This window comes from Phoenix dactylifera, chromosome 14, assembly GCF_009389715.1.
Source record: "Phoenix dactylifera cultivar Barhee BC4 chromosome 14, palm_55x_up_171113_PBpolish2nd_filt_p, whole genome shotgun sequence".
Lineage (NCBI taxonomy): Eukaryota > Viridiplantae > Streptophyta > Magnoliopsida > Arecales > Arecaceae > Phoenix > Phoenix dactylifera.
Window position 1 is genome coordinate 6,330,391 of NC_052405.1, and position 108,700 is coordinate 6,439,090.

Here is a 108,700-nt window from a genome sequence, read left to right on the forward strand (position 1 = left end):
TTTTTTGTAAGATATAAGAGCTTATATCACCTAACTAGGTTATGCTTGTAAAACTAAAACATGGATAGGTATTGATGATGGGAAGAATGAAGATTAAATTAGATAGGCTATGAAAGGTGAACATACTGTTGCAGTTTCTAAAAGAGAGTGGGATAATATGAAAAAAATGAGGCTTTCTCCTAAGACATGGATTTAAAGTCTCTAACAAAGGTTCTGATAGAGCATTAAGGATCTTTATCATACTTCAACTGGGCAATTGATGTTGTTAAGAGTTTATATACATGCCTGACTTCATTAAACATATGATAACCTTGCACGGCGAAAAAGAGCCAAGAATTGTAGAGGTTGACAAAGGATGTATCTGGCTTTTAGAAATATTTTCAGGGTAATGCAAATCAGTTTTTGAATGGCTTTTGGTGACCCTGAAATTTTTGGGATAAGCAACCTCATCCCACTCCTATTGGATTCTCTCTCAGCCCTTGTAACTTTTGCAGGGGTATCACATGGATAGAATTTAGAATGTAATTCTAAACTTCCTTTCCGGTACAATGGTAATTGGGTATATTTGTGATGATAAAAGATTAAAGAAGTATGAAACTATATTTCTGGCATTGGAAAACTTTGAAGTTAAAAAAACTCTCTTCACCTTATTGCAGATAATTCTCTTTCAGCAATCAAAAAAACATGGACTTTTAAAGATTTAAAAAGAAAAGGAATAAGAATAGCAGAGGAGACGATTTTGGAGCAAAAGCCTTGAGAAGCTGCTTAACAAATATTTTCACAATATCATCATTATATTTTGGTGGGATGGACTTCTGCACTAGTTTGGTATACTTAATGTGCGTTGATTCAATACTTCTACCTTGCCCACAGTTTACAATAACAGCTTGTGGGGTGAAACTCATATAAGCTGGAGTTAATTGACCGCAAGGCATGATGGCAACACAGTTACTGTAGAATCTTCTTCATATTTCATTACTTCTATATGCATGAGCCAACATCTTAAGAGCATAAACTAAAGCTTTTGATACAAGAAAACTCTTTTATTTGCTACATTTCATCTAGAATTGGAGACCAACTACAGGGAATAAGTAAACTAGATGGACTGTTCGATGGGAATCAGTGGCAGCTTCCCACCATATATCTCTGGAAGCTGGCTCTCGTGGATCTCTTCCAGCAGTTTGTCCTTCGTATTCTTCTCATCAACAAAAACATACTATGACAAACCAAATAAAAAATTTCATGAGAGTTCGAAATAGGGCATGTAAAATTACAAGAAACCTATATTATCATGTGAGTATGTTATTTGGAATCTTTATTTCTTAAGTCAATGGAAAACCACAAAATTATGAATGTAATGACTTTTAATTACAATAAAAATCTGCGCTTTTATTGAATAATTGTTTTCTTGTTCATTTGATCAATTGCTATAAATAATTGTCTCTTTGGAGACATTTGATGAAATTTGTAAAAAGAATGCATAGGCCAACTTTCACACTACAACAAGGAAAAGCAATTTTTGTGATGATACCTTATTTTTGGTATTGCTGTCAATAAATGGGTATATTATCTTCCATGCCTTCATGAATATATATGGCACATGGATCATAAGCGCCTTGCCAAGCCTTTCTGGGTAGTTGTTCTGTCATTGTAGGGATTGGGACAGGAGTAATTAGATTTCATGCTATTAACTAACTGTGGTGCAGCTAAATACAGATTTATCTCAGTAAAACATATTATAAAAACATGTTTATGATAAGGTAATGAATGCAAAGCAACATGGTTAATAAAATTATGAGTTACCTACTGGGAATTTGACTGATTACAACATGAAGTAACATTACTTTGATTGGTTATGCTTATGCAATTGTTGAATGATATGACCCGACAAATGGCAAACTTTCAGTCTTTGTTACTTCAAAACTCTAATGTAAAATCACAACATAGTTGAAGACTGGCTGTAATCTCTAGTCCACTCAAATTTTTTATCTTCCAGCTATTAAACTTTTATCATTAACTGCTTTTGAGTGGATTTGAGCAGTTAGCTATTTCTTTTTTCCCCCTTTCAAACTATATGTTTTGAAGTGAGGGTGTATAAATATTGATCTATTCTAGTTTGTCCTTTCTTTCCCTCTAGTTTTGGATAAATAGAAGGGCTCAGTCATAGCACCAGTATGAAACAAATACTGCTTATCTCCGAATTTCTGCGGCTGCTAATTATTTAGTCAATCATATAATTTCATTCTCTTCTCTCGGACTGCCATCCATCCATTCCACCCTCTGTCGACAAACACTAAGAACTTATCTCACTCGGTAACATACTCCTTTTGTCATCTACTTTTGTTTGCATGGGGAATTTATGAACTCTATATTTCCATTAAGTCCTGTATAGATGATGTTCCCAATTTCTTCTGTGGTTTAACCATATGTTTTCACATCACAGACATCCCTTCTTTCCATCCTTCCAGAATAATTCCAATGTCTTGTTCGATCGCCACTTAAGTCTCGCAGAGCATCTAGTTAAATGTATTTAAGCAAAGTTCTTGTTATCTAGGTTCACAGTTCTAGTAGTTTTCTTTTCCAAAATCATCATATGTGCAACAAACTGGCAAAGGATTAGTTCTTAGTAGCTGTAGATAACCACATTAGTTACCAGAGCTTTTGTAGAGACAGACCTGAAAGATTTCTAGAGCTGCAAAGAACCCCTGAATGTCGCAATTCGAGAATCCAAAGCCCTGAAAATCTCCAATGATGCAGAACTTCTCCTGACCTCCTGCCATCCTGCAAGGCAAATGTAGTTGAATGAATTGGTGGGTTTCGTCATCAATGAACCCACCCCATAACACCTAGGCCTATCATATACATGCCCCCAGTTTCCTCTGCCCCTTTTCTCTTATGTTTGAACCTCATTGGCAGAATTGTCTAATTTCTTAATTTTCTAATCTGTATATATCTTTAAACATCCTATGTAAGTTCAACCATTGGAATTCAAGTCATCTTTTCTCCTGGTGGGTGTTTTGTGATTTGCTCATAACTTTCAGTCATGCGAAGATGCCTGCATTTCTTCAAGCATATAGATCATCAAATCTGAAATTAGTAAGAGTTGTCCTTCGCATTATAGAATTGCCCTTTTTCTCCTTTACTCTAAATTAATAGCTAAATATCGATATTTACCTTGCACATAGCTTGTCCATAACATACACAACAAAACCTGCAATAAGTTGAGATGAAATGTATTCATAAGGACTTAGACTTGCTGCTTCTGTGAATGCTTTCTATACTTTGATCCAGTTTGAAGAACTCACGCTTAAACTCATGCATATTTCTTTTAGAGGCATTATGTCTAGCATTAATGATAACTGCTATAGGGCGCCCCATCTTGTCGAATCCCTGAGCAAATGCCTTCTTCTGGGAAAGCTCATATTGGATCTCTGCTTCTAAGATGAAACCATTTGGAACCATCGATTGCCTCCATTTCAGGTGTTTCAGGAGGAAGGTGGAAGCCTTCCTGACATCAAGATCGCGTGCTAGTAAAAACCTTCTGAGAGTTAAATTGTCCAACTCCTGCATGCGCCCCACCCGCCCACCACCACCAAAAAAAAGTTCACAAATACAAAGTTAATTCTGTTGGAAAGAGTATTAGGCATTAGCCACTGTGCAAAGAGATATAGGAAGCTGAAACATTTAAATCATACAGAAGAATGCTTCAACAATTGCTGATTATGAGAGCCTGAACTTTATGCTGGAAGATCTCTCTCTCTCTCTCTCTCTCTCTCTCTCTCTCTCTCTCTCTCTCTTGTGTGTGTGTTTCTCTCTCTCTCTATTATTTTTTTTTTTTGTGTGTGTGTGTAAACTCAAATGTATCTATCTACATATTAGCATGGAGCAAGAAGGTAGATTAAACCAATGCTCAACTTGATTTAGGCAAACAACTGAAAAGCAAATTAGTAAAACCTTGTGTATAAGAGCAGATAGATATCAGCATCGGGACTTGACAAACCAATAAAACACAACAAATAAATGATTGAAATATGAAGCAGAGCGAGAGAGAGAGAGAGAGAGAGGGAGAGAGAGAGAGAGAGAGAGCAAAGTTGCAGCCTGAAAAGAGAACGTAATAAGAGAATGTCAGATCCAATGGAAAGCATGAGAAAGAAAACTTAAAAAGAAAGTCAATGCAAACACACAAAGAAAAGCGAACAAATTCCAAAAAATTAAAGTTAAAATAAACTTGAAATAAAACTAAAACATCAAACACAAACCCATAAATGAAAAGCTAACCAGTCAATCAAAACAAGAGAAGGGGAGCAAGGGATGACGGGAAGCAACACCTTGGCAGCAGGGTCTTGTTCCTCCACTATGGCCCTCAGCTGGGCCACCTTCCTCTCTGTGTCATTGCTTCCAAAGCAGTCACCTCGTGAAGGCTGGCCTTCTGATTCCATTTCCTCCCTTGGCTGGAGCCTTAAAGAAGAAATCCCTTGTGGACTCGAGCTTAAACCCCAGAGGTTTAAACTGAGTTACAGGCATACGTATATATTAAAAAAAAAAATTTGCAACGGTTGGCTACTTAATGGTTTCCCTTCAGAGAGGAAGGTGGTGGGGTTGGGGGATGTGTGTTGGGTTATAATCCTCATAATGGTAGCAGTTGGGGTTGTTGAAAACATGATAATCCATAGCTGACAAAAGATCTAGCCATCCTTGTCCTGACTCTGGCTAGGGTTGTAATCCTCATTCCCCAATTTGATTTTTTGAACTATCCTCATTCCAAATCATCTTCAATTAATTCAATTGACCAAGAATTATTCCATTATTCATGAACTTTAATATTTATACACAAGTAGTTCACAACTTACTCAAGTTTTTTTGAGAGAATATTGAAGAAATGCTTATCTTGTTTTAGAAACTTGCAATAAAATGCCATGCATCATTGTTGCTATGCATTTTTAACTATGATTTATTGTTCTTGCGGCCTTGCCTCATGCATATTTTTACAAGAGCAGTTAAATAAATAAATATTGATTATTTATTTTTATTTAGTTATTTTTCTTTCTGATGGTTCATATTTTTGTTTGTAAGGATCTAGGACCTCATTCGAAAAGGCTACATAAAAAGCTAGAGGATGGGTCTGCTTTGATACCATCTTCAAAGATTCAGGATCTCACCCAAAAAAGGCTATATTTTGGATTTTTTGATTTTGTATAAATATCCAAAACCTACCCAATGCGCAACTAATATAGGACTAAATACATACTTACGAATCCTCATAATATATGGAAGGTAGGTAGGCATCTCGCAAAGATCTAAATAATTGGCAAGGTTTTTGCAATGTAGGACAGTGATGAGGAATTGGATCTATGGAGCTAGACATCCTAGTTGCAGAGGCACCTTCGTAACTGAAGTAGCAACAATCATCCCCATATAGGTTGTATTGAGCTCTGACTTATCAGCAAGGTCGGAAACGGAGAGTAGCAGCCAGTAGAGGTCGATCTTCTCTATCTTGAATTGTGTTTCTACCACTCACTGATGTAAGATGCACCGATCCATTGAAACCAAGTTTAAGATAACCTGGTTGTGGGGGTTGCCAATGAACAAGTTTTTGATAGGAATTAGCTTCTACTATTGGAGAGCTAGAAGAGTAGCTCCAGTTTCCACATAGAATATCAGCTTCCTTCATCATGGTGCTCCAGAATTCAGCAGCAAGAAGAGTATATCTAGCTAGCTGATGTGGTGGAGATTGCATACCTTGAAACATTTCATTGTTCCCTTGAATTTCCGAATCTTCCATACTAAGTAAATGAGCTTTGTTTGTGCAGTAGAGGCATCAACTATCATCAGAAATGATTGGAGAAAGGTTTTTGCATGGCTCCAATCTATGGTGCTTGTTAGAATTAGGTAGCTCACTACACCAACAGCATGGGCATGATCAGAAACTCAAAACCATATTAGTGCAGTACTTGGCCAATAGGTAGCCTTACCAAGGCAAGCTTTCATAGGGAAAAGTACACCATTTTGCATGTAGCCACACCCAAGCAACATCATCATTGTATCCTTCTTACATATTGGTATACAGCTGAACCATGGCTCAGTGACAGTAATCCATCGCATTTCTATCCTCAAGCTTAGGAATTCCAAGCGCAGCCTGCTATTGTGGCTTCTATATGACTTCCCAAGAAATTGTGTTCAGCTTATGCGTGGATTCACCAAGGACCTTGTATGAGACTGATTGGTACAATAGCATGTGCCGGGTGATGGACTGGTGAGGTGTCGCGCTCCCGACCCGAGTTCACAAACCGGGGGTCGTGTCAACTACTATATACCCATAGAAAACTTTTTCACAAGCATGCAGGTAGGGGTGCAAATGGGTCGGATCGGGTCGGATTTTGAGTGACTTGGCCTGATTTAGTTTTTTGTTCGGATCCTAATTTTGAACCCAGATTCGATTCATTCAAAAATCGGGTTGGATCGGATCGGATCAACGATAACAATTTTTGACTCAATGGGTCATTCAAGTCGGGTCGGGTCTATGTATAACCCAGATCCGACCTAAAAAAATTTGGATCTGGGTCGGATTCGGATCCGAGTTATAAAAAAAAAAAAAAGCTGAAAAAAAAGTACTAGCATGCACCCAAAAAAACTGCAAACGCATGGTTTTCAAGTTGTAGAGCTAAATGCCCAGTATTTTTATGTGCAGATCAAGACCAAACTACTAGCCTGCGATCATTCCTCCCATAGAAAAAAAATTTATTCATCTTGGGCACCAGAAGGGACCACGTGGACGGAGGACGGGGACCTCACTAATAAAAGTCCCATCCCACCATCTCCACCTCAAAGGGAGTACCCAGGCAGCAACTGCAACATCACAGCACACCACCCATTAAAACCTCCTTCCCTTCTTTTTCTAAAAAAGAAAAAGAAATCCCTACCCACGAGACGGGGCAGACTTCATGGTCAGAAGCCCCGATTTTAGAATGATTGCGGCTGGAAGCTGCCACTTGTCTGATATATTAGTGTCAGGGGTGGAGCTGAGAGTGGTATGGTCTGATCTGTATTATGTTCGGCGTGGCTTGTAGGAAAGAAACGTCCTCCTAGAAAGTGATCCGGCGAGGGTGAAAATTAAAAGAATCTCCACCGTCCGAGGTGTCCCATCTCCATCGTCTCTCTTTCTCTCCACCCAAAACAAAACTAATGTCATCGCGAGTGGCTTCACATGCTCATTTCCTCTGTAGCATGTAGGGAGTCCCTTCTTTCCAGCCGGAACAATGCTCATCCCTCCTCTCTCATTTCCTCTGAATCGCTGCAGATTGCTCCACGGCAAGGAAGGCTTCAAGGGGGAGAATGGAGATGGACCCGAGAAGAAAGCCTCGAAGGGGGAGAATGGAGATGGACCTGGGAAGGAAGGGTTCCTCCGTGGCTCCTCGCCTCCGCCTCAGCGCTCAAGGAAGGGAGGGTTCTACTTTTTTTTTTTTTTTTTTTTTTTGCTTTGACGGGTTGTTCAGACAACACGTGTCCGAATACATCCAAGAAAGTCAAAATACATAATCTCACGAAGTGCCAAAGGCAGCTCCCTCTCTCCTGCCCACAGGGCGTATCCTGAGTGGTGGGCTGCGTATGCAGCCACCCAGTCAGCCGCCCCATTGGCCTCTCTGAATACATGCGTGGTCTGAAAGGCCACGCCATCCCTCACCATCATCCCGATGTCCCGGATCAGAGGGTGGTCTGTGCTCTCACCACTCGTGCCCTTCTGGATCCACCGGATAACTGTGGCCGAATCGCCCTCCAGAATGATCGAGCTAGCCCGCAGCACCTGCCTCGCGTGGCGAAGACCCGCCCAGGCAGCTCGCAACTTCGCCCCTGGGACTGATATGTCGAATAACTGGCAACCGCCTGCTGCCACTACCCTAGAATGAGGATCCCGTATGACGAAACCTGCCCCACCTCGCGTACCTCCATCCAACACCGACCCGTTAAAATTGACCTTGAGGAAACTCGGGGGTGGGGGCTCCCAGGTGAAAAACACCGTCCGAGGAGCTGCCTGAGCAGAGAAGGAACCCCAGGTGTCCCGAGCTATCAAAGGTATATCTAAAGGGATGGTGAGTCTGGACTCCATCGCCAGTGCACGAGCAGACTCCGCAACCAACCTCGGCGACATCCTGCGCTCGCTAAAGATACGAGCGTTCCTTGCCAGCCAGATCTGATGGGCTGTGCAGGTCGCTCTGATGGCCTCCTGATGTGTCCCGGGACTGGCCAGCCACTGTCGTATCATCTGAAGGAATAATCTCCTCTCCCGCCACGCCACCTCCGGGATACCTGTCCACTGCCATGTCGCCCTCGCCCAAGTGCACCGAAATAGTACATGATCCACAATCTCGTCTACGCCGCAAGCCCCGCACTCCGCAGGGATCCCCAATCCACGCCTCCTCAGCACTGCACTGCACTCGTCGGAGGGTTCTACTTCTCTAGGGTTCTCTAAGCCTCCGTTTGGAAGTTTTGGAGGGAAAAGAAAAAAAAAGGAAAACTTTAATAAGGAAGGAAAAGACAAGAATAAAATAGAATAGACTTTTCTCTCTTCTATTTGGAAGTTTTAGGAGGGAAGAGAAAGTACTTTCCTTCCTCTTATTTGGAAGTTTGGAGAAAAAAGAAAAAAAAACATACCTTCTTAACACTTTTACTAAAATATCCTTATTATAAAAGGGGCATGCTTATGAGTAGAGGGTAAGATAAGTATTATCAAAAATTTATTAAGCTCCAATTCCTTTCTCTCCAAATCCTCTCACTTATGGGAGGAAAGAAATGAGAGAATTGGAGACCAAAATTTTTCCTCCTATTTCCTTCTTTTCTTTCCCTTTTCCTCTACTAAAATACTTCCAAACATCAAAATTTTTAACTTTCCCTTCCATTCCATTTCTTTCTCCTCAATTCCAAGTTTTCAAACGGACCCTAAGGGACTGGGGACTCTCCTTCGATTCAATAAGGCTGAAAATGGGCTTCTGAGTAGTGGGCTTATGGCTGAATCACTGATGGCTCATGGCTCTGGCCTCTTGCTGATGCTTAATCAAATAACCAATGGAATGGTTTATGAGTTATGGGCCTGAGGACTCAAAAAAATGGGTTAATCAATCAGTGAATGGGTTATGGGCTGCGGCTTGCGGGCCTAAATGGATAATCTGGATTCGGGTCGGATTAGGTCATTGGATGAACGATCCAAATTGACCCAAAAAAGAAATGGGTCGGGTCCGGGTTGGGTCAAGATTGGGTTGATGACCCGACCCGAAAAATAGAATAGGTCCACGGGTCCTATTTTAAAATCTGACCCAGACCCACAGATCCTCTAAAACGGGTTAGGCCGGGTCTAACCAGGTTGGGTCGACCCGACCCATTTGCAGCCTTACATGCAAGGCATCTCAATATGATATCATAAATATACATCGAAATAATTTAAATAATAATATGCAAACTTTATTTCAATAACTAGCTCAACATTTAAATGTCTCACAATTCTAACAATATTTTAGGGTAGTACATCAATTTAAATAAACTCTATTCTAAGATAATCTGTGCCAAAGTTTTGCTAGTCGCTCTTCCATATTGCAAACCCCGATCAGGCTAGTTATCTGAATCTGTAAAAAAATAAAGAATCATATAATAAGCTAGACAATGATCACCTTTAACTAAACAAAATCAGACAGTCAAATAGATAATAATTTATAGAAAATAATCATAAATGCTGTACTAATATGCGAATCAAATCTTTCTTACAATATTAAATTCTATTCATTAATTTAGATTCTTTCAAATATTCAATTCATCTAATCGATCCTGAGCTATGACCATATCATCATGTAGCAGGGTCATAACACCGACTAATCTTCTTGTAGTGAGCTGTGCATATCTTGCAGCAAAGTCCTTTATGACTGCTGGTCTGCTGGTGGTATGTCACTAATCATCTTGGACACAACCTTCAGAACAAATCGTATGCCAATGTATTAGCTCTCATTGGCGGAGTCTTCAACATAGTCATGTCGAAATTTAAATGGTTCTAGATTTTATATTTCAATTTCAAAATTATTTGGTGTCAAAATCAATCAATCATATCCATAATAAGATCATATATTGTCATAATATTCCAAAATAATATTTTTTGTAATAATATACTATCCATCAAATTTATGCATAATGAATTATACCACTCAAAAGTCATGAATATAATAATTTAATGAAGGCTCATAAATTTAGAAAAAGTGATACATTACTTATCTTGTGAACATAATCCAACTAACAGATCTAATTCATCTTGAAAATCCTTCTTAAAGCCTAATATCCAAAAATTATATTTTTCATTAAAATTTTATCATAATTATTTTTTTAAAAATAAAAATCTTAAATTCTAACCCCCTCAAAGGGCTTACCAAGCGAGAGTGCCCCACACCCCGGTCGGTTCGATGAAGTAAAATTCATTGAATCATGCTCGGACTAGAGCACAAATGGTTCGACAGAGATGGGGGGGGTGATCAAATCTAACGATGTTCGGAAAGAGCCAAAGTGGAGGATAGTGTGCCACCCGCCAGGGTCTTTTACCAAGGTCAATCCAAAATCACTGTGAAGAGTCCCTACTGGATCCAATTACCCTAAAGAGAGTAGAGTGGAAGTCCAAGTAGAAAGAAGCTTTGTAGTGAGAGAAACAAGAGAAAGAAAGGGTGGGGAAGAGAAAGAAAGGAAGCTTCTCTCTCTAACCAAGAAAGAGGAGTGGCTGCTAGTGGAAGATGGGAGGCCCAGGGAACCACAACCGACTGATGGTCAGTAGCCGGTGGTAGCAAGTGCTAACGGTGGAAACCTATTCGAAAACAAAGATCTCTACACCTTATATCGTGGAACTAAGGCTTCCCAACGGTCGGAGCCCCGACCACGACTGCAAAGCATCATGAGGAACCGGGTGGAGGCCTTGGTGATAAGATCTGGCGGCATCACCGATCGAAAAGAAGGAATGAAATTAGAAAAATCTAAAGAAAAATAGAAAAAAACAGAGTACCCATTATTGACAGAAAATGCGGCGATCATCGGCCGGAATTAGGACTTCCAAAGACCACAGAAGAAGCAGAAGAAGGTTAATCTAAAGTTGCCGATTTCTTATTTGGCTTCCGGCGATGGTGGGCCACAGCAGCGGCGCTAACACGGTCGACGATCGCAAAAGAATCGAAGAGGAAGCCGATGACTAAACTTTAATTGAGGCTGGCTTTTCGGTAGGGGAGGATAGAGAGGTGCTTATATAGAGCAGAGATTGAGTTTCTTAGTATCTAGCAGAGTCTGAGGAGGAGGACGCCGATTGGGGCTAGCTTTCTAGTAGGGGAGGATGGAGAGGATGGGGAGGAGCTTATATAGAGCGGAGACTAAAGTTTCTTAGTCTCGGACAAAGTCCAAGGAGGAGGAGGAGGACTCGTCCTCTGCCGTGCTCAATCATGGCTCTATCCTCATTCTGGTTCGAACGGGCCTTCGGGCTGCATTCAGATATTGGGCTGAGCCAACAGGCCGACCTAATGAGGTTGGGCCTCACATGAGGTGCAGAGGATCGATTTGATTGGAGTAGGCCGACGGGCAAAGAATAGCTTGCACCACTACCACAAAGCCAGCCTTTCGGTTAATTCTGACCTTGGCTTGGTTCAATCTGATTCCTTACAAAGAAAGCCCCAAATAATGGCCAAGTTCAAATCTGTAGAATAGATGGGGTCGATAGGCTAAAAATAACCACAGATTTATCCAAATAAACCATCTATCCTGATTTCTCATATTATAGCAGTCTCTTCGCTCGGCTCCTAATAGCGATAGGAAATCATCCTCAAATAGAAGATGACCAATTACTGAGCGGTTGCAGTTAGGTTTATAACCATAAGTATGTCCCGTTTCCGTCTCTAGATTTAGAGCCCTAGCGGGCATCTCTGCACATAATATGAATGGACATGAGATAATTAAATTCAGCATCCCCTCCCAATGGATTTGAAGAATTCTGTCGAAGATCCATCAAGAAGAACTGCAAAGGGAGCCTCATTGACACAAGCATCGACCTTGATTAACCATTGTTAAGAGAATCCAAGGTTGGTTAAAATAGCTTCGAGGTGGCACTAATCCACTCTGTCATATACTTTCTCCATGTCCAGCTTAACTATTATCCTTACCAAGGACCATGGGCTCTATGTAACGAAGTGTATTGCTTCCGGTGCTAATTCATGCATCACATTCATCCACTACAAAGCCATTATTTTGATAATTAACAAGCTCGTATCTTGTATTACACAGGCTGATTGGTCGAAAAATACTGGTAGATGAGAAGCCAGCTTTCACCGAATACTCCGCCGCCATCTCAAACAAGTCATGTTAATCACAAGTGCCAAATGCTAGTCTTCGTCCAAACCAAAAAATCCAAGGAAGCGTTCCTTCTACGCATGGCGTCTAGACCACGAATTGGAACGAGTTGTGCCAACGAGAACCATAATTTCCAATAAGATGGCGGGCGGATGCACAGGAAAAAGAGGTTGGAGGTCAATTTCCACGGCCAAACTCTGCTTGCTCGGTGGTTGACACCCAACAACCCGGCTATAAATTAAAATTAGGACATTGGAACCTAACCTTTTGGTCTACTTCCCAATGGAAAGATAGCGTAAGCAAGTGGTTTGCCCGAAAGCCACCCGCCACCTTGCAAGAACGCGGTGTCGCCCTTTAAAATTAGGAAGCTCATGGATCTCTCTCTATATATTGTAATTAAGTTGGGTGTGGTCAGTTGCAACCCTGGCATTATAGGTATACGTCCAAGTTATCATTGGACAACTCATGAATTTAGGCACACGTGCCGAATATCATGTCAACTTGCTAGCAAGAACAAAAGAAGATTTTACGAGACTCGTTTGGTTTGCGGGCAGAAGAAAAGGGAATAAGGACAACGAAAAAAAGAAGAAATTTTTCGTGTTTTAGTTAGAGTTTTGAAAGAAGAGAGATAGAAAAGTGGTTTTTCTATAGAAACAAAATTTTCATATTTCATGGAAACGAAAAATTCATATAGAACATGAAAAGGTCCAATTTCCATATGCTGAAAATTAGAATTATTATTATTATTTTTTTTTGCAAAAGTCTCAAGCTTTTAGATTGAATGTGACATAATAGCTATTTTATACAACTTTCTACTCTACCAAATATAAACTAATCTGGAATATGCCACTTTTTTTATGAACAACCAAATATGCAAAAACTACTTTTTCAGACATCATGTACCTAGGCATTAGCTTTCTAGAAAAAATATTTCAGTTTATTTATTTATTTTTATACACCGGCTACTCACCCTACTTTAGTGTAGGCGTAGTCAACCGAATCAAAGGCTAGAACCTGGCACAACCCCCTGATGAGTCCAAAAGACCTCTCCAGAATGCTGCGCTGCATAGGTAGCCATCCAATTGGCAGCTCAGTTTGCCTCCTAGTAAACATGCATAATCTGAAAGGTGCTGCATCCTCTCACTATCTACCAAATGTCATGAAGTAGAGGGCTCGTATCCCTCCTCTACCCCTCCTCTCATATCCAGTCTATCACTGTGGCTGAGTCCCAAAATTCTTTCTGTGGACCAAAATAGTCCTATAAGTTTTATGGTTCTCATCATATAGGTCTGGTCCCTGAAGGTTGAAACTGTTTCATTAACACCCCAACCTCCAAGTTCAAAATCCCATTCATAGCGCGGATTGTGGTTGATGAATTTAGAACTTCTATTCCATGTATCTACATATTAAAACATAGGATCACCCAAACAATAACTTCGTATCATGGCAATAACTAGTTTCTCTAACATATATTCTATCTAGTGATTTTGTATCAAAATGTCAGGAAATTTAGGTAAAAGGGGTTGCCTAACTTTAGGTTTGTTACTGAATTTATTGTGGAAAGCCATGAAAGTATTACACAGGGACCTTGCCTCCCTGACTTATGTCAGATGAGTTAAAATGTCTTCATGTTTGCATGGATATGCATGAGAGAATTACGAATGCTATTCATACATAAAGTAAGGCATGATGTGCATACTTTTTATAAAAGATCCATGCAAATATCTGATCCTTCTGTGAAAGTCCATACAGAAATAAACTCAAAATCAGTAAAATACTATGGAGAATATTATAATGACAACCTTTGCATGGAACAATTACAACCCTTTGCTTTTGGTAGAAAAAAAACCTGGTACAAGTGGTCCCTACCTCCAGAATGTGATGATCCTTTGAGAATTAGAGAGTTTTTAGATTTCCATATTTGATATAGTTGTTGTCATCAGCATTGCTCAAGCAATATTTGCCAATAGTCTTGAGCATAAAATCTATTATGCCTGCTTTCATCCACCTTATTATTCTTGATTAAGGATGCACTGGATTAAAGTTAAACGTCATTTCGTAATTAAACAGGGATCTAATACATCATTTATGAATGCAACGAGGGCTGAACTCCACCTTCATTTCATAAAAAGTTAGATGAGGTATGCAGGCCAGAGCTTGATCCAGCCTAATTTAGTTCCATTGTTCCTCCAGTCTCTAATTTTCACTTAACCCGAAACTAGATTCATGATTAGATCTTGATCTACTTGATTGCCTGTCAAGCAGACACTTAAAATTCTAGGTGATCTGCATGGTAATTTTTTTCCTATGGGTGCTGATTTGACTAGTGGATCTGTTGCTAGTTTACTTGGTCTAATGCTAGCAAGTTCAATATCGACGATAGAACTCATAAACTATGGTTGTCAATTAGGATATAAACCGTCAAGATCGGCTCAAGACCATCGAGCTCGAACCTATAGTTAACATCCATATTTGATTTGATCGAGAAGATGATCCACATTAACTAATATCAAAGTAATTAAAATTATTAAAAAAAACTATTTATTATTTTATTATGTCCTTGCATTGGCCTTTTTTAATTATGAAAAGAAAGATGAGTGGTTGTAATGATATTGGTATGAGTATTAGAGAAAGAAGAATGTATTTTAATCCTTTGCGATAAAAAATAACAAGTGTGATTAATTGGTATCAGATAAGCACGATTTTAGACTCTAACTCTGAATCCTAAACCTAAAAGCCTTCGATTTCGATCCAAACTCGAACACTGATCGATCATTTGCAAGCCAATACAAGCTTTTTAGGTTTAGTCATGAAAGCATCCATGTGGATCTAGCATGCCCTAAATCCAACTCAAGTCATAAACTTAAAGAACGTTACAAATAAAAAAAATATCTCACCATTGGGAATAAAGCCAAAAAATATAGAGAAAAACCATGAAGACTAAGGTGGTGAGGTGGAGGGAAGAATGAAAGAAAGCCACAGCTTCGTGTGTCGGTGAGGTTGACCTCCCAGCAAACCCACCCCACGCCTCTCTCTCTCTCTAAGAAATCTACGGCTCTCTCCCTGTCTCTTTCTCTCTCTTCCAAAGCTGCTCTCTTTTTCTCCTTCTCATCAAGCAAGTCCTATTGAAACCAACGTGCTCTGTCTAAATTTCTTATATCAATCTCATCTTTTCTTCTCTTCTCTTCGCTACGAAGCCCAATTCCTAAGAAAAACCTTCCCCTCTCCCCAACCCCCCAACTACTCCCCCACTGACCCCCCAACCATTCTCAATCGACTTTATAGACAATTTTCCCCGGCTCTCCTCTCTCCGTTGTACCCAATTCCTAGTCCTCTTCTCTTCGATCTCTCTAGGCTTCTCCAGCTGGAAATTGGAGGTTTTGGAGAAGGGGAACGATGGAAGCTAAGATGTGGATCCTTGCTCTTCTTCTTCTTTCCCTTCTCTTTGACGGGATTGGCGTTCGGGCGGCGGAGCTGAGTCGCAAGACAGAGCGGATTTCAGGTGTGTTTCGGTGTTAATTTTCTTGTTTGGTCTTGAATAAGTTTTGGTTTCGATCTGGATTGGATGAAATCCGGGGGTGAATGCTTCAAAAATTGTGTTTTTGGAGCTTGGATTGGGTTTGTCCTTGGTTTCTGTATGAGATTTGGTTCGAACTGGCTTGTGGATTTCCTTTTTTGTATTGTAATTTGTTAGAGTTGCCGATAGGAAAAGAAAGTTGGAGACTGCCTTTTGCTTTATATGCTATGATGGCTTCATGATAAAGGTCTTTCTTTTATCACCCCTCTCTCTCTCTCTCTCTATATATATATATATTTATTTTCAGAATATTGGTTTTTATGCTTCTCAATATGCTAGAATTATGAGTGTGGAGGAACCGGAAGTTTATGGGTAGTTTTTAGGTGAACTATACTGGTTCCTGGTTCTGTAAGTTGCCATTCTGAGGTTAATATGAGTGTCTGCATGGTTGAGATGCAGTAGTTCTGTCTTATGGTCGTTTGTGGATTCTAATTATGCCGGGATGATGGATCCGAGACATGATTATCCCTAGATCACACATAATTGGATTTCAATATTCGTTTTTTCCCCTTGACTTCTCAAGCATCCATGTTGGAGACTGGGTGAGAATTCTGGCCAGATCTTTACTTCATGGTTTAAAGTGTTGTTAGTCCTGGCAAGTTCACAAATAACTCTGTGTGCCGAAAACATCGAAGTTTTTTTTATGCACCTCTTAGATATAGAGCTTGTATCATCCATTATTCGTTTGCTGAGTCGGTGGTATCATCTGAAAGCAGCAAACGGGGATATCTTTTTAGTCTATAATGGGAATGTGTTGATTAAGGGTGGTAACTTGCTCCCCTCCCCTCCCCCTTTCCTTCCTGGGAACAATTTTATTTTGCTCAAGTAAATTAGTTGGTGATTTTGAGTTTTTGATGCATATCTTATTCCATGATAAGAGTGATCATGCCTTAGTAAGTATGGATCTACTTATATGGGTGGTACTGAAAACAAAATATTTACTCACAAGTGATATTGAAATGAAGTGAAATCACAACTTTGATATATTCCTTCTACCTGCCCCTTTTTCTTATTTGCATGACTGACAAGTGCATAGCTGATTATTCATGCATAATGTGAAGTTCCGAGGCTCATTGGAAATTACCTCATGTTGATGGGTGTAGTTTTAGCGTTCACCGCAATCTTCTTAGTTGTTACTGCTATGTAGCATAACAAAGGGGTGATGGGGTGGTTGAAAGGAAAAAAATCACCAAATCTTTTAGGATACAACATTAGCGAGGGAGAAATATAGAGAAGATAAAGATTATTATCATCTTGTGGCTAATTTTAAGTAGTTAAATTCACACTTTGAGTTTTCGTTGAATGCATGAAAGAGCTTAATTTGATGCAAGCCTAAATCTTAATGACTTTCACATACAAGCCTGCCTATACTATGGATACTTCTGATAGACATGCTGTTAAAGCTAATTTATTGGTTGGAAAACTTCATATTATCCAACTTATGGTTGGAGATCATAACGGTTCAATTATAATTATAAGCATAAGCAAAGACTTGGCACTTCAGGACTAGTCAAGAAGTTACAAGACATTAACAAAAGTAACTTAAAGGACTCATGGCTTGGGGAGGTGATTAAGAACTTTAGCTCTCCTTTTTCATTTTGCTGATACATTGTCACATCATTGTTACTTTCTCTTGTCTTTGCAGGAGTCCTAGGGTCTCTTGATAGTGAGAGTATGGAGAGGATATGAGTGTCATTTGGATAATACACTAAGATTCTCTAAGAATGTTGGAAGTAAAGTTCATCATACTTGTTGAATTTTATTCTCCTGCAATGTAATTTTCTGAAGTACATTCTCAAGTTAAACAGGGTTATCTCCCATGAACTGTCATATAGGTGCAAGTAAAATATGGAATAACCAATACCCTTTAACTGCAGTGTATCTTGGCCAGCTTGATTCTGCTCACTGTGTATGATGTAGGTAATAATAAAAAAAAACTCAAAAACTAATAACCTTTACTTGTAATGTATATTAGCCAGGTCGATTTTGCTCATTCTGTTATATTTTTAACTAACCAATTGACCTCCAAAGCTTAAGTTGATAGGGCAAGGGTCAACAATGTATATCGGGCTTATATGAAAACACCCCCTCCCTCAAGTAAAATCCAGCCTGCATCCTGGACCATGCACTTGGAGGAATAGCTCAATCAGAAATAGATAAAAATCAAGATAACAAATAAATAAGATACTAAATAAAACTAAATTGGAGGGGTTTGAACTCATGACTTCCAGGAAACATGAGCTCTTGTACCATATTTAGTAATCAGTTGACCCAAAAAACTTAAGCTAATAAAGAAAGGGTCAACAATGTATATCAGACCTAACATTGATCTTGTGATCTATGATTTGAACTAAGGTTTGGCATGCCATGCTGAACTAGCTAGTTTGGAGTGTATTGAATTAGACTAGTCGGTTACCGGCATAGTATATCCCATTGATTCGATACATAAACCTTACTGTCCCTACAACCTCATCTCTCCCCTTCTAATGTGTTCGAAACCTCCTCCAACTGCTCCTCGCTTTAGGTGATGTGTTTGAAGCCTCCTCCTCTGACCGCTCCTCGCTCTATGTGAGTCTTCTCTTTCTCAATGTCCGCTCAAAGGCCAGATCCAAAGCTCGAAGCCTTCTCTCTCTCTCTCTCGCCACCTCTTCCAGCCCTTTTGCAGCTTTGCTCGATGCTTTGTCCCTGTTCAAAGTGCTCCGTTCTCATTCGAAACCCTAGGACCCCATCGCAGGGGTGGTGGAAGATCTAGGTGAATCTCTCTCTCCCCATCCCGGTCCCATCAGTGGATCTAGAGCTCTTGAAGCTTCTGGAGGACTCGGCTACTCTCTCCCTCTCTCCCTCTCTATTCTGCCCTCTCCCTCCCTCTCTCTCCCCCCCTCCCTCTTGTTCTCCCTCTCCCCTCCCTCTTCCTGTTTTGGTACATCCCACAACGGCATGGTACAGACTCATACCGTACCGAACCGGTTGCCGACTGTTATGAGCCTCGGTACCAGTTCAGTAAACCTTGGTTTGAACAGTATATAATGCACGTTTTTCAGTATAGGTCATCAAAGCATGGTCATAGTATTTGTTTTTTCAATTGAAATAGCCATACTATCATATTTCACCTTCTACATGTTTCATTAATTGGACTTGCAGTGCAAGTGGTTAGTTATATATTATTTCCTTCTATTCTCTGTTCCTGCTGGGCCCCCTTATTAAGTTGTAATACAAATTTGAGCCTGTAAAACCGTGCTCAACATTAGACCAGCTACTAGCAGATTATGCTCATTCTGAACTTTTGCCATCAAATACCAATGAAGTCTTTATTTTTTAATAAATGCATATTTAGCTACTTTTTATCTCCTTGCGAGCTTTGTTCATCTATTACAAATAATAGTTGTTCTCGCTAAATTTTAGGTGTTCCATTCCTGTGACTCATATAAAATATAAACTTGATGTTTTTGCTGCTTTGTCTTTTTGTTCACTTTTGAATCCTTTAATCCATGCTTTGCATGTTGAGTTTTATCTTAGGGTCTTATGTGGATGAGCCAATGCAATTATTTTAATGTCGTGAAACTTCCTAATGTAGGGAGTGCTGGTGATGTTCTGGAAGATGATCCTGTTGGAAGGTTGAAGGTGTTTGTGTATGAGCTGCCTAGCAAATACAACAAGAAGATCCTCCAAAAGGATCCCAGATGCCTCACCCACATGTTTGCTGCAGAGATCTTCATGCATCGTTTCTTGTTGTCAAGTCCTGTCCGAACTCTTAACGCTGAAGAAGCTGATTGGTTCTACACGCCTGTATACTCAACTTGTGACCTAACTCCTAATGGACTTCCCTTGCCCTTTAAATCGCCACGAATGATGAGAAGTGCTATACAGCTAATCTCCACAAATTGGCCTTACTGGAATAGAACAGAAGGGGCAGACCACTTTTTTGTTGTTCCACATGATTTTGGGGCATGCTTTCACTATCAGGTAAGAAAATAGCGCTCGTGTTCTTCAATCTATATTTGCACTGCTAAGATGTAAAACAGTGCTCCTTTTTGTTAAAACTCATGCTCATATAATCAGTGTTTTTTTTTTTTTTTTTTTCCTTTCTGTGGTATAGGAAGAGAAAGCAATTGATCGGGGAATTCTTCATTTGCTTCAACGAGCCACACTGGTTCAAACTTTCGGGCAACGAAATCATGTTTGCTTGAAGGATGGTTCCATCACCATTCCTCCGTATGCTCCTCCACAGAAGATGCAGGCTCACTTGATCCCTCCTGACATTCCTCGTTCTATCTTTGTTTACTTCCGAGGTTTGTTTTACGATGTGGGAAATGATCCAGAGGGTGGATACTATGCAAGGTAAACTTCCAGAATCTTATAGCGACCCACATTATGTCACTCGATAAGCTTATTCATCACTTGACTGCTTGCCTGCTAAATCGTAGTCATCCTCATTCATAGTATCTTTCCCTAATATTTGTTGCTCAGAGGTGCTCGGGCATCAGTTTGGGAGAACTTCAAGAACAATCCTCTTTTTGACATCTCTACCGAGCACCCAACTACCTACTATGAAGACATGCAGCGGGCTGTTTTCTGCTTGTGTCCCCTGGGTTGGGCCCCATGGAGTCCCAGATTAGTGGAAGCAGTGATCTTTGGTTGCATACCAGTAGTCATAGCCGACGACATCGTGCTGCCCTTTGCTGATGCTATTCCATGGGAGGAGATTGGTGTGTTTGTGGCTGAGAAGGATGTTCCAAAGCTGGATGCTATCCTCACATCGATACCAACAGAGGTCATATTAAGGAAGCAGAGATTACTTGCTAACCCTTCGATGAAGCAGGCTATGCTTTTCCCACAACCTGCCCAACCAGGAGATGCTTTCCATCAAATACTGAATGGTCTGGCTCGCAAGCTGCCGCACCATGAGAACTGTTTCTTGAAACCAGGTGAGAAGATTCTGAACTGGACCACAGGTCCAGTAGGCGATCTTAAGCCTTGGTAGCAACAGTTTGAGTCTGCTGCCCTTGCTGCTTCCTTCCTGCTGCTGAAACTGTACCATCGGCGCTGACAATTACTCGAACTGTACATTTTTGTTTTGCTGTTAAGCTGTTGTTTTACATAATTTTTTGTAGCATGAATCGGGGCACGATCATGTTGCCTTTTACATGGTCATAAATTGATATTATAAGTGAAGGTTTCAACATTAGCATTTATTTTCATGTGATCAGGAGGCCCATATATTGAAGTTTGTAATGAGAACATCTGATTACAGGTAATGCTTAGTTGGAATGTTAAAAATAAGATGTGTGTTAAGTAATAAGAAACAGAGTATAAGTTCTCATTAAAATAGCTCAAAAATGTAGTAAAATGAATGACAGATTAGTGTTCTTTTAATATAAAATGGCATGTCTGGAACACTAGTAAATCATTAGGCTGCATCTTTCTCCTCTTTTTTTGTTTCTTCTTTGTTGAAATTTTTACGCAAGTCTGTCTCTGTCCTCTACCTCTCTTTTTCTTCATCTATAGAGTATAAAATCTAATCAGCATGATTCTTGGCGAAAAGTTCAGATAGTCGGAATATGTAAACATAACTACTGCCATGGTGGATTACAATGATTAGCTGAACAAATCTCTTCTTTACTCACAAATGCACGAAATAATTAGGGCTGAAAATGGGTCACCAGTAGACATAATTTTACATTCATATGGATTGGACTAATTAAAAATTCTGAATTTTACTCAGCCAAACTTAGCCCATGTTCAATGTCCCTGTATATAACCCACATAAATCTCAAAAAGATACAAAATAGCTTGCCGCTGAAAGATGGCCCACGCTCATCAATGTGAACCACAAAATGGCCATCTCTTAAAGTGGGGCCTTCATTCAATACAAATAGCACACCCTTGGGTCCTATGCAATGCACATTCAGAATCCAGCCAAACCAACAGCAGGATTAGCACCCAAGCTTCAGAGGCCAAACCGAGTCTTGAATACTCTTGATGACCATTCCTACAATAATAATAGAAATTGACATAAATTCCATGACAGATGTTAGGGAGAACCAACTTAGATGACCATTTGTCACAAGAAGGCACATTCATATCATATAATACAATAAATGTTCAACCGGCATTCACATAGCCATGCTTTTATTATCATCATCATCATTTTTGTTATTATTGGAGGTGTTATTATTGGAGGCATGCAACGTGACCGTCGTTAGTGTTGTTGCCTGCTCTCCTCGCTCAGTCGTCGTCGTTCGCAAAGCCATATTTCTGGAGCAGCTTGCCGCACTCCGCCAACGGCTCAGCGATGAGGAAGCCGAGGGCATTGGCTCGGCGGACGTTGGAGAGCAGGCCGCCGTCCTGGGCGAGCACGACCCGGGCACGGTCCCGGCCGGGCTTGATCTCCGTGCAGTTGTCGACCGCGCTCTTCATGAGCACCACCGAGCACTGGTCCTCCGAGTGGTCGCCAGGCACTACTATCTGGTAGATACCCAAGAGGTCGGTCGTCGCCTCCGCCGCGTACGTGACCTCATCGGTGCCGTATCGCGTGCATTCTAGCCTCACTTTGGCACCTGCATCAGAGCAAGCCATGCATTCTCAGTATCTGCATGCATACCGATCACGATCGAGTAGCACGTCGTAATGCTTTGTTTATTTAATCTTTTGGATCAGAATCGCATGTCACGGTGTAATTGGAGTTCGAGGGAGGATTCAAGTAGATTGCATGAGATGCAATGGAATCGGGACTGCATCTAAGCTTCTCCAATGGAGCTAGCTAGCTTACCGGGTATGTACGCCGTGAGGTCGGTCTCGAAGCCCGCACGGCATGTGTCGCAGTAGACACGGCCTTCAAGGACGAGGCCATCTGGATTGAGGGCGTCGCCGACGGTCTTGGTGACAGGATCGTGAGCGAGGGAAACGCCGGCAAGGGCGAGGACGAGCGCGACAAGGACAGGAAGAAGCTGCAGCTTGGCCATTGGTTCTTTCCCCACCCCCTCTCTCTCTCTCTCTCTCTCTGTCTCTCCTCTCCTCTCAATGGGCTGGTTACTAGGATTTATAGAGCAATAAGTATGGAGAAGGACCAAGGTCGTGGAGTTAGGAGGTTGGCTTGCCAATAATAGCTTTGTGCGACCTGTTATTGGAGGGGGTTTTATGTGGTGGAGAGTGCAAGCGAAGATGCTGTTAAGAGGGGCTTGGAGGGTTTACCGTATCCATTCTTTCTTGCCTTCTTTTTCTTGCAAAGACCAGGTCGTGTGGACCCCTGCTGACCTTCTGTTTGGGAAATGGGAAGTCACCTCTTTGTTTTGCTGGGAGTTTGGGAATTTTCTTGTTTTTTTTTTTTTGGTACAAAGTTTGGGAATTTTTTTTCGAGTCTGAAATAACGAGATTAGTTAATCTAAATTAATGAGTCAAGTCTTGATCGGTTCATGTTATGTGGTTCTTAGGCCATGTTACATGGATCATAACAATATATAAATGTCATGGGTGCATGGCCTCACTTGTGATTTGTGTATCCTATATATGTGCTTGCCAGCTTAGAAGGGTGACATATGATTACATGAAGATGTGTTAATTGGAAGATCATCAACATATATATATATATATATATATATATATCAAGTCCTATGTTTCCACAACATGGTTGTGATAGGAAACAGACTGTATTTGACCTATGCAAGAAAGGAAAAAAGAAAGCAACTTTCTATCTATTATATTGATTAAGCATGACTTTTATACCTTAAGACTTGAATATCATGTAATAGGAGTTTTCTTGTGATAGTTCTATGCCTTTTTTCCCACCCTCTTTTGTTTTGTTAATGTGATAGTTCCATGCTAATGGTTTTATAAATTCATTGATTCTAGCTTATTCCAGCCTCCCAGTTATTGTTGTTTTGACAGTCATGCATTGGAAAATGCACTAAAATAAGGTGATACATATTATTTATTTTTCACCGGAGGCTGCAAATTATATCTCATAACATTAGGCATAATTTGATTTTTAGGAGTATAAAAATGCTAGTAAACTCTATCTCCCTGTCCACTCAACTGGAAAGGTAATGGTCTAATCTATAAACATCTCCAAATTTCATTCATATGCAAAACAGAAGAAATCCAAACGGTCTAAATCAATGCAAATAGCCAGAAGGTTAGAAATTAGCCTCAACAAAAAACTTGAAAATGATATCGCAATGGTCGTTGGAACAGTTTTAACCTAATCGTGTCCTATTGTAAAACTACTAGCAACTAGATAGATGCAATATATGTTAAAAATTAAATTAAGAAAAATAAAGATACCGAAAGATGTGAGATATAAAATACAAAGAGTATAAATATTTTTATTTTTGCTTTTACATTTTAAAAGGAATTCAATAGGTCAAGATATGGATAAGAGATGGATAGTCCTTTTTTTCTGAAAAAAAAAATCCAACTCATTCAAAATTTCTAGGAGAAACCATGCAGCAAACATGAATTATATATTTAACAGCACTGCTCCAATAAATTAACTTCATGATGTTAATTGATTTTTTTTTTTGGAAATGACATCTAGTGTTTTATGTGGAAACTTGAAAGGTTCAATATGTATTTTCTATATTTTTATCGGAATTTAGGAAGTATTAGTTTTGGTTCTAATCTTTATGATCATGATGTCTATATCATTATTTTTCTAAGTTGATTTGTCATTCAACTACTAATTATTGTTCCAAATAACTAACGAATGCTTATGTGAATGTGCGAGCTACGAGATGAGCTCATCGGCCAACTTGCTGCAATAACTTTTAGATATCATATTCTAAAGGTAGGTATCGTTATTCTGAAAATTCTGAAATGATGCATTTCTGGCATTAATTGTACATGACTAATTATATGAAAGTATATATAGTAACTAAACATGTGTCAAATTAATTTTTTACTTATTTTAGTAAAACTTGATAACTAATTATCTCAATTCCTCCACCTTCTCTAGTAATCTTTTCCTACTATTCCAACCATATAGTTAGACAATCTATGGTTAGAATTGATAGATGCTTACAAGCTCTATCCGCCTTGCCATCGTGTTGAGCTTGAAATATTGTTGGACCATCAATTATTAGTACTGGTCCGATTCAATAGAAATCAAATAAAAAAGAAAATTCTAAAGCAAATATCCAAACATCATACTTGATTAAAATATAAAATTAATAATGCATCGATATTGAAATCTAAATCTAGCCTTTCTTCTGCCGAGGACTGATAATAGACAATGAGCGATCGTGCTATTTATGCTGCTAGCTTATCCTGTTTTGGCATGGTGATTGGATTACATATCTATTTATCTGTCCTACTAAGAAGTTAGTGATTTAGGGATATTCAGTAAGCGCTAACCTACTCAGATTGCTATTTGATGGTCTCGTATTGTCCCGGGTTTATCCTATTCCACACAACCTCTCTCTCCGGATATCCCTGGACAACTGCCAATATTCCAAATGACCAAAAAGTCCTCTCGCTTTCTTTGCTTCCGTCCTGTTAACTTCCAGTGACCCATGAGCATAATAGTCTTTTCGTGTGCTTCCGGCCTTCTATCTCTCCCCCTCCGCCTTCCCTTTCCTCCTCCTCCTGAGAACGCAAATGGCGTCGATTTCGGCTCTAGGGTTCTTTCCGAACCTCACAAACTTCGCAAGAGGTTCTCCTCGCCTTCTTCCTCCGGAGGTTCGATTCGCTAACAATTCGATGCGTCTTCTAGGGTTTCCTTAAGCTGTGGGCTTGAAACTTCTTCGGTTTCTTGCGTGGTTTTTATCGACCATTAGGGTAGGGATTTTAAGAGGGGAGCGCCTCAGATTTCAAGGATATCTGCCCTGGAACGAGATGGGCTCTTCGAGTCAGAGGCCTTCAGCTTGGGCGGTGAGCTCTTGATCGATTCCTGTTCTATAAAAATGCTTTCTTGATGTTCCTGGATCATTTGATAGTCCTTTCCCTTTTCGTATTTTAAGTAATGGAGGTCATGATTAGCGTTTCTGATGCCTATCAATGAAGTTTTGTTGCGTTGAGGATGTTATTTTGGAACTGTGGTGGAGAGAGTTTACCTCGGCATATATCTAATTCTATTAGTTTCATGATTAGTTAGTGTATCGGTGTGGTTGTAAGTAATTAATGAGTTTCTTCTTGTTCTGTGCAATCTCAGTCAATGCTGTAATGGAAAAGGCAGCGGAAAAATGGACTGAAGGGACAATATGACTATGATAATCATGTCATGGTGGTGGGCCGACTGGACTTGGGTCCTGTAGTCACACCATTCTCCTCATCCATGCATCATGGAGGTGGCATTTTCACCGTATTTTCCAAAAAATATGTTCTGATTATAGAGGAGCTACACTGAATGTCACCAGAAACTATGGCCATCCAACATTGTCCTTGTACCAGTGAATGACATAAGTTTCTAAAATCTTAGCTAAACTGGATCGTGTCTAAAATGTTCACAATAATTACTTCTTATTTTACCTCAGTAGTATGATGAAAGTTAGCAATTTACTATGATAACACTGAATGAGGATCCACAGTGACTTTTATGTCTAGGACCTCTCTTTAGCAGAAGCATGTACTGGTATCTTATGTGGAATTCATCACTGAGCAAAAAAGGAACTTATATTTCTCTGAGTTTTGTCCTATGAAGACTATTCCATATGTCGATCATCATGTACATAAATAAAATTTGAGGTGAACCATGAAACATTGCTTACGAGAGCCATCTAAAAATTAAACTCAGATTAGTATTGGTGAAGTGCAAGCCTGGTCCCAGTGAACTGCTGACAGTGGATCCAGAATATTTCATGTCTGAACTTAAGAACACTTAACGATATGGTTAGGCTTAGAGTCATCAATATGCTGCATCAGACACTTTAATTATAGCAATATCTAAGCTTACAAAATTTAGGAAAGAATTCAATGGAGGGATGTCACAGAGCTATTGCAGGCTTGGAGTCATCATTATGCTGCATCAGACGCTTTAGTTATAATAATATCTAAGATCACAAAATTCAGGAAAGAATTACAGAGTTATTGTATGCAGGATAGCAACTGATGGTTTAGGCTTTGACAAGCCTAGGATAACTCTAGTCAGTTGGTGATTAGCACCAGGGTTTGCTTGATCGAAGCCTAGCTTGCTAACATCCCTAGGCTTCATGTCTATATATCTTTTTTCAAACTGTAATGATCATGGGCACACCCATATTTTGGCAAATTATAAATTTCTACTATATCATTCTCATCTTTACATCTGCACGCATATTTTTCACTAGCCTATGAGATTGTAATGCATATTAGGGGCATAAATTACAGTAAACTGGAATGAAGTTGTGATTGAGTTCTGACTGCTAAACTATTATATTGCATGACACCCCTTTCATGAGGTAGCTGTTTTGTGTTTTGCTTTTTACACAGGACTATCTTGTTTGCCCACATGCCAAAGTCTAAGTTTCCCTATTGACGTTAAGTTTTTTCACATGTGAACTCATGCAACAGCTCTAGTTATGGCTATCACTTCTTTTATGTAGTAGAAGACCTTAGCTGGTTATTGGAGTAGTAGGGAGCAAATGCAAGTAATATTTTGGCATCTAATATAATACAAAGGGATGAGAATTTTTGACATAGGTATAAATATTTTCAGTAGAATTAGCCTTGATGGATAAGAAAATTTTCTTTTGTAGTGCTTATTAATTGGGCGAAATACTTATAACTTTTGTATATTTATTTATTTATTTGGATGAACCAATCTTCGACTCTTTTGTTTGACCTCCCCTAACTCGAGAGCTTGACTCTTCGGGGCATCCCAATCATGATTGTTTGACGAAAAAAGCCTTTAGCTGCATTTATTTGATAAAAAGTTCAGGTTGCTCAGTATTAATCTCTTTCATGAAATATATAATTTATATTGTAGTGATTTTTTAACTACCGACCAAGGTTGGAGGAACCGGTACCGGGCACTGTACCAGTTTTCCGACGGGACAACTTGGTACGAGCCATGCTGGGCCTGTACCGAGAGAGGGCACGACACCTTGGGAGAGAGAAAAAGAGAAAGAGAGAGCGAGCGGGGGAGAGAGGGCCGGAGGAGGGTGACGGACACCGGTGGAGGGCCGACGAAGGCTGCGGCAGGTGACATCGCAGCCGTTCTCCTATTTCGAACGAAACAGGAGAACCAGCCGCGGCCTCCGCCCCCCCTCCGCGGCCTCCGCTGGCCCCCCACGGCCCACCGCCGGCGTCCACCACCTCTCCTTCTCCCTCCCTCCTTCGCTCACCCTCTCTTTCCTTCTCTTTCTCCGGCTCCGATGAGCGTCTCGTTTTTTATGGCCAGAACCGTACCCGTGAGCCACCGGTACGGCTCGGAATAGACGGAACCGTCCGGTTCGGGACGGTTCCGCCAACCTTGTTACCGACTAAAGAGGGTTATTCTAAAGAGTTTTATCTTCTTATGACATAGCTCCATTAAATTGATTGGAGTGACAATGATCATTTAGGTATTGCTCCAGCTTGAAAGGAAATGGTCAAGCGCCAGATGCAACACCTTGTTTTTTTATCAAGAAAACACAACTTGCTTATACTAATTGTTCTAATTGTCCTTTTGTTTCGAAATCATATGAAAGGGGAAAAAAATTGAAACTGTTCTTTCTCATCTTGAAATCAATATCTTCTAGAATATTGGATCTTTCTAGTTGTCTAGTATCACCTTGCACTCTAGAAGCCCTTGCATAGGAACATTCTTTGAAAACAATCGAATCTAGGCTTTTCAATGACTTGGCCATTCAATCCCAATAGATATGGCACTGTGTTTGTTGGACAACTTTTGTAAATATTATTATGAACACTTGCTTCTAACATAAATCATAGCCACAAAAATCATATGTAGTAAGAATATTATTGGGTTCATGAGTGTTGATAAGAGCCTGTTTGCATCCATGAAATCAAGTTATATTCATATGTTTTATGCAACGAAGGTGATGCATACTTTGAGTACTTGATGCATAGTGTATTTGATGGGTGTAGGAGAGACAAGAAGGAAATTACTGCTGCTTTCCACAATTGGGTTTGCTATTGGTACTCTGCAACATGCTCTGGATAATGGAAAGGCAGGAGCATCTGAATTTGCTGATAGTAAGTCTTTCATGGATCTGTTTCTTGTTCTTTTAGTAAGTTACTAGCCTTGTTATTTTCTTTAAGTACTCTATGGTTTTATTTCTCCCTTTTAATTCTTTTTGATTCCTTTTACTTTATAGTTTAGCTTTATGGATGTGGTGTTATCTTTGACATAAAGATGAACTTATATGTGGCTAAATTGATTAAACTGTACTTCTAAAAAAAAATTACTACTTATAGCCAGTGTGTATTTGATATACTGAAGTTGTATGCATAATTGCTGTTAGAGGACTGTGTTTCATATGGGCGCAACGGATAATGATTTATCTCTTGGAGATAATGCTGTTCCTTTTGCCAAATTTTGCATTTGTTCCCCGACTAGTCTCTTTCCCACATCCAAGGGACCTTGGAGGGTTTGCCCCTTGACTGCATGAGCGTAAATTATGTAACCAATAGATTAAGTTTTATACCTGCTGACTATCCAAGGTTTCACAGCAAGCTCCAGTTTTGCTCACAATGCCTTGAACAAGAACTCTGTAGCAATTCAAAGGATTAATGTTCAGGCGAGAGGCAGCATGAATGATTCTAAACTTAGATGGATACCTTGATTTGGAGAGCTGACTGCTTTTAGGTGTAATAGAGCTTATCAGTATTTGTTATTTCATGCTTTGATTTTCTGGTTTACCTTTATCATTCTATTGAGTGGTGCAGAGCCATATACTATCATCATTTTTTTCTAACAACCAATTTTAACGTATTGAATGTTGAGCTTACTTTAGTGATTGAAATGTGGATTTAGTGCCAGCACTTCGTGGAAAGGACTATGGAAAAACCAAAATGCGATATCCAGATTATACAGAGACACAATCAGGCCTTCAATACAAGGTTATCCATTATCAGATAGCTCTCATGCCTGTAACTGCTATTAAATACATTCATCAGGATTTTTATTATCTATGCAGGATTTGCGAGTAGGTGACGGTCCCACACCAAAGATGGGCGACATGGTAGTGGTGAGAAAGAAGTTCAGTTCTAATATGTATATTTACTTTATAACTTTGTTTCACACACACGAAAGACAAACTTTCTTACATGGAGGACAAACTTTCTGCAATCAAATTAGCTTTGAGATTGCCTAGGGGATTGAAGTCTAAAATTAAGCGAGAAATTTTGTCCATGTTAATGATTTCTTCAGGATTAGAAAAAGTCAATAAATGCAGTCCTAACCTCTAGGCCTATCTACTGGCAAAATAATCGACTTTAGGACATCTTTCATCCACTTAAGCTCCTTCTACCTAATTTTTGGGTTATCTGCTTCCTGTGTATAAGCTTTGATGATTTATTTTAGTTGAGTTGGAGAAACTCTGATGCAGATTTGAAATTGTGAATGCATTTAAGGTTGATTGGGATGGTTATACAATAGGATACTATGGTCGCATCTTTGAAGCTCGAAACAAGACGAAAGGTGGTTCCTTTGAGGTATTGCACACTATATTCTTCTATCTCAGTTATTGATTCTTATAATTTTCATGAGTTACCCTGTTGATTCTTCCAAACAAGAAGTGTAAAGCTATAAATTTTCCTTATCACTTTCCCAAAACTACAAACCTCTAACATCAAGTTAGTGTTTCCAAGAAGACGGTGAAAAAAAGAGCCCTGCCCAGCGACTCTTCATTGCTAAAGCTTGTATGTAAATTTGACATGATTAGGCAGTAAAGAGTCACTACTAGCTAGGCATGGATCAGGAATAATGATGCTTCTGTGAGGTAGATTAAGAAAATCATTGATCTGTACTTTTCATTCAATCTTCATGAATCAACTCTTGATCATACTTTTTTTCGATGTGAGGTTGTGAAAGACTTTCCGTTGAAAAGGGTGTTTGGGGGTAGTTCAAAAGAGAGGAAATTATTTGGTGACAACTGCAATGTAGATAAAGATATAAGTAGAAGCAATACTTTGTTTTATAATTGACAAGTGTAGAAGGAAGAAGTTCTTCAGCAGGGATAAAATTGGGCGATGAAGTTTGAGGTTTCTTAGGTGTTTGTCAGGGGGGTAGTAAATCATTATCACATCACTTCCAGAGATATGAAGGTTTTTAGACTTGACATTGTCAAGGATTTTTTCTGAATGGTTTCTGAAGGAATTTTAAGAAGGTTGTGCTTGCAGTAAATGATGATCTTCTGTTATAAGTGATGTGGAATTATTAAATAGGAACCAGTGTTCTATTAAAGTAGTTCAATCTTGATGACACCTTGGTTTTGGGCAGCCTGGAGGTTATGTAGTTCAAGAATAGGAAGTTTATTATGCGTTTAAAGGGTTATACATCTTTATTGATAAGGCTGGTTTTGATGATTTTTTGGTTTGGAGGGGTCTGGTATATGGGATGTACGGTGGGAGGATATATTTAGATATATGGGTCTTAGGTATCAACATGTCAAGGTAATATGGTGCATCCTTGTGTTGGATAGATTCATTGTGGACGGTAAAGTCGGAACAGAAAGCTGCTTTCTATCTCAGGCTAGGGGTGGTTATATTTCTCATTCTCTCTATATATAACCACATGCATCATATGCTCATATTCATGAGACTGGCAGGCTTGCCACTTGATACTGAGGGAGCACAAATGATTTCCTTATGGTAAAGGAAATGAGGGAAAAATGACCTTATTAACCATGTTCAGATTCAATTGTTTACTCGATGCAATAAGGGCTAATATGGGTGTGGAAAATGTATTTAATCTGGCTGCTGGTGTTATTGGGATCTAAACTTGGGAAAGAGCTTTGTAATGTAGGCATTTTAGGATTATCAGGTTATTTCGACTGCTGGAGTTGGTCAGGTTGAAAAGAAAGAAATATGGGTTATACTTGGTTATACTTTTTGTTTCTTTTCTTTGTTTTTCTGTCGGTCACAAAGAAATAGGGTCACCTCTCTATTTTTTTTTTTCTCTAATCTGTCAAGAACTATTTATATGAAACTCAAGATTAACATTTTTCAGTAGTGCATTACATGTTGAATTTTGCGTGTCTGCATATGACTCAAAGCTCTTACGTTTTGTTCTGCTAACTTGCAGGGAGACGATAAAGGTTTTTTCAAATTTAAGCTTGGATTGGGACAGGTGATTGATTAGTTGATCACTCAAAAAGTAATTTATGCATCTATGGAATTAGAGGTGATGAACAAAATAGTTGTCTTTATCTGGTTGGGCATCAAATTCCGTTGTTCAAATGCTTCCTCATCTGATTCGAGTTGAATCATCTCCATTTGTTGAAATTCTGTTGCTTGTTTGGGTGTCGAATTCTGTTTTGTGTCATGCCACTGCACTCGTAATTTTCTAATCAAGATTCATATTTAGTCATCTGCTATAGACAGAAACACCCCTACATGAAGTTGACTTTCCTGATGAAATGTTCTTATTGAGATCAGTGCTGGAAAAACCAACCAGTTTGGGTTGGTTATCATGGTCTATACGTGCTCATTTTAACTCTTCAGTTTTATATATGATTGATTGATAAATTTTAAAGGGAAGGGAGGAAAGCTTATGGCGCCATTGGACTATGGCATTTTGCCTATTTCATTAAGGATCCTCAATTAGTTGTTCGTTGTGATGTTGTGCTCATAACATAATTTGGAAGGCCTAGTGTGTGGAATAATAGTGTAGTGAGGATTCTAATGATTTTGATCCCATTTGTTGGGAAATTTTTTACTTATGACATAATATTTTAAGAAAGCACATATGTATATGTACTCTTTCTTTTCCTTTTGGTGATGTCATGAAACTAAACCATCATAATAATAGGGTAGTTGCAGTAAGTCTTACCAAAGTAGTAGCTGTAAGTGAAGTATTCCATCATACACAATCAGATGCTGGTTTTAGAGATGGATAAATTTAGTTCATTTAAAATTATTACATTCTGATTCATTAAAGTACTATATTGGTAATGTGATATTCTTTCTCAAGTGGAATATTTTCTGCTATTGAAAATGTAGGTTCACAACTTTTTTTTTGATGTGGCATCATTTTTCTCGCATTCAGGTCATACCAGCTTTTGAGGAAGCTGTTGTAGGCATGGCACCAGGAGGTATTAGGAGGTGAAGTAGCAGTCCTCCCAATATTAACTGCTTCATATTTACAACTCTATGAAATTCCCAGTATTCAAAAATTAGTTGTTCTCTTTCCTGTTCAAAGATTATTATGTACAGATGTGCATCTGCCTTTCAGTCATGCATAAGTGCATCAGCAATGTGTCTGTTCTATGCAAGTCCACGTTCCTTGCATATTGCTAACCCGAGTCCCCCCTTTTCCTTTAATTTAAAAAGTGAATTTATAGTAATTTTAGAAGACATGAGAATTGTTGAATCACACACTACTGTTTGGAAAAAAAAAATATGAGGATTACATGAATCATGTTATGCTCTGCAATGTGTATGGCTAGCTGCCTCCAGTCATCTATTGAACCTGCATATCATCGATATGATGTCATTAGCACATCATAGATGTAGAGAAACAAATGTGTTAGGTGCTACAATAAGATTTACAACTTCATTAGCATAGGACTTTCATGGCCAAGGTATGTGGTTCTCGTTACATAACTTCAAGTGGTAAAAGCAGTTCCGGTTGAAGGCTGACCTCTTTTTGGGCAACTGTAAGATTCAATTTTATGCGGTCTATGCATTATCTTGTAGAACTTTATATGCAATTAATCCTAGATAGATAGTGTCAGGTGGATATATGTTTGACCTGATATGATATTCATGCTTATTTTCCTCTCCTGGAGACTAACAGATTACTCCACAGAAATGCAGGATAATAGTACCTCCAGAGCTGGGATATCCAGATAATGACTTCAACAAGCTTGGCCCAAGACCAACAACTTTTTCGGTACTCTAGCTTTGAATGGTTGGTGCTATTTCTGAACAGATGGACCTGCTGATTACTTTGTTTCTTTCACAGGGCCAGAGAGCTCTTGATTTTGTTCTGAGGAATCAGGGCTTGATAGACAAAACTCTCTTGTTTGATATAGAGCTTCTTAAAATTATTCCAAACTAGTCTCCCTCCAGGTTTGTTGTGCATTAACTCTTTTAATGTTATTTCTTAGAACAGCCTCTTTCACGGGTCTAAGATGTGAAATCTATGCAATTACAGGGACGCATCTGATATACTTTGTGTATGGGACAATCGAGAGCTGCACAGATATTCCACATTACAAGAAAGGCACAATCTTCCCTAGGCGCTTGGGATTTTGCCATCAAGACACCAGAGGACTCAGAGCATAGTGCAATACCATTGATTTTGCATTTGATGTGACGTGCAGGCTGCATTACTTTCAAGAAGAATGTGACAACCGTTCTAAAGTAACACTGTTCCAGAATAGTTGCTTGTCATGCTTATCATTATTTTTGCATGAAAGAATGTTACTTTAGACAACTTTTATATCTAGTTTTATTCCCATGCTGCTAGTTTGCAAGTCACACTTTTTGCTGGATTTTTGCATATCTAATAGCTTCAGAATACAGTGGAGTAGGCATTGGAAAAAATAAATGAAAAAAGCATGTGTTTTAAGATGATGTAAAAAGATTTTATTGATGATTGCCACCAAAATTCACATCTGAATATCATAAAACTCCAGTTCTTCACTTAAATAGTCATGCTACAAAATTGGTATGGTAGTGTGATCTCTAATTGCCTTTCATTTCATGCAAGTCTCCATATTATCTTTCAAAAATTCCCTTTACATATATCATTCCTTTCTCACTTAGCTGAAGCTCCTTCCTCATTTGCTCTACTTGCTCGTCATCACCACGAACAACGATCTCCGAGATGTTTCCATCATCACCTACCATCATCTTGACCTTAATCTCTTCCTTCCTCGACGCCCGTTTCCAGTAATATGCTCCCCTAATCCATCACAAACAAAACAGCATTACTCCCATTTTCATTACTGAAGTTCGAATTATTATCTTTATGATCAATTTCTCCGTAAACTTACGCCAATGGGCTTAAAACCATCAGCCAAAACCAGTTGTTGCCTCCTTCAGGGACTGAAATGGAGAGGACGAGGGCGACGCTGGCAAGGCTTATGCATGTGCAGAAGGTGAGCAACGCTGCTTGGCCTCTGCTAGGGACCATCATTCCTTCAAACCTATTTAGAACACAAGCAAACATTCCCTCAATCAAGATACTGCTTCATCTGACAGCTGAATCTCAAACTGTTAATGCCTCAAACGATTTTTTTTTCTTAAAAAAAAGTATTCAACACCTGAATTTGGGCAGATGCAGCTATCATGCATGATTCAATCACATATAAGCAGCCATTGACAATCCCTTGAGTTCAAGATTTACTTTAATTTTTAAATTTTTTTGAGCTCAAATTGTGGGAGATTCAGGACAACTGCAAGGTTGACAAAAACTCAGGGTAAGGGTAGGATTAAACCTAACCAACTCTTTTTAACTTGATGTTTTTTCCATATCAATTAAATAAATAAAAATTGTTTCTTCACCAAACTTATCTCCAACTGTTAATTAATCTTGTTCTTCTTCTTCACTATCGATAGCAAAAGAAATACAAAAAAAAAAAAAACACAAATAATGTTAACCAGAGTCTCTGCCAAGGAATGAGTTTTGATCCGAGAAACCACATTAAAGAATAAGAAGAGCTCCAAAATAAAGATGAGACCGATACTTTAGGCCACTATTTTTGCTGCTTTGGGTGATCTCATTAATTTTGAGCTTTTGGTTATAATTCTTTATGAGTACTGAATGGCTCAAAATTTTATACACAGAGAGATATAGAGTTCTTACGTGATGGTCTCCCCACGGTCGGAGACGGAGAAGTTGTTGCGGGTGAAGAAGGAGAGAATCTCTCCCGCCACCTGACTTGGCGGCGCCGCCGCCGCCCTCACAAACGTCTTCTGTACTATCTGCCATCAATTCCAGCCGACCAAAATGGCAACTTTTGATCAGAAATCAAACAATCACCAAAGAAAAAGAAATAAAAACATCAACTTTAAATCCAAAACCGAACAATGAGAAAAGGATAGAAATCCCGACTTTAGATGAAAAAAAAAGAAGAAAGAAAGAAGAATTCCATAAGAAAAATAATGATCACTAACTCTACCATTATCAAAGAAAAAGGAATTAAAAATCTCAACTTTAGATTGAAAAGCCATCAATTCAGAGAAAAAGGAAGAATTTTTCAGTATATATAGAAGAGTAAGGGGACAGAGGAGAATGGGGACCTTGGACTTGACGGAGCGCTTGATGAGGGACCAGAGACCGGGAACCGAGATCACGAACAGCCCCAGCGAGGTGTAGTAGCTCGCCGGCGAGTACCCCACCTCCGCCGCCGCCGTCGTCGCGGTCGGCGCCACCTCGAGCAGGAACAGGGGGTCGTGGAGGAGAGAGAGGCGAACCGCCGGCGAGACCCTGGGTCTCCCCGTCGGCCGGAGCCGTGGACCGGCTCGACCCGGTTCGGGCCGGTAGGAGAAGGCGGTGAGAGGTGGCGAAGGGAGGAGAGGCTTCGCCGCTGCCATTACTAACTGGAACGTAGAAGATAAGAGAAGAAGATTTCTTTCCCCGGGTTTTTTGGGTAGTTCTAAATACACCCTCCCGATTGCTCAGGACACCCCCCAAAAATTAAAAAAAAATTAAATACTCTCTACACCCCCCCATTTGCTAAGGACACCCCTAAAAAATTAAAAAATCCTAAATTACCCTTCACCCTCCCCACCCCCTCACCTAAATTGCTCTCTACACCCCCCAAACCCCCCCCCCAACCCCGCTCTTCCCCTCCAAAACTCCACTCCAGCCGGCTTCTCCCTTCCCCCCAAAAAACTTCGCCTCAAGAACCTCAAGCACCTCGCCGGCGGCCAAACCCCCTCCGTCTCCCCCTTCTCCCTCGCCCAAAACCCCCCCGTTCCCCCTTCTCCCTCTCGTCGCCGGCATTCTCCCCTTCTCCCTCTCGTCGCCGGCATTCTCCCGGAACCACCTCCCCAGCCATCTCCCGAGCAACGAGCACCTCGCCGGCGCCTCCACGACCACGTCGAGGTAGCTCCCCGCCCCCCCGCCTCCAGTGCTCCGTTCGGCACTGGATCGCCGAACAGAAGGGTTCTGTTCGGCTGAACAGTGCCGAACAGAAGCCCTCTGTTCGGCAACACTCAACCGAACAGAAGCCTTCTGTTCGGCTGCACGGTGCCGAACAGAATGGTTCTGTCCGGCTCTGAGCAGCCGAACAGAAGCCTTCTGTTCGGCTCTGTGCAGCCGAACAGAACCCTTCTGTTCGGCGATCCAGTGCCGAACAGAAGCCTTCTGTTCGGCACTGTGCAGCCGAACAGAAGGGTTCTGGTGCGTGCCGTGCTGAATTTTGTGCCGAACATTTATGTATGCAATTGAATTATTTTCTTTGATATAGCCTAATATTGAATTTCTATATTTTCAGACATGGATCTCCGTCCCGCCAGAGTTAGACCTACGGCGTCAGCTAGGAGACGTCGTGCTAGGATTGCTTCTCCCGAGCCTGCTCATATGCCATCGGACTCTCCTGAGTCAGAGCATGATGATATGCCCGCTAGGGGCGAAGACGATGAGTCCGTTGGACCATGTCCAGGAGGTCCAGAGGATGAGTCCGTCCTGATCAGTTTCAGGACGCATATAGCAGCTTCCATCTGGAGGCAACAGGTATTGTTTATTTGTTATAGCATTATATTTTGTTTATTGATGTTTTATAAAGTAGTAGTAATTATACATTTATATTACAGGAACGAGCTCCACTAAAGTGCATGAACCATACTGCCAAGGTTGGTGAATGGAAGTGGTGGTCTTCAAACCAACCAAATACCAGGTTCAGAGCACTATTGAGGCAGTCGAGCCTCGTAGAGTTAGTACAGTGCTCTTATCGATTCATCGATAAGATTCTGATTTCGGGCTTCGTAGAGAGATGGCAGCCCGAGACGAATACCTTCCATATACCATTTGGCGAGATCACTATCACGTTGGATGATGTATCCGCCATTTTAGGGATTCCTGTCGCAGGTTCCTCAGTATCAGTTTCTCCTGAGAGGATGAGTGATCGGGATGCTGAGGAGCTACTTGTGGAGTTGTTGGGGGTGTCAGCTGGAGACGCGCGTCAGGAGGTACTGTCATCGCGCGGTCAGTCTGTGAGGATGGAGTGGCTGAGGACTCAGTTTCACTCTGTATCTGATAGAGACAGGCAGCAGAGGATAGAGTGTGCAGCACGAGCCTATTTGTTATTTTTGTTAGGCTGCACACTCTTTGCTGATAAGAGTGGGACCAGGGTGCCTATAGCGTATCTGTGTTTACTGCGGGATCTGGATAGGGTGAGCACATATGCCTGGGGTACAGCTGCCTTAGCATATTTGTATCGGCAGTTGGGGATTGCGTCGAGGTCATCAGTGAGACAGATCAGTGGTTATATGACGCTTCTGCAGGCATGGATTTATGAGCATTTTCCAGCACTCAGTCCTCACCCGTCGCTCGAGTATACTGATGCCAGTCCCCGCGTGCACCGCTGGATGCCCGGTACTCCATCCCGTACCACGATGGACCATTTAGTGGTTCTACGTGAGTCATTGGACCTTTTGAGCATCGATGAGGTACGTATCATATTACCATTTGCTTGTGTTTGTCAGTACATTTAATATGCGATATAGTATAAAACTGAAATGGACCTTTTGTTTTACAGGTTATTTAGGATCCCCATCATCGGCTTCGGGGAGATCGCCCATATATACCCGTCGCATTTTTTAGTGGCTCCATCAAGTGCCTTGATATCGTAGAACCCTATCATCCAGAAAGGGTTCTTAGACAGTTTGGTCGTATTCAGACCATCCCTCGAGCGCCACTAGCCCCTACGCGAGCCAACAGAGGTTCCACAGCAGGCTCGTACCGGATACATTACTCCTATATGGATCAGCTTTGGGAGCGGTGGGAGGACCACGTGCTGAGCCAGGCGAGCAGGAGCCACCCAGTTACCCGGCCATCAGACAGCGTACCGGGATACATGGAGTGGTATCTCCGTATCACGCACGTTGCAGTTCAGCCTCCTCATCTGCGCTCGAGTACTCATTCTGGAGCTAGGGGAGGTCATGATGATGCTGACATGCACCGGCGGCGTAATGCAGCTGCACTCGGTATCAGTACCGACATTGTACGGATGGGTCCCTCAGAGGCTACGTCACTAGGTGCCGGGCACCTATATGATGCTATTTCTTAGATGCATCAGGTACTTCTGGGTGATGAGCCTGGCCCGAGTACAGCACCCTCTCATTTGGATCCAGGACCCTCTCATTCGGACGTACAGCAGTACACGCGTCGACGATGGCGTCATAGGGATTGATGATGGAGCCTTTGTAATCTTTGTAAAGCCTTTGATATTAATGAAAAATATATATTTTTGGTACATTTACGTGTAATCTTTGTAAAGCCTGGCCCGTTCTATTTTACATAAATATAACAGTGCACATAACAATCAATCTAACAATGCGAAGACAGATATTTTTTGATTTATATTGATGATGGAGTTTCAAAAATTGTACATATATAAACAATCAATCTAACTCTACTGTCTTGCCTCCACCTCCCCCTGAGGAGATGGAGTCCCGTGGGGGGTTTGACCCTGAATCTGATACGACTGATGTTCTGCCTCCACCTCCCCCTGAGGTACCTCCAAATGTTGTTCCAATCAAAGCTGACCCTGGACAAAGTTCCCCTCCAAAAAAGGCAGCAAAGCCTAAGAGGGTGCCAGTGGCAAGACCTGGCCTTGCAAGGAGAGGGCAGCCGATTAACCTCTTAACCAAGAACATCACAGAGCCCTCTTTTCCAACAAATGTGTTAATCATCTGCTCAAGCTTGTCACCGTTAAGTTCTTGTACATCAGAAAGGTCTATTAGTTCCCCTGTTTGATTTGTTTGCTCCCACCAGCTCTTAAGTATGTTTCTGTTTACATCTGAAATCTCAACGGAAACAACAGTCGTCATATGTATTCCCAGCTGATGATGGAGTTTCACAGTACATGACTCTAAGAGCCCCAAAAAATTTACAACTTTCAAAATTGTACATATATAAATAATCAATCTAACTCTACTGTCTCGCTAATTATAACATTAGGTGAGATGCTCTCTTTGAACTGTTGAATCCGTGCTTCATATGAATTTTTCCATCCGGTAGCACAAGGAAGATGATATTTTCGCCAGTTGGTCGCTACTGGCGGAACGGGATGTCCCGGCAACAAGAACACCTTCAAAATTAGAAATAAGAAAATATTAATAGCTACAAAATTATAAATAAGCAAAATTAAATAAGCAAAATTAAATATTCGCAAGTGTTGTGAACGTAGTACCTCAACAAAATGATTTCCATTTACGAATCCGATAGCGATATCTTTGCGGGATAGAAGAGGTACTGGCACAGAACGGAGAGGTAGGAAGGTCAGACATTGTTGCAACGAGAGATGGTATAGGACAACATTATAGCAGGATGCTATAAGATGACCCATGTCCGGCATAGTCATCCATCTGTCATATGGTGGACAATCATCATAATATGATAATGCATGAGTGATCTCAGCAATCGTCCCTTCCACACCATATAATGTGCGATAGTGGTCCGAATGACATTGCAACTCTTGCAATAAATCCTTCCTAACACGCACCCAGTCATCTTCTCCAAATCCCAGTAAGTCAGCTATTGCCCTAAATCCGCAATTCCCATCAGCTTTTACATCCTTGATATGCTGGATGTATGGTCTCAAGGCAGAAGGAATAGCATCAATATAGATAATGGGCGTATATGACTGGGCTCTAGTACGAAAAATCTGCAAATAATATCAAATGATAGAAAATATGTAACAATGGCAGAACATGTCCCGTATCGGCACATCTCGGCACGACACATCCCGTATCGGCACATCTCGGCACGGCACATCCCGTATCGGCACATCTCGGCACGGCACGTCCCGACATGTCCCGTATCGGCACATCTCGGCACGGCACGTCCCGACATGTCCCGTATCGGCACATGACATACCGGCACGGCACGGACCGTCCCGTAGACGTTGTGATACCTATTGTAAGGAAATAAATATTTGGTACTTACCTTTTGCTTGGGCCGTCTCTTTTGAATCTGAGTAGATGGATTGCGGATGGTAACTTTCTCAACACCAGGTGAATAACTATCCTGTCCAGATAGAACCAACTCAAACGCAGACGGGTCACGTCGAGTAGACGTATCAACCTTCAGTGAAGCGCGCCCACGTGAACCGGTCTTCCGTTTTGCAGGCTCTAAAAGAGGTGTACTATCTGGACTTGCAATCTCTCGTAACTTCTTGATCATCTGCAATTGAGAAGCCCCATCTAACTTCTTGAATCGTAGCGCAATCAAATCTAACTCTGCATCACAACTCAACTGAATTGGCTGCACGGGGGGGGTAGGCAGAATATCAAGTTTCCTCCAATGAGGATCTATGCAGTCGAGAGGAATGGGCCGACCTTCCACCCTGTACCGCGCAATCTGGTGAGCACATGGTATACCATGTGTGCGTCGAATAGCGCACCCACAATTTGAATCATCAAACCCAACTGAATTGGCTCGTTTCGATTGGGCGAGGACATGATTTAACGCACTTATAGATATGAAACCTCGCAACTCTTTGAATTCAGCTGGCTTGAAGTTGTGCTGCACTACCAATAAACTCTTCTCCAATGAGGCTTTAACAGAGCTGTGCTGCAACTCAATCAATCCATGTATTCTAGTCCAAGATGACTCGAAACTTCCTTGGCTTGATCCAAGCTGCTTTTTGAGCTTTGCATGTGCACTCTCGACCTTAGTAAACAAATGAAAGTTAGATATAAGAATTGAGGCAAATTAAATTTAAATGAGTCTTTATTTGTGATACCTATTTGTCGTCACATTTCCGTAGTGCCTGCATGTATCAGTCCACGCCGCAACAAATCTTTCCTTGTATTTGCTCAGCCAAGTATCTGACACATACTGTAGTGCATCTGGATAGGTACCGAACTCTCTCTGTAGTGCACTCCAGCGATCATTATACTCGTCTTCCGTGGAGGACAGCACTAGTACATTCCAACTCATAATAAATTTATCCCATTTCTCCTTCAATTCGAAAATTTTTTTGCACTTGGCCAAAACATTCCTACTAATATGCCATCTACATAATAAATGTCTAGCAGTAGGAAATACTCTATGAATTGCATTCATCAAAGCCAAGTCTCTATCTGTAACAATCAACTCAGGCAAAACATCATCAGCTATGACACTGCGCAATCTCTCTAATGCCCAAGTATAGCTTTCTTCCCCCTCAGAATTTAAGTATACAAAAGCAACTGAAAATGTCATGTCAGTAGATGTCACCCCCACAATCTCTAAGAGCGGAAGACGATACCTATTCGTCTTGTACGTGCAATCCATTATCAACACACGGGGAAATGCACGGAACAAATCAATGCTGCCAGGGTGTGCCCAAAATAAGTCATGCACAACATCCGTATTAGTACAATTCCTATGCCACTCAATATATTTAGCCTCTGATAATTTACCTAATAGATGTTGCATTTCAGACCTCCCGGCTTTCTCTGCAACCTTAAACCGTTGACGTACATTGTAGATAGTCTTGATAGTCGTAACATTGAGGGCATCTCTTTCCTTCAATGTGGATAATATGTCCTTTGGACGAACCAAACTCTTCGACATATCCACTAACAATTCCGTCTCCTGCTCAGATAATCTCCCTGCATATGAGTGCCCCTCCAGATTCTCTGCAGCGGGATGATTGTGCACTCCACATACGACCAGTAATATCCAATCATCCGCAGTATCCAATTTCTTTCCTCTTAATGCAAAAGGGCATCCACACTTCTTTGTCCCACAGGCAGTCTTTATTCGCTTTTCTTTTGTGGTTCGGTACGTCCCACCCCTCTCACAACCTAACGTAATTCTGGGTTTCTTAGAAATGGTACCTGCATCGGATGATTTGATTACAACAACAAAACCATTTCGCCTCCCAGCTTCACGACACCAATTACACAAGTCCTCTCTACTCTTGAAGATCTATACATTAAACAATTTATGTAAGTACACAGTTGTAAAAATAGCTCGCTAAACTAATACAAAATTGCACAATATATTATAATACCTCGTAAGTTGTAAATTCGCTTGTGTAATCCAGTACAAATTCTGATCCAATTATACTCGATTCGGTTGTAGCATAGCCCTACATATAAAATAATTTATCACCAAGAATTAATGAATCAGAGGATCTGTTCGGCACAAAATTCAGCACGGCACGCGATTTGGCACGAGAAGGCTTCTGTTCGGCTGCAGAGTGCCGAACAGAAGCCTTCTGTTCGGCTGCAGTGTGCTGGACAGAAGCCTTATGTTCGGCACTGTGCAGCCGAACAGAAGCCTTCTGTTCGGTAGAGCGTTGCCGAACAGAAGGCTTCTGTTCGGCACTATGCAGCCGAACAGAAGCCTTTTGTTCGGCGATCCAGTGCCGAACGGAGCACGAACCGTGAAAAAAAAAAACTTTCGAAACAAGGTGGAACACGTACCTTTGCGGCCGATTCTTCGTCCCAAATCACTAGTTGCTTGTCCATGCTTCGAATGGGGCTTAAATCTCCTTCAAAGATCGCCTAAACGATGTAAATGGATCGAGGGGTTTAAGGGGGGTTTGAGGGGTGGTTTTTTTTTTCCTTTTCAAAACGAAACGGAGGAGGAGACGGAGGAGGAGGAAGGGGGGTGTACTGAGAAAATTTCAAGGGCAATATGGTAATTACACTAAAGGTTAGTTTGGGTATTTTTTTTTTGGTTTTTGGGGGGTGTCCTGAGCAATCGGGGGGGTGTATTTAGAACTACCCGGGTTTTTTTTGGAGAAGTTATCATAAGGCCCTCGGATAAAATGTTTATTTCGGAAAAGCCCTTGTTCTTGCCAAGATGGGGATGATAGAGCGACACGTGGAAGTAGTTTTGTCCTTAAAGTGGGGTGGTATTAATTCGGTATCCATAAAGTTTAGGAGGTAGGGGTAATAAGTCTCTAAAACAAGAACTTTACACCTTAATTATGATATTGGCTTGAGGGTTTACGGTATAAAAACAATTGTTCCTTTGACAAAAATAATGATCTTGCTCCAGCCCTTTTAGACTTTAAATTAACGAATTTTAAATTTATAAGCCTTAGAAAAGCTAAGTTTTTGCTTAAAGAAAATAAACAAAAAAACTTCAATGAGTTCTGGATTCACAATTTGATCCCCAAAGTTACAATGGAGAACAAATATAGTAGGAAGACATTAATAAAGCATCACAAAAGTTCAAATATTGAACTGCATACAAAAAGGAAAAATCTTTGGAAGCGATGATCCGATTTTGTAGTATCTTTGAAATAGAATAATATTATGCTAGGATTATCTTCCTTCTTTTCTTCTTATTTGCTAATTCATATGGAATGGATGCTTGTACGACAAACTAAGGTTTTCCTCCTAGTCATCAAGAAATTTTTTTAATCTAGATTGCTTATTATATTCTTAAACAAATTCAAATGGAGTCGTAATATATTATATAATTTTATTTAGTAGCAAAATTATTGAAAGCTAAGAAACATCTAAAAATGATATCAAATTCTAAAATATAGCCCTCAATTTCTTTTAGTTTCATTTTCCAAAAGGTTCCATCTGATACTATAATATTTGCTTAGATTCCCAACTCCCCCCAATCATAGCCCTTAGATAAAAGGCCTTATAAGTAAGGATTATGTTCAAACCTTAGTGGCCTCAGGTTTGCCGTTGCTGAGATGTAATGATATTGAAGAGGGGTCTAGACATAAACACAAAGATATTTAAGGGCCTAAGTACAAAAAAAAATAAACAAAGATAAAGAGTGAAAGGGAGCATGGAAGCCACGCTTCCACATCTCTCTCCTACTTATATGCAGTTCATACAAACAAAAAGTTCATTGGCAAATGACAACTATCCCCACTTCTTCTACTCTCATCTCTTATCCCTTCATGAGAGCCTGAGAGGGAGGAGGAAAACAGAAGAGAGCAATGGCCCTTCAAGCACCAGCAGGGCTCAGGTGCACCACCACAAGGATCATTCCATCCCTACTATCTCCACCACCAAGCCAAACTGGCCTGCGAGGACCCTCCGATCGCTGCGCCCTTCGATCAGCCTTCTTCTCTCCCTCAGTCCAGCTCCTGCTGTCACCCCTGCAACAAGCTCCTGCCGCTGCCCCGAGGTTCTCCATGCGCGTCGCCTCGAAGCAGGCCTACATCTGCCGCGACTGCGGGTCATAATCCCTTCTCCCCACCAACCTAATTCTCCATTCTCCTCAGCTTTCTTTTACTGATACTGCATTGAGTACTAATGCATTCAGATGTCTTTTAACTGTGATTTGTTTCTAAATTATGTGCAGTTACATATACAATGATAGAACACCCTTTGAGAAGCTTCCAGATAAGTATTTCTGCCCTGGTGAGTTGTATCCTTTTCTTCTCCATGTCCAGTTTCCTTCTTTTTTCTTTTTTTTCATTTTTGTTGTCTTGTATGTGATTAAATCATTCAACTCTGACTGTCCTCAATCATTTTATCTAGTCAAGCTAAGGATGCTAATATCTCCTAAAATAATACAATCTTTAATACATAATTACTTCATGCATTGTCCCTGATATATTTGGCTTCACCTTGATTGATCTTAACACTCCATTCCTTTCCCATGTAATCAGTCTTGTTGCATGGTTTCAGATCTCTTCTCTAAGCATCCTGCTGTCTTCTTCTTTTCAACCCATGGCATTTTAAAGTACCATCTCATTGCTTCATAAGGTGTTCTATACATCCAGCAAAGTAAACTGCAAGCAACATGATCTTTATACATTTCTACATAGTTTGACCAAACTTTTCCTCGAACACCAGTTTAAGATAAAAAAATCAGCACTAATCCACCAAAAGAAACTGATCTTTTATCCACAGCGGTTGAAATCTTACATATTTCTTTCCATGATTGAATTGGCTAGAATTGGAGAGAGAATGCATTTCCTGACTTCTAATTAATTTCTTATAGTCTGCGGGGCTCCCAAACGGAGATTCAGGCCATATGAACCTTCAGTTGCCAAGGATGCAAATGACACAGATGCCCGTAAAGCCAGGAAGGCTCAGATGAAGAGAGATGAAGCCATTGGGTAATTGCCTCACTATAAGTAATTTTGGGTGGATCCTGAGTGTTTGAAAGCATATCTCGCTTATATATATCATTCTTGATACTCTTGTGCTTTCAGGAAAGCGTTACCTGTTGCCATAGTGCTTGGAGTTGCAGGGCTAGCTGGCTTGTATTTCTACCTCAACAATGCCTACTAGTGTGAGCAAGGAGCATCATGAGGCTCCTCTTTTCTTCATTCTGAAACCGGTCGAGTCAATATTAGTATTCATAATGTACTGTCATCTGTAACAACAGAATAAGTTAATGTACTTATGTTTCCAATTTCAAGTTGTGAGGTTTCTGTTAAACAAGCAACAAATGCAAATTTCAGTGATCAAGAAGATAAAACCAAGAAATAAAATTCAACTATCATATGATCTGAATGACAAAATATATGCCTGTCAGCTGAGAACTATGAGAGGTTAATGAGTTCCTTTGCAAACATTTGCACATCAAATTTTCCGAATCAATGCCATTTGAGGCAAGTAAAGCTGTATAATGAACTTGAATGAACTAGAAATGCACATGTAGTGATCTAATAGTTCTATGCAACTCTTCTCAGGTTCTCAGGATGGAAATCACCTACTTCCCTCAAAAACCTTCTGAAGGTCATTCAATTTTCTGTGACAGATGGTGAATCCATCGTTCCTAGAACAAGAAATAGATCGAGGATTGGGGAATAAGTATTCTCGAGTACCTGAAGGAAGCATATGCTGCCAGTTTTGCATCTCAGGTTCGATCCAGTATCTGCAGTCTTAGGGATGCAATGTTAAAGGAAAGGGACTGCATTGTGCACAGATATAATGATTTTTCATTCATGAAACTACATATTATAGAATAATTACAAAGGGCATGCATATTCACCCACTACAAGTGAAACTTCTTTCCTCATTGGCATTGAAGAGCTTGTCATTAAAACTTGTGCAGATCAAGGTTACTGATATGAACTTCACTCCAAAAGCAACTAACCATAAGAAAAAACAGTCAATGTCGCTGATATTTGTCATCTTAAGCAATATCATGAACATTTGATAAACATTATTAATGCTCTTGAGAGCTCCAAATTCCTGTTCTAGCTTTGATAAAAGAAATCAACTGGCATTTGATCATTCCAGGTGTGCTTTAGTAGCGAATTATCTCACTAATGACAAAAATAAAACAAAACCTGTATGCAACAAAAGGCCAGGTACAATATCTGAATGGCTGAGAAATTCTGGCTTGTAAGCTCTTAAGAGTCGCGCTTGAAACATCTCCAAACTTTCCTAGGCTTCAGTGTGCAACAAGTATCTACTCCTGACTATGATCTTCTTCTCCTTCTTTTTCTTCTTTGATTGCTTGGATCCTAATGAAGTACTGGTGATCTGGCTTTCTGGACCAGAAGCATGAGAAGATCATTCTATGGACCTCATAGATGTATCAGAGTTCAGTGCACTGTCCTCACATCTCTTCTTCTTGGAATGCTGTGAGAATTCCACACTTCCTTGTCCAAGGCTATGTGCTGAAGTTAAAGGTATCATGAGACATGCTTCCAAACTCCCTGGAACAGGACCTACTCTTTCGCATGGAATCCGAGACATAATAATAACAACTATATTACAAAAATGTTGTGGCATGAACTTTTCGACCACAGACACCTTGAAACAAGAGTCAATCATGTTCAGCCAACTGAAGGCTGTATGATGCTAAGAAGTTGTGCACACACTGTAACAGAGGTTCCTTTTCCAACAACCATGTGCCATCATGCACGAGGAAAGGTGGCGTTTGAATGACTAGCAGTTTAGGACATTCAACAATATAAGTTTATCGGAGTTAAAATACGCAACAAAGAAAGAAACTAGCATGGAAGGCATTACCCTCAGATCTTCGACTGCTCAAGTTGAGATGACTGAAAACATGTTTCTCAAATTCACTGGGCTCTGGATATCGAACTAAACAAACTCTGCGTGAAATATTCCCCACTGAAGCACATTTAAAAGATTAAGGAATATGTTAATTTGATGACACTTGATTATATGCAATTAGCACACTGAAGCACATAATGCTCTTGAACATCAAAGCCAACGACATCATACGACTTCCCTGCCATGGTAAACAGAATCATCAACACAAGACCAGTTTCTTAGTGCACTTAATGCATGCATCATATGTTGGTGATCCTGTATCTACGCCACAAACACTAGCAAACAGAGTACACAAATTCCAAAATGTTAGAACTTGTAGAACCTGCAGATAAGTCCACACAGAAAATATACAAGATAATAAGAGCCAGAGCTCTCCGTTGAGTGGGTCAAAGAGATATTAATTCGTTCATGGGACACTGGATGAACAAGAGTTCTCCGTCGAGTCCGTCAAAGAGATATCATGAAATGGGTCCTTGGTATCCTCTTCAAAATAAATACCACATAGTCACAACGCATCCAATAGTAAAAATTCAAACTTTAATGATACTTCCCTCTAATTCGAATCAAAATTAATCAACAGGGCCTTGAAACAGAAGATTGCTAAGAAACATTCTAAGTAAGATTGCCAGGGTTCACAAAGCATCAAAAAGTAAGCTTTTTTCAATAAAAGACATCAGAAAGAACAATGAAATCCGTAACCGTCTTCAGTACCATCCATGGTAGAAGATTTGTATCAGTGGCGCAACTTTCTGCAAGATATTGGAACCAAACAGCTTGTCTAACATAAAAAAATTCGCGAAGAAAGAGGAAAAATTCCTAAACACGGTAGTTTATACTATTATACAGAGAAATTAAGAAGAAGAGGGAGGGAGGGAGAGGGGGAGAGAGATAGAGAGAGACCGCATTAAAGATACTATATCTCCGGTGGCCTTCGCCAACGCCGCCTCTCCGCGGCTGCCTCTTCCGGTCCGTTTTCAGTCGGTCAGGCTGCGAGAGGGGGGATGGTGGCCTTCTACAAATATCTGAAACCATCCAAAAATCTGACGAGATTCGATGTCAGATCATTTTTAGAACTACAAAAAGTTCTACCAGCTTAGAAAGCTGGTACTTTCGAGATGACATAAACAAAGATCAACGCCATCTAATTCATTGTTTGCCCTTGCTGAGACAGCATTTATTCATCAAAATAAATTTTAGAATTTTTTTTTAAAAGACAAGAGTTTCACGCCATTTTGATGTGAATATATTTCTAAAATTTTTTTGGCTTTTACTCTCAATAGTCCAAAATACTGAGTGATTGGCTATAAAGAAGGCCATCAAATCTGCGGACTATTTGCCTTCCGGAACACTCACCTCATCTCAAAGAAAATGCATCATCTTACCAAACTCGAAAGTGCAAGCCCACCTCCATTTTTAAAATTTTTCTATGATAAATATGTTGGAAGCCCCAGAAATATATTTCAAATCCGGATCTCTTCCAAGTGTACAAGAGTGCCATCCATCTGGTCTTTAAAGTCATAATTTTGGTAATTAGTTTTTCACAAGTGCTTTTACACTAGTTCAATTAACCCTTCGGTTGATGCGTCAACCAAAAAATATGGTTAGACATCGTAAGCACCCACCCGATCCAATCACAAACCGTTAGGTGATGCATGAATAATAAGACATTGAACTAGACTCTTAAGTTTTTTCTTTTCAATTTTTAAAATATTGCTACTAATCACCTACTAGATCAGTGTTTAGTTCAGTAAGCTAACATAGCAATCAAGACTTTTATTATCTCTAATAAATAAATTTTTTTTACTTTTTGCTATTTTAAAAAATAAAAAACTCATCTTTTACCATCATGGACACTATTGCTACCATCCTCACTATTGTTACCACCACTGTCACCATCTCGATTATCATTATGATATTAATATTTAAATATAATCGACTATAGCATTTATATTTTTAAAATTTAAAAATAAAATGAAAACAAAATTTCTATTTTGTTTTGTAAAAAAAATAAAAATGATACCAAAAGAGTAAAAGAGTCATTTCCATAATATATAAATATCTAATCAATTATATCTTAACTTATAAAAACTAGATGTAAAAATAATATTTGTCTCGTTAGCGATCGGGAGCTACATGATGAAACCAACTGCATCTAAAAGTTGGATTTGAATGAACCTTTATTTTAAATTCCTAATACACCCCCTTTTTCATATTATTATACCAATTTATATATGAATAGAATCAGTCTGAAACAACTGCAATCCCCTTCTGATTTAGCAAATCAGGTAACAGGCAAATTCCAGGTTCCAATAGGTGGTCCAAAGCAGTACTGATACAGAAAAATTACAGGCATACCAGAGAAGCTTTTTTTTTTTTTTTTTGCTCCGACAGAGAAGCCTTTTTTGAAAAGGAATAGCCTTCACCCACAGAATGTACATCTCCAAGAACAGGAAATAAAATACATGACCTCATGACGGAGTAACCCACTCAGTTCTAATTGGAAGGTATCCACCGTCTCATTTCCTCATGTGATAAAGAACATCCCTATAGCCATCCAGACCACCCCATCCTTTTGTAATTTATTATCACTGATATCTTAAATTGCCTCTACAAGAAAATAGAGGCCACAAAGTAATTAAAGCAAGTCAATTCACGAACAGTGCATACCACTATACACGTTTTTTTTTTTTTTGTCACAAGCAAACCAGTATCCACAAGATATATGCAGCAAATAGCATGGAAATTACCAGATTAATTTTAATATCAGCAAAATTTTTGGCAGATCCGCTCCATATGAGGTTGTTTATACAAATATAGATCCAACCATTCATTTCCAAACCAAATTATAAGACATAAGGACTCAGATGAAGAGTGAAATAACATACAGCTTATATTCACAGATCTGCCTTAAATCTTAAAACAAAAGGCCCTATTTGGCAGGATGGATCATTCAGGCAGCATGAGGTAGACCAGGATCTGTTGTACCTCGAATCTACTCAGGAGAACTGCTGCAACTTTGACTTGGTCAAAAGACCATTGTCGGAAAAATCACATCATAATTTACAATGCAAATGAAAGTGCTGTTGAATTTTTGCATGATACAGCTTTTCCGGTTCAACCCTTAAGACACTTGTAGATTGATCAAGCAGAGACTTGTCATGCTTTTGAAGTTCAAATTAATAACAACCTTGGGGCTTTTCAAGTTTGGAGAATAGCGATAAAAGAAGGTGGTAGGCACGAGTTGGCTAAATCCTCTGAAACATCCATATATTTGCAGAAACACATTAGCCAGAACGCTGACTTCAGCACCTGCAAACATACAGTCAACAGCAAATTAGTGAAACCATATGTACATCTGTGGGCATGAAATCGATGGGATAACAAAATGGCAAAAATCGCAATTAAACAGGAACATCACAGTTTTCTCAAGGTTGAGAAATGAGAATGTAACTAATGACCAAATTCTTAAAAATAAAGCAAAAGGAACATATACAGAAATTCAACACCGTAAATACAATTTAAAAGTAAACTTTTTCAAGTCTTAACATAAAATTTATATCACACAGAACAAAGTTGCATGAAAGAGGCCGTTATCATCAAATACCAGCATCAAGGGAACCCCAGGGAATGTAGCAAGCTTATCACGAGCATGGACAGATTCTGGTAGGCATGCCATGAATAAAACTCACATGGTAACTGAAAAAACTATCAGGTGTGAAGGTTATAACCTCTGCTGGATCAGGGGATCCTTTGTGAGGTCCAGAGACTGTCCCAAATGCTGTTTCTGCTATTGTGCGTATATACTGACCCATGTACTGCATGTGATAGATCAATATATAAACTTTTTGTTCCATAAAATTTATAGGGATAGCAGAACAACTTGGAAGTTTGATTACTACCTGAACATACTGGTTCATATGAGAAGGATGAAATTGCCTGAGGAAGGTTCCGATCCCAATGACCTGAAAAAACAGCATTAACTTCTACATGCCATGATAACTAGCAAAAATAATGATATTAGAATGCCAGATAACCTGCATAAAAAAAATTGGATGATAATTATTTCTAAGCTTGAGAGTGATGTTTTAGAAATAATGTGCAACTAAGTCAGTATTTCATGCTAGACCTGTATATGATGGATTTGTGAGAAATCTGGTGTAATTTACACATGCATTGTGATCAATTTTTGATGAGTAGAATAGAATTTAGCCATAGATTTCAAGATGATGTGCATGGATATTTGGAATATGCTTTCCATCAATATCAGGGAGAAAGCAGTGTAGATTGTCAGTAGAAACGAAAGAATTATATCTATTCCACGAAACGAACAACTTACCACAGGAGAAAAATCAATTATGGACTTCTTTAATCGACTGGTCAAAGTGCCCAAATGAGAATCAAGCACATAGCGTGACAACTGCACGTTAAAAACACTGAAATTAATCAATTGGGAGCACTGGTGTGTACTCCTACAGAAAGTGGAAGGGTTCTGTCATGCTAATGGTGTAACTTTAAAAATAAAGTTTGGTCAGTCTACTGAACAAGTACATCAAACAAAAGTTTGAACAACAACCAGAGCACACAAATCCATAGTGATTGGCTTGCTAGGCATGCGACAATGCGAATTGTTTCAGATTCACCTCAAAAGTCAGGATGAGACAGATATGTTTCATGTTACAAAACCATATTGATAAAATAAACTCAAATCTTAGTCCCAGAGAAACTGCCACAAAAACTTCCAAGCGGAATAAGGCCCATCAAATATAACTCATTTGGATACTATAACTCTGCAATTTACCATGATTAGGAACACATCAACTTGAGCGATAGGTCATCATCATGATTACAGTAAAATTTTCTTATGAGCATGAACCATCTTACGTGACAAGATCAGAGTGATCAATAATAGTAATAGTACAAGTAATCTTCTGTAGATGCAGCATGCATTAACACAAAACAATTTGGTGAATAAAAGCCTAATCACCATACATGTAATAAAAATTTAGATAAGTTTCTTATGCACATCAAAAGTGGTGATATGCATAATCATCTGAACAATTTTAGATGACCTTATATTTAAGTAGATTTTATGATCACCCTATTTTGTGATTGTAAATATAAGTTGTTTGGCATAGCAAGTTTTCATGGTTTTGTTACGTTACCAGCTCCTTGCACAGAACTGGAAGTTCTTGTCTTTGAAGTTTACATGGGAGGTGCCCACTCATGAATACTGGTTAAACAAGTAACTCATAAATAATAAATATTTTTAAAGAGAGGTGGGACGGTAGAGCCATCAATTCAAATAAGGTACAGGAGGTCCAACTAACCTTTACCACTTCTTATGATGGCAGGGGGTGAGAAAAGAAAATAAAAAATTAAAGATCAGGAGCTGAGTTGGGTATTGAGAATTCTAGGGATCACAAATTGGGTTATAGAAGTAACAAGGTCCTTACGACATACAAGCATGCATGCACATTGTATGTATGTATGAATGTATGTATGTATGTATGTATGCTTGCATGTACCCGACAAGATTAACTATCTACACATTTTTATATTTCATCCAAATAAATGTTCAAATAAAAAGACTTGCCTACCTAATAATAAGGGTACTAACTTCTCACATTCCCACTTGAACAAAAAGAGACTCGGTTCAAGAAAATAAGATTCAATTTAGGAAAAAGGCTATTGCCATTTTTCCCATAAAAAAATCAAGATCAACAAATGATAACTTCGATAGAATATAAAGGGGAAAGAACCTGTGATATTGAAAAAATGAATGCACATCTGCCCAAAAATATAGGAGGATCGCTTGAGATGTGGACAGCTTGAAGAGGAGACAATAAACCAACTATTTTTCGTTGCTCATCCAATGCTTGGAGAAAGAGTCCTAAATTTGCACCATCTTTATCTTTATCTTTCTCTTCCATGCACTGATTTCCCAGAAACCCATTTCATAACTTGTCATTATTCTTATATCTATAACTAATAATCAATAAAAATTATCATCTACTGACCTCAAGTATTCTTCGTCTCTGGCAATATATTGAGGAAAGCATACCTTCAGCAGCAGAAGTTATCAAAGCAGCTTTAACCTGCCACATATACCATGCCTTCAGTACAGCTCTGTTGAATATGATCTTATGTGATGATTTGTGAAGTAGTTCGATGTTGTTACAAGTTCAAGACAGAATAATAAGTGAGAAAGATTTTGTTTTATTTTATTTTGGGTCCTCGAAAGGTTCAAACAACAAAACTGAACAGACAGCCTAGAACGGACAAAACAAGCTACAGTTAGCACTGATCTTTCAACCACCATTCTTGGCCAAGCAGCTCGCCAGGTTATCAGCTTCCAAGTGAATACAACAAAAGTGAAGACTGACAGACATAAAAGACTGCCATAGATTTATTAATAGACAACAATGGGGATCGATTGACACTCTAAACTTATCAATCGACATGTAAAATACCTGCATATATTTCGGCAAAATTTCTTTGTTTATACATGTATTCACATGTTTTGATTAAAATATTTATTGAAGAATTTATAAAGTTCTGGTTGCACGTATGGTAGGAATACTGGTGCTTTTGCATGCCAAATTTGTATAGCAAGTATAAATATCCAAGAACACTAAATTGAGATCACATCCCTACCACTCGGAGCTCCATAAAAGCCTTGTCCTACCCATGGTAAGCCTTAATAGGATACAATTATTATTGTAAGCTACTATATAATCTCACGCTCTTGCCTACAGGACCACCAGTCATGCACCCATGATGCATAATATTGACAATATGCAACAGTATGCTAGTGCTTCTCACTTCATCCATTATGTTGCCCTTCTTTGCATCACCTGATAACTTTGAGACTAAACTCTTTTGACCACTTTCTTTATTACTTTGATGAGCCTTTCCTGCTGTTTCATCAAGCTGGTGATCTTATCGACCAATATCCCACCAATAGATTCTCATCCACTTTGAAGACTCTAATCTCCTAAAGGAATAAAGAGGGGGGGTTGGCACCATGGCCAAGTATATTCTATGACTCATAACAGCTAGGCTCATAAAGCTCTATAAAATTCTTTCATAATTGATAAGAACTACTGCTTCCCTATTTCTATTTTAGTAAGGAAAATTCTAGTCAGACTGCAAGCAATATGCCGTTCCAGTTTCCATTAATGGATGGAGCATATTGAGATCGACCATCAGTTTGCCATCATTCCAGTTAATACTCTTGCTTCTTCAGCTCTAGTCTTGTCACCAATTGCAGAGATATTTTCATCTGCCATGGATCCTGGGTTTGCAAAGCAAACTCTTATCCATTATCCAATTGAAATTTCTTCTGAAAGTCTATCTATCACAGTAGAAGGTAGAGATTTTCGTAAGCATCAATATTATATGAATTATGAAAATGTATTTTGCATCGTGATATGCTTCATTGCTTACTCCTGTAACTTTACATAATATTCAGAATGAATATATGGATAGAGCACAGTAGGATCTTTTTTTTTCGGGCGATGCCGGTGATGTTGATGCTAAGCTAGGATGAGAAAAGTATTGTGTTGTTTGTTAATTTGAAAACCTGTTGAATAACAAAAACGCCTAAACTAGGATAGACCAATGCAATACTCTATTGTTTCAGATGTCAACACGGACATTCTGACATCATTACCTTACAGGTACACTTCAATTGAAAGGAAATAAGACGGCGTAGTAGTTGAAGTTGTCCAATAGTTGCCAAGCACTCGACCAATGGTTCCCATGATGCGATGAAAACCTTGCCCTGTTGAAGAAATTTTAAATTATATTAGATAATAATAAATAGCGCTTGTATTCCTGATAAATTAAATCAATGAGTTTCACAAGAACAAATAATTAATACCATTAGTATCAAGGTCTACAATCTTGGTACCGGATTCCATATCTGTCACGACCCCCGCCCCGATCCGGCGGGCCGCCGCGACGGTCTTAGCGTGCGGATAGGCATAAGGCCGCTAGCCACCACGTAGAACCCTACTACCTATCAATCATCAATAAATTCTGAAAATTTTGGCATGATGCATGCACAAAATGATCACCTTTCCTATATTGGCCTATCAGGATTATCTCAATACAGACAACACTACCTGTAAGAGCAGCAATCACATAATCTGTCACATAATAAACCTCGATAATATATAGCAATACATTATCACAGGCACAAAACTGATCTGCACACACACATATATATATATACCTGCTTCCTAATCCATCCATGGTCAACCCATATCCACAACAGGATCTATGACTGTAACTATACACTATATACAACAGAAGATTTATAATACACCAAAAGGTATAAACCTCTATCTACATTATACTATGGAGCGACACAGCTAGCAGGCAATCTCTAACCCTGCTCCTCTATATACAACACCTGTCCTGCAATCAAAAACACCAAACTGGAGAGTGAGTATATGAATACTCAGTGAGTGGAGTAGAGAGTACTATGCACATGAGACCAGATATAATCATGGCTCGAGGTGAAATCTCAAGAGCATATGAGCAGTCATCAATAACAGGGTGCACACAACTCAACATAAGAAATATGGAGTAAATCATCACAGTATCACCACAATCATAATCAACTCATCGGGAGCATATATAGAATAATCAAATACACATCATCATGAATATGCTCAATAAATTATAACACTTAAATGTGTAAATCAGGGTGTTAATATGCGAAGTCATCACTAGACAGCCGTCGGAAGGTGGATCTTACGCCCCAGACGAACCACAACAACTTTCTATTGTCCCATACATATGCAAGATAAGATACCATACTGATAATGTAAATGCTGGCCAGTATCCAGAATAGAAATTCATAGAAACATCTCACATCTGTATACTAAACGGCACCTCGCGGGGTCTTACTTTGCCCGGCGGCAAGCCATATATAAGTCGCAGGACTGGCCGATCCTACGCCTAGGGTCGTGTCCCTCCTAGGAAGGGACTGGGTTCCGCCCACCCAGAAGGCTACTATGTGCACATAGGCCGATGTCTAACCCCATCGACTATAGGTGTCCTGTAGATACTGCCAAACCATGCATAATGCCATAATGCACCCTCCCAATACTCTATTATAAAGGAGCATAATCAAGACTACCACTCACTCGACCACGACCCAATCATAACTAACATCAGGGTTGGGAGTGAGGAATCATGGAAGTGCAATGTAACTCAATATACCACTGAAAATGGCTCTACAAGTCTTTGAAATAGAGGAAATGAAATCTATTTACAAAAGAAGTCATTTCACAATTCGGAACCAATTTGACTACTCTTCTACCCCTCGTAATTCCTCTCAATGTTTCCTCAAATGCGTGTGCAAAATAATCAAGCATGGAGAAACAAGATTATAGAAGAATCTACTACAATATCAATCAATATCCACAAGTGGAATCAATTTACAATTGGCGACATTCATGAAAATGAATTAAGAATGCTCATGGTGCAAAGTACATGACTCCCACTCACCTGCCAATCCGGCACGGTCCTGATACACCTTCAAAATCTACAGTAGGCAGTAGGGGACTTCTTCCTCTTGTTCCCTAGCTTCTTGCCCGACTGTGACATGCATTAATAACACATTTATTCTTGCATCAAGGCCCAATAACCTACGTATCAACTGTAAGCATAAAAGTTTCAGTTGACTCAACTCCCCCCCTTAATTAACATCTTTTCTTTTTCATTTATTCTTATTAATTAATCTTCAATTTATATAAATCATGATGCAAGAGTATCCCACACACAACTTGAACCAATGCTATAGGATCAAGGTGTGCGAAAGGATCGAATCCCTTCTAATCCAAAATTTTACTAAACCTTGGGTCGACCCCAACTTTGAGAGTCGACCTCCGCTTGGGTCGACCCCAGCTTACCCTGAGTCGACCACAAGCACAGAGCCGAAAATCCCCATTCTCTGGAATTTTCTGAGAGAGTCGACCCTACCAAACTTGGGTCGACCCCACTCAGCCCTGAGTCGACTCCGGCTTACTTTGAGTCGACCCAGCACCATTTTTTCATCTTTTTTCATCCAGATGAATAGTAACCCGGACTGACAGCGGGTTACTTGATCCCGGTTTTGATCCACTTTCCAAACTCCAAATTTTATGAAATTTTTACCTAACATTCTACAGTCATAGGGGTTTCCAAAATGGTAACATGCATCACCATCGGAGGTCGATTGACCTCCGAAATAATTCACCGAAGTTGGAACTTCGACACAGTTTTTCCGCAGCCTCGGAAAAACTTGTCGAAATCTGATTTCCTCTCCTTTAACCACTTCTAACACTTCTATCTAACCTCTCTAGACCAAATTCACCCTTTGTATAACCTAATTTAATTAGAAGACTATGTAGGGATGGGTATTTACCTTGTTGAAGTCCAACTTCCTAACTTTGGATCCCTTTTAAAACCCCTATCTATCCCTTTTTTCATCTTCAGACTTCTAAAACATTAGATAAAACCATTTACTCACCTCTTTTCTCTGAAAGATTGAAGCCTTTACACCAAGGATAAGAGATTACTCTTTTCTTTCTTCTTCTCGTTCTCTTCTTCTCTCTTTTCCTTCTCTTCTTCTCTCTCTTTTTTTCTTTTCTTGCACCGCCTGAGACCTTCCTCTCCTTCTCTGTTTCATTCCACCGACACAGTACCCAAACCCACCATTTAAATCACATCATAAAAGCTAAATCCCCATTTTGCCCTTGCCACTTCAATGCATCTACAATTATGCCATTATCTTTTGATTCCTTCCAATTTTACCCCTTATATCAATTTTTAAGGACTATTCTATCCTTCTTTATATAAATTTTTTTTTCGGGGTTATTACATCCTCCCCCCTTATATAAAATTCGTCCTCGAATTTAAAAGAGTAAATTACCTGATTACTCAAAGAGGTGAGGGTATTTGCTCTTCATACTTTGCTCCGACTCCCAAGGTGACACACTAAGTCAAATGAAGCTTTTATCAAGCAGATCTTGCAACTGCTCCTTTAATTATTTCATTTCAGCTGGAGCCATTTTATAGGGGGTTTTAGAGATCGGTGTGGTATTGGAAATCAAATCAATTGCAAATTCAATCTCTCTATCCGGTGGCAAACCAGGAAGATCTTCTGAAAAAACATCAGGGTATTCATTCACTACTGGAATATCTTCCAATTTGGTCTCCTTTCAAGTATCATTACACAGGCTAAATAAGTCTTATACTCCTTTCCTAATGCCTTCCTAGCTTTCAGGGCAGAAATTAAATGTAATGATGAATTACATTACACGGATGCATCGCTTTGAAAGAACCCTGGTTCTTCAGGTATCTAGAATATCACTTTTTTACTGTAGCAGTCAATACGAGTGTGGTACTGAGACATCCAGCCTATTCCCAAAATGATGTCAAAGTCTTGCATGTCAAGTTATATAAGATTTGTCTCTAACTCTCCTACCCCTATTTGAATTATGCAATTCTTGCACTAATGTCAACAATTACTATTTTCTATAGGGGTGTAAGAACATACAATGGTTCTTCTAGTTTCTCAAGTATGTAGTGTAATTATCTAGAAAAAGTAACTGAAATAAAGGAGTGCATAGAGCCATAATCGAACAAAATAGAGGCATCAACCGAGTTGACTGGTAATGTACCTGTCACCACCCGATCATTGGTACTGGCATCTTGGTGGGTCAGTGCAAAACTCGAGCATTGCTTCTTGGCCACTGGTCACCAAGTACAGGAGGTCTGGGCTCATTCCTCCTCTTGTACGGGCAATCACGCGCCAGGTGTCCAGTCCGCCCACAACTATAACATGCCCCCGCTCTCCTCATATAGGGCCCACTATGGGATCTGCTAGAGTAAGTGCGGGCCCTGGGCTTCTTTTGAATTGGAATGCCCCTGAAATCCCATGGCCTGCCACTCTGACTTCTAGCTAATCTAAATCTCATCAGGTCAGCCCTTTCTCTATTAGATCTTTTCAATTCAGCCTCCACTTTCAAAGCTCTGTCCAAAATATCCATATAGCTGGAAATTAACTGTGAAGATGTTCGAGACCTGATCTCATATCTAAGCCCTTGTTCGAACCGGTTGGCTCTACTCGTATCGTCCTCCATGAACTGGGGGCAGAATCGACCCAGCTCATCGAACCTATTGGCGTAATCCAAGACAGTCATATGCTCGAACTGAGTCAGCGATAAAAACTCATTCTGCTTTATTTGCCTGACAGAGTTCGAAAAGTACTTAGCATAAAATACCCTCTTAAAATCTTCCCAGGCCATTCCGTTGACCTCATATGCTGTCTCCATAGCAGTCCACCAAAACTCAGCATTCCACCTTAGCATAAGGATAGCTACTCTGACTTTTACCTCCACGGGAAATTGGAGTAACTGATACATCTTCTCCATTTCTCGGATCCAGATCTCAGCTATCATGGGATCGGATCCACCATCAAACGTCGGTGGATTTAGCCTACGGAACCTCTCGTAATAGGAATCCATCGGCTGTACAGGTTGGGCAGCCAACTACATCTGTTGCTGTTGCTGAAGCAGTTGTGCCATTAACTGGTACACTCCTGCCAGGTCTGCCTTGGTTGCTACGAAGTGTGGAGTGGTTTGTGAAATTGATTGGCTGTCAGGGTCCGAAGAAGGTACCCTTATTTCTCTTTCATCCTCCATGTTGCTTACGGCTACCTAGCAGCCAAGAATTTATGATGAGTTTACATAAAATATTTTCTTAGAATAGCAGAAATAGCAAAAACCATCAGAGAGATAACATAATTATATCATGATTAATCTGAGAATCAACAGTATTCACCTTCTCTTATTAACAAAAATCTTCATTATTGAAAAATCTAGTTTTCCATCACAGTCAATATTTTTGACCAATTTAAATTGACTCGATCCACTATACTTTCCATGCACAATTCTGATCAATATTCTCCAAATTTATTAATTGACTTTCGATGAGCTGGGTCGATTCTGCCCCCAGTTTATGGAGGACGATACGAGTAGAGCCAACCGGTTCGAACAAGGGCTTAGATATGAGATCAGGTCTCGAACATCTTCACAGTTAATTTCCAGCTATATGGATATTTTGGACAGAGCTTTGAAAGTGGAGGCTGAATTGAAAAGATCTAATAGAGAAAGGGCTGACCTGATGAGATTTAGATTAGCTAGAAGTCAGAGTGGCAGGCCATGGGATTTCAGGGGCATTCCAATTCAAAAGAAGCCCAGGGCCCGCACTTACTCTAGCAGATCCCATAGTGGGTCCTATATGAGGAGAGCGGGGGCATCTTATAGTTGTGGGCGGACTGGACACCTGGCGCGTGATTGCCCGTACAAGAGGAGGAATGAGCCCAGACCTCCTGTACTTGGTGACCAGTGGCCAAGAAGCAATGCTCGAGTTTTGCACTGATCCACCAAGATGCCAGTACCAATGACCGGGTGGTGACAGGTACATTACCAGTCAACTCGGTTGATGCCTCTATTTTGTTCGATTATGGCTCTATGCACTCCTTTATTTCAGTTACTTTTTCTAGATAATTACACTGCATACTTGAGAAACTAGAAGAACCATTGTATGTTCTTACACCCCTATAGAAAATAGTAATTGTTGACATTAGTGCAAGAATTGCATAATTCAAATAGGGGTAGGAGAGTTAGCGACAAATCTTATATAACTTGACATGCAAGACTTTGACATCATTTTGGAAATAGGCTGGATGTCTCAGTACCACACTCGTATTGACTGCTACAGTAAAAAAGTGATATTCTAGATACCTGAAGAACCAGGGTTCTTCTTTCAAAGCGATGCATCCGTGTAATGTAATTCATCATTACATTTAATTTCTGCCCTGAAAGCTAGGAAAGCATTAGGAAAGGAGTATAAGACTTATTTAGCCTGTGTAATGGATACTTGAAAGGAGACCAAATTGGAAGATATTCCAGTAGTGAATGAATACCCTGATATTTTTCCAGAAGATCTTCCTGGTTTGCCACCGGATAGAGAGATTGAATTTGCAATTGATTTGATTTCCAATACCACACCGATCTCTAAAACCCCCTATAAAATGGCTCCAGCTGAAATGAAATAATTAAAGGAGCAGTTGCAAGATCTGCTTAATAAAAGCTTCATTTGACTTAGTGTGTCACCTTGGGGAGCTCTAGTATTGTTTGTTAAAAAAAAAAAGAAAGATGGAAGTTTGAGGTAATGTATTGGTTATCGAGGAAGGTAACAATAAAGAACAAATACCTTCCGTCCCGGATTGATGAATCTTGTAAGGTGTATACGGATCATAAAAGTCTAAAATACCTTTTTACCTAGAAGGAACTCAATATGAGACAGAGAAGATGATTGGAATTGATAAAAAATTATGCCTTGTCTATACACTACTCACCTCCGGAAAAAAGCTAATGTTATGGTAGATGCAGTGATCAGAAAAGCTTCTGGTAGCATTGCTGCTCTACTCACATCCGGAAAAAGCTAATATTGTGGTAGATGTACATCAGAAAAAGTGCCAATGATACAGGAAAGGTTGAGAACAGTGTTCAGTAGGCAGAAGAGCTACTCAGATCTCAGAAGGAGAAATGTGCAGTTTGGCACGGGGGATCTTGTTTTCCTAAAGATCTCTCCTATGAAAAGGGTAATGAGGTTTGGAAAAAGAGTCAAGCTTAGTCCCAGATACATTGGCCCCTTTGAGATATTAGACAAGGTTGGCACTGTATCTTACAGATTAGCACTGCCTCCAAACCTCAGCCTTGTGCATTCAGTATTACATATATCTATGCTCCGGAAATATGTGTCGGATCCATCCCATGTCCTACCAGTGCAGAAAGTTACAGTAAAGGAAGACCTTTCTTATGAAGAGCTGCCTGTAGTTATCCTTGATACTCAGATCAGAAAGCTAAGAAATAAGAAAATATGTATGGTGAAGGTCCAATGGCGCCGACACAATATTGAAGAATGCACTTGGGAGTCGGAGCAAAGTATGAAGAGCAAATACCCTCACCTCTTTGAGTAATCAGGTAATTTACTCTTTTAAATTCGAGGACGAATTTTATATAAGGGCGGGAGGATGTAATAACCCAAAAAAAAATTTATATAAAGAAGGATAGAATAGTCCTTAAAAATTGATATAAGAGGTAAAATTGGAAAGAATCAAAAGATAATGGCATAATTGTAGATGCAATGAAGTGGCAAGGGCAAAATGGGAATTTAGCTTTTATGATGTGATTTAAATGGTGGGTTTGGGTGCTATGTCAGTGGAATGAAACAGAGAAGGAGAGGGAGGTCTCAGGCGGTGGAAGAAAAGAAAAAAAGAGAGAAGAAGAGAAGGAAAAGAGAGAAGAAGAGAAGGAGAAGAAGAAAGGAAGAAGAAAGAAAAGAGTAGTCTCTTTTCCTTGGTGCAAAGGCTTCAATCTTTAAGAGAAAAGAGATGAGTAAATGGTTTTATCTAATATTTTAGAAGTCTGAAGATGAAAAAAAGGATAGATAGGGGTTTTACAAGGGATCCAAAGTTAGGAAGTTGGACTTCAACAAGGTAAATACCCGTCCCTACATAGTCTTCTAATTAAATTAGGCTATACAAAGGGTGGATTTGGTCTATAGAGATTAGATAGAAGTATTAGAAGTGGTTAAAAGAGAGGAAATCGGATTTCGACAAGTTTTTTCGAGGCTGCGGAAAAACTGTGTCGAAATTCCAACTTCGGTGAATTATTTCGGGGGTCAATCGGCCTCCGATGGTGATACATGTTACCATTGTGGAAACCCCTATGAGTGTAGAATGTTAGGTAAAAATTTTATAAAATTTGGAGTTTGGAAAGTGGATCAAAACTGGGATGAAGTAACCTGCTGTCAGTCCAGATTACTGTTCATCCGGATGAAGAAAGATGAAAAAAATGGTGTTGGGTCGACTCAAAGTAAGCCGGAGTCGACTCGGAGCTGAGTGGGGTCGACCCAAGTCTGGTAGGGTCGACTCTCTCAGAAAATTCCAGAGAATGGGGATTTTCGGCTCTGTGCTTGGGGTCGACTCAGGGTAAGCTGCGATCGACCCAAGCGAGGGTCGACTCTCAAAGTTGGGGTCGACCCAAGGTTTAGTAAAATTTTGGATTAGAAGGGATTCGATCCTTTCGCACACCTTGACCCTATAGCATTAGTCCAAGGTGTGTGTGGGATACTCTTGCATCATGATTCATGTAAATTGAGGATTAATTAATAAGAATAAGGGAAAAAGAAAAGATGTTAATTAAGGGGGGAGTTGAGTCAACTGAAACTTTTATGCTTACAGTTGATACTAGGTTATTGGGCCTTGATAAAGAATAAATGTGCTATTAATGCATGTCACAGTCGGGCAAGAAGCTAGGGAACAAGAGGAAGAAGTCCTCCACTGCCTACTGTAGATTTTGAAGGTGTATCAGGACCGTACCGGATTGGCAGATGAGTGGGAGTCATGTACTTTGCACCATGAGCATTCTTAATTCATTTTCATGAATGTCGCCAATTGTAAATTGATTCCACTTGTGCATATTGATTGATATTGTAGTAGATTCCTCTATAATCTTGTTTCTCCATGCTTAATTATTTTGTACACGCATCTGAGGAAACATTGAGAGGAATTACGAGGGGTAAAGAGTAGTCAAATTGGTTCCGAATTGTGAAATGACTTCTTTTGTAAATTGATTTCATTTTCTCTATTTCAAAGACTTGTAGAGCCCTTTTCAGTGGTATATTGAGTTACATTGCACTCCAATGATTCCTCACTCCCAACCCTGATGTTAGTTATGATTGGATCGTGGTCGAGTGAGTGGTAGTCTTGATTATGCTCCTTTTTAGTAGAGTATTGGGAGGGTGCATTGTGGCATTATGCATGGCTTGGCAGTATCTACAGGACACCTATAGTCGATGGGGTTAGACATCGGCCTATGTACACATAGTAGCCTTCTGGGTGGGCGGAACCCAGTCCCTTCCTAGGAGGGACACAGCCCTAAGCGTAGGATCGGCCAGTCCTGCGACTTATATATGGCTTGCCGCTGGGCAAAGTAAGACCCCGCGAGGTGCCGTTTAGTATGCAGATATGAGATGTTTCTATGAATTTCTGTTCTGGATACTGACCAGCATTTACATTATCAGTATGGTGTCTTATCCTGCATATGCATGTGACAGTAGAAAGTTATTGTGGTTCGCCTGGGGCGTAAGACCCACCTTCCGACGGCTATCTAGTGATGACTTCGCATATTGACATCCTGATTTACACATTTCAGTGTTATAATTTATTGAGCATATTCATGATGTATCATTCATGTTTATTTGATTATTCTATATATGCTCCCGATGAGTTGATTATGATTGTGGTGATACTGTGATGATTTACTCCATATTTCTTATGTTGAGTTGTGTGCACCCTGTTATTGATGACTGCTCATATGCTCTTGAGATTTCACCTCGAGCCATGATTATATCTGATCTCATGTGCATAGTACTCTCTACTCCACTCACTGAGTATTCATATACTCACTCCCCAGTTTGGTGTTTTTGATTGCAGGGCAGGTGTTGTATAGAGAGGAGCAGGATTAGAGATTGCCTGCTAGCTGTGTCGCTCCATAGTTTAATGTAGATAGAGGTTGGGAGTGAGAAATCATGGGAGTGCAATGTAACTCAATATACCACTAAAAAGGACTCTACAAGTCTTTGAAATAGAGGAAATAAAATCAATTTACCAGACTTGGGTCGACCCCACTCAGCCCTGAGTCGACTCCGGCTTACTTTGAGTCGACCCAACACCATTTTTTTCATCTTTCTTCATCCGGATGAACAGTAAGCTGGACTGACAGCAGGTTACTTCATCCCGATTTTGATCCGCTTTCCAAACTCCAAATTTTATGAAATTTTTACTTAACATTCTACACTCATAGGGGTTTCCAAAATGCTAACATGCATCACCATCGGAGGCCGATTGACCCCCGAAATAATTCACCGAAGTTGGAACTTCGACACAGGAAAAACTTGTCGAAATCCGATTTTCTCTCCTTTAACCACTTCTAACACTTCTATCTAACCTCTCTAGGCCAAATCCACCTTTTGTATAGCCTAATTTAATTAGAAGACTATGTAGGGACGGGTATTTACCTTGTTGAAGTCCAACTTCCTAACTTTGGATCCCTTTTAAAACCCCTATCTATCCCTTTTTTCATCTTCAGACTTCTAAAACATTAGATAAAACCATTTACTCACCTCTTTTCTCTGAAAGATTGAAGCCTTTGCACCAAGGATAAGAGACTACTCTTTTCTTTCTTCTTCCTTTCTTCTTCTTCTCCTTCTCTTCTTCTCTCTTTTCCCTCTCTTCTTCTCTCTCTTTTTTTCTTTTCTTGCACCGCCTGAGACCTCCCTCTCCTTCTCTGTTTCATTCCACCGACACAGTACCCAAACCCACCATTTAAATCACATCATAAAAGCTAAATCCCCATTTTGCCCTTGCCACTTCAATGCATCTACAATTATGCCATTATCTTTTGATTCCTTCCAATTTTACCCCTTATATCAATTTTTAAGGACTATTCTATCCTTCTTTATATAAAATTTTTTTTTGGGGTTATTACAATATCGGTACCTTGCCGGTTCGGTACATACAATCGGTAGGGTACCACACGCATTGTATACCGAAATAGCTCTCTAATCATTTTTCTCAATTTTTATCTTAGTACGCTTTGATATAGGTCAGTACACTTTGGTACAGTCCGGTACGCACCTCGGTACACTCGATACACCTCAGTATAGATCAGTACGCCACTATACTGGGTTGTATTGCTTGGTACGAGACTTGTAGCAACTCAAATTTGAGTTTGGTACAGTTTCCTTCGGGTACAGTACAATACGCCCCATATCGGGCATGATGGGGGGTACGACAGACCATGATTCGTACTAAAGATAATTTGAACCCTGAGCTTCCTTTGCTAGTTAAATTGAGAAAATAATTGGAACCAAAAAATAAAGGTGGTTGCAAGCCAATGGCAAGTAAACCATCTCTGCTATTGGTATCCAACTTTTGTTTTTGAAGTCATCCTACAAACCTATTGAATTAGATAGAACAGGTTATCCACAAGCAAGATACAGGAAATTCATATGCATGACAACTTTTGGTTTTCAAAAATTGTGCGAGGAGCAAAAAAACTACCTAAACATCACTTTTTGAAAATTCTACAAGATTCAAATGAAACTAACAACAGTCACATAAAATATTTAAACATTCATACCATCTGCATATATGATGACCAACCCAGCAAAGGTAGGGATGTAGGAGGGCCCAAAGAATCATCAAGCTTACGTAGTTCTTCCAAGCATCTGGAATCTAACTGAAGCAAAATCCACTTATTTCATTAACCAGTGACCTTACCTAAAGCAATCTGAAAAAATTCACAAGAGAAATAATCTTCTTTGTAAAGATACTTAATTTTGTCAAGAAATATTCCCTCATGCACAACCTGCTAAATGATTACATATGCATTTGCTGCAAACCAAGTCTAATTTGAGTTGCCTCAAGGAATAGATCATGATAAGATAATGTCATGAAGAAAATTTCAACATTATCACTGGTACCTTATCAATTTTTTATTAATCTATTACAACCCAATCAAATCAGTATATATGCATAGGTACATGCTCACTCCTGACTATGGTTCACTAAATATTGCAGTTCACAAATATATCATCGTGAAACTCACCGAATTCTTGAAACCCTTCAATGCATACTCTAAGTTCTCCTTAATAATTGCAGTTAATAGAGAATCCAAGCTGGCTAGACCAACCTGCCCAACACTGAAGAACATAATGTATTTATTCATTATCTTTTATCATCCAGTAATGAAATAAATAACAGTAGCATTCATCCGCAGAAAGTCTTTGATAAAAAATTATGAATCAGTTTTGAAAAGAAATTAACTAATAATACTGGAAGTAATAACACATGCAGTAAACCTTGAAAGGACCAAGTTGTTTTCAACACATGGATAATAGTATAATACTAACTCAGGGAAGATTTCCTGTGTGCTTCTTGTGATAATGAATTGTGGTAGGAGGTTAGGATGACTACCTGGGATCTATATCAAACAAGATTTGAAGGAAAAATTATGTTCTATATAAAATAAAGAGGCGAATGGACTTGAGAAAGCATAAATATTATTCATCACTTAGAAAAAATAGCCAACATGGATATAGTGGCTGAGTATAAACTTTCAATGAGTTGGTAGTAGATCCATAGCTTAGTTGCTCAAAAATCAAAAGCACTGCAGGAAAAGATTCAGATGCAAACATGGGGAAGCAGATCTCTCAAAAAATTAAAAAATGCTCAGGAAGCCAGTGCAGGAACGAGTTTTCAGAAACATTCCAAAGAAGTTTTGGCATTATTATAACAACTAACATGCTCTGGAAAAATTAGAAGTGGTGAAAACAGACAACTAGAGAAACAAAGTGCAGCATAACCTACAAGCTAAAAGCTTTTGTTTCAGAAAGTACATGTAACATAGAAGTTTGTTGACTTCACCATCCCCATACACCTCATCTTGCTTCCTTAAACAGAAGCCTTGAGACGAAGTTTATAGTTAAGTCCGAAGAGCAGAAACTTGTGATAAAATAATTGTTTCCTAAGATAAATCTGCTAAAAGAAGGCCATTGGGGTGAAGTTAAAGAAACTATATGGAACTGTGAACCAATAATATGCATATGAAGCATTAGTTATCTTTGTTTTTCTTATTTTTCAAAATATCAGGTCAGTGAAACACTTGGAAAAGTATAAATACGTAGCAGTATTGGCAGCAAAATTGGGCAGCAGTAGAAGACATTTCAATATACAGGACTTCTTCAGAGTACAATAACTCAGAATCAGAATAGTGCTCACCAATACTATAACTGGTTGTATACATCTTTTGTCTTGTTTGCTTCAAATGAACTTAGTTGACAGCTTAAGAGATTTTCAAACATAAATTTAAAATAGACTTCTGATTACACAAATTCAAACATATAAACTGTAATGAATCACCGACAGTAGATGTAGATCATAAACTATTAGAGTGTACATGCGATGGATGTGTTTGATTGTGCCTCAGGTACTCGTCAGGGAGTGGAAAATCTCTAGAGAAAAAAATATTAACTACAAAGAAAGGCCTGATTTCCTAATTTAGGTGATAATAAGGCATTGTCATTCCATGCAAACATCAAGTGAAGCTTTTCATCTGGTCAGGAAGAAGCCAAATACCACAGAAATCAAATCCTTTCAGCACCACTATAATCTACATAAATGCAACATTCTTGTTGAAGCGGGCAACTTATATATGGAAGGCAATAGCATATTGAAATTGTATATATTCAGTTATTGTAGCATTTACTGCTGGTAACACTTCCAATGCTTGTTTATAAGGATGACAAAAGAATTTCATCAAATCAGACTGATTTTCTATAACAGTACTGTTTTCTCATCATCTAAGGTGCAGCCCAACAACCCAACACCCATTTCTAACAATGACTTACGTGCAAAAGTAGTGATGCATTAGTACCAGCCAATGTCAGAACATAAGCATATTTAAAAGTGGTTTTTCCAATATATAGCCCTCAAAACTTCAGATTTTGCATGTATTCCCTGTAATTTTGCATTTTGCATGAGTGCCCTTCAAAATATCATTTTTCTATGCCAATGCCCTTGCTTTTAATTATCGGTTGAACGGTGCCAAAACTAGTTATTTTTTATGAAATGACATGTATGCCCTCGACCATGGAATGGTCTCGAGAGAAGATGGTTTGCCTCCCTTCAAATCTAAGGGAATTTATATCATTTTTGCAAATAAATTATGTTTAAATCATGGTACAATGAAATGTGACCTTAGGTTAGATTGATGGTTGCTAACCAAGGTCTGCAGAACCATTCCGAACCGCCCGATTCAAGGCGTCCCGGGCTGTATTGGCAGCGGACAGGAATAGTTCCGGCATTGAAACCAAGTCATCCTCGCCGGAGGGAGAGAAGGAGAAGAAAAAAGAGAAAGAGAGAGAGAGAGCAAGGAAGGGAGGGAGAGAGAGAGAGAGAGAGGAAGGAAGAGAGGCCGGTCAGGGCCGGCCGGCGGAGGCGGGGGCCTCTCTCTTCCTTCCTCTCCCTCTCTCCCTCCCCCGCTCTCTCTCTCTTTTCCTCTTTCATTCTCCCATCTCTTCTACTGTGTCGGTACGGGCCTGGCACGGCGCAGCCCGTACTGACTTGTCCCGCCGAGCAACTAGTACGGTGCCCGATACCGATTCCGCTAACGTTGCTGCTAACAATAGCTAACATCAAGGATGTTAGTGCAAAAAATCATTATTGGAATGGCATTTGTGCAAAATGCAAATTTAAGCAACATTCACACAAAATCGGAAGCTTTGAGGAGCATATATGAAAAAAAAAACCTATTTAAAATGGATTTTAGTTTTGTATTTAACGATGCTTGTAGAAATGGCTACAAAGCTGATGCTCATCATCATTTTCTCTCATGTTTGTGACTATGAGAAATACTGTTAAAGTTAAAACCATCAATTGAGTGAAGCAGAGAAATAGTACAAACAATGTCTGAAACAAATATCTGCAGATGTTCTTTCACACGGACCAGTAAAAAAACAAATTTACATAAATAATAAGAATAGATAAGTTAATTATGATAGAAGATTTAAATATGAATTAAAGATGCATCAGGTGAAAGAACCTAATTTCATTATCCTATTACAAAATTTGTTTCATATAAGATAATGAGATAAGTTACAGAAACTGTATTACAGATAGATACAATCTGCACACTTTTTCCCCCATTCAAAAACACTACAATTCCAGTAATAAATGAAAGCAGGTAGTCGCATACCATGACTCAATTAGATTGATGAAGTGCAATCCTAGTAATTCATGTCCTTCAGCATCAAACCTAAACAACAAATTAATAAATGACATATGATTCCAACTTATCAGATCTTATACAAGTCTCATAATTCAAAGCTAATAAAAATAGGAGACTAACTAACAAAGAATATATTGTTTAAATCACATACTCAGTAATTCGGTTCTACTCAAGAGATACTCACCAACCGCTCATAGGCTCTATAAACATTGACCGAGAAGGATCCGTCAATCGTAATAGCTGGTGCAACAAATGTCCTGAAAATAGGTAAACAGTGCAATGATAAATTGCTGTGGGCATGATTGACACAACATTTACTCAGATACTTTTATGGCTACCAAGCTAGAAGAAGAATATTTACGTGTGAAACTTTTCTGGGGTTAACTCCAATCAAAACTTTAGACATAAAGTAGTTAAAGAGCCTTGAGGGCCTTCTTATTGCAAAAATACCTTTGCATTTGTCCAGAGTGAGCTACATACGAAGTCTCAAGACACATAATGACAACACCTATGATAGTGGTAATGGAGAGCTTACCATAGAACGTTGGTGCTTTAGAGAAGTCATTCAATTGTGCAACTGAAACTATAGATCCTTGCTCTCTTTTAATAAATGCAGCATATTCCTGTTCAGTCTCAAAACCAAATGAATAAAAACCACATACGATACTCAAATTTCAACTGTTCTATAGCTAAAAAAAAAAAGGAATGAAAAAAATAGTAGCCTATGATATACCTTTTCAAAACACTGCTTCAAAACTTTGGTAAAAGTTTCTTCCCAAATACGATTCCCAGGTATATGAAGTAAATCCTGCAATGATTATTCATCATCATTTCTGCACGAAGAAAGGTACAGAACCAAATGCATACAATAAAGGTGTCTTTCTTGAATGCTTTTTGACCATCTAGCGATACAGTGACTCGTGGAGGGAAGATGAGCTTACACCAGAAATTGTGGAGGAAGATGCATGGATGTGCTAGTAAAGTTTGAAAAATAAATTTGCAGTTTGGAGGAAGCTCAAGAATTGATTAGCTTGGGATAAAATAATGGTTCATTTGTTAAGACTTATAAGTCATATGCACTGGACACTAGAACATGTGTTGGCAAGGAGAGGGACTGAGATCTGGACAGAAGAGACGGAAATAATGGGGAGCAGCATGGAACTTAAATGAGCTAGACAGAAATTTTGAAAATGAATCAGTAGTAACAAGGTCCAATTGGGGGACTTGAACTTTAATAAGGATGAATGGCAAGATATTTACTTGGATGGTTTAAGGATAGTCAGTGACAGCAAATTTTAACAGCATCTATACACCCACATTGTAACGCGATTCCAATCATAGAGCTGTGGTGCCCAAGTAAGATTTACCATACTTGCTCAACACCTGGCTCCAATTTACACAAGATGAACAATCTCATAAAATTAATTATAATTCTTACATATGTTCTTTACTTTAATATAACAGAGACTAATTTTTCAATCGTACTGTTCATGTAAATACATAGTCAGGTCACTTATTATGTACACTTGAGGAGATATAGCCTACTCTTGATTAGCTAGTCTTTTTTGCATTATTTTATACTTCGAATCAAGATTTGCCATCTCAGTTCTGAAGCCACAGTGGCACTATATCGGTACGGTATGGTACAAAATCTTTTTAGTATACTGAGTATCAGTACGCCACCCGTACCAGATACCGGTACCGAACCGGTACGGTACGCCCCATACCGTCCGGTTTGGGCCGGTATGGCGAACCATACTTTGAATACTTCTTATTCGAGGCATGTAGCATCAGAACATAGCATTAGCTCCCAAGCTCTTGATAATAAACTTGGACACCTCCACATGATATTGGCTTATTAGTTGACAAAAAACATCAACAGTCTAACTATGCCATCTGTTGCTAATTATAACCCACCCCAAAATCGTTAAAAGATGCTGGAACTTGACCACCTCAGGGCTTGTCACCATCGATCTGCATTTGTTTCTTAACAAACCAACTAAATTATTTATGGAATTTGTGGTGGAGAGTCAGTGTTGTGACTGTCTATTGTTTCAACCAAGTTCAACAACCGAAGATCTTCCACAAGTCCATGTTCATTTTACACTGTTCCCTCAAAAGGCTAAAATCAATTTTTTCCTTTTTTCCTAAGAATTATCAACTTTTCGCATCTGAAAACCCGAGGCAGTTCAGCAGTCAAATCCTAAGATTCTCTCTGGTAGACAGATAGCCTTTCTGCTTCATATTGACGTTTTTGGCCTTCTTCTGGCCCTCCTTTAGCAATACAATCCAATGGCATCTGGTTGCATCAACAACTGACATCAACCACACTTAGTGGAATCATAGCCTGCTTGCCAGTCACAATGTCGTGATTTTGACCACTAAAAGTATTGAGAGAACAGCCAGCTATAACAATAAGGTCAAGATGATATCTGATCACGAGCTGCATCATATGGGAAAGGAAAATAATAGAAAAGAAGCTGGTTTAATGGTATATAATAATGGAAGTAAAGATGTAAGTACTAGGTCAAAGATCGAGGAGATAATTGCATGAGGACAAAATTTGAAAGGCAGGGGTGCATTAAGGCATGCAAAAGAAGAAAATATGTTACTTGTAGAAAGCAGAATGACTGAACAAGAAAATGTTATTTAGTATATAAGGATGTAAATCGAGAGCTAGCATTTGGAATTTGGTGATCGGCACTATATATAGCAAATGCATTTTATATACAAGAATAACTCCAACTGTAGCTAGCATGAGGAAAAGGGATTCTAAACAAACCACTTCAGCTAACTTGGATTTATAAGGATGAAGAGATGAATGAGGATGTCCCTAAAGAAACAACACCCGCAACCCCCCCACTAAAAAAGAAGCCAAGGAAACCAAACAAAGAAGGAAAAATGAAATCTCACCATTATAGTTGGCACTTTTTATGTGTGATCTCTTTTACTTCTTTTAATGTTACAGATTCTTTATGTAAGAAAATGAAAATATTTTAAGCACTTCAACATTTACTAGCCTAAGGTACAAAAGCAGCAAGTATCACTCACTCCCTCCTCCACCTATTGATATGGGAAATAATTAAAACAAAAATCATTGTCAGGTAAGAAACATGTGACGCAAACAATTAAACAGGTATGCACAATTCATTAACAAAAAGCTGAAAAAATATCTAAAAATATTGGAAAAAATATATGTTTTTAATCTGGACTCGAAGCACTAAAAAAAGAAAATAAAGTGTCACATTATAAATTAGATTTCAGAAACTATGATTGAAGTTACTAGAAAACTATATAGAATACTTCTATATACAACAAAAGCTTTCCGTATATCAACTTCATTATCTTCTCTCTTCAGTTAATTCTTTCAATGTCTAGGGGAGTTTTGCAGGGTTGCCCCAAAGTTACAAGAGTTTAAATTGCAATAAATAAGCAGATTTTATTTTACCAGCTAGCTGACCTTCTAGGTTACAAATTAGCCTCCTCTTGCCTAAAGTTGCCTCAACATCAATTCTTTGAGGATTGACATACGGCCGATAGTCAATTCTAAATCTTGTTCAAAATTTTCATAGGGCTGTTTCCACTTAAAATTCACACTCCTTAGCAAACTAATTTGACAGCAAAAGGCTTGGATGATGGTGACGATGAGTGATGACAATGATGACTTCCTCATCTAACTACTAATCCACATCTCAAAATATGATAAAACAAAACTTAATACAAAAAACCTAATTAGAGAAAGCAATGATATTTTTTGTGACAATTGATGTAGATTGAAGTCCCATGTGACCTTACAACAACCAACCATAAACATAAACTTGAATTTGAGGAGAAAAGTTGATAGAAGAGATAAGGAATAGAAGGAGAATACAATGCTACATTATTTCCAATCCAAAAATCTCTTCAAGAGAGCACATTGGCCTAACTTCACTGTCACTCCAAAGGACAAGGTTACGATTTCCATAATAAGAGATGAAGCTTAAAAAGGCATTTATTATTAGTTGAAGTTGATCTCTTACATTCTTGATAACCAAGTAACCATATTGCAAGCAAAGACAACCACAAACATATTAAGTATACGCTACTCAACATCTGATATAAAATCGACATCAAAACCCAAGATAAAAAATTGGAGATAGTTAATATGGAAAAGTAATGGAAAGAATATAATATGATTGTCAAAACTAATAACAAATGTTATAAATCATCACCTGAAAGGATTCCATCATTTGCAATTGTGAAAGAATATAAGCTGATAATGTCCTCAGATTGACTTCCAAAATATCATATCCAACTGTGGAAAGTTAAACAACGTTATTAATACTATGGAGCTCTATGGATCTCTCACATTAGTTCCACATTTTTTTGTTTAACAAAAAAAGGAATACATAATCAAATATAACCATCTAGCCTTCTCCCAACTATTTGAGGGTGGATATACAGACATTTGTATGATAATTATTCCCATTAAAGGTTCCCTGAGTTCCCTCTAAATTTAACCGCAAGCAAAAAAAAAAAATCATTTCTCACAACTTTTATCCTAGGTTTTTCCTTCTGCTATTCCTTTTACCCAAATTTTAGCAATTACTTATCAGCACCTCCTTGGTTTTTCATTGCACATGTCCATGTCATCTCACCTCTTTCAATTTGTCCTCAAATGATGCAACTCCTGTACCTCGAATATGTACACATCCATCTCAACAATGACATATTAGTCACATCCATCATTCATGATGGACCCTCTTTACTTCCCAACACCCTAATCATACAATATTTGGCAGGCCTTACTCCTAAACAGCAAAATTTTACTCTTAAGTCATGATGCCATATGTTGATCACGTAACACCCTAGAGATTTCCTTTCACCCATCCACCTAGCTATAATTCCACTTGATGTAGTTTCATCTTGCTCTCCAGTCTCCATTCTATTGTGTAGTAGATCCAAAGTTAACACAACCACATCATAGTATCTCTTACCTACTGATTGTAACCAAAGCCTTAAACTTTCATTCATATAGTAAATGCAAGATGATGAAACTTCACTACCAGTCTTTAGTAAGGCGGAATAGTCAAGCCAGACTTAAATCCTGAGGTGTAAGGATTAAAAGGTAAGATAGATGAATTTTCCTTTTTAAGTTAAAAAAGGAAAAGCTATGCATGATTATGATTATGGAAAAGCTATACATGTTATTTGATTGCCGAGCCTCAACATGTGAGACACCACAACCTCCAAATAAGCATTTCTAAACATTGAAAATTACACAACCCCCAAAAAGATTTGTTTAAAATTTTTTTCTTATTTTCACTTGTGTATTGTTTAAGCAAACAGTCAGTTAATCAACAGTTAAAACTTTAAAGAGATAGTCAGGCACTTACTCTACCAGTGATTTTAGATTTTGTGTGTGCTTACTCAGATTTGCATATTGGATTATAAAAGTTTTTAAAATTGCATGCTTCCCATTTTTACTAATTGTCTAATCATCAAGATGCTACGTAATCATCCTAAATGTAAGTTTTCCACAATTCTAGAGGAGTAAGTAACCCTGAGCTTCCATGAATAGAATTTTGTTTTCGGGCACCACCTCTTTGAACTTCATTATAAGTCAAACGAGAATGCCCTAAATCAGTAGGTAATAATTTGTTCTGAAGAAATTGAACTTCTTGCTATTCATTATAGCCTTGACAAAATACCACAGGAGGATATTTCTGCTACCACCAAGGAGTGCTTTTGAATAGGACAAAAAGTATATAAAGCAAAACCACGGATAGATCCTGAAACCAAGAAAGAATTCCAACAATTCCATATGGCTCATACTTAGACTGGTATCGAGGGGGCACATTAGTTTCCAACATATATTGTCCAAAACTTGTGGATGAAGAGCATAATTGATTTGGCCCCATAATAATCATCATATAGACTTTGATTTCATTTTAAGATGATAGAGCAATAATAGTAGACATTCATGTATGCTAAAGTCAGCTTTCTGTAAGATGATACTACCATTTTACAAGGTAATAAAAACAGAGCAGAAGGATTTCAGTACCATGCTGAACCAGTCTGAACTGGCCATACCATACTGAACTGGTACTCACTACTCAGAATGCCCTTTATACCTATAGCCAAAAATTAAAAAAAAAATCCGCCTGTTGTACTGGTACCAACCATGGTACCATGTACCAATATGATAAGGTGCATACCACCACTGTACTGGACTGGCACCCAACCAGTATGGGTACCGGTACCATGGTACCAAGATCTTAAACATTGCTAGACAATCTAGGTGTTTGCAACAACTAAAAATTGGTAGTACTAGATAATATTTATCTATGTGATTCTACAAAAGGAGAGTACCATAATGCATAGCCATAATGTCATTCACATTTTTGCTCAGATGGAGCAGAGAAAATAACCTGATACCTAGTACAATAATATCAGAATGTAAGTTTAAATTGCAGCTACATACCATTGGGCAACAAGAAAAAAGTTTTCAGTTTGTTCTCTAGACGTTTTGATAGTTCCTTCCTCACTTGCCCCTCTAGCCAGTCCTCCAAATCCTGTACCATAGAAAACAAAAAATCAACATGCTTGAGAATTCAAAAAAAAAAAAAGTGCATAGGAACCACAACAGCTGGAAAGCTAACAGTTTGTGGAAAATAATTAGAGATTCAACAAAATTAGTTGCTCAAACAAGTGATTCCCCTATACACGGTTCAGACTTCAGAGGACCAATAGATTCAAAAAAGAACTGCAATAGCTCCTCATATTCCCACCGTGGAGGTCCCCTTATTCTCAAAACATGATGTTGAGACATTCCGGCAGCCTAAAGAAACCAAGGACAAAGCCAATTCTTCATCATTACAAAAGGTCCTCCCAAGTGAGCAAAACCTTATAGGTCATTTTTCTTTAATGGAGAAACACCACCACTCATCTTACGTTGGTATTCATCTCATCCAAAAAAATAAGAATACCCACTAACTTTTGCAAGGAATCCATAATTACCCGTCCAGAACCCCAAAATTATCATCAAGCACATCCTCCCCCAAAAGATCAAGATTAGCTTCTTGGAAAAATAAAATATAACTCATGATGATGAAGAACTTCCTTAGGAGCTATCTTCACGCCCTCCTTGAAGATAACAAATAACTGGCTTCATAAAAGCGCTTCAAAGCTGTTATGTGGTGTTCAGTTTTGATTTGCCCCTTAAAGGCTCAAAATACCAGGCTTTGCTATTTTTCAGGTAGATTAAACTTAAATCTTCTCTCCCATCATTAGTAAAGCTGAAAGCCCTCCAATTTGCTAAAAACCATGTCCTCTTTTTCAGTATAGTTATCAGCTGTGAAACCCTTATCATTCTTAAATTCTTTCAAATATTGCTACAAAACTTAGTTGCTAGAATCGGGAATAGCAGGAGGGGATGCAGGTACACATGCGAGGAAGCAGGTATTTTAGAAACACATTTCGTAAGGAAGCGTTTAGGAAGCCACCGTGGGTTCAATATTCAAGGAAGACTGCGAAGCGGGTGCATTACATTAGATAGAAGACCTCGGCTAGTAAGCTATATACTACTCTGAAAATTAACGCCAAAGAATAAAGGTTAAATTCTTCCAGAATTTTCAACCAATCTTACATGATTTTAGAAATTTCTCATGGACCTTCATCAATTATACCTTCTGCTATCATAAACCTTACTGGCATCAGCCTAAACACACAAAACAATTAAATTATATGTTCTCTCTTACTCAGCTGCTAGTCCATTACGTATGCAGCACCAAGTAATTCATCTTGTACAGAAAATTTTCTATGAGATTTGAGAAAGAATGCCACTGCCATGTGCCTATGTCCTCTATTGACGCTACAAAGTTATAAATTAGATTTTCTGCTTAAGTAAAATTAATGAAAATCTGCATCCTCATTTTCACTGAGTTTCAAGTCATTGCAAGGGACCACAAAAGGGTGATACTAACCTGGTCAAGCACTAAACTTTTAAGTTCTCTAAAGGCAACATACCTGTGCCCTTGAAATCAAGTTCTTCTTTTGCTGCTTTTAGGTCTTCAATAGCATAAATGCAATCCAGATATATAAATAATTGGAAAGACCAAAAGATGTTGACCCTATCAAGCTCAGGAGAAATTCAAATAAAGTTACCCGTCCATCTTGGTCAATAGTTGTAACTTGTACGATGAAAAATTGAAAGAAATAGTGTATCGCGTGCCTTAAAAGTTAAAAATGATTTGGAAATAATATCCCTGCAACTAGGAAGCTCGCAGCAAAATGGCTTGACTCAGACACATTATCTTAACAGGGTTAACGTCCTAGCTGAATGACAACAATGTGCTCCTATAATTATGTTGTTATTATTGTTGCAGTCTCCTCCGATAATTTATAGATATGTCTTGGTTCATCTCCAAAGCATCATTTCACAAGGAATTGATGTTTGTATATTCAATTACCCGAGCTCATGGTCTAAAGCCCACCTAGATGAGTATATTAAAAAAATATATGTGCAAGGGTAAAGTTAAACACCAATGAGTGATAAGTCTACATCAACCAATAGCAACATAAGATCTTGACGTTTACAAAATTGATAGATTTAGATGTCGATTAAACCACGTGTTATCATGCTTATAACGCCAATCCATTTTCCAAAAAAAAGAAAGAAACTAATCAATTGACGATACAAAATGTTACAGCCAATCAGTTTGCTTCTGTTATAACAAATTTAGTATTCCTGAATAAACAAGCTGAGTAAATTTAATTCCTAAATTTTAATGCAGCATTCCCTGATAAGAAAGTAATTAATAAAGATATTCTCAGAAGATTTAAATCAAGAGAAACATGTACCAGACTTATAAGGCCACGAAAATTCCTTGACATGAGCAGCACTCCCTGCAGCGACAATTATCTTCTTTAAATCCAAAGCCTAATTTTCATTTCATGCAGTTTTAAACAAAAAAAAAACATGGATAAAAGAAAATATCAGGATATCTGAAATGGATGATATCCATTTGCACAACAAATAACAAATCTATATTAATCTTTGCCTTTTGTTTTTCAGCTATGTGGTGCTAACCAAGGTATGTCGACTCGGTACCAGGCCCCGTATCGATGCCACTTTGTCACTATGTTGGTATGCTCGGTATGGAGGCCGGTTCAGCATACTGACTGTCGGTACGCCCTGTACCGTATACCATGTACTGCTCGATTCAGTACGGTATGGCATACCTTGGTGCTAACAATTCAATAACTATCTTTATAGCTCCAAAATGTTTCAGTTTATATTCCTACTTATTATCTTGATATACTAAGAGATATGTATGGTCTAGAGAGGCTACAACTATATATTTACTCATGGATGGGGCAAGCTCTTCTATTCTGGTTCATGGTTGCTCTTGGCTATGTGGTTTATCTTGGTGCGGTGTGGGGGGGGGGGGGGGGGAGGGGGGGCTGCAGGACCAAGCTTCAAGTAGTGAATGGTTTTATTAATCCACAAATGTATAACTCCCGAGAAATTTCAATTGCGCTTACATCCATCATTGTTGGAATTGGGTTCAAGCTCTCCCTAGCTCCTTTCATCAATGGATTCTAGACATATACAAGGGGTGTGGTCAAGGTCCGCTGTACCGACCATACCGATGTACCGGTAGGCACCGGTACCGAACCGGTACGGTACCGAACCGGTACCGTACCGGTTCGGCTGGTTCGGGCCAAAAGCCAAAAAAAAATTGAGGTCGATACGGGCCGGTACGGATTGCGAATAGTCAGAACCGAAAAATATAGCTGTACCGTACCGGTTCCGTCCGGTACCAGTACGTACCGGCCAGTACCGACCCGTACCGATTGGTACGACAAACTATGGATGTGGTTATGGTCTTAAACTGGATGTTCCGAAAGAGTGAGAAGAGGACAAATACCTGGCAAAAGTAACAAGGGATGGAGACAAAGACAACATTAATGTCAATTGAGCTACCTCTCAAGTACTAGTGTATTCCTCATAGAATGTGTTTTCTAATTGACACTTAACAACCATTCAATATTTGAAGTATTACCACTTGTGCCAATATTAGTTAATATATGGTAAGCTGAAAAGAGATGCAGACTGTGAAAGAGAAAAATATATCGGATGTTGATCAAGGCTGATTCTAAATGATCCAGTAACTTTTGCATTTGTGGATGAGTGTCTCTTTTCTCGGAGCTCCTGCAAGCAATGGACAGTTGCTCAATCCAGATTGAACTTAAATTTTGATCTTTTTTGGCTACTTTTATCGAACTCTCTTGCCTAGATTATCTTCTTTGTGAAGTTTCAGATTGTTCAGTCCACTACAAAATAGTGAAAAACAAACCAATCATATTGGGGCTAATCAATGTGTTGCAAAAAGGTGTAGTTAAATGAGATTCCACCTACAATCAAGGTTTTAAATTCCGTGGGATAGGGTTGGCTCACTTTGCCTACGGAATGGGACACGCCACTATTCGGCCCCATCCCAACACTTAGGACAAGAGATGTCCCAAGACATGCCGATCGAGATGTTCGGATAATGGCATGATGGTCCTATCCCAACACTTGGGACAGTACCCTGTCACAGTGTCCTACAGGATATCCCACCGGAACGGCCTTCTTTTGATAATAATCAATGATTATGATTATCTGTAAAGTAGCACTCCAAGGAGAGGGGGGAAAAAGAACTAGACCTTTGGCAGTACTACAAGCCATTTTTTTAAACATCACAATCAGCCATGAAGTAGAGAAAGGATCTCATCAACAATTCATATCACTGCCCCATCTTTCTCCTTTTCTATAGCTAAGATTTCTAATGAAGCAATTGTTGATTTAATGCAGGACATGAGCTTACTAAGGTGATCTTGTGAAAAGTTATTCATTAGTCAAAGAATATAAAGTGTAAAAATAACTATTAGCCGAGAGCACCACCCGAGATTCCTAAATCGCACCACACAAATTCCTCAGTATGGCCCTGTTTGGAAGCTCCAATAAGCTGTCCATGAATAAACGCCTTCTAGTAGTAGATGATGGAAGGGAAGGGAAAGCGCCAGAGGAGAAGAATCTCCGATGATAAGAAAGGGCCTGATTGCGCTGTCCCCCAAAAATAGGATACTTGCTTATTTTGAAAGCTGATTTTCCTTATACAAGCTGATAAGTATATTCCATTTTGGTTAAGTTCTCTCATCCCATTACATATGTTGTCCTCAAACTCACGTTCATTTGACTGTTTCCAGATTAAAACACATCTTATCGCCGGACAAGTTACTCTGGCATCCAAACAGGGCGTACAAGAAGCACATAATCATGGTATGGCAGTAATTCATATGTTAAAGCACTGTACAATATATCATGACAGGTCATAGATCATATGGTGAATCCAAGAACACAAAATAAGAGGGTAATGATGTGTTTCTGCACTAAATAAAAGTATACCATGGAACATAAAGAGACACTTCAGTGCATTAGGAGATAAATCTGATATTACATTCAATGGCTGTAGATAACTTTCTTATAGTAGATAGTCATGACTCATGACAGTTTCTCATTACATGCTGTAGTACCGGACAGACAATGGCATGTGAACCTGAGTTGTAGCATGTGGAATGCTTGAGTTTTATCTGACTTTTAGCAAATAGTGATGTATAACATTTTCTCTGTATCATGCATATCCAATTAGTTGAAATTCAAAAGCAAAATTATGTATTAGTTAAAATTACCTCCGAGATAATAGATATTTTATTTGCTGCCCTTGCTAAATTGAGTTGTTGATCCACCTACAGCATCAATAGTACAAGTGAACCATCAACATAAAATAATAAAATACAGAAATACAAAAGCATAAGTGGACACAGTAAGAGCAAGCAATCAATATCAATTGCGGCTTCAGTGACACACATATTCTTCAATCTGGTCACTTGTCAATACCAAATTAGCCTTGTGAGCATTGAGCATAATTAATTGACATGACATACTCAAATCAGAGACAATATACAATTTATATAATTTCTGATACTAGGAACCATGTTCGACCAGAATTCAGGAATCCTGATCTGGTGGCACTTTGATATTAGTGAAAGATGGTATCAGGTCCCAAAACAGGTATAATATAAGCAACAGTCATCTGACAAGGAGCTAGTTACTTACAACCTGATATATTCTTTTCCATCTTCTTTTATCAAGTATATGATTACATAAAGGTGAATTAGTAAATCCCACAGCACAATTTTCTACACATGCAGCATATAAATGGTCCAACATATGAATACATACCAAGGCTTTAAATCCTGTGGGATGGAGGTGTCCCGGTTTCTCCATGGAATGGGACGCCCCACTGTCCCATTCTATCCCGGCAGCAGTGCCAGACATGCATCCTAGTATATATCCTCCATCTCTCTCCCCTTTTTTTTTCTTTCATTTATTTCATTCCTTTTTTTTCTTTCTTTCCTTTGTTCTTTTCTTTTCTTTTTTCTTCTACCTTCCTTTCTTTCCTTTACCTTTTCTTTTTCCTTTTTCTTATCCCTTCCTTTCTTTTTTTTCTTTTTTTTTTCTTTTTTCTTCTTCTTTCTCTTTCCTTTTTTCCTTCTTTCCTTCCTTTCTTTTTCTTCTTCCTTCCTTTCTTTTTTTTTATTTTTCTTCTTCTTCTTTGCTTTCATTTTTTCCTTTTCTTCATCTTCCTTTCTTTCTTTCGTCTTTCTTCTTCTCTCCTTGTATGGATCAGTTTCTGAGTCCTGACCTTGTCTCGGTCCCGTTCTCACAAGAACGGGACAGGACTACCGGGAGGGCCCCGTCCCTCCGAAATGTAAAACCTTGATATATGTACACAAACTACAATAAACGATTTAAAGTATTAGCGGACCACTAATAAATCTGAAGAACAGCATCTATACTCGATCAAGCCCAACCAGAATCACAAATGAGTTTGAAGAAATATAGGGAATTTTTTTATTATTTTTTTTAAAAAAAGCAGCAGAAACTTTTTGATAAAATTGTTGCTATATCAAGTACCTGCAATTTCTAATTTATGTAGCAACTAAGGTTTACTGTACCGATCGTACCGATATACCGGTGCGGCCGGTACCGCTATGGTACCAGTACCGAACCGAGTTGAACCGGTATCGTACCAAAAGTGCAATAGTGCGTGGCACTTAGCGCCTGGCTTTAGCCACGCGCTCTCCCATGAAGAACACCCCATACCGGTGCGAAACGAGCCGGTTCACACTGATACATGCCATGAACCGATCGGTTCTCACCCAAATCTGGTTCGAAACCGATTTTAATAGCCGTACGGCACCGGTACGAGCGGAACCGACCATGGTAGCAACCATAAGTCAAACATCAATTTAATAGTAGAATTAGATCCAAAATTCCAATGCCACTGTGCAAACTAGTTGTTAGTATGTTAGCATGTTAGATATCATTGAATCCAAAGTCAAAGTTTTTCCCATATCCTGCTGCAGTTAAATTTTTTTCATTCGGGTACCACGGTTCACTTTCTTTTGTTGGGTATTAGATAGTTCTTTTTTAGAATTGACTTGTTGTCTGATGCTTCTTGCACTACATAATTTGGGCTTAAATTTTATAAGTTTTTGATGACTAAAGTTGATGCATTTCAATGAGAAAACAGGCCATCCAACAGCACTGAAGGGAGAGGGTCTAAGTGGTAGGACAGTGTGGAACATAAAGAGGGTCAGCCCCTTTCTGTTTTCTATTCTTTTTTCTAGACATGTGCCCAATACTCTCCCTCAAGCCATTCTTCAGCCATAGAATCCTTTCTTTCTTTTATCAAAACAGGTTTCTTTCCTGCCTTCTCTCTTTCCTTTTCCACATTATCTGCTTTTGGTTTACTAAACTATTAAACCCAAGGTTCGCCGTCTCGATACCAAACCTCGTATCGGTGCCACACTAGCGCAGCATCGGTACCATGGTCTGCCGTACCGGCCGATACGTACCGGTTCCAAGCCGGTACGTACCGGTCCGACCTGGGACCGGTACCGGATCAGCGTGAAATCCGGTACCAGTAATTTATTTTTACCGGTTCGCCACCGGTACACCGACCGGTACCGGTACAGCGGACCTTGATCGGTACGTATGGTACAGAGTTTTTTTGGCATATCAAGTATCAATACGCCACCCATACCGAGTACCGATACCGAACCGGTACAGTACGGCCCGTACCGTCCGGTTCGAGCCAGTACGGCATACCATGATTAAACCTATTACTATAAAAAACCCTAGGAGGGTCATAGGGCTTTAAGACAAGCAGATCCGCTGAGTTTGTTGAGAAGATTTTGTAGAGACCTAGCAATTAATTTTAACTGTCCAGCCTATACACCTTGCCATCCTTGCAATAAATAACCTATTGCCAACATAGATCTGCAAGTCTCTTTTTGCAACTTTCAAGATTCAGGCTACTGCAGGGGTGAAGACATAATTACCAGTTGAACTGTCATGATTAAATTTCAATTGGCATCTTTATTACTTTCTATGAGAACTAAATTATTAGGATAGTTCCATCCCATGTTAATGGCGCCCTTCAATTGCTTCATTACTCCACTAGATTGGTTGTATATAGGTTAAGCATGGCAACTGCAATGCATGACAATGTTAGCTCAATTGCCCTTCCAACAATTAAACTTCCTCAGTATTTTTTTTCCATGAAATTCCATTGCATCAAAACAATGACAATCTTGGTCCTTGACTCCTTGTAATGTAAAACAATAGGACAAACCATGAATGTAAATTTGGAAAGATAACTGAATGAGAATATAGATATATAAGAAGAATTATATACATAGGAGCAGCAGGAGTAATCTGTAAATACGCCATCAAATTTCAATCCCCTCATCAATGATCACTATATCCAGTTGCAGCAATAATAATTCATAGGAAAATATCAGAAAAGAAAATCCATTATACATCACACAGATGCACAAATACCTGCATAAATTCTGGAAGACTATCTTTATCAATACGACTCAATTGGTGAAACGGCTGCTGAGCTTGTAAGTTATCATCCATATATATTCCAAGCAGAATGACCTATAAAAGTTCAAGAAATGAAAGAGTAACTGACAAGTTTTGTATTCATTGATGAAATGGGAATATAAGGAAAATGATATGATAAAGATTTAAGATCTAAATAAATGATAGTGTGTATTGGGGTCTCATATTGAAAAGGAACTCACAGGTATAATCTCCAAAGTTGCACATATCTGAGCTGCATATTTTGAGGAATAGTAATTTGAGACGCAAAGAAGATCAGAACTGCAAGTTCAGCAGTAAAAGCAATAAAAATCACCTAAGCAAGTCTTGGTGAGTAAAGACATCAATCAAGATTCACAAACTAGATAATTGATAGAAGATCGAATCATTTCAGCCTTGAAAGAACTTCAAGAAGAAAGTGATAAAGATATAAAACACGTCAGCAAGTACTGAAAAGAATAATGAAGTTCATGATAACATTTAAACACTCGAATGAAACATTTTCCCCTCACTTATTCGCGTCATTGTCAAACTGGAGGAAAATAAAGGTAAAGTCAAATATCAAATTTCTTTAGAAGAAACTGTCCGTGTTAAAAGCAAAATTACTTTAAATCATGATTTGAAGAGATGACCATGACTTGAGTTGACTGGGGTCATGACCATGCGAATTACCTAAGGCAAGAAAATAGCATCCAAAATTTGGTCGTTTGATATGCATGGATCTGCCATGTATGAGTATTTAATAAACTAGTTTGATTTGTCTCTAACAACTAAATATAGATTAATGAAAAATCATAGAGCAGATTGAATAACTTGACAACACAGATCAAGAAAAGCAAAGGTGTTTCCTTAGAAATAAGGGGGATATAAATACACTGACATTTACTATATACATGATGCACCTTTAAGGTCTATCCCATCTAGAAAACAAGAACAGCCAGGAGGCATCTACGAAAACTATGAGCTTAATCAAGGGTTAGAGACCCACAAAAACAAGACAGTACCACCAGTACCATACCATCATGATGGACAACAAGACCAATACGGTGTGTGGGACATCAATCCTTAACTGGATCCAGAAGTTCCATCCAAATCTAATCAGGATGGGATGGTAACCAAAGTCAGTTGGGCCGGTACCAAGCACAGCAAGACCAAGTTGGCCCATTGAGGGAAAAAATAAAGGGAAAAAGAGAGCTAGGAGGACCACACCCTCTTTTCCTTTGCTTTCATCACGAGGGTTTCCTATGGATGGAAACCAAGAAAGAGAGGCATAAAGAGATCGCGAGAAAGAGAAGGATGGGAAAGGGGAAGGGAAGAAGGGTAGATCCAGCATATCCTTGATGCCATCCAGTCTCCTTGACACTAAAAACGTCATCCATCCAGTAACGCTTCATCCCTCCCCACCCTACACCGCCCCCCACCCCCCCCCCAAAAAACATCCTATGACTCCACTAGGATATTGGACCATACCAAGAGATAGAACGATATATCCTAAAACTGTATTGTCCCCAAAAAAATAATAGTATGGACCAAGGTCAAAGAAACCAGTACCGGGCACCGTACCGGTTCTCCAGCAGGACGATTCGGTATGGACCGTGTCGGGTTTGTACCGAGAGAGATTATCGGTACCGTGCGAGAGAGAAAAAGAGAGAGAGAGAAGAGGGAGAGAGGCTAGCGGAGGGTGGCAGACACCGGCGGAGGGCCGCAGGCGGGCCGACGGAGGGCGTGGGGGGGGCGGCGGTGGCCACGGCAGGCAAGGCGCAGCCAGTTCCCCCCACGGCCCTCCGACGGCGTCCTCCACCTCTCCCTCCCTCCCTCGCTCGCTCTCTCTTTCCTTATCCTTCTCCAGCTCCAGCAACGGATCTCATTTTCGTTGCCGGATCCATACCAGTGAGCCACCGGTACGGCTCAAGTCGGCCGGAACCGCCCGATTTGGGACGGTTTTGCCGACCTTGACTATGGACAGTGATACCCATATTTTAAACCTTGAGCTCAATATTGTCTATGCTTATGCTCAAACTCCTGAAACATCAAAGTTGCATGAACTGCATGAAGACATATATATTTGTATCATAAGATGAGGTATTGCATGCAATTTGGTTCAGTTCCTAATATTGTATGATCCTCTTAAATGTACATGTTTGTGCTCGTATGTATGTGCGCATGTCTGTTTTTCACAAGAGAGAGAGGGAAAAACCAAAACTCTACTAAGTGGAATTCAGATTGGATCAATCAAATAAGTGCAAATTATTTGATAAGCCGGCCCCAGTGAGAATTCACATTGCTCATTATATCTTAAAAAAGACACATGTCAAATGTTTCATACTCAGGCTGTCACAAAATGGATAGTACTGGTTGAGCCTGGTTAAATCGAAAACCTACACCATTTGCCAATGATCTACCTCTGTTACAATGCATATGAACCAAAATTAAGTGGTTTAGATACTTCTAAACAATAAAGCATGTTAAATCGTCATATCATTCTGTTAAAAGTTGACCATAGGATGGCAACTGGATGCAAATGTTAATCCTTTTTTCATTGTCCATTTCAGATGTTACAGATGGCAAACAATCATATACAACTATACATGCATATGTATCTGCATGTATAATGTATACAATACCACACAGCTTGTGACAGCTAATAATAAAGTGTGATGAGTTAAATATTTTTTTCTGTAAAAAATCATTGATGTCTCTTTATTTGGAAATGACAGATAGCACATAAAAAGATGATTCTTGACACCTTCAGTCATGTAAATCCATGTCATTGGTTGGCAAGCACTCTCATCTTCTCGTTTTTTTGAATATTTTCCATATACTCAAAACACTTGCAAGGCAAACAACAAGCTGAACAAAGCTTCGATTGACTCATATAACAAATTGAGTTCCATGCATTAACATCAATGAGTCAATAGGAGGTTATCTAGCCTTGATGTTTGCATATAGATGAAGTAGAATAATTACCAACTCACTTTTAAATTACTGCTAGTCAGATGAGCTTTCGCTTCAAGTAGTAGATAAATCTTTAGTTCTGCTAACGGGCTTTTAGAAAGAACCAGCCTCTTAAATTCTAATATAAGTTGCAGGAGTTTCTACTCCAAAAGAGATCCTTGGGGATAAGCATCCAAATAATATATCCTACCAAGCCAAATGGAATGAAAAAACTAAATTGAAAAACCAACAGTTGACAGAGAGGTCAAATAAGTCCCTATTTTTTAGTTCTTTGTAGCTTAATGCATGTGACCTACTCGCAGTATAATCGCAAATTAGAAGCCAAATAACCGAAATTACAAAGAAGAGCAAGAAACCAAAGCATAGGTGGAGGGAGACTGTTATTTATTTTAAACACAACCTTTGATTTTGTTCAATCCGTCGTAATGGTACATTCAACAACATCCAAAATTTTAGAAAATATGTATGCAGACTCAACACAACTGATGGATCTTGCTCAATATTCTTGCCTAGTAGTTCGCCAAATCTTGCAACATATGCCCATGCATAGAGAGCATCGGTAATCTACAAAAAAAGTATCAAATAACTTAAATGAAAAATCAAATTTTCTTCTACAATTACCCATAAAGAATTAAATTAAAAGTTAGAATAATCATATAGCATCAATTTGATATATTTCTAACTAGATGTTACCGATAATGTTTTGCAGAGGTTAGCTAGAAATGGTCGTCTACTGATAGCATCCTCATAGAAAAGTGAACTATGCTCAGGAGCTCTTGATTCAAGTCTATAATTGACTTACCCCATACTATATACCTCAAAATATATCAATTTAACTGCAGCTTACCTGAAGTACTTCATTTTCATCCAAGGTATAATGTGTCGGTACCAAGATCCATATCGGTTGCTTGGCGGTACAATATGGTATGGTACCATGCTGTTCTAGGCCCGTACTAATACAGCCAGAGCCGGCGAGCGAGGGGAAAGGGAGAAGAAAAGAGAGGAAGAGAGAGAGGGAGAGAGAGTCTATGATTAACTTCCTCCCTCCCTTCCTCTCTTTCCTTCTCCCTCTCCCCCTCCCTCATTGGATTTCTCAAACAGTGGGGCGGAATCAAGTCAGTCCGCCCCCGGTACAGTTAGGCACGCCCTGAAGCAGATGGTTCAGGACAGTACCGCCTTCTATATTTTCATCATTGTTTACTTCAAGCTAAGAATGATCATTTTGTGCTAATTATGGATGGCTTATTGGGCATATTTAGGATGATATTCCTTGATGAATGCTTTTTTTTTGGATGTTATAGTCTTAGTGGATGAAACTAAGATCGAGGTTAACCGTAAATTGGAATTTTGGAGGAGTGCATTAGAATCTAAGAGTTTTAGGTTAGTAGGACCAAAATAAAATACATGAAACATAGTTGTAGTAAAATTAGAAATATAGATGAAGGTGGAATGAAAATTGAGGATCATTAAGTTCCTAAAAGTGATCATCTTGGTACTCGAGATTGATTATTTAGAAGGAGAGAGAGATTGAAGAGGATGTTAACTATAGGATTGAAGCGGATTGGATGATAAGAAATGCAAATAGAATATTATGTAACATAGGATACCTACCAAGTTGAAGAAAAAATTTTCCAAGACAGCCATAAGGTTAGCTATATTTTATGGTATAGAATATTAGGCAGTTAGAAAACAACATACACACAAGATAAGTGAGGCCGAAATGAGAATGTTTATAGTAATACAAGAAAAGATTGCATAAAAAATGAAGTTATTTGTAAAATAGATGAAGGTAGCACCAATTAACGAATAGATTGTGATGCAGCACAGGGTGCAGCCAACAAGTACTATGACCAATTAGACCATGCCAAGCGTCAAAAGAGCCAGTAGATTCGAGGGTGAAGACTGCAGTAAACAAATATTTGAGCCATGCCAAGAGATTTTCGGCAAATTTTCTTATAAATTTTTCATTAAAAATAGTATCAAATTTTAGCCAGGTTCACATATTTGTAATAGAATAATTTTAGAATATTTTCTTATTGTCGAGTCTTATTTCGAGTATGATGTTGTATTGGGTTTAATACATGAATTAGGGTTATGGTGTAATGACCTATAAATATGCGCATAATACATTGTGATGAGCAGCACTTGAGATATTAATAAAATTTCTTTTGAGAGAATTTCTTTCCCAAGTGAAGGATTCTTCAATCCAATTTCCGTCTATTTGGGTGTTGATCTTTGAAGCATATCCACGTCAATCTAATCGCCCCTTCTTCCTTCCCGTTGCGTCGGTTTGAGAGAAAGATGACTTCAATGGTTTATAAAAAAAGGTGAAGGTAGCACCAATTGAAGATAAATTGAAAGGGCTTAGATGATTTGGCATGTACAACATAAGCTGAGGGATGCACCAGTAACCAAAGTGATTTGATACATGTTAAAAGAATGAAGAAGATAGAGGTAGACAAAAAAATTACATGGAATGAAGTATTAAGAAAAACTTAATATCTCAACATCTTTCAGAAAGCATGGCCCTAAATCGAGAGGAATGGAGAAAAAGGATGTAGCCCACCCCACCTAGTTGGGATTAAGGCTTAGTTGAGTTGAGTTGAGTTGAGTTGAGTGTTTACTTAAAGCTAGAAGTTTAAAATTTCTAGTGTAGGCAAACACCAATTCAATTGCTTAATAAGTGGGCCATTATCATGATCAAGAGAAATTATGGTTGAATTTTGAGTGAAAATATTTCTCTTATGGTGGATTCACATCCCTATCTTACTTTCTTTTCCTTTTCTCATCTTGTTCTCCTTCTACTCCTATTTTCTTTCCTCTCTACTACAAAATCATGCAACTCTGTATTCAAGATTACATCAGGATGGTTTACTAAATTGGAGCTTAATTAGGTTAAACATTTGTTACTACAATCTAGGACACTTAGCATTGTGGGCCTTTACTGAGTGGCTAAAAGGTTATTCAAAGTTTTTTGTTTGAGAATTTGAAAAGAATGACATTGGGGAAGCAATCAGAATTACAGGCAATAGCTAATTATCATATAGTGCATCACATCGTAAACTACCTAGTGACTTTCCAAGATCAATATTTAGCACAAATTTAAAACCCATGGGTCGGTATGGTATTGAACCATTCTAACACAAAATCAGCCCTGATACGGATGCCAAAACCATCCATTCTAGTAAAGTACCAATATCTGATACTGCATATCAATGGTATCATGCTAACCATATTAGTCAATACCAATGATTTTTCATGCTTTTTGATGGTGTTGATTTTGGTATTTGCCGCTGGTATCAAACTATCAGTATCATACCACTCTGATAATAAAACAGTATAGGATTCGGTACCAACATTTAAAACCTCGATACTAAGGGTTGCCTTTTGCCACTAACAAGCTTGAATATTGAGGTGCTGATTATGGAGACACATCAGAATACAAGCCAAATGAAAGGAGAAAAGCAATCCTCTTATGGCCGAATTACTTTATTCAATATAGCATTTACCAATTTAGCATTATGGTTTATTGTACTGGGCATAGATACCATACCAATGGTGAATCAATACTTGGTGCAGGGGTGTACCGAGTGCTAATACCATGAACCAACTAGTACAAACACTATGCCAAAATGGTACCAGCATGGGTATCGAAACTGGTGCTATGAACCTTGCTTGGCATCAATTGTCTTTTTATTTTTTATGGTCCTATCAATAGTCATGAGAAGACCGAGGAAACCAATATTAGAACTCCTCTTATGCATCCTAGTAAAAGTACTTTTGGCCTTATTAAGTCAAAAAGGAGGTTGGAACTGCAGGAATCAAGGAGTCAGACCTAGCTCAAATAACTTCTAAAAGCTAATTGGTAAAAAGTGAATCTTTTTAAGGTGACTGTGGAATACTAATTACCTTGGAGAAAAATGGAAACTTTTACAAATGGATCCCCTATTATATTACTATTGTCTGGAAAAGGATGTTGAAACATTTGCAGCCTCTCTCTTTTATTTTTTTGGTAACCACAGCTTTTCTCTTTAAAAGTTAAATACCTGAATGGTCATGAGAAGTCGAATGCCTCTTAGGTTAGTGTATTCAGCGGTGAATCATCTAGAATGAAAGCAAAGACAGGAGAGAAGGAAAGATTTATCTTGGAAGCAAGACACCTTATTCACATATGGGAAAAAATGATAAGATATGGTGGAATTTGACATCTTTACTGAGAATAGCATGATAAGAGAGCACTTAGCCGTGACATAAGGAGCTATACTACTCTATGCCTTGGATTTTGCAATAACAGCTGCCAGGTGATAACGTCTCAGAGTTACCGCAGAGAATGTAGACATTGCTTCATCATCTAGATTGAGAACTTTGATCATATCCTGCAGATACTTTTGGGCTTCAAATAGCCATTGCTTGATTTGATCAATCTGAAATATTTGGTCATAAAGAGCCATGTCAACAAAACAGAAATTCATTTTAAGAAGACTGACAGTATTCTAACTTAATGCAAATGAATGACTGAAAAAAGATATTTTTGACTGTTGTATTCATAGTTTCACTCACTAGCAAGATCATCACATTACTATCAAAGGCAGGAAAGATACAAAAACCGAGGAAAGGCTTTGCCACATTGTATAAGTAAGATATCCAATAATATAAGCTTTTAATCAAGGTTCGCCGTACCGGTACCGAACCCCGTACCGGTGCCGCACTAGCATAGGCGTACCGAGTATCGGTACGGTATGATATGCGGTACGCTAGGCGTACCAACACTAGCGTACTGATACCGGTATCCATCGGTATGGGTACAGTACGCCTGGTACCGATCGGTACAGCATACCATGCTTTTAATAATAACAATATTCCTTTATACTGTAACACTAGAAAATAACTTCATCATTGATTATAACTCAGATGCGCTATATATTCAATATTTATTGTGGGGAACAACGGGTCAGACTTGAGTCTCCTCTAATAATGTTACAATATTCTAGGTCAAGCCTAGAACTTGGCCTGCTAAAAGAATCGCATATGCATTGGTATAAAATCTCTACCACCCTACCTCCTCACCAACCATTTGTTCTCTAAATGAAAATTTATCACAGTGAATAGAAAGAAAAAGGGAGAACAGAAATCTGTAGGCTCCATTATGATCACAAATTGATCATAAAGAAAATATATTTGGGTGTCATCTGTCTTTGTAGGGCATTCAGCCATTCTATGAAAGCGAGACTACTTATACTGCTCCCCTCCTCTTTAATATTATCACCATGAATGGGCAGCCTGGGTTGTGATGGTGGTAGTGGCACCGAGTAAAAAGTGGTGGCTAGCGAGCATGGAGCAAGCAATGCAGCCATGGGCGGTGGAAAACAAGGAAAGAAGTGGTTGCAGCAAATGACGAAGGCGAAGGTCAGGTGGTGAACACTTGTGGCCAATGAGATCTTAGTTGAATATATAATTTCCGTGTGTTAAAAATATGAAGCAGAACTAAAGTTTGAAGCATATTTAAGGTTTACCTGAAACAAATAGAAATATCTAAAGAAGTAATAATTCCAAATACAACAAAGTAGACATCAGAGCTGATTGAAGAAACATTTTGACCGAAATTATTTTGTACACTTTGGTTCTTTCTTGCAAGAAAACCAAGAGGTTGGTAGGTAGGCCTTCATATTCATCTTTATCTTTAACACATGACCACCATTACCCTGGACAGCATATAAGGACCGAATAAACTTCACTGCTGATCTTTTGTTTTATTCAAACCAACCCAACCAAAACAGAAGACTTGCTACTTGCATCAACTAGGCCCTATGTTTGACAAGTTTAGTGCATGTCAACTTAGGGGCACATGTTAATTATTGGATAATTTTTGGTGACTCAGGATGTTCATCCAGTTACTTAGTTCATTAAAAGAGCAACAAAGCATGCAAAAGAATTGTTCTTGCCTATGAAGGAGAAGAGTGGTTACATGGAAGGGCATCTCCTAAATATACCAAAGGCCACTGTAATATACTGTTCATGAAATGGTTAAAAGAATAGTATATAAATCAAGAAATTCTAGCAGAACTAGAATAACTAAGAGAATTATAAAGAATAATAGAGCTCTACAAACTTCCTAACATGATCATTCTCCTCAAGTGCCATCAAGGTTGAGTGACTGCCTTGCACATGTTGAGGACCATTAGGGAAAAATCATTCCATGCATGGCATTTGCTTCAACAAACCACTAACTTTGCAATTGCAATAGGGGAAAAAAAGAAAATTAACTGCCTTTTTGAAGAATAGTGATTTCTTAATAATTTAAATATGTGACCATGGTTCACTATATCGACCTGTAACACCCCGTACTAAGTGTACTATACTAAGCCGGAAGGGTACCGATATAATACCAAGATTTGGTACAACACAGGAGCCAAACCGGCCTGTACTGGGTGGAGCCTACGATTTCACTTGGTTTCGTGTTGTACTAACCATACCACCTGATTTCCGGCTGTACCATGGCTGCATGTGAGAAAAGGGTCTCCTAACCCCATTTCAGTACGGAGCTATACCATACCATATTGGTAAGGTACAACTATGGTACTGGTGCTAGTACAATAAACCTTGTAAGAGACTGATTTGCACATTGAACCCAACCAAATCATCGAACTAACAATCGCAATACAGATATAAACACGACAACTGCCAAATATAAAGATGTAGTCACATATTAAGGATGCTGACAAGTTTAATATTGCATTATAAGTGAGTCCTTCAATGTTATAAGGGGAAAAGATTTTACTTGACAGAATTGCTCGAGATCCTTCAGTGCAGATAATACACGATAGATTGCTCTGCTTGAACTTCCAGTTCTTGTACAGTCTAATGACTGAACCTGCAAAAGAAAATAGTCATGATCGATCCTAACATCCAGCAAAAAATAACTACAAAAATAGAAGCATTTTTTATATTTTTTTATGAAAAAAATATTCAATAAATGATCATGTATGAGCCCAAGGATCTCTCCTCCACAACAAGAAGAAAAGAAGATGAATCAAACACAGGAGAAGATAAATCAAAATAAGACCTGTGATTATAGGTGCTTATGCTAATGTCAGCTATAGACATCAAACATTTGCCAGTACAGAGGAAATTATTCTTTGTAAGGTATTCAATAGTTACAATAAATTACATGTTGCTCAATTATATGCTTTAAGTACTTCACATAGAGCCTCTTGTATAAGCTTTTAACTATAATAATTTGCTGTAAATGAAACAGAGAGCGATTGCTTTTGCATGCTAGTGCAAAGAATAATGCTAATGTAAATCATCTGCCTCATTACATGCTTGAGACATCTCCATATATTCATATGTATACACACACACACACACATGCACATATATATATACACACACAAAAACAAACATATATATATTGCAGAATGTACATGATTGAGCTCATCTATTATTAAACTAATCTCCCTATCCAATTCTTAGGTCTATATTGTTAGCTTAAGTACTATTTACCATGGAAGCAAATGGCAAGAAACTCTATAACTCCAACCATGGTTCGCCATACCGGCCCAAACCAGAAGGTACAGGACGTATCGTACAATACCGGTTTGGTGCCGATACCCAACACTGGTGGCGTATCAATACTCAGTACCCAAAAAAACCCCGTACCATACCAACACAGTGCTAGTGTGGCACCAGTACGGGGTTCAATACCGAAATGGCGAATCTTGACTTCAACAACGTCCACAATAATCAAGAATAACTTCTGGATCTTAGCTAGAAATAGTAAATTTGTCTTAGAAAACAACAGAGTTAACATATTCACTTATTTGTCCTCTCTGTAATGATTACCAACCAATTATAACTTTCTATAATGCATCAAAGGAATGAGAAGAGTGCAACAGATTATCATGTTGATTTTTTTGTTAGTTTCCTCATTACACAACATGCATGTTGCATGGTTACTTCATTATATTCTTTTGTACATACAAAAAGGGATAGCCTAGTGCATGAGGTTTCCGGCACTGTAGGATCTCGGAAGGGTCAGATGTACACAACATGCGGATAGGCGGTTTTTGTATTTCAAACGAGCGACACCCAAGTCACAACGGAGCAACCTTACCATTGCACCAAGGCTCGCCCTCTATATTGTTCTTGTATATATAGGCCATGAAATAACAAAATATGAATAAATTAATATTTATTAAAAGAAAATGAGTAAAGCAATAACTAAAATGGGACCACTGACCTCTGTTGACAATTTTTGAAACCAATCATTCAGGCTTTCATTCTTGATTTTGCATGATGAAACCTATATCATGAAAATCAATTAATGCTTGCAAGACTTAAGGAACAGGTTAATTTATTCAATGTTAAGGAAATACATATAAACGCATTTCAATAACTCGGCCATAATTTAATAGGCAAAAAAGTATAAAAGATTAGTTAAAGATATATTTTTGCATTCAAAAGAGAAATTTACTTCCATTCTCTCACTTCAATGGAGACCCATATTGCAGTCATTTCCACAGAAATGGTGCCACGTGTCTGTGCTCAAACACACACACACAAAAAAAAAAAAGTTTGCCTATAAGCTAAGATTATTCAAAATGCACCTCATGTTGTTATCTCATAACCAGAATTAGTCAAACAACAAAATGATATAGGGAAAAAAAGTAGTGTTGAGTGATTCTTTTGTTCAAAAATGAGACTTAGATGACAACATGCCCGACCAAATAAAACCAAGGTAGATCAAATTATAATGTGCTTAGAACTGCCAAACCGTTGTCACATGAACATTTCATGTGCAAATACTAAGACCAGTACCTTCGAATGGATTGAAAAGTTTGGCGGCAAAGATAACTCATGTTCACATGGATGAAAAGTTGGGAATGAACCTAAAAATTAAACTGGCCAATTCGAACGGGGGTACACCATGTAATCTGTCTTGGATAATTCGCAACTCTACGTCAGGTGTGCTGAACACATTGAACTATCCATGCGGCTGAGAAACCTTAAAGCCCAAGCACAACGATGCAATTATCAAGGATGTGCTCTACCACTGAGCTAATAGCCCGTCGTGTGGGCCTCCCACTGGGAGGCCTGCTATGCCAAAAGCGAGAAAAACCCCATCCCTCTCTTTCCTTTTTGTTTTGTGCCCCCATGTCCCTCCCGTGTGACGGCATGGGGACATAAAAAAGAGGATCCTGTCAACTTGTTCCGACGGTCCGACCTATGATGATAAGCTCATAAGCTTGGTCTTACTTCATTGTCAAGAAGTGAAAGAAGACTTCCATATCCAAGCTTAGCTCAGACGTAGCTCGCTTCTTTTTGGGTGTGAAGCAGTGTCAAACCAAAATACCCAACAAGCATAAGCATTAGCTCTCCCTGAAAAGGAGGTGATCCAGCCGCACCTTGCTGTGCAGGGATTAGAAAAAATAGGAAACAAGTCTAAGGGGGTTTGGCTTTGAAGATCATGATATAAGCAGTCCATCCATGAGAATGATTTATGACCATCTCTGAACCTGAATACCTGATTTCGATCCTTTAAATTGATGTGGAATTTTCTGGCAGGAAATTTTTAAAGAGAGAGGGGATTGATGTTAAATAGCATAGTGACATGAATGGCTATCTTATTGGTATCAGTGTTTTAGCTCATGCAAGAGGAAACCAACCATCAAGGATTCCTTAGATGAGATGGGTGTGTGGTAAAGCGAAGAGAACAACGTTTAAATACGCAACCACATCTGGGTGGCTTTGCCTCCCTGTTTACTTCAAAAGAAAAAAACACACACACACACAAACACATCCATCTCTAAGACATATATTGCAAGCCAAAAATCCAAACTGAAATATTGTCCCTCCAAATAGAAGTACTCTCAAGACAGTTCACAGAAATAACATGCTTAAATCATTAAGTTATTATAGAAGTATATCAGTACTTACCCAAGAGCCAAAACAGTGCACAGATAATTCTTCTATGCAGTTAGAAACACAGTGCTTCTTTTCAAGCCACAAAGCTTCTTTGCTTTCCAAAAGCTCCACATAGAGCTGCTTCACCTTGAACTCAAGCTGTGATGTGTAAAATTTGGTGATCAATGTCAAATATCTGAAATGGAACTTTGTCAAGACAAATAAATCGACCAAAGAAATTTCTGTGAAAATAAATCGTCACTTGGGAGGTCTTCAGTAGCAGCTGTAACAGATTGTCTTCATCAACTTGCAGTGCGAGTCCTACAGAAGTTACTATGTCCCTCGATCTTTTGTCGCCGCTCTACAATTTCATGAATATGGCATCATTAAGTCAGGAGAGACCAAAAACATAACAACCTTAAGTACAACAATGACAAGCAAATATGGGGTTGTAACTTGTAAGGCACAAAAAAACCAAGCCAAGAAGTTCTTCGATTATTTTCAAGGCTGCAGTTAACATGGTTGAATGAAGCAGATTGACAAATCTGACTCAGGACTCACAGCTCTGTGAAGCAAAACCCAGCGCAATGCAATATTGCAATCTCTGACCAAGGAAATTAGATATTGAGAGTTATCTAGCACATAATCTTTGATTAAAACACAATTTGAGAGAACTGAACCCAACTCTGATGAGAGATGCGTAACCTGCAAGATAAATATGACCAAGTTCAAAAGACTATGTAGGAAAAAGAAAATTCTGTAACAATAAACAAACAAATAATCACATAAACAAAATTATATCTGAAGTTATGAAAGTGGGAAGGTTCAATAAACACATCATGGTGCACATAATTTAGTCCACAAGCAGATAAAACTTAATTTTACAATAAATAAAACAGAAAGATGCATGAGAATCAAAGTGATGCACTATAGTCACTTTCTCTTGAATGAGGATCAATTTAATGAGCAAACTACAAACATGTTCTTTTATTAAGTTAAGACCAACTTAGATAGGAAATGTGAGACATATCTGCTGTCAAAAAGTCAAAATTGAAAAAAAAGAAAAGTACCCATAGTCAGCTATTAGGTGTCATATTTCAAATGTACATGATACCAACCTTAGTGCAATGATATTGACAGCAGTCCCGTATAAATGTTGGAGAAACACTAGAGGATAATGATGCTTTTGCTTCTTTATATGCATCCCATGACACAAACAGATCTACCACAAAATGTAAAAATATTGGAACCACCCAACAATCTCTAAAGAACCGATCAACAATCTCTCGCATGACAAAACCATTGCGTAGAAACTCTGGAGAATAGAATAACAGAATATACAGGTATCCACTCTGTAATGATAATGCCACAGTTCGGTGCTGTGGATCTGGATAGTGGTGTACTTGATTGTACAAGTCATCATTCCGCAAACGATGTATAACAGCATCCACCACCAATTTGGGAAATGGAAATCTTGCAAAGAGATCTTCAGTCTTTTGTACAGAAACCATACCGGAGTTTACAAAAGGTGAACCGCTATGATGAAATGGGCCAGATGGAGGCATGTGGGCACGACAAATCAAGCATATGTGCTCTAGATTTGGAGAGTCAAAACAGCAGTCATGGCGTAGATGTGCCACAAGAAGCTTCTCTCGCAAATGGCCACTCAAACAGTGCTCCATCAGTATCAGCATGCATCCAAACAGTGCTATTGATTCCGTCAGCAATTGTCGTCCATATTGATTATCCAATACTCTATCTAGTGTAGACTGCCCATACAAACCTTCCTGTATGACAAAATGCATCTATATCAAAATAGACTTGATGACCAACATAAGTAGTGTTTCTTTTATTTATAAGTCTACCTATTAAATTACAGAGCCAATTAAATACAATACAATGATGGTATAATTATATTTAACTTCTTAACAATTTATCCGGCAATCAAGCAGCATCAATATTAAGCCTATTGAATTTCAGATCTGCAGCAAGGGACTTGGCAATAAGCACGAAGTGCTTTATTGACTCATCCAAGCAACTGAATACCTCATGATAGCACTTAAAAGTAGTATCCTCATGCAGAGTCCTCTTAGCTGTCATTGTTTTATACGTCCGGAAACAAGTAGAGAGAAAAAATATTTATTCTCTATCCCATAGTTTCTTAGGCATTTATAATCAATTCCTTGAAATGTTAGACATGCCAACCAGTTCACATTTTTTTCCTAAAAGGCAAAAGCAATTTAAGTGCCACCACCACAAGGCCGCTTAAGGTAAATTTATATTGGAAAAAGTTAGGGATTATGCACTAGAAGTCAAGGAAATGCAGAGAGTTTTGCCTCTAAAGATTATCGTTTAAGAGAAAAAGAAATATGAAACGTAGAAAAATTCTATGACAAACAACAGAAAGTGCTTAGCCAAAATGGATGAGCTAACATTTGCGCATGTAGCAAAAATGAGTTAGCATAAGACCACTGAGATAGTTCGTAGGTTTTCAAGAAGTGTTAGGAAAAGAATGCTCACAGAATGAGAATCACAAATTTGACATGGGTCCTTCTTGTTGTTTAATCGTAGCAAGGAAGCTAAAGCAAATAGCAAAGGAAAGCATCATAAGCAACAACAACGGGCAAGGTTGCTTCAAATGAAAAATGGCATTCCAAGATGTTGCAAACCAATGCAACATTTTATCACCCGTACCAAAACTTGAGGATCAAGGGTTGGATCAATAGATGGTGATCCAACGTTGCAATAATGTGCGAATGGGGACGATATCCCTAGCAACACAATTCAGGCTCTTAATCAAGGCACGTTGTACTGCCCGAACCGGGCAGTACAGGGTATACCATACCGTATCAGTTCGGTATCAATACCCGGTATGGGTGGCGTACTGACATTCGGTACGTCAAAAAAAATCGTACCGTACCGACACTGTGCTAGTGTGGCACCGATACAGAGTTCGGTACCGAGACGGCAAACCTTGCTCTTAACAATATGTGAAGTCAACTGACACTATTAGCATTGGTAGACAGAAGCTAGAGCCACCAACTTATACAAAGGCCTAAACTTACAAATAGCAAAAATGAGTTAGACTAAGACCACTAGGACAGTATGAAAGGTTTTCATGAAGTGTTAGGAAAAGCATGTTCACACAAAATGAGAATCACCAAATTTGACTTGGGTCCTATTTAATCATATAGCAAGGAAGCATAAAGCAAAAGCAAAGGAAAGCATCATAAGCAGCAGCATTGAGCAAGGTCACTTCAAATGAAAAATTGCATTCCAAGAGGTTGCAAACCAAATGCAACATATTTTAATCACCTATATCAAAGCTTGAGAATCAAGCATTGGATTCATAAGTACCGATCCAAAGCTACAATAATATGCTATTGTGGACAAGAGCCAATATCCCTAGTCACACAATGCAGGCTCCTAATAATATGTGAAGACAGCCGGCACTACTAACATTGCTACGAAGAAGGTAGAGCCAATAACTACACAGAGGCCTAAACTTACAAAAAATGAACTACCTAGAGCTAATACACCTCGACTCCTATCCAGTTCCACAAACCCAGAGGAGATAAGGACCATAAAAAGGATGGGCTAAGGTGTTAGATGCCCTTCACTTCCTTCCTTGCTTAGTTCCTACTCCTAAACTTTCTAAGGCTCAACAGCAACTAAGGTTACAGCGAAAAAAATAACTTTAGGATTAATTTTTACAAAAAGATAATACTAAAGCGCATGAGAAGAATATTGAAGAGTGTAAAGAAGATAAGCATGTAGGAGAAGATATTTCGGATTCTTTTACAATTTTTTAGAGGGGCACAGCAGGTAGCATCTAAAATTTCTTAAAACTAGCCTAGCTCTCTACTTTTATATGACCAATTCTTGCTTTCCTAAATCAGAGTGATCAAAAAATTTTACTGTTAGATGACAAGACTCGCAATTCTTCTCTTGCATTATTCACCAATACCTCTAACACTCCAAGTGTATCTAGCATTTTGCTTTAAAAAAATGGTCTATTCACATCTTCAGTAACATCCAATGCAATTGTTCAGCAGTTTTATTTGCCAGATCTAATAATAAACAATTTCAATAAGTTCCGAAGAGAAAGATGAAGTGGATCACACTGCAAGCAATTTGAAACCTATAGGTGACTAGAAACAGTTGTAGATTCCAAATACAAATAATACATGCTTACTGATGCCTTTAGGAGGTTTTTGTCACTCATCCAGGATTAAGTAAGAGCATACCTGAAGGTCATTTAGGTATTTAAGTAGCTCCAAATGGTAAATAACAGCACCAGTCATCAGAAGAAAAAATCTCTGCATATAAGCAGAACAAGATTCCCGAAGACAATCTTCTAGTGCTTCCAGTTCCTCATTCCCTTCAATCCTTGACTCAAAATCATTGGGGGAGTCAAAATACCTAAAAATATTGAATTGGAAATGAGACATTCAAATGAGTGAAGAATAGATGGCTTACTGATTAATCCACAAATTAATAAATAAATAGCAGTTATATTTATTGCCTTCTCTTATTAAAAGAAAGGGGGGAGGCTTAAGTTAATCATGATTATGACCATGCTACTCATATGCCATGAATTTATAACTAGCACGCAACCAAATACAATGCCCGATTATCCATGAACCATAAAGCACACACCTGGGCTTTCAGGCGACTACCTAGTAGACTGATAATAGCTTATGGCCTGAGAAACCTGCTTTGCATGTTAATATAAAGAAAAAAGAAATTTTATAAGTGCAGAAGTTCCTTTTTCCAGATTTCAATCTAATGAGTACATTATGTGGACATTAAATAAATTTTATTACCCAACACCCCCAGCTCCAGAGCGATGATAGATACTTCCACAACATCCATAAGTGTAATGTCAACTTCTACTTTGCTTGCCATCAACGTGTATGCTGGAAGAGCATTACAAAATTCTGAAATCTCTGTTCAAATCCAAAAGAATAGCTCTCTCTCTCTCTCTCTCTCTCTCTCTCAAAGAAAATAACTCACAAATAGATCCCCGTGGTTTAATTAGCCCAATAACAGCAAGCAAATAAATAAATCCCAAGCCCACCTTTGGTCTCGGCGTACTCATAATTGGAGCACTTCGGTCTCGCTAAAACTAGTCCTCGTTATTTCAGTACTAGAAATATTATGATAGATCAGAAATTAAATTTTATGCTGTTTGAGACAAGTAATGTACCTGCTAAGAAATTAAATCTTAAAATGCATTAGACAAGAAAGCCAATGTAAGAAATAGAGAGAGAGAGAGAGGGGATGTGACCAAGATTCACATATTTCGTGTTTGTACGAGACAAAATACGCCCAGTGTTAGCTTTTTAAGAAATTACTGAAAGACAAATAAAAGAAGAGACATTTGAAACAAGAAGGTGATTCGAATGCAATTAATCGGCTCTCAGAAACTGGCGCACCTGAGGTCGAAGAGCACGGCGTCGAAGCGGCGATCGAGGAACTCCGCGGGGATCCGATCGGAGAGGAGGAGGAGCTCGGCGATCAGCGTTTGGGCCCTGGCGCAGAAGTTGAGCAGCTCGGGGAAGGAAGCTGCCGGGTCATCGTCTTCCCTCGACCCTGCGCGTTTCTTCGACGACTCCATTCCCGGCCGGCTCGTGGGGGAGCTCTGAGGTTATGGTCTGGCGAGAACTCAGAAATTAGGGTTTCGGGAGCGAATGAAGGACACCATTGAATCCAGAAGAAGAGAAGTAGGAAAAGGGCGTCATAAGAGATGGAGAGCACCGCCGTCTCTCATCGAAGTGGTTGCTCTGAGATTTTCAAATCTCCCAAACCCTTACTACCCCTCTTCATTGATGCGGCCACCATCATCGATAACCTAGAAGATCATCCCACTTTTTTCCTTCCACATTAAGCGACCAAATCGCATGAAAAGAGCGAAAAAAAAGAAATGGACGGAAAGAGGGGTGGTTCTATATACACCCCCCCCTATTGCTCGGGACACCCCCCAAAAATTAAAAAAAAATTAAATACTCTCTACACCCCCCCAATTTGCTAAGGACACCCTAAAAAATTAAAAATTCCTAAATTACCCCCCACCCTCCCCACCCCCTCACCTAAATTGCTCTCTACACCCCCCAAACTCCCCCCCCCCCCGCCCCGCTCTTCCCCTCCAAAACACCTCGCCAACGCCCAAAACCCCCCTGTTCCCCCTTCTCCCTCTCGTCGCCGGCATTCTCCCGATCTCCGACCACCTCGCCGGCTTCTCCCGATCTCCGACCACCTCGCCGGCTTCTCCCGAAATTTTTTTTTTTACGGTTCGTGCTCCGTTCGGCACTGGATCGCCGAACAAAAGGCTTCTGTTCGGCTGAACAGTGCCGGACAGAAGCCTTCTGTTCGGCTGAACAGTGCCGGACAGAAGCCTTCTGTTCGGCACTGTGCAGCCGAACAGATCTGTTCGGTTGAGGGTTGCCGAACAGAAGGCTTCTGTTCGGTACTGTTCAGCCGAACAGAAGCCTTTTGTTCGGCGATCCAGTGCCGAACGGAGCACGAACCGGGAAAAAAAAAAAATTTCGAAACAAGGTGGAACACGTACCTTTGCGGCCGATTCTTCGTCCCAAATCACTAGTTGCTTGTCCATGCTTCGAATGGGGCTTAAATCTCCTTCAAAGATCGCCTAAACGATGTAAATGGATCGAGGGGTTTAGGGGGGGTTTGAGGGGGGGGGGTTTTTTTTTCTTTTCAAAACGAAACGGAGGAGGAGGGAGGGGGGTGTATGAGAAAATTTCAAGGGCAATATGGTAATTACACTAAAGGTTAGTTTGGGTATTTTTTTTTTGTTTTTGGGGGGTGTCCTGAGCAATAGGGGGGGTGTATATAGAACTACCCCGGAAAGAGGCATACGAAACGATGGAAGACGGGCTGGACTGATGAGAAAGCTTTAAGCTCGGTAAAAAGCCAGGTGGTAGAAAGCCAGACCTCCAGTTTCGTTTACATAAAAAGCCATCACACGTGCTATGCCGTGCTCTCCTGCGTCGGTAAAATTTCATACTTACCATCGTAATAAAATATTATAGATATGATATGTCCGATCACCCTATTTGCTTTGAGATTTGTGCAGAATGATAAACGGCCACAGCCGAAGTATTTTAAGATCCGTGCAGTAGATAATCCGACGGATGGACGCAAGAAAAGTGCACAATCACGGTCCAATAACATCAACTGTTCGCGCTTAAAGTTGATAATAGATTGAACAAAAAATTTGATTTTAGCTCAAAATGATCAGTATGGCCGGAATGTCTATTTTTTGTTTTAAAAAAATTATGACAACATATTTATTTTGTTCAGTAAAAAAATATTAAATTTTAAATAAATTTGATCCAAAATTTGATTAAAAATACATATAATTTAGATACAAGGCTCGGTTCTGCTCGAGAAACATTATGGTGGATGCTCCTTTTAAGATAAATGCCATCTTGCTCTAATGCAAAAGGTGGATGATAGTCCAATCCAGATATACAACCAATCTCTTCATAATTGTCTTGGATAAATTTGAATTAATCTAATATATAGTGCATCAAAGTGAAAAAAAGAAAAAAAAAGTATTTTCAGACTCTTTCTTTAATCTAAATTATCTCAAGGTCCCAATACAAGTCTAGTGTAAATATTTTTTAAAACAAGAAAAGAACTTTTTAAGATTTACTTTTCACTTGAAGCCTCCTGCTTCATCTATTGCATGCAACTTTAAATCAAAATTTACTAAGCACTTAATTATAGAGACTTCCTACAGGCTACAGATAGAGTTATAAAAGATTTGTTCCAGTAAAGTTGTTGAGACTTTGACTAATGACAAGGTAGTATAATAGGTTTTGGCTATTTACTAGAGTACCCTAAGTCAAATTATATCCCACTACTTAAACCAACTTCCTACACATTCATTTTTCAAATTCTATGCATTTGTAGATATATCATTCATTAGTAAACATAGCATTACAAAGAGAAAAACACAAACCCCTAAATTTAAGGCAGAAGCAACAAATAGTCAATATAGCATGCCCTCTCAGATTGGTTCAAGCATCAGGAAAGAAAATGATTACAATTATTATAGGGCATCTGTTTTGACTAGCAGCATGCATCAAGCCATAAAGTCGTGCCTTAGTGACTAATTCAAATCATCACTTATTGAGATGTCGTCTATTCGATCAGCATATCATAACATGGAATATTTGCCTATCTTTGATCTCTTATTTTGAATATGGGAATGCTACCAATCAAAATTCGCCGTCTCGGTATCGAACTCTGTATTGGTGCCACAGTAGAAAAATGTCGGTATGGTACAATATGAAAATTTTTTGGCATACCGAGTGTCAATACGCCGTCCATACCAATATCGAATTAATACAGCACAGTATATTCCATATCGTCCGATTTGATTCGATATGACATACCATGCTACTAGTAGTATTAAGAAGCCAAGAAGGAGAACATATTATAAATTACTAGAAATCTCTTCTTCTCCGTTGCCATCATAAATGCGAACAGTTGAGATGAGCATTTCAATGATCTTGGATCTTCATGATACTTGATGTTGCAAGGTTTTAGTGCAAGGGAAATTATAGCTTGGATTCTCCGTATGCCTGTTTCCCTTCATCTCACGGAGCTCATTTATCAAGATGGATATGTATTCATGGATCCCCACCTTCGGTGGTTCCATGTTTACGATGGCAGCATTTAAGGCCTCAGAAGTAGTTGTAGTTTTATGTGCGAAAAGTATCAGGTCTGTGATCTTGGCTGCATCCTTTTAGATCCATTTATGACTCCTGAAACTCGTAACAGGGTTCAATAAAAAAAAAAGAAGAAAGTCATAACAAGGTTCTAATCATGGATAATGGTTCATCTAATTGTCCAAAACCTAGAATCATGATAAAATGGTTATAAATCACAACTTTTTATGACTTGCCAGGCGCAAAGTTAGTATAATTTGAGCTAGGCAAGAGAGCTTGCCCTTTCCTTATTCCTCTCATGAAGATTTGATTTGATTTTGAAATTTTAACATCATTTTCAGTATCCACCCTAAAGGAATCAGAATGCTAGAGAATGCCTATTTCATTGATATAAAACTTGTCTCATCCCAATGATACAAGGGACGGATGTAACTTGTAGGACTAGTGAGATGTATGAAATGTGGTTGAATACCAAATTATCAACATACCATGGCAATAACAGTAGAAATTATATTCTACACCATGCGCATCATATCTGCGGTGCTGGTGCACGACAAGAACAAACCATAAGAAGTTGCACAGGGCAATAATTTGAGACGAGCGTATGATGCACTATCATGAAGTATATCTAGTTGGATTTTTTGTATGAAAATTCTTCTAAAAAATTAAATTTACATGAATATACTCTTAAAATTTATACTTATTCCTGTATTCTCATAAAACACTGTTTTTAGCAAATGCTCCTAATATAACGGTTCTTCTAACACCGGCGCCGCTAATAAAACTCATATTTATTTTAATTAAAAAATAAAATAAAATTTTGAAATTACTTTTTTGTCTTCCATCGCGATCGTCTTATAGATGTTTTTTTTTGCATATGTACCCATTAAGAGTATTTTAGTCATTTTAATTTGAAACTGTTAATTCTTTAACGGTGTTAGATGGAGTGGATATATATGCAAAAAAATAAGAATAAAAAAAATAGAATAGCAAAATAAGTATTTTAAATATTAATTTGTGAAGGTATTTATGTAAAATTAGGTATTTAGGAGGGTATTCATGCAAAAAAAAAATTATAATTTTTTTAAAAAAACTATATAGGCGAACAAGA

The 108,700-nt window shown here is 38.9% G+C and overlaps 7 protein-coding genes and 1 long non-coding RNA gene across 27 annotated transcripts; 3 read left to right on the plus strand and 5 right to left on the minus strand.

Annotated features, from left to right (window-relative positions):
- Nucleotides 1-952: 952 nt before the first annotated feature.
- On the minus strand, nucleotides 953-4,534 carry LOC103712417 (phosphatidylinositol transfer protein 3-like). Its single transcript, XM_039133443.1, has 6 exons — nucleotides 4,329-4,534; nucleotides 3,306-3,564; nucleotides 3,175-3,211; nucleotides 2,676-2,781; nucleotides 1,532-1,642; nucleotides 953-1,216 (listed from the first exon to the last, which is right to left on the minus strand). Exons 1-6 carry the CDS (start codon nucleotides 4,437-4,439, stop codon nucleotides 1,097-1,099), a joined length of 744 nt encoding a protein of 247 aa, XP_038989371.1. The 5' UTR covers nucleotides 4,440-4,534; the 3' UTR covers nucleotides 953-1,096.
- A 10,885-nt stretch (nucleotides 4,535-15,419) lies between these two features.
- On the plus strand, nucleotides 15,420-21,208 carry LOC103712403 (probable beta-1,4-xylosyltransferase IRX10). The gene is made up of 4 exons (XM_008798921.4): nucleotides 15,420-15,853; nucleotides 19,503-19,891; nucleotides 20,025-20,266; nucleotides 20,396-21,208. The coding sequence occupies exons 1-4, from the start codon at nucleotides 15,748-15,750 to the stop codon at nucleotides 20,907-20,909; spliced, it is 1,251 nt and encodes a 416-aa protein (XP_008797143.2). The 5' UTR covers nucleotides 15,420-15,747; the 3' UTR covers nucleotides 20,910-21,208.
- A 364-nt stretch (nucleotides 21,209-21,572) lies between these two features.
- On the minus strand, nucleotides 21,573-22,961 carry LOC103712402 (major pollen allergen Lol p 11-like). Of its 2 annotated transcripts, XM_008798920.3 has the most exons (3): nucleotides 22,698-22,961; nucleotides 22,141-22,485; nucleotides 21,573-21,917 (listed from the first exon to the last, which is right to left on the minus strand). In XM_008798920.3, exons 1-2 carry the CDS (start codon nucleotides 22,888-22,890, stop codon nucleotides 22,154-22,156), a joined length of 525 nt encoding a protein of 174 aa, XP_008797142.2. In that variant the 5' UTR covers nucleotides 22,891-22,961; the 3' UTR covers nucleotides 21,573-21,917; nucleotides 22,141-22,153. The 2 variants fall into 2 exon arrangements, with proteins under 2 accessions (XP_008797142.2, XP_008797140.2); XM_008798918.4 differs by having other exon boundaries at nucleotides 21,862-22,485.
- Nucleotides 22,962-25,370: 2,409 nt separating this feature from the next.
- LOC103712401 (peptidyl-prolyl cis-trans isomerase FKBP19, chloroplastic) lies at nucleotides 25,371-34,486 on the plus strand. Of its 4 annotated transcripts, XM_008798915.4 has the most exons (11): nucleotides 25,378-25,600; nucleotides 25,699-25,792; nucleotides 28,928-29,035; nucleotides 29,817-29,902; nucleotides 29,980-30,030; nucleotides 30,416-30,496; nucleotides 32,088-32,132; nucleotides 33,051-33,106; nucleotides 33,821-33,896; nucleotides 33,969-34,075; nucleotides 34,161-34,486. In XM_008798915.4, the coding sequence occupies exons 1-10, from the start codon at nucleotides 25,520-25,522 to the stop codon at nucleotides 34,062-34,064; spliced, it is 774 nt and encodes a 257-aa protein (XP_008797137.1). In that variant the 5' UTR covers nucleotides 25,378-25,519; the 3' UTR covers nucleotides 34,065-34,075; nucleotides 34,161-34,486. The 4 variants fall into 4 exon arrangements, 2 of the variants coding, with proteins under 2 accessions (XP_008797139.1, XP_008797137.1); XR_003386664.2 differs by having other exon boundaries at nucleotides 25,371-25,600; nucleotides 33,813-34,075; nucleotides 34,161-34,482; XR_003386663.2 differs by lacking the exon at nucleotides 34,161-34,486 and having other exon boundaries at nucleotides 25,372-25,600; nucleotides 33,813-33,896; nucleotides 33,969-34,015.
- Nucleotides 34,487-34,571: 85 nt separating this feature from the next.
- Nucleotides 34,572-36,595, minus strand: LOC103712399 (protein COFACTOR ASSEMBLY OF COMPLEX C SUBUNIT B CCB1, chloroplastic). Its single transcript, XM_008798914.3, has 4 exons — nucleotides 36,254-36,595; nucleotides 35,817-35,935; nucleotides 35,005-35,157; nucleotides 34,572-34,913 (listed from the first exon to the last, which is right to left on the minus strand). Exons 1-4 carry the CDS (start codon nucleotides 36,545-36,547, stop codon nucleotides 34,727-34,729), a joined length of 753 nt encoding a protein of 250 aa, XP_008797136.2. The 5' UTR covers nucleotides 36,548-36,595; the 3' UTR covers nucleotides 34,572-34,726.
- An 8,388-nt stretch (nucleotides 36,596-44,983) lies between these two features.
- On the plus strand, nucleotides 44,984-46,543 carry LOC103712398. Its single transcript, XM_039133444.1, has 4 exons — nucleotides 44,984-45,326; nucleotides 45,453-45,511; nucleotides 46,098-46,215; nucleotides 46,312-46,543. The coding sequence occupies exons 1-4, from the start codon at nucleotides 45,085-45,087 to the stop codon at nucleotides 46,388-46,390; spliced, it is 498 nt and encodes a 165-aa protein (XP_038989372.1). The 5' UTR covers nucleotides 44,984-45,084; the 3' UTR covers nucleotides 46,391-46,543.
- LOC113461884 lies at nucleotides 46,448-48,981 on the minus strand. Its single transcript, XR_005514760.1, has 2 exons — nucleotides 48,456-48,981; nucleotides 46,448-48,311 (listed from the first exon to the last, which is right to left on the minus strand). It is a non-coding gene; the product is annotated as an uncharacterized LOC113461884 (long non-coding RNA).
- A 1,873-nt stretch (nucleotides 48,982-50,854) lies between these two features.
- On the minus strand, nucleotides 50,855-104,825 carry LOC103712390 (WASH complex subunit 5-like). Of its 16 annotated transcripts, XM_039133450.1 has the most exons (31): nucleotides 103,971-104,287; nucleotides 103,717-103,809; nucleotides 103,550-103,604; nucleotides 103,138-103,312; nucleotides 100,009-100,695; nucleotides 99,452-99,595; nucleotides 99,153-99,251; nucleotides 98,924-99,049; nucleotides 97,227-97,289; nucleotides 95,766-95,858; nucleotides 93,310-93,411; nucleotides 89,388-89,551; nucleotides 86,236-86,314; nucleotides 85,988-86,089; nucleotides 82,768-82,824; nucleotides 79,894-79,938; nucleotides 77,516-77,606; nucleotides 75,264-75,346; nucleotides 71,786-71,860; nucleotides 71,588-71,675; nucleotides 71,237-71,309; nucleotides 71,020-71,079; nucleotides 67,873-67,966; nucleotides 67,405-67,503; nucleotides 55,806-55,916; nucleotides 54,151-54,228; nucleotides 53,893-54,066; nucleotides 52,470-52,550; nucleotides 52,033-52,095; nucleotides 51,862-51,948; nucleotides 50,855-51,442 (listed from the first exon to the last, which is right to left on the minus strand). In XM_039133450.1, the coding sequence occupies exons 4-31, from the start codon at nucleotides 103,213-103,215 to the stop codon at nucleotides 51,332-51,334; spliced, it is 3,207 nt and encodes a 1,068-aa protein (XP_038989378.1). In that variant the 5' UTR covers nucleotides 103,216-103,312; nucleotides 103,550-103,604; nucleotides 103,717-103,809; nucleotides 103,971-104,287; the 3' UTR covers nucleotides 50,855-51,331. The 16 variants fall into 16 exon arrangements, 11 of the variants coding, with proteins under 11 accessions (XP_038989378.1, XP_008797125.3, XP_038989374.1 ...); XM_008798903.4 differs by lacking the exons at nucleotides 103,550-103,604; nucleotides 103,717-103,809; nucleotides 103,971-104,287 and adding an exon at nucleotides 104,329-104,825 and having other exon boundaries at nucleotides 100,009-100,677; XM_039133446.1 differs by lacking the exons at nucleotides 103,550-103,604; nucleotides 103,717-103,809; nucleotides 103,971-104,287 and adding an exon at nucleotides 104,329-104,825.
- Nucleotides 104,826-108,700: the final 3,875 nt, after the last annotated feature.

Bases quoted from the DNA above. Each gene is read 5' to 3' on its own strand.
- LOC103712417 (XM_039133443.1), bottom strand. From the start codon at position 4,439: ATGGAATCAGAAGGCCAGCCTTCACGAGGTGACTGCTTTGGAAGCAAT. The intron at 3,565-4,328 runs GTGTTGCTTCCC...GGGCGCATGCAG, and splicing joins AACAAGACCCTGCTGCCAAG to GAGTTGGACAATTTAACTCT. The intron at 3,212-3,305 runs GTGAGTTCTTCA...AACTTATTGCAG, and splicing joins AAATATGCATGAGTTTAAGC to GTTTTGTTGTGTATGTTATG.
- LOC103712403 (XM_008798921.4), top strand. From the start codon at position 15,748: ATGGAAGCTAAGATGTGGATCCTTGCTCTTCTTCTTCTTTCCCTTCTC. The intron at 15,854-19,502 runs GTGTGTTTCGGT...TTCCTAATGTAG, and splicing joins CAAGACAGAGCGGATTTCAG to GGAGTGCTGGTGATGTTCTG. The intron at 20,267-20,395 runs GTAAACTTCCAG...TTTGTTGCTCAG, and splicing joins GAGGGTGGATACTATGCAAG to AGGTGCTCGGGCATCAGTTT.
- LOC103712402 (XM_008798920.3), bottom strand. From the start codon at position 22,890: ATGGCCAAGCTGCAGCTTCTTCCTGTCCTTGTCGCGCTCGTCCTCGCC. The intron at 22,486-22,697 runs GTAAGCTAGCTA...GCTCTGATGCAG, and splicing joins CCTCACGGCGTACATACCCG to GTGCCAAAGTGAGGCTAGAA.
- LOC103712401 (XM_008798915.4), top strand. From the start codon at position 25,520: ATGGCGTCGATTTCGGCTCTAGGGTTCTTTCCGAACCTCACAAACTTC. The intron at 29,903-29,979 runs GTTATCCATTAT...TTATCTATGCAG, and splicing joins AATCAGGCCTTCAATACAAG to GATTTGCGAGTAGGTGACGG. The intron at 30,031-30,415 runs GTGAGAAAGAAG...AATGCATTTAAG, and splicing joins AGATGGGCGACATGGTAGTG to GTTGATTGGGATGGTTATAC.
- LOC103712399 (XM_008798914.3), bottom strand. From the start codon at position 36,547: ATGGCAGCGGCGAAGCCTCTCCTCCCTTCGCCACCTCTCACCGCCTTC. The intron at 35,936-36,253 runs GTCCCCATTCTC...AATTGATGGCAG, and splicing joins AGCGCTCCGTCAAGTCCAAG to ATAGTACAGAAGACGTTTGT. The intron at 34,914-35,004 runs GTAAGTTTACGG...GTGATGGATTAG, and splicing joins ATGGTTTTAAGCCCATTGGC to GGGAGCATATTACTGGAAAC.
- LOC103712398 (XM_039133444.1), top strand. From the start codon at position 45,085: ATGGCCCTTCAAGCACCAGCAGGGCTCAGGTGCACCACCACAAGGATC. The intron at 45,327-45,452 runs GTCATAATCCCT...AATTATGTGCAG, and splicing joins TACATCTGCCGCGACTGCGG to TTACATATACAATGATAGAA. The intron at 45,512-46,097 runs GTGAGTTGTATC...AATTTCTTATAG, and splicing joins AGATAAGTATTTCTGCCCTG to TCTGCGGGGCTCCCAAACGG.
- LOC103712390 (XM_039133446.1), bottom strand. From the start codon at position 104,510: ATGGAGTCGTCGAAGAAACGCGCAGGGTCGAGGGAAGACGATGACCCG. The intron at 93,412-95,765 runs GTAAAATCTTTT...CAAATATTTCAG, and splicing joins ATCTCGAGCAATTCTGTCAA to ATTGATCAAATCAAGCAATG. The intron at 54,067-54,150 runs GTCAGTAGATGA...CTGGGAAATCAG, and splicing joins AGAGACGAAGAATACTTGAG to TGCATGGAAGAGAAAGATAA.